Source organism: Drosophila miranda, chromosome 5, assembly GCF_003369915.1.
Source record: "Drosophila miranda strain MSH22 chromosome 5, D.miranda_PacBio2.1, whole genome shotgun sequence".
NCBI lineage: Eukaryota > Metazoa > Arthropoda > Insecta > Diptera > Drosophilidae > Drosophila > Drosophila miranda.
In genome coordinates this window covers 1,322,669-1,459,597 of record NC_046678.1, presented here as the reverse complement: position 1 = coordinate 1,459,597, position 136,929 = coordinate 1,322,669, and the positions used below count along the sequence as shown (strand labels likewise).

Below are 136,929 nucleotides of genomic sequence, written 5' to 3'. Positions count from 1 at the left end.
AAGCTATAACCTTACTATAAATTAAGCAAGAGAAACTGAGCAATCTTGTTCTACGTTGTCGGTTATCTATCAATCTTTGTAGTATTTGCTTAAAGATGCAGTCCAGTAAATATCAATTTGTGTCCACTAATTTCAAGAGCTTAAGAAAACTTTACTTATGTATACATATATAACTTTACCTATATACATATATACATACTCGAAAGATTAAAAAACAGATAATGCAAATTTCGGTGCGCCGAAAAATTTGATTTATCTATGTTTAACCCATTGCTTGCTTTATCATTTTTTATTTTTTTAATACCCCAATATTAGTATTTGTTTGAGCTCTTAATTCATAGTTTTTCATTTCACTTCGGCCTTTTTCAAATTATTCCTTTCTAGCACTCTTGTATACTTTTGGTATTTACCTGATATACACACACACATTTGCTTGTAGTTTTGCATGAATTTTGAATAGATAAGTTGTGAATGTAATAGAAAAACCTGCTTCTGGGGGAGGTCGATCAAATAAATTATCTGTAAACTACCTAATCTCCTGCAAAAAAAAAACACGATATTCTAATGGGTCATCCATGGCATACACGCGCTGTGATAGAATGCCTTCGCTTTTGCTTTGTCCGTCTGATTGCATTGCGTGGGTATTACTTACATATGTATGTACGTGTGCTTCCACTATTAGCTCTCCATTTGCATATGTATGTATGTCAATACTATGTACACATTTGAAAGAAAATGCTGTTTATTATGTTTGTTATTTTTTGTTATGTACATATGTATACTTGTATGTTAGTATGTGCATATCTATGTACGCAAACAAAATTTATGCATTTGCATTCGATTCTTTTCATTTTTAGTCTGACTGATCGAAACTGTTCTTATACTGTTGTTTCCGTCTCTCTTGTCACTGTTATTGGTGTTGTTCTTTTCTTTTTATTAATTTGTACTTAGATTCGTGTGGTGAACGCATTCCGGCAAGGTCTTGACGCCCGTTACGGTGAACACACCAACACGTCGCTGGCAGAGGTGCTGCGAAAGCAGACTTCACTGAGCAAACGACTTTCGGAAACATCTTCCATTGAGTATGCCGACAATATACCCGATGAGCTGACTATACCCGAAATCGACGTCGAGCGTTTATCATCCCACAGTCACACCGAAACAGCAGTTTAGATCCCTTTAAACATACCTATGCATATATACATATATACATTCTCGTACACTTGGGGATCAAGTCAAATCAGTTTAAATACATTCAGATACAAGTGTGCAAACTACCGCAACTGTACAAGTATGTATTATGGATATCATTTTCCAAAGAAACGGAAGTCTACTTATAAAAAATCGGTTTACAAGACAACGCATATGAATACGTACATTTAACTGTACATACGTATGTGCGGATGTTAGGAGAAGATGAAATGCACACTCTATAAAATAGATCAGAGTGCCCTAAAGATATTTAAGGCTTAAAACAAATTATACAAATAAATACATCACTCGAACACCTTTCACACAAAAAGGGAACTACACTCATATGCATGTACATATGTATAAACCATGCATATGTTGTCTACTCATAATTATTTCATACACATGAATGTTCCGATCAAGCCCCGTATACTCAAGCCATTAATGCTATTACTATTATTATAACACAAATTAAATAAATGAGTCAATGATTAAAATTAAGTATTTTAATGTTTTTGTTGGAGACTTTTACGGGGATTGGGGAATACCAGCAAGACAACGCGCCACGCCCTACCCCACGTAAAACAAAAGACTTTTTGCCGGATTGGAAAATAGTGTTATTGCAGAAGTCAGCGGTCTCCTGACCAAAAGACTTTTTGTCGGATAGGAAAATAGTGTTATTGCAAAAGTCAGCGGTCTCCTGACCAAAACACAAATAAAGAAAGATCGTTGGGGAATATTATCCAGCCTTCATGTACAACATATAAGGATGCCTACCACCTGAAAAAGGCTGTTGGTGAATTGCTGAACAAAGATTTATCCGCTGTTGGATTTCATTTTGAAAAATGATAAGGATAGAGACTCTGCCAGTTCACAGTCTTGAGGCAGCAAGTGTTGCGTGGATAGGCCCGAAAAGCCAATCGGTCCTGCACGTCGGTGGGTTGGGCCCCAGGGTGAACCGGTTGCCGAGGTGGCTGCCAAGCACAGCGAAATATTAACACCGCACCTGCAACATCTCTGCAAATCACTTATATCCCCAGCTCAGCATTGTGAGGGAGCACCTTATAACATACCTACACACATCTTGTAAGGTCCAAAAATATAACCTGCACGTCGAATAAGTTATGAATTAACGCTTTAAATAATGGAACAGAAAGCTTGGATTAGGGAGTTAGAGGATATGCGGAGAACGCAACATTTGAGGTTACAGGTGCCTCAACGAACTCAACGAGAAAGAAAGCGACATACAAACGTATGTGCGTCTATGCGCTCAGAGCTTAATTAAGATGAGCGCGAAAACATAATTTAACGGAATTCGAATATAAATTACTAGAAGAGATTGTTCAGTCACAGACATATAATATACTTAATTAATATTACAGAATATACAGTGCACTCTCATACACAGATACTCATAAATACAATTGTCCATGTCACTTCATCTGAATGAATATGACGACACGAAAATTACATTAGCAACTAAGAATAGACAATAGCACTTGTAAACTCGAACCCACCAAAGGGGATCAAGCAATAAACTATTTACTTTATTGCTGCCAAGTAGCTAAGTAAATGCACTGGAATGTAACCCCCGCACAGTGTAAGTGCACCGTATCTAAAAATACACACTCTCAAGGAGCCTGTGCGTTCCTGCCAATACAATAAGAGTACCACTGCTAGCTATATAATGATATGCATTTATTCAATAAAATTCAGTATCAGAAACAGTACCACAACGGCCTGTCACTCATTTCCCATCGCAATCATCAGAGGCTGTCGCCGTGTCTTCAGATCCTCCTTTGGTTCAACTGGTTCAAGTTCTAGTTGCGACGACCAAACTGTAGACAAAGGCAACTAGAACGGAGAATAACGTGCAGATAGATAGTCGGCAAACGTAGAGGAATTGAACAACAACGCAACAAACGTAGAGGAACTGATCAACAACGCCAACAATTTCATCGAGAATTTACATCAAATTTATTTCTTCGAGTAGCATTCCAGTATGAGAATGATGTTGAATATTATGCTCATTCTAAAGTGGTTATTGGTAAAATTTAAATTTAAAAATGTGCCAGTTGGGATATGTTGCTCATCAGGTAAACTACAAATAACCAAAATTGAAACACCACCTGAACCATTGCACGGTTTACTTATCGGTACAGATTCAGATGGTAGCATGTTCCTGAAGTCAATTCGCACATTAAATTCATGTTTCCAAATGACATCATTTGGAGCAACAGAAATAGTTAACAATATTGCTGCAAACGGTCAACAATTTAATTCCACGTTCAAAATCAAAGGCCATGTTTATCATGTGTCGTCAGCAAGCTGGACGCTCTGTTAAATGAGCACAATGAATTACTGAAATTATTCAAATCACACATGCACAAACTACAAAGTGAACACCTGTTATTGACGACGTTGCTGGAATCATGATTGGCGACCGTACAGCTACGCGACAAATCGTGATTCGAAGAAGAAATAATGATCTTAAGTTTATTAGTGATACCCATCGTTCATATGACGCTCTTCAATATCCACAAATTTTCTGGAAGGGACAAGACGAGATCCCGTTATAGGCCAGACATTGTCTGTATGTGGCTTAGATTTGGAATTTTCTTTGCTTCTTAATCCTAATTCATTTCGCAATTATTTCATATGAAGTAAAATTTCGTTTGAGTTCTATTAAGAGGTCATACTGGATATACTGAGATAAAATCAGTCATCTCGAAACAGCTTCCAAACTTCTTTCGAATAAAACCTATTAAAATAATTCCTCAATCCTGAGGTATAGACCGTATAAACGTTTAAGTTTGTTTAAAACAAACATTTTGTGTTGATTTAAAACTTCTACAAAAAATTAAGCTCAAACACAAAACCCGATATTCCGATTTTGATCAGGCTTTTAACTATTTTTTCCGTCAGTAACATACAAAACAGATTTTTAACGATCATTGATATGTCATTACAGATCTACCTGAATTTCCTAAAATATAGTCACTCTTAGTTCAGAGTTGTTTGGAACATAGTGCTTTGCAGATAAATGAATTTGGGTCGTCGCAGTCGCAACAGAGAATAATCGGTAAGACTTCTGAGGAAGAGCGGGCACAGACTAATTGTCAGAATCGCTAGTCGACAAAGCAAATAACCTTTAAACCTTCGCAGAATATACAATATATATAAAAATTTAAATTTGTGTGTTCCAATCAGAAGGATTTGGAACGAATCCCACTATTATATATCTGACATATGAAAAATAGTAAGGTTGTTAAAAGTTTCAGCCACCGAAGCTAGCCTTTTTGATTATTCTTTATTTCGGCTGGCATTTATTATCCTATCGACTGACGAAAAACTTTGTATGTTTGCTTAAAATGAGCGACTAATAGTTATAGTTATCCAGTTATAGCGTCCATTTCAACACCAAGTCAGTAAGAATGCCGGTGTGAAAAAATTGACATATATGTACATATTTTGTAAATTTTTCAACACCGTTTCTAAGTGGTTTCAAAAATTGATAACTGAATTTTTGGTCGAGAACATCATAATATTTAAAAACTTTTTAGTTCCTCTTAACTTAGAATGCAGAAATTAACATTTAATAACTTGTGTAATTCTTTTAAAACAATTTATTATTAAAATACGTATGTTGTATTAAAAAATCCCCTTTATTGTCAATATATAAATTATTTAAATCATTAAATATTAAGATTGTCATATCTTATAAACAAAAACAAGATTCGTGCGATTACGTACGTACCTACATATAAAGAATAGAATCATTAGAATTTGATGACGTCATAATGCATTTCTTTTGCATTCTTGAGCACACAATATTCAATACACCTAAAACTTCGTAGAGTCCCTCAACTTCTAAGTTGTAAGAACAAAATCTTTGAATTATACTTTGTATACAGCCCGGTAAAGAAACTCTCTCAATTATTATGGAAATTTCCAAGTTTCAATTGTTACCTATGGTAGGATTCACTAATGAATTCAGACTTTATATATAGAATGTACTATATAGAATGCACATAAAATTACTGTGCACCATATAGAGCAGTATCATAATTTTTAAAAACTTTTTAGTTCGTCTTAACTTAGAATGCAGAAACTAACATTTAATAACTTGTGTAATTCTTGTATAACAATTTATTATTTAAATACGTATGTTGTATTAAAAAATCCCTTTTATTTCCAAATATAAATGTGATTTAATTTATATGATGTTTATATCGTATTAAGATTGCCGTTTCTTGTACACAAAAAAAGATTCGAACGATTACTTAAGTACCAAATAGAACAGAATCATACGAATATGAGGACGTCATACACAATATTCAATAGAACTTAAAACTTTAGAGACTGTAAACTTGAAATTTGTAAGAACAAAATATTTAAAAACTGTTTAATATACGTAGAATAGATAGATAGAACTTTAAATATTGAGAGGTTCAGAGTCATACAACAAGCAGAAAGTGTCTTTCTCTTCAGTTAGTATTTTATAAGTATGAGTGTTATTATTTGTTTACGATTGATGTTTTTCTTTAAAAGATTTCGCTCCTTCAACCTAGAAGCTACCAATTTCACCTTTAGCAAGAACCAGATCCCTTATCATCGTTAAATTCCCCAGAAGATGTACAGAGTGCGAAAAGACGCAACTCTATATTAACGTGGTATTACATTTATATTTAGTATTATTGCTTTGATTTTTGGTCACTTTCACGCTACGTATGTACATATATACCAAGACAACCCAATCTCCATGAAATACACGCACTAAGTTAGTCAATTCAATTCATTTTTTACAAGACATACTATAGTTTTTGTTAAACACACGACATGTACATAGAAGCAATTACGAGTATAATTTGGGTGCAAAACAACCATCCATCCTAAATGACTGAACGAATTGTATAGATCCGTCATATTTATATTTTATAATAATCTTATTCTAGCTTTGTTTATAATAATTTATTCTATAAATTTAATAGTATTTTTTGAAAGTTAACACGTAAGTTATATAGTACTATTAATTTTATAAATTTTGATCTCACAATTTTTACATTTTAAACTTATTTATGTAAATATTTATATCAAATGAATCAATAGCATTAAAAAAAAAAAATGATAATATATACCCACAAGCGGTAACAATGAAGACAAAGAATTTTTTTAATCAATGATTACTATGAAGAGTTTAACAATAAAAATGTTCATGGTGTTTTGCATGTTTTACAATGCCTACTGTATTGACTAACAGACAGTGGCATATTGCAGTTGAGCTATGTTGTTTCATAACTTGTTAACAAAGCAGCGTCGACCGGCTCTAAGCAGCTGGGACAAGTGAGACTTCTCATTAACCAGTCGTCTATGCATTTCACGTGATAAATATGCATACATGGAAGATAGCGAACAGCTTCGTCAACGCAAAATTCGGCCATACAAATAACACACTCTCGTGATTTTTTCGAGCTACCATCATATGTGCCTATTGGCAAATGTTGCATTAAACCAATCCGTTTTGCTATTTTAACTTGGTCCTCCTCGGAAAGTTGTGAATGGCCTGCTATTGGAGCATGGCCGATGGAAGTGGATGGCGATGGAAAAAAGATTTGTTGATATTGCTCGTTCTGAAAGAATAAACGAACCTACAGGTATGTATACATACATTTGCAACTAATCCATTTTTATGGACTTACCTGAAACATTGGCAGAGGTCCGCTGTTTTGCCTGTGTACACTTTCACTGCCTCGCAAAAGTGAAATGTCATCAGAACTATTAATTTTCAAGCAATTTCCCATTCTATCCTTTGGTGTGGTTTTATCGTAAAGGTGGTTTTATTTAAAGAAAGATTAACTTTGCGTTTATTAATTTTATAAGTAGCTGCGGCAGGTAAAATATCACCATGATACTCGGACTTATTCTATATTCTATAGTGTTTTTGTTTAAAGAACGTCTTTACAAGATGTAAGGTGTAATCTAAAGTATCCGAAAGCAATGGTATTACAGAAATGGATTTATCAGGAAATTAAGGCGCAGCAAAAATAGCACTGGTTTCAAAAAGTTCAAAAAACTATAAAATACAAGGAAGTTTTCCAAATTTGTCACTAAAATATGTGACTCGTTGTATTGAAAGGTTAATATTTTGTTGAAAAGACTTTGGAAGCAACAGCAGCTCAACATTTCGGCATTAAATTTCATATAATTTTCGCATCTTTCCTTTGAGATATCGATCCACGAAATGCAGGATACCACAAAGATCTTTATTGGTTGTCCTTTGGTTTCCCCATTAGAATCAGATATTTTAACTTCACATGTGAACCATCATCGATTTGTGACATGTATTGGATCACCTTGCTAGTACTAAATTCAGGCCCATACGATTATACTTGATTTTCTGTCTAATGATTTTATATGTGCGTCAGGGGGTTGTATTCTGCATTAGGTAGTCGTCTCACATAAGATCAAGACCTTTTTCCACCAAAAAATAAATGTCGGCTTTCGTCGGACCACAGAATGTTTTGATCCCTTTTTCTTCAGGAAAACTGAAGTTTTGTTTTGAAAACTGAATTCGCTTTACAGTCAGAAGTGGAATTTTTCTCGTACTAAGAGCACTCAATTTATTTTCTTGCAAGCATGATCTAACTTTGCTGGTACTTGCCGATTTTTAAGATCCTTTTGTAGCTTAAACGGGTCCTTCTTGTTTTATCAGAAATGGGGATATCACGGCCTTTCTTCCCTTTGTTTCTTGTTGGTAACATATTTAACATTATTGCGAATCATTTTATTGGGCAACAGACCATTTACTCACCTTAGCATAGGTGTTGTCTTATGAAATTAAAGATTCTTCACTACAGTGCTTTCCTTTTATTTTGTAACTTTCTTGTGACAATCGACTCAAGCCACCGATTATTTATTCAATCAAGACTTTTCAAAAGAAAATATCAAAAAACTTAAAAATTTTCCATTTCGCATATTTTTCGAACAATTTCCTTAAGTTTTTACTTTATTATTAAAACTGCTAGAGTTGTGAGAGTCTAAACACCTCTCCCAAAGAGAAGACTTGTAAAGTAAACATACTTTATATCATTGCAAAATGCAAACATATTTGATTTGATAGTGTTCAATAGAGGCTGTGGTACAAAACAGTGCTATTTTTTTCGACGCCACTGTACATACATGATAAACGTAAATTTACGAATTAATCTATGTAGTTATTTTCAAAATTTTATTACATTATACACATTATCTTATATGTACACTGACTTCGCACAATAATTGCACTTCACTGCAAACATATGAATGCGAATCACAAAAATTCAGTTTCTATTATTCGTCTTTGTGCATATGCATGTACATGTATTCAAACGTGTATATACGTATCTATGCGATAATATGTACATCAAAATGTGAATTAAAACCTTGGTGGCTAAGGTGACATAGTGCCATGTCTTAGGGACATAATATTACTTAAATAATTATCAATAAATATAATATTTTTTTCAATTTTACCTATTGTTAATTATACGACCAGTGTGACCGCGGATTTATCGTTAAAATATACCGTCCGACCCTCTGAAATATACCGAAACATACCATCTCATTTAAAAAATATACCGTAAATATACTGACGAATTCAAGTTATATTTTACATATTCCTCGTTTTTGATCTTACTTATCCAATTATTTTATACTTGACTGGCTAATTTGCCTCAATTTTGGTTCCTAAGCAACAATATAGCGTCTCGTATGATGAAAAACCGAACTTAACCCACTTAAACGGCGGCAAATATTACTGATTGTAAATTTTTATTGTAGATCCATTCCATATTTCCTCTAAACTTAAAAAAAAAAAAACACAATATGTCTCACCTGAATTGCTTAAATGATTAAATTTTCATTATTTACAGTGGCTAATTAAAATATCCCCTTGGCTTACAATGGTTTAATCGTTATCCGTCAAGGATTGGAAACCATATTGCTCAATTTTGATATTCCGTCGAATATTATTAGCTAGATGAAACATTTTGCAGTGACCACATAATTTTATCCGATTAGTGAATCAATTTTCTACTAAGCCAGTCTATTCTAAATATTTGCTTTTATTGGATTTCTATATACCGTTGAAAATGATATTTAATAGATTGATTAAATTGACAATATATACCATTATATACCGATATACCGTTATTATATCTCAGAAAAATACCTTTCAGGTACCTTTCAGAAATATCCCAAATTATACCTTGTTATTTTACTATACCTAAATTTCAAATTTTTTTTCAATATTATGTTATTTGATTAGGATTATTTCCCGCCTCTTAAGTGATATTAAACCAGTGCTTCTGTCAACGGGGTTCTGTCAGTTGACTCCTGTCAAAAAAGGGTTTACTGAATATCATTGTGGCCGTACAAGCATAAATAATGTCGAACGTCCGGTCGCTCATTTGAGGTCTCCACAGCCATAACAATCGGAAAAATGCATGATATCGTGTTGTACGATCGGAGATTTAGAGGGCGAGAGATCATTGGGTATGTGAAATCTATTCACAATCACGAAGCTCACAATCGACAAAGTGTGTAGAGGTAAAACCAGACTTCGTTAAAACAATAAATTGATTCTTTATGCAACTGTGTTTCATTTATAATGTAACGGAATTATTGAACAGCTCTCGTATAACCTGCGAATCGGAAATGGAGAGTTTCTCCAAATTTGTTTCGTTTCCCAAGACAAACTTCCACCCCATATACAGCCAATTCGGAAGGCCATCTGTGTTGCAAACGAATCCGTTCAATCCTGATTAAATACTCGATTTTCATCTTCACTTCGTCTTTTCTTTTTATCAGATGTCAAACCAATAATTCAGTAGTTAACTTGGCTTATTGCTCATCTTGTAAAAAAGTCGACTTAATTCTATTTTACCTTTGGTAATAAATCGTCTTCATTTTAGAGAAACGAGAAATTATTGTTTATCGCAAGCGTACGTTTGTTAGACTGGGTTGTAACTAGTGGTGTAGTGACATCGATATATATATGTATATATAATATATTGGCTTGCTTGTATGTGTGGTGGCAGTTATTTTAAAAATTGTATGGGTCAGTAACAAGTGTTTTTTTTTCTGTTTGCAGTATATTTTTTCGTTGCAGTATAATATTTTTTTATGAGGTTTGAAAATAAAATATTAATGTTCAGGCATACTTTTATGATGCAAAACGACGGCTGAAAGTGCGCGTGTGTATTTAACATGTCTGACGAGCGGCGAATAGCAGGATACATATTGAGCACATTTGTGCTGTTATGCGCCAAAATTTATTTCTTGCCAACGTTCCGATAACCAAATCGGACAAGCGCCAGTTATTTTTACGAATCCGCAAACTGTTGTTGCCCTGACCAATTATTTCCGACACAAATTTGAGGTTGGGTTAAGAAAAAATTATTTATAAAGATGTACGCTTTTGAAATCGAAGAAATCTTGCGGAATGTGGAAACGGGAGCATCAATATATCTGATTTCTAAAGAAAATTGGAAAACAGCCAGAGCCTAGCTGATTAACTCTCTACGATATCAAGTAGTTTTGGGTCGTTTTTGTCGCCAGAAGTTTAATGCGATAAATCGCATTCCATCGGGACTGGCGCTCGACCGATGCGATTGTGCAAAGGCCTTGCCGCCTACCTATTAATAATAATACTATTTTCGCATGGAACTGAAAAAGCTGCATCTTGACTTCGAAAGAGTCGGCTTACCCTTGATGTGTACAATATCTGATCCGGTATCCGAAACATATCCAATAAGTTGCAAGGTGTGTGACATAGAGATGTTGAAAAACTATCCAAAATGCCACAAAATAAATAAAATAACGATTTAGAGAACAGAATGGAACTAGCTAAAGTGACAACATAGCTGACTGAATAAAAATGAATTTAATTTACAAAAAAATGTATTTATTTTGTATGGGATGGGATGAAAGCAGTTCGTTCCCCAACACTAGTTTCCGTAGTTGAGTTGGCAAAAATACATCCATACAAAATGAACATAGATAGTATGTAGTAGCGGTCTGTCTGTTTTGTGCCAAATTAAAAACAAACCAGGTAATCATGGCGGAAGAGACTGTAGTTCTTATTTTATTGGTGATAGTGATGCTCGTTGGCTCTTATCTGGCTGGAAGCATACCAATGCTGATGAAATTAAGCGAGGTAGATATTCATACATCAAATTCTACGCAAGCATTTATTTACATATGCATAGGTATGTATGTACATTAATTCAACAATATTCTCTGAATTTAGGAGAAGTTGAAGTGTGTCACTGTGCTTGGCGCTGGTTTATTGGTGGGTACTGCTTTAGCTGTAATTATACCAGAAGGTATTCGTTCATTGTATATGGATAGTGAACGAACGACAGACTTGACGCCAGGTCCTAAACCTCAAGACTACTCGCAAACTATAGGACTTTCCCTCGTGCTTGGTTTTGTCTTCATGATGCTGGTTGACGTTTCTCAACGGAGGAGCAATATCGGTAGTGACGAGAAAAATACTGCCACACTCACGCTTGGCTTAGTGGTACATGCTGCAGGTATTTACTTTTTTTAATAGGTGTTTTTCGAACTTACATTTTATATGTCTTACATGCTTGACTGGGTAGCTGATGGAATTGCGTTAGGGGCTGCTGCAACAACGAGTCATCAGGACGTTGAAATAATAGTTTTTCTCGCCATTATGTTACACAAGGCACCTGCAGCATTTGGATTGGTTAGCTTTTTGTTGCATGAGAAAGTCGAGCGACAACAAATTCGTAGACATTTGGCACTTTTTTCCTTATCAGCCCCACTACTGACGATTTTAACGTATTTCGGGATTGGTCAGGAGCAAAAGGAGACTTTGAATTCAGTGAATGCTACTGGGATAGCTATGCTATTTTCAGCCGGAACTTTTTTGTATGTTGCCACTGTGCATGTTCTCCCGGAGCTTACACAAGGTGGCCATCATCATCATAAAGGTACCGCTTCCCCTCAGTACGAGTATCGGGTATTAGAGGAATCTCGAGATGTCGGCACTATTGACATGAACGGTATTGCTGCCGCGAGTAACTCTCAGAGTCATAGTATACAGGCTCTACGATATAGTGAGCTAGTAATTATGATATGTGGTGCGCTGCTACCGCTTATTATAACATTTGGACATAAGCATTAGAATAAGCACACGTACACTGTCGTACATTCCTGTCGTTCGCGCGTTAGTGTATAGAATCTATGGGCTTACATGCAATTCAATAAATTTCACTTGTTGCCCATAGTTGGGCACAGTTAATACAGTTCAAAAAAGATGATATATTCTGTAATGTTTGTAATTTCAAAGATTAATAAATATGAATTTTCAGTACATGTATTTCAAGTACTGTAAAAGTGGCATTTCATATACTTTTTTATTCGGCATTCAAGAGTAATGTCTTATATAAATAAAACCATTACACATTGCAGTTGTAATTGAATATTAAACTACAGAAGGACTTTGTCGAGGATCTAGATCTGGCGATCAAGTTCCATTTCGGCAAAATGGTGGTTGCGTTGTCATTGATATAAGAAGCTAGTTCAATAGCAATTTAGAGGCAGCTCCGATTAATAAATTGAATAATTTAGTTAAATCGAATTATATATGTTCTATCTCAATTTAGGTATTTTATTATAAGTTTAATAAAACATGCAAATTTAAAATTTTTGGCCATTTTTACTAGTACCTTTCGCCTATGGTATACAGGAGGAGAGACGGGAGTTTGAGACGAGAGTGGCTATATGACTGGCTATATGTAATAGTATCCATATTGATACACACTTGTTTTCGTGTGACATCAAATACGACTGCACTGAAAATGCAGTTCTAAAAAAAATATGTATGGGATCGGAAAAGATTCTGGCTTCTCTCCCGCAAGGAATGATTCCCGCTTAACACGTGTTGTTTTCAAAATGTTGTAAAAAGGTTCATATGCTACAGGGTAAAACTAAAAGGGTCAAAACATGAAGGACTGGACTTTGGTTTTTTACGGGGCTCAGCACTTCTCGTTGTTTTTATTAACCTCTAAATTTATTAGTAACGATTTCGGTTTATAGGTATACATATAACTTTTTACATTTGGCCGACTCAGTCATCGAAGCTGGATGAAAGTAAGAAATTTGCTGCTAGTTCTTCATCTTTTTCACAGGCAAAGTAAGCTTGCAGTACAAGTGCTTCCGGAAATCCGAGTGCTTTCAGCTATGGGAATTTTTAATTTAAATTGTACAAAATTTATATATATGTTATGAAAATGTTATATACCCGTTCTATAGCATCTTGATCTTGGGCATTTAGACGAATGGTTGGAATTCCGGCGGACTGTTCCGTGACTTCGCGGTCGGCGACATCTCTCCTTTGCAACTGGTCTGCAGCAATGCCACCAGCAGATGATCGTTGGTTGGCCACTGCCCCTTCTTCTGTTGCTGATGAGGGCAAGCTTTCTGTCCGCGTTGGAAAAGACTGTATTCGAGGAGGCGTAGACCGTTGAGTGTTATTGCCAGATGCGGATTCACCGTCAATTGGCTGGTTTAGCATATTAAGAAACGCATCCTGATTCTCCGAAATAAGTTGCAAAAGAGCTGGGTTCGTTTGGCCAATCTAAGTGCGAAAAGTAACTAAAAATTCATGTTATTTTTGTTGATGAACTTACCTGTTGCAAAACAGCATGTAACAGGTGAGGGTTTTGATATATTAGCGAGCGCATTTGAAGAAATTGTGGCTGGCTACGCAGAAACTCAAACGGATCTGCAAATAAAAATATATGCATAGGAAAATTGTACGTAGTTAGCTATATAGCATAGATATATTTCAAAATCAAGTTACCAGAAGATTGGGCTGGAAGATCGACAGCTGGTTCAGATATAGGTTGGGACCCAGGAGCTCTTGGATTTTGATTATTTGTCTCGTCACCGGCATTAAATAGGCTTTCATCCTCGGTGGGTATACCATTAATCAGGTACTCCACAGCCCGTTCAGGGTTGTTAAAGCTGGCGCCCATTGCACGTTCCACTTGGTCACGTGGGTAGCCCATTTCTACCATCGATAAAACAGTTTTATTGTATTCTTCTCCCATTAGTAAATTTGACTCGGCACGCGTTTGCAATGAAGCATTAGCCAGCTCTCCAACTAAATCGCTACTGGAATAGGGTCTTTGTATTGCTGTTTCAGTTGACGAGACGGACACAGAAGGTGCGGACTCTACAGCGCCAGAAATGGGAGTAGATCCACTTGTACTGCTTATAGTTTTTTCGATATTTTTTTCTTTTTCAAACAATTTTCCCTCAGCTTCGTTTGTCCGTTTTGGCTGAGTATCAGAAGTTGAAGATGCAGCCGTCGAAGCAGCTGTATCGCGTGTTAGCATTACTACTATAAACTTTTTTTCATCAATTTTGTATGACGCTATTGTACGGTCATCCATAAGTATGACTCCTGCATAGATCAGTTTTTGCTTTTCCGCAACGTACTCTACCCCGCGCTCGTCAAATATTTTCTTCTTGAGTTCCAAAACCTATACAACAAATGTTTTCAGAATGTGCTTACAACTTTAAATTAAATTTTATTCATAAATGCAAATGCATATGCACATACTATTTGTATTTATACGTGTAGCGTAGGCATATACAATTGCTCGCATATCTCTGCGTACACTTAGAAAACGAACTACATTTTCATGTTTAGTTGCGGATTACTTCTTATATAAGGCACTTTGGGCAACGATTTTTTTTTTATAATATTCTTTGCTTATTTCTAAACCTATCTACATTTGTTTTTTATTCAATAAAACAAACTTAATAGGAAAAAAAAATCATTAAAAAAAACATAAGACAAATTTGACACCTCAAAAGTCTGCGTACACTCTAACAATTCTGCGTACACGACTAAAATTCTAAGTTGTTAATATTTTGTGGGATCTTAATATCGTTTTAAAACATCTGCCAGACGTCTAGGCATTGAGTCAACCAGATTCCTGGTGTCCTCGGCAGTTATTTTGCCCCATTCCTCCAGGATAACTTCCTTCAACATGTTTTTAGAGCTTATGGTGTGCTTACGAATCCCGCGATCTAGTAAATCCTATAGATGTTCTATGGGATTCAGGTCTGGGGACTAAGGAGGCGATCGAAGCTCATTTTGTACATTGTAAAGCAAACAGAGCTTAACATTGTGGGCAGTATGCGTCGGATCATTGTCCTGTTGGCAGCAAAAGTCGTCTTCAAGCTGTAATTTTTGGGCACTCTGCTGAAGGATTTATTTCAGAATTTGAATATTTAGAGTTAGAGTGTACGCAGACTTTTGAGGTGTCAAATTTGTCTTGTTTTTTTTAATGATTTTTTTTTTCCTATTAAGTTTGTTTTATTGAATAAAAAACAAATGTAGATAGGTTTAGAAATAAGCAAAGAATATTATAAAAAAAAAATCGTTGCCCAAAGTGCCTTATATTAGAAGTTATCCGCAACTAAACATGAAAATGTAGTTCGTTTTCTAAGTGTACGCAGAGATATGCGAGCAAGTGTACATATTTACGTTTCACGAACATATATGGAAAAAACTACCACTCACCGTTTTTTCCGGGTCAAACTCAATAGTAAAGGTTTGCTGCTGCAGATTTTTTACGGTGATAATCATTTTGTATCTTGGATAAAATTTGTTAGATATAAAAGTGAAGTTTAATGTACATATGCATATGTAGCTGTATTATTCTTTTTCTTTTAGTATCGGTCGCTGAAATGTGATTTGTCATCATTTAGGATTAGGGCTGTGTAAATATATTATCGATATTTTATTTTGTTAGGGTATTCCTGAATGCGATCTTAATTTGATTTTGACGAAAACTGCAACTGAAGTTGATACGTCTTAGTTGTTTACTTCAATACCAAAACACATTAAAAATAAATAGTTTTAAACCATGTCCTCCTTCCTGAAATCACTGAAGTGATTATCATTGTTTATTATGGTTTAATGGATCGAATTTGTGTGTGGTATAACACTGAAAAAAGTTTGTTAAAATTTATGACACCACAACCTATCACCCACTCAAATCGAAGAATTCTGTTTCATCCACAAATACTAAAAAACCGAAATAGCAGAAACAGTTGCCTCGCCCTTCTCTTTCTCAGCCCTGTCTTCTTTGGGAATAATGGAGATTTATCGGCCGTATGGTACATACATATGTACATCGTTGGCGAGGAAACAGAGAAGGGAGATAGATATAAAGGAGTGTGTTGTATAAGAATAGATTGAATTTTGCTCATTAGGTGGAGAGATGATACGCGGAATGCAGGAATATATTGTTTAATATATAGTAACTGACCAAGGGGTATTATGGCGACTCGAATTCGACTGGATTCAATTTTTTGCTATTGACTTACATGAATTTATAGATAACTTAAAAGAGCATAGTTCTAAATAAATAAATAAAAGTTAAATTATAATTATATCTTCGAAAATACATTAATAAATAAATATTTATTGTGGTCTACTTTTGGCTTGAGAAGAAAAAAATTATCCGAAGAACTCTGTCAGTGGGCCCACACAGAGCGCGACGATATGGTCAAAATTAAAAAAAAAAAATTGGGATAATCCGTCCTTCATGAGCTCACATATTTTTATAGATGCAATCAACCATGTCCATGCTTTAGTTGCAAAATATACATTTCATATTAAGTATACATTTTAATATTTGTGTAATATTAGTTATCGATACTTAATTTTTTGAGCCTAGTTCTCAGATCCAAAAAAACTTTTGCTAGCAAAAAGTGCCCAATATATTTCGGTAGCAGATGAGTGTAACCAGGTATGAATTCTCTACGGTTAGACTGTTAGTCAGCTATGATTAGTTTAAAGTAAACAAAGTTTAATTAAAGGCTACCACTCCGGCTTGGGTCGCTATTCTCACGGCACCTGGGCACCTCATTATTTAAGTAGTAACAACACAATTTTTAGAGCCCCAAGTCCATCATAAAAATTTTATTTCGTTCCAAATTAAAGAAGATAATTTTTGTTGCAGTGTTATTTATACGTGAGTAGAAAATAACAATAAAATCTTATCGTTCCTAGTACTAATCGTTACTAAATTGTCTAATCTTGTCGGGTCGGACTTACATATACAACGTGCAGTCTGTGAAAAGCTTCAAAACTGAAAGACAAGCTTGCATAAAAACAAACTTATGAACTGATGCCCATGGGTATATAAACTTAGCTGGTCATCCTGACAAAAAATATATGCTTTGGGGCTGATGTGATGACTTCTGCACGTTGCATGTACACATTTACTCAAAGCCATAGAGCCCAGCCCTATAAGTTAGGTTCGGCTAACCCTGACGGCGCTCAGAGGAGCCACGCATAGGTCAGTATGGCCCTTAGTTATCCGGATTCGGGGGTATGAACAGTTGCGGAAGCGCTTATGAGGTTAGAAAGTCGTCGAGACTCGAGGCGTTTTCAGCGAAGGCAATAAGTCGTTTTCTTAAAATATCTTTCAGTGATGCCAGCGCCGGGACGCCAAGGTATCTTCTCCTTGCCCGTGATCTTCCAGGGTTTCGATGGCCATAGGTGCATCACACTTCCTACAGGTGTCTCTGTTCGTGATGCCTAGCTTGGCAGCATGCGCCGCAGCTAGACAGTGCTAAATCTGCAGTCCTTCCATGGTAGGGGCAGTTATTAGTGACTGAGTCTACATAAGCGTTCTATGCACATGGTTTTCGAAGTTCTTTAGGTAGTGGTACCTCCCTGCTCCCTCCATGCTGGTTATGCCCGTAGACATAGAGTCCATCTTTTTGTCATCAGTGCTTTCGGTCCATCCTGGGAAGTGAGATTCCACGATGTGTGGTATCCAGTAATTCCTTGGATAGGATCTCTAGGTACTCCTCCATATTCTCAGCGAATTTCGCTGAGCATGGATTCGCGAGCTTCGAAGTAACTGCTTTTTATACATTTCCCAGTGTGTATTCCGGTGGTTTCTTTAGACTGTTATCTTCGGAGAGTATTTAAATTCCCATTTAAACTGAATGTACTTATGATCTTCCGGTGGTACGGGCCTGTCATGTGAAATGTTGCAGTAAGCTACCAGAAGACGCTTTTCCTCACTTTCCAACATCCAACACAGATAGTCACTCCATCGGGAATCGCCGCTGGCAGTCCAACTCGGTTAGCCCGTGGGTCCACCGCACCTATATTTTGAAGTGGTCCTTGTGCCAAAGGTAGAATCTCTGTTTTTCATTCGATCCCCACCTTCGGGGCGTACTTAAATCTCCCGATTCCCTCCTTGTTTACTTCGTCCTCCGCCTCCAATTCTCCTTGGAGCGTACTTAAGCGTACTCAGCACTTCTCCTCGGAGCGAACTTAAACCTCCACGACATAGACCAACCAGAGAGGACGTCCAAACATAAACAACATTAGCCTCTTATTGTCGTTGAAACCAATGCCTGAATCCAAGGCAAGATCTGCTTCTATCTCCATGCTCACTACTAAGACGTCCAGCCAGGCTCAAGCACTTCCTTCCAAACCCTTGTGTGACCCATCATCTGTGACATGGCAAATAGCGGGAAAAAATAAACGCCGTAAATCTGAGCTTTTAAACGATTCACACAAAAAAACTTCTCCAAGTTTCACCCGCCCCTCATCCTGCGCCTCTTCAAGGCAACCGTTTTGCCCCATTGCGTGAACAGGATCTCTCAACTGTTGCCCAGACTGCGGCGAGGGAGATGCCTAGGATTCAACATAACCCTTCTGCTGATGATGTCCCGTCCACCTCAGCAGCGGCTCAAGCAACTCAGGCTGAGACAACTCGCAAAAAACCACGAAAGCCTAGGCCAATAACCATCCCTGGGGTGCTGGACATTACTGCCGTCGAGGATTCCCTGAGCCCCCCGATCCCAGAGGATTCTGCACGGCACCCTCAGGGGACCTTCGTATTTACGCAAAGGATGCTGACACCCATAGAAAGATAATTAAGATCCTTAATGCACTGTGGGTGCAGTACACCCATTTCTGCCTCTCCGAGGACAGAAACTTCAGGGTAGTGGCAAAAAATCGTACAGCATCTGTACCATCAACCAGGCATTTGAGAAGTTGGGACATCGAGTGGTCAACCTGTGCAACCCGAAGCCCACGAGGAGCCCTTCCATTAGCGCTGATGGAGTCAGGCAGGAACCACCCAACCAAAAAGCCTGGTTTATTGACCTCGCCCAGGGCGCTAACATCAAGGAAGCTCTCAAGATCGCTAGAGTCGGCAGACAACGGGTGCAAATGGAGCTGCCCCGCAAAAACAACAGCGTGAGGCAGTGCTTCCGTTGCTTTAAATTAAATCACACGAAAAACTATTGTCTAAAGCGACCAGTGTGTGGCAGATGCGCCGAGGACCACTGGACAGGTAGCCCAGAATGCAACCCCATAACCGAGAACGACCTCACATGCTCAAACTGCAGCGGAAAGCATGCAGCATATGATAGATCCTGCAAGATCTACGTCATGATGCATAAAAAACGCCAATCTCTCCGCAAAACCAAGATGTTAGAAAGGTGAGAAATGTCCCATCAATGGCAGTACAGCGGGGGATATTCTTCGCGGATGCATTCCGCCGTAAAGAACCCAAACAGGCCTACGTTGATACTCGCCGGCACTACTTGGCACAGCTGGACTATAACACCCAGTTCCCTCAGCTTCAAGGGAAACGCAGACCAACAACTTGGTCCACCAACGCCCAAGGTTCTTATCCTGAACAGCAGATGGATACGAGCTCGATAGCTCAGGTTCTTATGGAATTGCAGAGATTAGTAGCGGGCCTCACAATGGCAGTAGCAGGTATCCTGCAGTCCCTCGACCAACTGCGTAACGCAGGTACACCCATACCCTCGCAATCTCTCAGAAGACCATAATGCTGTGGGACCTAAGGATCGGATTTTGGAACGCCCGTAGGCCTGGCTCATAACACTAATGATCTGGCTCTATTTATACCCAGGAAAAAACTACACGCTCCACGGATACGAGTGTTACAGAGCCGACCACCCATCCAACAGGGCCAGAGGAGGAGCAGCTGTACTCGCTCGGAAGGATATTTGCCACTACAACCATCACGCTGTGCAATTGGGGCCGATTCAGGTTGCGGCGGTCATGGTGTCAACACTACGCAGAGAGATGGGGGTAAATAGGCTGCAGCAATGAGGGCTGTCAGCATACAATCCGTGAAGAGAATGACCTCAGCTCCGACCACCTGCCTCCCATTGCTATCTTATCGACAACTCCGCAGATAGTCTCAGCCATGACGAGGCTGTTGAAACCCTACTCAAACATTCCCCTGTTCAAGGAAATTCTGGGTAACTCGCTAGACATGCAGATGCTGCAGTCGACACTCTTGTGACCAAAGTCTGTGACGATTATGCAGCTGTTACCAGCTGCGGCCCTCAAGGCAATCGAACTTCACAGACTGGAAACCACAGTGGCGGCACTTCTAATGAGATCGAAGGGCTTCTGCTCAAAAAACGACTCAGGCGCGAGTACATACGCTCCAATGATCCGCAGGTTGACAGAGTCTTCAGGAGAGTGGCTAACCGGGTAAGGAAGAAACTGGCGAAACAGAAGACCGAGGCCCGGGAAGGCTGCTATCGGAGGCCACAGCAGACGTACACTCAAACTACGCCCTTTGGAAACTGACAAAACGCTACAAGCTGCAACCTACACCTCGCTTTCCGGTAAGGAAGGCGGACGGCTCATGGGTAAAGAAAGATTCACACCATTCCGGACGACATCTAGTAGAAGAGCAATGATGGTCACTGAGAGGCTGAATGAGACCCACCAGATGGAGCTCCCTGTGGCGCCAATCACTTTTCAAGAAATCTCGGAACACATAAAGAAACTCAAGTCCAAGAAGGCCCCTGGCGACGATAGGATTGAAAATGTTGTGGCAAAGGCGCTACCAAACAGGGCGATTCTGTATCTATTGCTATTCTTTAACGCGTGGCTAAAATTAGCATACTTTCCTGAAGCCTGGAGATGTGCCCACATAATCATGTTGCCAAAGCCAGGAAAGGCCCCGGATGACCTTAACACCCATAGTCTCTTGTCAACTTTTGGCAAAATGTTTGTACTGGAGTCGCCGCTGGCTAAAACAGCCACACCCGAACAACTGCACAGGGTAGCGGAACACATACTAGACGGCTTCCAAAAAAAGCAGTACACTGTAGCTGCTTACCTGGATATTTCGCCGGCTTTCGACCAAGTGTGGCACGAGGGACTACTCGCGAAAATCAAAGTGATGCTCAACCCTCAGCTGTATGAAGTTATCAAAAGCTTTCTGACAAAGAGGACCTTCCGTGTAGTCCAGGATGGTGTAGCTTCTTCGGCCAAGGCAGGAGTACCACGAGGCAGCATGCTTGGGCCGACACTGTACTGCTTATTCACCCACGATATGCCAAATCCCTCTACGGTCCAAAGATAAACAGGAAAGACCCTCAAGGTGGCAACATTTGCTGATGACACAGCCGTACTCTCGAGGGCTAGCTGTGTCTATGGTGCCACAGACAATCTACAGCAATACCTCAAGTTATTTGAAAACTGGGCCTGCCGATGGAGCATCTCAATAAACCCTGAAAAGTGTGCAGTGGTGAAGAACACTTTAAGAATGGGCTCTAGCCCTGGAGTCTTCCTGCTTTCGAAACTCGTGGAGCAGCGTAGGAATCACACATACTTCGGAGTTACACTGGATGCAGGTTTAACTTTTGACAGTCACATCAGTAGCGTGAGGAGCAAGTTGGTGGGTAACCCCAAAACTCTAACAAATCATTCCATTGTGCCACCCTCAACCTCAACTTCTTCTTCCTCATCTTCTCGTCCTGCTTCCACCTCTCAAAAAAACTAACTTCTCTTTTAGTAACTTATCAGAATGTTAGAGGCTTACGTAGTAAGCTCAGCATTCTTTTCCGCGATAGTGTTGCATTTGCTTCCCACGTTATTGTGTTTACTGAAACCTGGTTAAAGCCGGACATTCTTAGTTCCGAGGTTTTGGCAGGTCGGTACACAACTTTTAGAAAGGACCTTTTGTCTCGACATGCAGGAGGGGTTCTGATTGCAGTGGACTCTAACTTCCCGTCGGAACACTTCACAGTCCAGGTTCAACCGAAACTGGAATTCCTGTGTGTAAAACTGATTCTTCCCGCTTTCGCTATATTCATTACTTGCTCGTATATTCCACCTTCTTCGGATATCTCTATTTATGAGCACCATTTGTCCGCTTTAACTGCTGTTTCTTCCTCGCTATCAGATAAAGATCAACTTCCCAGGAACTGTTTGGTCTTCGGTAAACGAGTCTAGTAACCTAGTGCCCATGTCACGACATGACTTTGTTGACGGCTTGCTTGACCTGTCCCTGTCTCAAGTCTACCATGTGAAAAATTCCCTGGGTCGATTGCTTGATCTGTGCTTTGTATCGGATCCGACCTTATTGTTGTTAACCCGAGCCCTTCCGCTCACTATACCGGAAGACGCCTACCATCCTACTTTCGAATTGTCGCTAGATATAGGACCAACTGCATTGGATCGGTCGAGTAGGCTACCTGTACGTGTCCGCTGCTTTCGTAAAGCCGAGTTTGCGAAGCTTAATAACCTCATTAGGGATATTGATCGGTCCGCTTTGTACTTGTGCACTGATGTCATAAAAGGCACAAACATTTTTTACAATGCTCTTGGCACATTTTTTGATTCTTGTGTCCCGCTTTCTTGTCCGATTAGATCTGGAAAACCCCCTTGGTTCACCAAAGAGTTATCCAGCCTAAAAAACTTAAAATCAAGACATTTTAAAAAATTTCAAGAAGTTGGTTCACCTACTTCTCACTCTCGCTATGTAACAGCTCGGTCAAAATGTTCAGATCTTAATGCACAATGCTATAAGAACCATCTATCTCGATGCAGGATACGTTTTTCTCAGGACCCTAAACAGTTTTACTGCTTCGTAAACAGTAAGCGTAGAACGCCCGCACACCCATCCTCGCTATCATTTTGTAATACGTCGGCAAATAATGATCAGGCAATGGCCGATCTTATTGCCCAATTTTTCCACACCTCCTTTTCTGAGGAAAGCTACTCTGGTCATCCGTACCCATACGGTTAAATGAATGTTCTTTACTTCATGATCTTCGACTAGTTAAGCCGGTGTTTTCACCGGGTCCAGACGGGGTTCCTGGTTGTGTACTCAGGTACTGCGCCGAGGCTCTGTGTGGACCCTTGCTTAAACTATTCACCCTGTCCATCTATTCTTCTTGCTTCCCCCCCATCTGGAAGGAATCGTTTATAATTCCTCTCCATAAAAAAGGTAGCAAGTCTGTCGCAAAAAATTATAGATGTATAGCAAAGTTATCCGCTATTCCCTAAATGTTTGAGAAGGTATTAACTCTGCACTTGCAACATCTCTCCAAGTCACTTATATCTCCCACTCAGCATGGATTTATAAGGCGGCGATCAACCCCCATGAATTTGTTAGAGTTTACCCCTTTCATTATAAAAGGTAACATACAAGGTAACTTACATACGGATGTCATTTACACCGACTTTAGTAAGGCATTCGACTCTATAAACCATTCCCTTTTAGCGCATAAACTTGACCTTTTAGGGTTTCCGCCCAACCTCCTGATATGGATTTCTAGCTATCTTTGTTTCAGGTCTCAAAGAGTCCTCTTCAAAAACTCCCTCTCTTCACCAGTAAAGGTTTCTTCGGGAGTACCGCAGGGCACCCATCTAGGCCCCTTGTTCTTCACACTCTTTATTAATGACTTGCCTTCGGTTTTAACATACTCTCGAGTATGCGGATGATGTTAAACTCTGTGTCCAGCATAAGGTCATCTCATTTCATTCTCGCTTGCAATCCGATTTCCATAACTTTCAGTCCTGGTGTTGTGCTAACTTGTTACACCTTAATGCTTCGAAATGCAAAGTTATGACATTTCACCGTTCTAGCCCCTTGTTGGCTCCCTATACGCTATTTGGTGGTTCTCTTGAGAGAATCACCCTGGTGGATGATCTTGGGGTTATGTTAGACACCAAGTTAAAGTTTTCTGAACACATTTCTACCATGGTAAATAAGGCTATGGACTTGCTTGTTTATAAAGAGGTTTTTTTTTTTTAAAATTCCATTTAATTGCTTGTATTTACAACTTATTTTATACTTAAAGCAAACTATATTAAAGGTTAGGCTATGCAAGCCCAACATGTGTGGTACGGCCGTGAAGCAATGCTTCACACATGTGCAGGCTTCGTTTAGACTAACTGGACTCTTGTCTGGTGCTCAACAGCGCGCAGTTCCCTCATAATGGTCGCCGCGAAGCAGCTCGTCGCCTCCCAGTTTTCCGGGGACAGGAGCATGCACGGCACCAAGCTCTGCTTGACTACGGCTCCACCCAGCGCTTCTTCTAGCCGCTGGCGCTGCGCTGCGAACCTGCCACACGAAAATATCGCATGCTCGGCATCCTCCTTCACGTAGTGCCCGCACCAAGAGCATTCTGCGGAGTCCGCGTGCCCGAAGCGATGAAGGTAGCTTCGGAAGCAGCCGTGACCACTGAGGAGCTGAGTCAGGTAAAAGTTGACCTGCCCGTGCTTCCTGCTTACCCACGCGTCGATGGACGGGATAAGCTGGTGGGTCCAACGCCCCTTAGTGGTCGTGTCCCAGCGCTGTTGCCACCTTCTGAGACTCTCCTGTTTGCACGCCATGCGTACCTGCCTTTTCGCCGCCGCGTCCATTCCTCTGCCATGTGTTTCCTGGTAGTATGTGGACCGTTCCTCCGCCAGGAATTCCAGGGGTGCTATGCCCGCGATCACGTGTGCTGCCTCATCCGAGACTGTTCGGAAGGCACTGGTGATCCGAATCGAAGAGAGGCGGTGCGTGGCTGCCAGACCCCGTGCGTAGCTCGCTGTTCGAAGGGCCTTTGCCCAGATTGGCGCCGCATATAGCATCACCGATTTCGTGACACTCGTTAGCAGTTGTCACCGCCATTGCTTTGGTCCTCGGGTGTTCAGCATTAGCCTCGAGAGCGCACCGTTGGTGGTCGCCGCCTTCGTGCCCATGTAGGCCAAGTGCTCCCTAAAGCAGAGACGTGTGTCCACCGGGACACCAAGGTATTTGATAGCGCGCTTGGACGAAACCAGGGTACCTGCCACTGAGATGTTGGCCGTCTCGACTTTCTTCCGGCTGGATACCAGCACTGCCTCTGTTTTGCGGGGTGCGAGTTCGAGCCCGACCAGGTCCAGCCACTGTTGAATGCGCGCTATCGTTTAGTTGCAGGTCGTTTCCACGACGGACAGGTCTTTTGCCACCACTAGGACAGCCACATCGTCTGCAAAACCCACCATGTGTACTCCGTGGGGGAGGCTGAGTCGCAAGATGCCGTCATACATTGCGTTCCACAGAGTGGGGCCAAGCACTGAACCCTGCGGGACGCCTGCCGATACCTCGTATTCCTCCGTGCCAGCCTGCGTGTCGTACAAAAGCAGCCTTCTCTCAAAGTAGCTTTGTACCATCCGCTGCAGGTACCTGGGTGTGTCGAAACTCTCCAGCGCCCTTAGGATGCAGCTCCACCTCGCCGTGTTGAACGCGTTCTTAATGTCTAGAGTGACTACTAGGCAATACTCTTTCGCGCCGCCTTTCCACCGAGTGCCGGCAATTGCACCGGAGGCAATGTCCACCACCTTACGAACGGCGTCTATCGTGGATCGGGCCTTGCGAAAGCCGTATTGGTGCGGTGAGAGGTCGCCAGCCTCCGCGATGGAGCGTTCCAGTCGCGCGCAAACCACCTTCTCAAGCACTTTACCCGCTGTGTCGATCAGGCAGATAGGCCTATACGACGACGCTGTCCCCGGCGGCTTGCCTGGCTTGGGAATAAGCACTAGCTTCTGTATTTTCCACCTCACAGGGAACACTCCTTCCCGAAGGCACTGATTTAGCAGCTTCGCAAAGATGTCCGGACGCGTGGAGAGGGCGAGCAAGAGGGCTCTGTTCGGGATAGAGTCCGGCCCAGGAGCCTTGTTCGGGCTGATGCTCCTGGCTGCGCGTTCGACTTCCTCGAGTGACACCTCCTCGATGTGTGCCTGACTGTGCGGTTGCAGTGTGAGGCAACGGACATCCCCAAAGTGGTCAGCCCTGTGCGGAAAGAGTTCCTCCACGATGGATCTTGTCGTGTCGGGGTCCGATGGGGGTGCCTGCCTCTTGGCGCAAAGTTTGTTCGTCACCAACTTGTACGCCCTTCCCCATGGGTCCTGCTCCGCAGAGTCGCATAGCTTGAGAAAGCACTGGCGCTTGCTATCCCTAATGGCCGCCTTGAGGGCCCTTCTGCAGTCCCTAAACGTGGATTGCCATTGCGGAAAGGCAGTGCTTCCGCGCGAGCGCTGGTAGCGGCGTCGAGCTTGGTTGCATTCCCGGCGTAGCGCGGCAATGTCCTCGTTCCACCAGATCACAGGTTGGTGGTGGCGACCGTAGTGCTTCCTCTGCGCCATGGTGGCAGTGCATGCTGCCTCCAGATGCTCCATGACATGGTTGGCCATGCATTCAGCATTTCCATTCGCCGTGAGGTTGGACATAAGCACCATGAACAGGGCCGTATTGAGCGTTTCGGCGCGATAGCATCTCCATCTGGGCGCAGCTGTCTCTACGCTAGACGTCTGTTGGCCTGTGTCCCATATAATTGCCCTGTGGTCGCTCCCTGTGTAGATGTTGCTGATGCTCCAGCCCGATGAATTAAAAAGTGAGCTGCTGACAAATGTAAGGTCGATGACCGATCCTATTCCTGCTCTGGAGAAGGTATGCTGGTTTCCCTCATTGAGGAGCGCGATGTCCAGGGGCGCAATGATCTCCAGCAGAGCTCTACCTCTCGCATTCGTCGCCACGCTTCCCCACTCCTCAGCCCACGCGTTGAAGTCCCCTCCAATGGCTACTGGGTGACGTCCTCTAGCATCAGCCGCTAGGTTGTCTAGAGTACCTGCGAACTCGGAGAGCGTCAGGCTTGGGGCAAGGTAGACGCTGTATATCCACACACCTCCGACCTTGGCGCGCACAAACCCAGCAGCAGCGCTTGAGAGGGAAAGCTGCAATGGTGTGGCCCCGCATAGCCATATCTCGGCCTTTTTGGTGGCATCCAAGATGAACCCAGGGGACTCCCTAGTTTGATATGGCTCGCTGAGGATGGCGAGGTCAATTGCCAATTCTCTTATGGATTGGCTCAGCAGGTCTTGAGCCGCAGCGCAGTGGTTGAGGTTGAGCTGCATAACCTTCATTATTGGGCCGGCAAGCTGGGCACGCTCCTGGCTGCTGGACATCTCCTGCTACCCGCATAATGGTTCGTCTCATTGCTGTTGTTAGCGGTGCAGATGAAACACCGCGGATCGCTTTGACAGGTTGCCGCCTTGTGCCCGTTCACGCCGCATCTGAGGCAGCATCCGGTGCGATCCACCGCGCTTTTGCACCAGATTGCTAGATGCCCAAACTCCAGACACCTGTAGCATCGTCGTTGAGCTGTCCGCTCCCGGATCCTACAGCTTGTCCATCCGACTTTAAGTTTCCCCACCATGAGCAGGGCTCTTGCCTGCACGGGCGGCAGGCACACAACTGCCAGTTGCGTACCAGCGTTTATAAAGAGGTGGTCAAAGGAATTTGACGACCCCTATATAACAAAGATTCTCTACACCTCGCTTGTTCGTCCGATTTTAGAATACGGCTCCGGTGTATGGTGCCCTCAGTACAAAGTACACCAGGACCGTAAAGAATCAGTACAGAAAAACTTTTTACTCTTTGCTCTGCGGGGCCTTAACTGGGATGAAGGTATAAGACTCCTATCTTACTCTAGTAAACATCCCATTCTTAATTAACCGTAGAAAAATGCTTGGTGTGATTTTTATGCACAACTTGATCAGGGGTGACATAGACAGCCCTGATCTGTTGAGCCGCATAAACTTCACGATTCCTATTAGACTTGCTACAATTTTATACCGTTGTTCCTTCCACTTTGTAGATCGAATTATTCCTTGCATGAGCCGCTTAGGATCTTATGCTATAATTCCCTCTACCATATTATATCCACCACTAATTCTCTTCCTCTTATTAAATCACTAATCCTTACACACCTTTCTAGTAATTAGTAATTGTAGTGGTATGTTATTTTGAATGCATGCCTAGTTCTCTCAGTAACTTTAATGCTAATTTTCCTCGAATATTAGTCTAACAGCTATCTTTCCTGCATCCTCGCGTAACAGTGCAGTAATTGCATCGCCTCTTGCAAGATGCAGTCATTGCATGTCAACGCCTAGAACACTAGCACCTACCTGGAAGTACAGCATTCAGGTGTTTGGAATTGCCGCCAAAATTAAACTTGCGAGGATCATGACGTTCCAGAGTAAATTTCTGTGTAGGATCTCCGGAGCTGAGTGGTATATCCGTAACCGGGACATTGCCAAGGACCTTAACGTACCACTCGTTTGTGATGTTATCAACAATTAAGCGAAAAACCATATTTGTAAGCTCAGAAGCCACCCTAATATACTGGCGAGGCGTCTTGCGAGAACAAGATACCGGCGTAGGCTGGCCAGAATACACCCAGTCGACCTGCCCAACAGGATGAAGAAGAGGACCTCTACCCTAGAAACCTGAACAGATAATTAAACCAAATAATATCCCCCTCCAAATTCTTCAACCTTGATAAACACAAATATTTTTATTTTTTAAATCATCATAATTTTTTCCGACTGTTGTATAAGTTGCTCCAGGAGTAATAGCAAACAACAAATTCTATTATTATTATTATTTTATAATCAAATACAACCGAAAGACCCAAGCAACAACCCCGAAGGAAGACCCAACAGGAAGATAAGATCCCATCTTAAACAACGTACAATTAAGAGCAATGCAAAATTTATTTTTCTACCGCTTCATCCACGCCTTATTCTTGAACCACGATACTCTCGTCACACATCACTACTGTCAGGTCATTCGTGCTGTATGATATAAGGTAAGAATTGGTTTCCTGTCGCACGAATATGATGGTTCTGGTATTTCTTACGTTGTTAAGGCGATTGAATTGTAGTTAGAGGACTTTAGTCCGGCCACTGCATTGCATGAAGCAATCCATGGCTCCTGGACCAAAGCTTTCTCGACGGGCCCTTGCTCCATGGCTATGAGCAGCTCTGACGACGCTAGCTTATGTAGTTTCTTATTGCAGTTGAGCTGCAGTATCGTCAGTGTCATGGGTAGCTGACACAACTTCGCACGACGGGTTGACTACTATCGTCACGTCACCGTCATCCTCTTTCTCTGAATCTTCCAGGGCAAGACCCTGAGCGGCCTTCATGATGGTGTTAAGACCAAGGTCTTTTTTCACCTCGGCTGTCTGTAGAGTATGCGCATCTTTATCATCTAGAATGTATTATATTCCCGTATTTAGGCTGTAGCAGGTCCTTCTCCTTCTTGCTGATCTTATGGATCACATGCTGGTCGCCCTCGTTGGGTAGTGGGCTACCATCATGCAACACATTATAGACTGGTCCTTACAGTCGGGTTCTTTGCAGCAGCTTTAGTGTTCGCTCTCCTTGGACTGCAAAGGTGAAGGATGATACCATTTTTTATACCCGATACTCAAAATGAGTATTGGGGTATATTAGATTTGTGGTGAAAATGGATGTGTGTAACGTCCAGAAGGAATCGTTTCCGACCCCATAAAGTAAATACATATATTCTTGATCAGCATCAATAGCCGAGTCGATTGAGCCATGTCTGTCTGTCCGTCTGTCCGTCCGTCCGACTGTCCGCCCCTATTAGCGCCTAGTGCTCAAAGACTATAAGAGCTAGAGCAACGATGTTTTGGATCCAGACTTTTGTGATATGTCACTGCTACAAGAATATTTCAAAACTTCGCCCCGCCCATTTCCGCCCCCACAAAAGACGAATATCAGTGGCATCCACAATTTTAAAGATACGAGAAAACCAAAAACGCAGAATCGTAGAGAATGACCATATATTTTAGACTGCAGAATCTGAATTGGATCGTATTATTATTATAGCCAGCATCAAGAAAACAATTTCATTTTTTCTCGCCCTGTCTCTCTCTAACACACGTAGCATAGCCGGCTTTGCTTAGAGTAAAACATTAGCGACTAGATCTCAGAGACTATAAAAGCTAGAGCAACCAAATTTAGTATCCACACTCCCAATATATCGGACCGAGACGAGTTTGTTTCAAAATTTCGCCACACCCCCCTTCCGCCCCCGCAAAGGACGAAAATCTGGGGATATTCACAAATCTCAGAGACTATTAACGCTAGAGTAACCAAATTTGGTATCCGCACTTCTGTTAGATCTCATTATAAAACGTATATCTCAATTTCGCCCCACCCCTTTCCGCCCCCACAAAGGACAAAAATCTGTTGCATCCACAATATTGACGATACGAGAAAACTAAAAACGCAGAATCATAGATAATGACCATATCTATCCGGTTGCTAAATCTGGATCAGATCGGATCATTTTTATAGCCCATAGGAACAAATCGATTTGCAGTGGCTACGCAGCGCCCGACGTCACGCTCAGACTGATTTTCTGTCTCTCTCGGCGTCTGCCGGAGGAGAGCCATACTGACTAAGTATCAGGTATAAATGTAGAGTTGCGGTGTCCGCAGCAACTCACAACGTTCCCCCTCGTTTTATTCTTGGACGTTGACATGCAATGATCACCGTCAAGTGGCCCGTGTGAAACCAGCAGAAGGCAGTTACGCGCGGATCCCAGGCAAAACGCAGCCCTCCTCCCGCCCAACCGACCGAGGGGTGCTGCCGCATGACGCACGGCGCGTAGCCGAACCGAACGCGAACATGCAAGAAAGATAGCTGTTAGACTAACATTCGAAGAAAATTAGCATTAAACTTACTAAGAAACTAAGCATGCAAGCAAAATACAAATACCACTACAATTACTAATTTCTAGAAAGGTGTGTAAGGATTTGTAATTTAATAAGAGGAAGAGAATTAGTGGTGGATATATGGTAGAGGGAATTATAATCCGAGCATAAGACCCTAAACGGTTCATGCAAGGAATAATTCGATCTACAAAATAGAAGGAACAACGGTATAACTAAGGATGGGAGGTTTACTAATAGTAGTCTACTAGAGTAAGATGGGAGTAAAAAGTTGTTCTGTACTGATTCTATACGGTCCTGGTGTGCTTTGTACTGAGGGCACCATACACAGGAGCCGTATTCTAAAATCGGACGAACTAGCGTAGTATAGAGAGTCTTTGTTATATAGGGGTCGTCAAATTCTTTTGACCACCTCTTTAGAAACCCAAGCACGCCCATAGCCTTATTTACCATGGTAGAAATGTGTTCAGAAAACTTTAACTTGTCTAACATAACCCCAAGATCATCCACCAGGGTGATTCTCTCAAGAGAACCACCAAATAGGGTATAGGGAGCCAACAAGGGGCTAGAACGGTGAAATGTCATAACTTTGCATTTCGAAGCATTAAGGTGTAAAAAGTTAGCACAACACCATGACTGAAAGTTATTGAGATCGGATTGCAAGCGAGTATGAAATGAAATGTCCTTATACTGGACACAGAGTTTAACATCATCCGCATACTCGAGAGTATGTTAAAACCGAAGGCAAGTCATTAATAAAGAGTGTGAAGAGTAAGGGGCCTAGATGGGTGCCCTGCGGTACTCCCGAAGAAACCTTTACTGGTGAAGAGAGGAAGTTTTTGAAGAGGACTCTTTGAGACCTGGAACAAAGATAGCTAGAAATCCATCTCAGGAGGTTGGGCGGAAACCCTAAAGGGTCAAGTTTATGTGCTAGAAGGGAATGGTTTACAGAGTCGAATGCTTTACTGAAGTCGGTGTAAATAACATCCGTCTATAAGTTACCTTGAAAGCCTTTAATAATGAAAGAGGTAAACTCTAACAAGTTCGTGGTGGTTGATCGCCGCCTTATAAATCCATGCTTAGTTGGTTTAGTCGAGATGAGCTCCCTGTCTACCACCTACAGCTTGGCCCCATGCCACAGGGCTTTCAACTGCACACTGCCGCGTTGTGTCGTCGTTACATTTAAGGATCACTTCAACCCGTTCAATCATCCGATGCCGTCGAAGGTGGGCATGGTAGCGTTGGAGTAGTCTTCCATTCGGGGGAAGATAGATTCTGAGGGCTGCGTGTGAACTAGCTTCCGCTAAGCTGCCGGCATCTTGCCATTCTCGTCGCCTCTATCGATCAGAGCCACAATCAGATGCCTCTTGGTAACTTCTGTCTGAACTTCCTCGTCGTCTTTAGCTGAAGGGTAGCGCCCTTGGGCCCGCGTTGCCTCTTGTTCGCCGGAGTGTCTTTGGCAGCACTCTCGCTCTTGCCTTTTGCTGCCCAAGGCCCAGCCGACACTTTAGTGGAGAGTTCAGCTTGAGGATTTTCGCCAGCCTCCCAACCCTATCTTTGTATAAAATAATATTATCTACATTCTTACATCAGACACGCAACTTAAGCGAAATCACTCTTTTAGTAAGTACTAGAGATGTGTTCACATACATTATAATTTCCCGCAACTCAACAAAAAGCATTAGCATTAAATACCCAACACGTAAGTTTAAAATGCTTTATTTGCAGCTATGTAATATTCATAAATTAGTTTAATAATATTATAACAGGTATATAACAAATATGTAATTTCAAGGTGGGTTGTATTTTCGATTTTTCGTTTTTTAAACTCAGTTTCAATGCATCAATTATAAATCTCTTTATTGTTTAATTCTTAATTTAAATGTCATTTTATTTTCGCACTTCTTCGCAGTAGACGCTTGTTTCGGCAATGGTTGGCTAATTTTTTTTATAGTTACTATTAAAAATGTTCAATTTTGTATAGTGTTAATGCATTCATTTTTCTAATCAAATAATTTCTATAACCTATAGCCCTATCATACTTTATATTTTGTGATAAAACTATATTTAAAATTAATATGACCTTTACTTTTATATTCTTTTATTGTAAAAGAAACAACAATTCGCTTTATGTAACTTGTAACAATGTCGTTTTACGAGTTTATTAGATTATTTTAATCTAATATATCTAACAATTCAATTGTATTATATACATTTTAATATATTTCTTTTAGTTTTTGTGGGTTGTCTATTTCGGCATTAAAAATTGATTACATTACATTAAACACGCATCGCCGATAAAATAAACCTGATATAATTATTATTATTGCTACCAATAATTTATTTAGCTAATCAAGTAAAGACAAATTACTACTATACCCCTTTGTTCAACAAAAAATTCAGTTCCAATGGATTTTAACCGCGCTTTTTTTCATGAAATCGAAAATGTATAGAAATTTAAAGACAATTCAACGATCCTTGACATCTATAAACAATAATCAGAAGCCAGACGGGTATGTGTAAGTACATGCACGTACAAATACAAATACTCGTACATATATCTAGCTAGGTAGACAAGTAATTATAAAACTAAGTATTGCTCAGAGAGGTTTGTGAGGCTTTAAAACTTCAGAGCAATAAGTGAATTTAGATTTATTTGCAGTATCCTTATTCGTTTACTCGGTATTAAATTTCAAATATCCAACCAATGTGCAATGCGTTTATACTTATGTATGCTTTGTGCAGATTGTATTAAATACTGCTAATTGTGTGCGTTTCCATATGGTATGATAATGGTAATGGTAGGTATAAATCCATGTACATATGTATGTGTATGCATACTCTGTTGTTATCATATGCTGAAATTGATAGTTAAATCTTAAATTTACTCAGGTTTTAAGCGATGCCATTGTACTACAGTTTGTCTAGGCTTTGAGATCATGTCCTGCCAATGTTTAGTTTCCGATGCACCAGAACCATTTTTTCCTATGAATAAGTACAATGTTAATGCGTAAAAACAAAAATTTATTAATATTTTCTGCTGTTATATATATTTTTCTTACCGGCTAATAGTATTCGTCCTATTAACTCATTTCGCCCAATGTTATCAAAATCCATCACCATAACATCCAAAGAGCATTCTCTTATTTTTTCCCATGGAACGTTGAAGCTGAATGATTCATTAAACACTGGATTTAATGTACATGTAAATATAGGCGTTTTTCTTTTCTCTACTCGCTTGTCTCCAAACTGAAGCCACACCTTCACGTATGGATCTAGAGTTAATTCAAAATACATTGGTTCACGAAAATATCAAAGGCGGGGGATATAATTATAATACAAAGTTGATCTCTGCTAACAAATATTTTTATTTTATTTTTAAACTTGGCGCGGGAAGATTTCTTACCAGATTTTCCGTTGATGTCCTTTGCTTTAAGATTCCTCGCTTTGATTAATGTTAACGTCAAAATAGAGTTCGAGGGGTGATAGCAAAGCGAAGACAGAAGTTCTCCACATTTATCCTTTGCTGGTGGTTTCAATGCTTTCCAAAACGACTGCTTACCAGCAAAATCAACCTAAGAAGACAAAGGTACGAGCATGTGGAGGAACCTTAATCAGTAACACGACCAATAAATTAAAATCTTCAAAACAGTCTGCCCACGCAATATACCCAACCACCATATTAAACGTTCTATACACCTTTTATAGAAATATTATTTTAAGATATGTTTACCTGACATAAAGGAAGAAATACTTCTCCTATAGAGTCATCCCGTGAGAACCGGTCGTAATCAAAAACATGTAAGTGTAATACCTATACCAAGGGTATATATATGAAGATAAATTATTTAAAAATTTTTTTTAAAGATCATGTAAAGAAAGATAATAGAAAGCATTCTCACACGTGACTGAAGTTTTTGTATCGGAAATCCTTCAAAATAAAATGTTTCGTTCCATCGCGGATTTAAAGTTCTTCGTTTTATTTTAGTTTCCAATCTGTGTTTCTTGTCTGGTAGCAAGGTTACACGAACATATGGGTCCGAAGTCCCACTTAAATCTTTAGCTGGTAGTTCTTTTCCTTGAAGAACTTTTAAAATTAATGTTGTATTTTGAAAATCATATTCCAAGGAGAAATGTATTTGCCCAACATTTTCACTAGAATCCGTGCTGTCCAGATACATGTCTGTCATGGAGATACTTTTATTCTAAGATGGAGAGAAGCGTACATTTAATAACTGAGAAACCGGTTTTTTCACCTTTGTTCTGTTTTTTTTGTTCGAAAATTAATATATAATTATTTAAAAATAAAAGCTTATTAAATTTTAAAAAGAGGATAGGAGAGGTAGTCTGACTTATTTTTACCGCGGAATCTTTGGAGGTACCATCATTTGTATTTCCTGTAGAAGCATTTTGTGCTTTAGCTTGTGCAGGTGCCGAGCCACTAAAAGGTTTGAGTTTTAATTTAATTTGTGGAGATTATAATAGATATAATAGATTTATTAGTACAGTGAAGATAGAACAAAATACATACCCAATTAGGGGAGTTCTAAGGCTTAAGAATCCATTCAATTTCCGATTAATGTTATTTTGAAGAGGAGTTGTTATTGCTTGCGCCACCGGCACTTGTGGTTTGCTAGGCGGATTTCCGGAATCAATGTCCTGAGCAGCTCTGTACATTTCAAATTAAATATAGTATTGTTAATGAAAGATTCCTTTCATTTGTTTCAACCACTTAAATCATTTGATATTAGACATATTTAAACTATTCAAGCGACTATTCAAACATATAATACCATGAACGATGGCTAGTTGTGAATATTCTATATTCTTCAGTTAGCCTTTGTCGAATATCTGCATAAATAAAATAAAAAATAAAATAATGAGGTGATACGACTCACCTTAGACTGTAACTACTAGACTCTTCGTCTTCGTTGGGCTCAATAAACTGCAATTGCGATCTTTTGTGTCTCCACCACAAATACCCACCCGCCAGAAACAAAGCTATTGCAATGATTAGTCCCAATATAGCAAGGCATGCTATTAATATTATGCTCGCCATATCTGCAATCAGAAAAAATCATAAATCTGATGTCCTTTTTTAAAATGAAAACATATGTTTTTCACTTGATAAATATGTACAAATATTTTCACATACATATGTACATAGGTATGTAAGGTACCTACAAACTTCAATAGCAAAACAAAATGAATGATCCGAAATACGGTTATGCAAGCTTATGAAATGACAGTAACTAACTCCACATTATTTAGATGTGCTAAAACATATACACTCATCAGAAAACATAATCGTATATGTTTATATACATATGTCTATATTAAGCATTAATAAAATTTACTCTCAATTTATTGAGAATTATATGATTTTAATACAGACATGCATATGTATACCACGTATGGTCGGATGAGCGAATGGATGAACACTGTTAAAAATAAAATTTGGTAAGATTGAAGCAATACTTAAAACTTGTGGTTTGATATTATTTTTCTTTAGGAACTCGGCTGGAATAAAGGCATTTTTTTTTTTAATAGAGTATTGATATTTCTGCTGGTTTTTTTTATGTCAAACACTTTTTCACATTAGGGTTGAAAACACCCGAAAGGCTCAAAAGCGAAGCTCCACGACCCATACAAATCAAGAGGCCACAAGGATATGTAAAACACATTTTCCATATACCGTGCATATATGCAGTATATGTATACATATGTACGCATGTACTTATGGACGTGTGTCTCCGTTAGTGTATTAAACCGTTCACCGAATCTGAACTTTCCTTTAACGTATACGGTATGTAAAGTAAAACAAAGTTAATAACAATTCAATAAGTCTAGTTTACATATTTATAATTTAAAGAAAATATCAAATTTTTAATACAATATGTTAGTAAATGTTGATAGCCAGCTACTTATGCCAATGGAAACAAATTGAATACATATTTTTTATTATAAGAGTCAGAGTCGAATAATATGCGCAAAAGCTCGTATACGAACTTCGTGCGCATGGTCGTTTGAAGAACTAAATTCAGATGAGACAGTGTAAAGATTCCTTGAAAATGTAATTGGTCGGACGCACACACACATATGAATACGCGTTATCTTTTTTTCGAGTCGTATAAGAGTTTAAGGTACATACAGTGGGGAGCAAAAGTGAGTACATACTAATAATCAATGACTTTCGCCGCCCATAACAGCCAAACGAATAAAGCCAAGCAAACCAAATTTGTTCTTCATATAAATAATTGTATTCTTAACAAATAAACAATAATTACAAGAACGAATAAGAATTTTTCAACGAATGAAAAATAAAAAACCAAAAAATAAACTCGCATGTACTCACTTTTGCACTTCTTATAAAAATTAAAGTAAATCATAATCAGGCTCCGTTTTTAATTTACTTTTGCGGATTACGTTTTCAGCCAAAACGTTTCGTTTTCATTTTAAGGTGTTGTTGTTGTTGCCCTGGCCAATTTTTTCCGATCCAAATTTGAGGTTGGGTTAATATAAAATTATTTAGAAAGAAAACAAAAGTTATATTACCCTGATATAGATGTCAAGTTTATGTTAATGCAATTAAGGTTCGTTTCGTTGTATAAAAAGCCGTTTACTTTTCATTTCGTCAACGAAAATGTTTTTGTTTTGAAAACGAATAAATCTTGCGGAATGTTAAAACGAGAGCCCCAATTTATGTGTATTCAAAAGTAAATCGGAAAACTTTTGTGAATGTGAAAAACGGAGCCTGGCTGAATATTAACATTTTGTGCTTAGACCCATATTAGATATTATTTTTTTAATACGGTTTAGAATGCTCTCTATCAAATTGCCAAAAAGATCTTTTAGAATACGATTTCATTCCGCATCTACACGTCTTCAGATATCGCCTAAGTTGGATGGCGCTGATTCGTACCATAGATTGAGCCATTGATCATAGGTTGTGAATTTTCGAAAAATGATTGCAATTTGGTTCGGATCACTGTCTTATTAAAAAGTTATTTAAATTCGGGATAACTACATTTCTCCGGAAAATTAAGAAGTTGGGCTTGCAGAAGTTTTAAATAGTTTTGTAGAGGACCAACGTGCTACCATGTAAAGCATCTTCAAACCATAATATTTCAATATTTCATATTGTTTCGTTTTGCTGTTGTGGGCGAAAGTCAGTGATTATGAGTATGTACTCACTTTTGCGCCCCACTGTATGTATATTCAAGTTATAAAAAGCTCTTTAGCAAAGAAGCGATACAATGCTTTTTGGAGTGGGACGGAACACGATTCTCAGACCAGACTATTATTTAAATAATTATATAAGGTAGCTAACATAAAATTAGTTACTCATAAAAATGAGTCCGTCTTGATTGAACAAACGTGATAATTATTGAAAAACTTTTTCATTCTGTCCGTATTTTCAGATTTAAATTATCCCGCCATTCCCGAATCTCAAACCGCAAACAACGAATCCCTAAGTTAGGGCTTTGCTGTACCGTAGCAGAGTGTCACAATATAGCAATAAGAAAAGATTAACCACCAAGTTTTAAAAAACACCTTTTTGAAATTTAAGCAGCGCTAATATTTCAGTTCCGTGGTGTGCGAAAAATGGTTTCACACCTGTGGTGTCAAACTATAGGCGAGATCCACGCATGACAAAAATGCTCAAGTTAAGGTCGGAGTACTTGGTGGTAAAATAGTAAGTTAAGCAGACTGTTTCTTGGTTACAATTGTTAAATTTGTTTCTGTGAGCTGAAAGCCGATTAGAACCGGAGATATGTTGGTAAAAAACGGATAAGTATCCGCCTATAAATAAGTATATCCCGGGTCAGGGAGCAATTCGTAGCCTAATTCATGGATTGTGTGCCGCCATCTAGCGGAAAGCTTTCTCATACACAAATGATCATTCAAAATTGAAACCACTGAGCCATGAAGTTGCCTAGTCTCCGATGCCAACATGTGTAGAGACCTGGGCATCCAGGACGTTCAGCCAGGACGTGCTAGTACAGCAACAACGAAATCCGTGACCACCGTGAAGGTGCACAGTTCCTATAGTACTTATCAAGCTTAGGCATGATTTGATTAATACTTTTTTCCGAATAAACTAGGCCTAATGAGCACACAGGAATTCACTTTTTTCCCTTTTCTCTGCAAATTGCGTGGGAAGTGTATCTTATCAATGGCTATCAACCCACAAAATAAATTACGCTGTTTCTTTAAAATTTGACAGGAGCCTTTTGACAGAAGCTCTGTTGCCCTATCATTTACAAGGCGGGAAATTCAAAAAGTCAAAAGCCGTAAACGTAGATATGGCTTTATTTTACACTTGCTTCTGATACTCTTAAAACATCGCAACTGGGAAAAATATGTATGTATATCTTTTAATTCACAGACATCTACTATGGTATACAATAAATTACAAACTACAAACTTTTATAGACGTGTAACTATTTTTTAAAATATATCTAACTGATTTGGTAACTGCCTTAAATGTAACAGAAGTTTCCCTTTTGCACCTGCAAATCTTGATTTCTCTCTCTTCCAGTGTGACTTGGTTGAGTGTTTTTGTACTCCAAGAGAGCAAACCATTTTTGCAAATCATCTCACAATCTTATTTATGAAAATTCTTATTTGTCTGTTCCGTTTGGTACGTTGCAGTAATGTGCGCAAAGTAAACGAATAGAGCTTGTCATCTTTTTGACAGGTGCGGGTCGATCTATGTCCATATGTACATATGTTTAATCTTATTCATTCTTTATGTCCCGTGCTTGTGAAGTGAAAAAAATAAATTCTAGTGTTTCTTAATAAGAATTCGGTTAGTTAGAACTATAATTAATTCGAATTAAGAATTAGAATTAGATTAGTAACTTTTATCGTCTATTTTCATGAAGATTCAATCCAGAGTCGCATCCTAAGCCGTAAAGTAAATGTAATAGCAAATAACAAGTAACTAACCAACATCTTCCATTTTATGCATGGTATTTATTGGTATGGTATGGTGTGGTGTGTAATCATTAGTTTAAAATCAGTATCAAATTGATACCAAAAATATCAATGTTGTACCCGAAATTTGGTTGTATTGTTGTTCCAAAAGTGTAAATGTTAATGCTATCTTCTTAAAAATTATTTAAAAAAATGATTAGCAATCACATAATAGAATTTTAGTTCAAATCTTTATTTAATAAGATGGTCTATCTCTCATGACATTTCGAAATACATATATTTATGGCCAATGGCAGATTTTAAAATATTTGTAATTTTATGTAAAATCGAATGGTATAGAGACACGGTTCATTACTAATCGTATGCATGGCACAGAGGATGGTATGGCCATTTCTTACAATTCGCATTTCTTTTGTGGCATTTTTTGTGGCACAGGCGCACTACGAATTACAATGAGCTCTCTCGGATGCCTCGCTCTTGCGCTCCAAGTTCTCTCAGGCATTGGAGAATCCATTTTTAGAACGATTCCGTTTGTTTTCTAAGTAGGAGGTACTAGGCCCTCCCAAAACCCATGTCTTTGTTTGTTAGTTGAATACGAGAACAGAGTCCACGCAGTTACCCACTGGATTGCCAATTTTAAATTTAGTCTGAAGGTACATGCTTTGCATAACGAAACTCCTCTGTCATCTTTCGGTTGTGTTGAAGAATCGAAACACTTAAATACATATGTACATATGTACATACATATGTATGTGTCTATAGTACATACATACATATGTGTATGTTGTATATTTATCATGTGTCATGTGTATGGTACGTCTGGTGCATTCGGTGAATTACAAACATATGTAAATATATTATTGCTTTCCGTAATAAAAATAAAGAACAGTATCCCTGTTAGCCATACACGAACATATAATGTGCTTGGTAACATGTGTTGTTAAAAATGTACATATTTATATGTGTGTGTGAATATATTCCTATATTTATATACATATGGATATGTGTTTTGTGATTGTGTAATGTAGAATAGCCTCACAGGATTGTGTAATCTTTTGCAGGAAACATAAACTTAACGGAAATTCGCTATTATCCAGACAATGATGATATGTTGTGGTACCTATCATATAAGTATCTAAAATTTACACAAATTATTAACCAGTGTATAAAAAACTTATTGTATTCGTAAGATAGGTATATATTTATGTATATAAATATATGTACATATTCATAAATTATCTATGTAGCCGCGTCCGTCATTTGAAAGATATCTGGCAGAATCTGAGCACTGAATATTTGTACATATTTAGTTCAACTGGAGTACCAAATCTTAATGATGCCAATCGGCTGTAAGACAAGTATTTGTGAAAAAATCCAATTTTTTTTTAAAGTACTTTAAGTACGTACATACATACATATATGTTTGTTCACAGCTAATCCTAATTTGATTAAATCGGATACCACCACCATTGGAATAGATTGGAATATTGGATCTTCAATGGTATCTAAAGCTTTGGGAACCATAAGCTAGCCTTCATTTTAATTTCTTGTGATTTATGTACAATTTTCAATTGAGAATTTCGTATAATTTATATTATAGGTACATATGGTCAATGGATTCCAAACAATAGACAAATTCGATGCACAAAAGACTGCTTAAGGTATGTTCATACCAGATACTTTAAGAAGCTGTATGATCGAGACGGACGTTTCTTCTTATTTGCAAACATCGTCGACAGGACAGGTAAAATTTTAAACACATTTTTCATAAATATTAGTCTGCGGTAGATATTATTTTTGGGTAAATGGCGAGGGTGAAGGAAAGTGTAATTGTCGGGATGAGCATATAACGAATTGGCGAATAATTGAGCATTAACCAAATACATAAATATACGTACATATGTAACTATCATTTTGATAAAATATTGGTTTCAATAATCAAACTTTACTAATTTTATCGTCAGGTATGAAAATTACTCTGGATGCTTAGGAAAAGAAATGCGCAAACCATATTCCCATCAAATATTAAACAAATTTAAATGTAATTAAAGTCTTAATAATACTTGGTATTCCAATTTATATCTTGATGTCTCTGTGTTAAATATCTGTATGTATACCATTATTTAAATTTAAATAAACACTGCACACATCAATTGCATCTTGTCATCTATGTGTCGTTACCATTATGTGTACGTATGTACATTCATCTAAAAGTTATATTTACATATATATATATATATACACATATTTATACATTAAATATGTATGTACAATGCATATTTATACATATATGAATGTATGGATATGTATTTAACAACATAAATGTTATTAATGACAATGATCCACTTTCAACTCATTCCACTTTTTTGGTGACAGATAGTTTTCACACGTTTGTTAAATTTCAGACAATTAATTTTTCTTAATTAGTGTTGTATACCCTTGCAGGTGTATTAAGATTATACCGCGTTAAATGTTAGCGATAAATAAAATGCAACAATGTCGGTATGGTCGGACACGAGTCGACATACATATGTATACTTCTGTCCATCTGTCTGTTTCTGTGCATACTAAGTGCTTCTGCGTGCAGAATATGTACATATGTAGGTAGTTTCAATCGGATCAGAGCATTATATGATATATGTAAGCAGCTGCCATGCCACAATGGATCGAAGCCCACTCGATAGTCTAACCAAACTTCAGAACCTACTTTGGTTTATAATTGCAGCAAATCGGCCAAATTATAATTGCTGACAAGCCTTTGAGAAAAAACTATTTGCGATTGAAGGGACTACAAACATACACGATCAATCTGCAAGAGTATACAAATCTTCGGTTTCCGAAGCTTTCTTTATTATTTAAAGAGGAATTAGCTTTTTGTGCGCTTCAAAGGTAATTTATATAAATATTTTATTTTCGAGTCATTTCTGGTTAGTAATGGCATCTCATCCGCCTCTTATCCCCCTGAAAGAAATATTTACTTTTATTTCTTGGGGATGCTTGAGAAAATAACGTTTGCTGTTCACCACGTACATTTCTATAATATCCTTCAATACTATGTAATATGTACCATTGTATGTATACACGTAAAATATTATAAATGTTCTTTGATTGCGCTCCTAGTAAATTGTATTCATTACTATTGTATAATCCAAAACAATGTTCCGTTTTTTGTTTCATTGACAAATTTATTCTTTTTAGGAGTATAACATAAACCTTTCGTTTGTACGTTATTCCAGTTGGTTTACCATTTACCCGTGTATCTACGCCTCTATATGTCTCTGTGTGTTTTATTCTTAAGTCTAGTTTAGTTTCTGTTTTACAAACAAAACGAATTTATTAGATGCACTTGTAAAGCCTTTAATAAGCAAAAATATATGAAATAAATAATCATACTGAAATCGTTTATTTTTGTTTTAAATTTAGGATGAATTTCACCCCTTTATTGAGGCGCTTTTACCGTACGTCAAATCATTTTCATACTCTTGGTTTAACTTACAAGCCGCCAAACGAAAATATTATAAAAAACACGAAAAACGAATGTCTTTAGAAGAGGAAAGACATTGTAAGGACGAACTACAGGTACAAAAAACAAAATGTTAAAATGACTAAATCTATCTATCTATCTATCTATCTTACCTAAATGTTCTTCCGTATTATTTCTAGAATGAGAAAACGGAGGTCAAACAAAAATGGGCTTCCCGCCTTCTTGGGAAACTTAGAAAAGATATAACACAAGAAAGTCGGGAGGATTTTGTGCAATCAATAATAGGCAAACGTAAATCTATTTGTGTTCTATCAAATCCTGATCAAAAAGGCAAAATGCGACGCATAGACTGTTTACGACAAGCTGATAAAGTATGGCGACTTGACTTGGTCATGGTCATTCTTTTTAAAGCAATTCCTCTAGAAAGCACAGACGGAGAGCGGTTAGAAAAAAACCCAGAATGCTTGCATCCAGGACTTTGTGTCAATCCGTATCACATCAATGTCTCTGTCAGAGAGTTGGATTTGTATTTGGCTAACTTTATAAATACTCACAATTCGGTCAATCCAGCATTGTCAACAGCACAAGCAGTGGATTCAAGGTCTTCAAGCTTGACATTATACACACGCAATAATAATCCTTTGGAGAGAAAAGAAGATGGCGTTGATATTAAAAATGAAGGCGTGAGACACAATCCTTATAATGGAGTTGTTTGTAATGATATTATTTTAGCGACTGGAGTATTCTCATCGCAGGAACTCTGGACATTGTCGAAAGGTATTTTTATAAAATAAAACTAATTAATGCTGAGGCGATTCTAAAATGTATATTCCAGATTCAATATTGGATGAAGCCAGTGACAATAACCTACACTCAAGCCTTATTAAGAGGGAAAACGTGGGGGCTATCTATGATTGCAACACATATCAAATGAACTCCGAATCTTCAATGCCTGGCTCCCAGAGTTTAGTTCAAGCTGCGGCAATTGTAGCGAATCCAATTCCTGGGGGTTATAGTAGTTAGTAAACTCTAAAAAATAGCTAAAAATATTCCAAACCTTAACATTTACTTTATTTAGTTGACTTTGTAGATCAGAGGACTATGCATTTATCACAAAGTCCGTTACTACACACAGAAGCGACCAATGGCGGGTCTACTGATGCCGGTAAAGTCGATCAAAGCAACTCGCCTCCGATTGTTTCTCGGCCGAGTCCTGCAGCTGAAAACTGCACCAGTAGCTTTTCCGTAATCCTTCGAGCAACAGAAAGTAATATCTCAAATGGAGAGCCAACAGCCAATTCGGACTCAGCCATCCCTTTACACCGCTACACGTCGCTTAACAGTAGACCAACACCTCAATTCCGCTCTCCAGAAGGTATACTTAGTACACAATAGCTAAATCTTTTTTATTCATTTTATTTTACAAATTTTTAAATCTATATAGGTATTTCCCACCCGAATTGCTCCTCACTGCATTCGACTTCTATTAGCCCGGTTAATACGCTGTATTACCCGCAGCATAGCAACATAAGGCCTTCTACAATAGTTGACGAAGACCAATGTCACCGTGCTGTTGCTGACAAATATTCTACGGAATCCCATGACATTTCTGACTTTGTCACATACGTTTGTCAAGATGCTGGTCACTCAACAACAATATCAACAGGAACTATTGATCATGCGTTTCAACATGCACATCCACATACGCACGTTTCTCATAGCCATCCCCCCCATTTTCAAATTCACCAGCAACTGAGGAATTCGAAATTGGCTACTTCGCCATCGACTCATTATCATAGCACAATGCTACCGCCGATGTTGCCACCGATGGCACGACCAGTAGCAATTATACGAACTAGTGGAGACTTGGCAATGGTTCACTCACCTCCTTCACCCCCAGTTTCGACAAACCATTCTCCGAATGTCACTAATAATACCCTTTGCGTAACAAAAAATGGTTTGGAGCCAGAAAATAGTAGAAATACAAATAATATAGAGGGCAACAACAGTCCAATTAATACAGATACAAGTTCACATAGCGTTAACTGCACTACTCTTGTGACATCTACTTCACCCCAACCTCAACCCCAGGCACCGTTATCAACAAGTCCACACGCCTATCTTGAAAATGGACGATGTAAACTTTCACCAGTAGCTTCCAACTCCTTAAGTCGTATTACCACGCAAATGTATCCATCATCCAATGGAAGGGAATATTTTAACCACTTTCATTCGCAATCAACATCGGTAAGTATTTATTTATTTGTTTTATAAATTAACCAATGTATTTTAGTATATTTTGTGAATTCTTTTTAATGAATGTATGTGCGTGCGTGCGCATCACAATTTCCAGCTGCTGGGATACGCCGGTTCTATTTCCACAATGTCTGGTGTAATAAGTCCGACAAACTTGAGCCTATACTCTGCTCCAACTATGGCTGTAGCTCGTTCTAGTGCTAGGACTCGATGGAACGACGACGAGCTAAACTTAATTCCACACTCTGTATCTAGTACAAATATAGAAAATACACAAGTTATATTAATGGAAGATTGTAAGTAAACTTATTTTCCATAAACCCTACTCCAATCAAAGATTTTCAAAAATACCAACTTATACTTAAATGTTCATTTAATTTGTATTTTACATATGTATTTTCAGCTTCAAATCGTTATATCGATGAATACTCAGCTAACTCAAATCGTGACTATGTGTCATGATCTAACGCCAAAATCTCATAAATTGGACGCACACTCGTAAGGCTTGGGCATGCCAAAATATTTATTAAATACAAACATACATAAAGACACACACACACAAAAAAAATATATATATTTTAACTAATCGATGAACCAAAAAATGAAATATTGATACGTCGATTTATCACTGGAGGAAGTGATAATATTTTGCCGGCAACCCAATTAACTAAGTAAAATTGTATTATTATTCACGGTGCTTCGATAATGAATGACTGAATACTGAAATTTAATCTTTTTACTGAGAGGTGTGCCTATGTTATTTGATTTTAAAGTTATTCTATATCTTACGATCAGATATGACCCTATTTTCATTCAAAAATGTATATTGACTATCATTTTCGCTTCTTATTTTTATATTCTAAGATACGATAACAACCGATATGTTATAAAGTTATATATTTGAAGTTATTTTTCTTATCTCAGTCCTTTATGAAAAATACATCTTATGACAATATAAGATCTAGTGACAGCAACAATAACACGGTAATTTACAAATGTGTAATATCGTTAATTACATGACTAGTTAAAAATATAATAATGTATATGATGTACCTATGATACAAAAATAGAACCTTCTCAATGTTCATAAGGTACATGGAAAAAATAATAATTTCAATAGCTGGTAGTGCATGTGCCCACTTATCTTCTTGTTAGTGCTAAACAAATTCTCTTTAACATGATTTAAATTTATGGTTACAATGCCCACTGGCCCAAGAAAGCTGATGTACCCCTCCAGCTATCTAACAATCTTAGCCAAAACTGTGGTTTAAATGTATGTACAATATGTATGTATGTAATATTCAATATCTTTTCACTCAATATGGTCTATTTGGGTGAAAGTCGATTGACAAAACAGAGCCTACTTATTATTAAACAATAACGTCTCGTGGCTTACCAAACAGAAAAGCGTGCATGTGTTTATGTGAATTCACGAAAACATGTGTACATACATACATATATTCATACATACATATGTATGTACATTTACAATAGTCAGTCCTAGAAAGTAGACAATATATTATTAATGTAATAGCGAAAAATGGCGCAATGAAGGATTTTTACACACAGATATGTGCATAGAGGCATATGTTACGTATAATTCGGAGATAGGCGTAGCAAAGAATAACGGATAACATTTTTTATATGCGTTGTTATTGTGTACATTGTATTACCTCTTTTAAAAATGTAATATTAATATTATTTTATTATTTATTCATATGCTTACATACATACACATGTATCTAAAATACTAAGAAAATATGAAACTGGAAAGACGTATACAAACTAATGGATTAAATTTTAAAACTTTAGTACAATAATAGTTGTAAGTTGAAGGCAAAGGGCATGTGAAAAAAACGAAACAATATTTATAGTACGTTTAATAATTGGCTGTGAATACTATCTTATGCTAAAGCTGTTTGTAATTTAGGATAAGAAGCAAGTGCTAATTATTACCACGTATTCGATATTATTATAATATATATACATATATATACACATGTTTAATTCAAATAGACTGTACGCAAAAGAGACTTTTGCTAAGAGTTTAAGAGTATATTTTGTTAAAATAAACAACATTCTTATATTTAGGATTATTACAATATATAACGGATAAAGTTATAGGCTATTATTTGCTGGAGTAATTTGTTCTTCGTTCATAGTCCAGATTAACCCGATTAGGGTTTATATCAAAATTTTTTATTTTTTTGACAATATTCATATATCTGAGCATTACGTTTAGTTTTTTTTTCTAAAGCTGGATATCAACTGCTGCCGTTTGTATAGAGGTTTCTTTTTTTTTAATTCTATATCTTGGAGGCCATGGGATGGAAGATTGTTACATGTGACATTTTTTTCGAATTCTGCAGCCTTTGCACTCAATGTTGCGCAACCAATATTCGATATGCTTGCTGGCAATCTGGGCTCTGATGCCCTGTTTCCAGCTAATTCTTTATCTAAAACACATAAATAAAAATCATCGAATCTTAAGTTTTAAATTACTTTTACCTCTAATGGACTCTTTGTATTGTAACAATGACTGCTCTGGTGACGATATTTGAAGACTTGCAGAAAATACTTTTAAAGTTTCGTCTTGCCGCTCGCTCTTTTGAGCGTCGTTATAAGAAAGATTGGGATCATTTCGCATCTCTTCTTCATTAACAGGAATTTCCAATTTTCGTTTTTCAGATTCGTTATCACAATGACCAACAGAGCCATACCTGTAATCCATACCGATGGTCATTGCATTGAAAAATAAATTAAATTATTTTTACCCTTTCGTTTGTCTCGGATACTCGAAAACCTCATCTGCAGAACTTGTTGCGTCGCTGTTTTGAACTACTGACGACTCATCTGAATGATTCAGTTGCCTTTTGAAAAAGTATGAAAGACAAAGTTTAATTTAAATCATCCTTTAATTACACTATGCAACAGAACAACTATTAAAACATTGTCATCAAACCTTGGTACACTCGGGTCTCCAAAAATGTATGCTGAGATAGTTTTATTTGTTATGGTTAAGTCTTTTTTATATTGAAAAAATGCTGTTTTTAGTGGTAAGCATTTTGTATTTTAAATTGCCTGAGTGTGCTAAACCTTTGCAAAATAACTTTTCTATGCTGAAAAACTAATTAATGCATTTATTAATCTGGCTAAGCTAAAGTTATAACCTTACCCGTTGGGAAATATTAAGCTTTCAAAAGCAAAATCATTTATTAGTAAATATATATTTTTATACCCGATACTCAAAATGAGTATAGGGGTATATTAGATTTGTGATGAAAAAAGATGTGTGTAACGTCCAAAAGGAAGCGTTTCCGACAACATAAAGTATATATATTCTTGATCAGCATCAATAACCGAGTCGATTGAGGTCGGCTTTGCCTATTGCAAAAAGTGAGAGCCTAGATCTCAGAGACTATAAGAGCTAGAGCAACCAAATTTGGCAACCACACTCCTGTGATATCGAACCTGCACAAGTTTATTTACAAAATTCGCCCCACCCCCTTCCGCCCCCGGAAAGGACGAAAATGTTTGGCATCCACTGATCTCAGATATTGAAGATCCTAGAAAATTAAAAATGCACAAAATGACCAGATCTACCAGATTGCCGAATCTGGATCAGATCGGATCATTTTCATAGCCAAAAGGAACAAATCAATTTGCAGTGGCCACGCAGCAGCCGGCGACACGTTCAGACACGTTTGCTGTCTCTCCCGCACGCACTCTTTGTCGCTCAATGTAGCCATACTGACTATGTATGTACATATGTATGTATCGGGTATAAATGTAGAGTTGTGGTCGCAGCAGCAACTCACAACGTTCCCCCTCGTTTTTAATTGTAATTCATCGGGATATATGTACGATTACAGTATACATTGGGTGAAATCCGCACCTCTATATGAACAAAATTACAAGTTGGTTTAGAAGCTCGGCCAGCAACATACCAAACTGTAAAATGCGATTTTCGGAAGTTCGGTCAAACGGCTGCGGCATAGCTGTACTAGTATATCGAGATTTGTATTCCTTTAACGACAATTAATTAACGCGCCCTTACTACTAAATTTGTAAACAACGTGCATGAAACCCCACCCTTTATTGCAAAGCCACACTGGGAGAGAAAGAAGATCAAATGGTTCCACATATGTAGCTATTAAATCCTTTCGATTATAAAGTTAAATACATACACACATATATGTACATATGTACATACATATGTATGTATCTGAAATCAGTATATTTATTCTTATTCTTACCATTGTGATCCATTTATTTTGGTTGAAATTAACTCGTACAGTCTGTCTGGACATGCATCTAACATATGTGAATAGATAACGTCAAGGAAGTCTGCTGATATTTTAAATATTTCTTCATAATGGTCAATCATAGTTCTAAAATATTTATATTCTGGTTAGGTGTAAATACTTATAAGTAGAAAATAATGGCTTACCTGACTACATTTATTGCGTCGTTCATATGATCCTGCTCCCTATCCCTTACCGATGCTTGATCAAAACCACGTAAAATATTTGGAGCAAAAACTGTAGAGAGATTACTGCTATCCATTTTGTTGCCATTTATCTCAATATTTCCATCGCTGTCGCATATATCATCACTATGTGCCGCTACTTTTGCCAAAAAACGCAGTAAGACATACAGCGTATCTCTATGTGGAATAGGGAGCAGTTTTATTAAATGTGAAATGCCCTCCAGTTGTAAGCGGCGATTTCGAATCCCTAAAAAGTCAGTTTGTTATAAAACTCAAAATCTTATATATTATGTATGTATATGTACTGTGTATATATGATATGTACTTTGGGTTTCTAAAAATGTTGTGTAGAGTCTACTGCACAGCAGAGGTTCTGGAAGATCGCGAAGGAATTCTTTGAGCAGGGTAGCAACATCATGCGGACATGTTTCATGTGGAATTCTCATATGAGATTTTTTGTTAAATTCCTCTCGCAACTAGAATGAAAATATCATGGTTGTAAATCATAATACATTTGTTAAAGTTTTTTTAACATACTTGGTTAACACGTTTCCGAGAAGTACTGACACGAAAAATTCCAATTTTATTTAACCCATTATCTTCCAAATAGTCCATGCAATTTATGATAAATGTCGGTACGTTTAAATGCCGTGGAGTGTGTAAAGATTTAACGAAATCGAATTCATTATGTTCTATATCGTAATGAGATAAGGTTGTTGGTTTAGTTAAATTAGTCAAAGAATCACGAAAGCGTTCTGACGTCTCGATAAATCCACACTCCATAGACTTAGTCGGCAAACTTTCACATGACCGAACCTGGCAAATAGAAAAATACATGAAAGATAAATTGGTGCCGCAAGGGTTCATTTTGCTTACACTTGAAATATGCATTGAACAAGGCGTATTAAAAAAACGGTTTTAAGTTGTAACAAATATATAGAACGTAACGTCTCCGACCCGATCAGAATGAATAGACGACATATGGTTCGATATACACAATTGCTCGACTCCTTTTTTTATGCAGATTAAATATAAAGAAACTTAGTTTTTGGGGTCGGAGTTTCCTTCCTTAGTGCGTTATGTTTATAAAATAAACTAATTCTAAAATGCACTACAAGTGTAAAACAAGTGAAAGATAAGTAAAACCATTCATATTTACACTTTCATTCAGCTTGATAATACTTCCAGTGCTATTACCACTTGCTTGAAACACAGACATCAATGACTGCTTCGATCGAGTTCGAGTACCAACGACATCGCACCGTTTAGTGTCCCTTGAAAGGCAGCATTCTAAAGAGGTCCCAAACAATATTTCCTGGCCGTCTTTATAATCAAATTATTCAAATGTAAAAAATTATATGTGAATTTGTGAAGTTTATTTGGGTAAATGTGTTGATAATTGTAAATATTGTACATGCAAAATCCATAATAAAAAAATTTACGAGTTGTCCAAAATAAAAATCTTACTGTGTTCATATTTTCTTCCAATATCAAAAAAACTTGTTGTTAGTGACTTCTTCTTCGGTATAATTCGTCGCTTGTGTGATTTTCTTTCCAAATCTAAATCTGTTTGAATTTAAAAGATAGATATTTATAATTATTACTTTCGCTGTTATTATAAAATCCACATTTATTAACTAACTTAAGTTACTTTCAATGATCCATGCTTTGAAGATATAATACAATTTATTAAATTAATGTTATTTTTAATCCCAAATGATTCCTATTTACCTAGATTATTTCCAATATTCAGTTCCTTTATTTTTTCCAAAGCCAAATGCTGTAGAAAGTCTGATTCCGTTTTCGATAAATTTATAAGTACAGTTTCCACAATATGAAACTTTTCATTGTTTTCTGAGATCCATAAACAACTCTCCTGCGAACAGTTTTTTAAAGTAGAATAATTTTATTTATTATTTTACACCATGCAACCGCTTTGAAAATGTGTGTATAATGCAATATGGATTTTTTACGGGTTTTATGGTTGGTTTAGGGCTTTGCTTTTTTTGTTGTCATATCTGGAATGTTTTAAAAATAGTTTTCAAGATCTTTGCAAGTTTGGAAAACTGTTGACAGCAACACAGCTGTTAAATGGCGCTCAAAACATTACAGCTTAATCTTTCCCCATTAAAAATATTATCCGGTACATTTGACGAAATTTTAACTTTAAAAAATGAGGAAAAGTATAAATAAATTTTTTTATAATTATTTTGTACTCGTCGCGACAATATTTGGAGTCTAACTAGAGAATGGGATTTTAATCACAGAGGAAGACAGCTAAGAATCTTGAACCATTGTTAAAATTTCATCTTGTAACGTAACAACTAAATAATGAAGTACTATATTTAATTAATTCTAAATTGACTGTCAATTTCCCAATGTTTCACTCAGACATTAACATCGAATCGTCATGTATAGCTAGGTAATTTGATTTACATTCTGTTAATACAATAGTATGGTTATCTAAAATTGTATTTAAAAATGTACTGTGTCTTTAAAGTTGAATTAAACCGGCTTTATAGTCATGGGATTAACGGGCCTATACAAAAAATCTAAGAAAATAAGAATATAATTAAATTCTACTTTTTCTGAGTTTTAAAAAATAAAATTAAAAAACAAAAATTCCCACAGAAATTTCGCAAAAAAATCATTAGTTGCAACTAATCCGAACAGGAGACTAAAGCTTTAAAGATTCAAAGCGTATTCGAACAGATACTTAAAGCATTCAAGATATGCCAAAAAAAAAAGCTTGAAACCCATATAACCTTTAAAAAAGTAAAAAATTAGTAATTTTTAAAACCTGAATCATAAAAAGAAAAAATAAATCATTATACATTTTTTGAGTTGAAATTTGTTTGTTTAGTGTTATTAATTTCAATTTCTTACCGATGGAAACCATTTTTGATAAGCTGTGGAGAGGTCTTGATGTAAATGAGGTCTATTTTGGCTTTTGGAACGACTTCTCAGAATTTTTTTAGTTACAAATTGCCCAACATTAGACAACGACTTGGACTTTTGCATATTGCTTGTTGCATTTCTTAGATCTGAAATTTTAGCAAAGATTATTTACATAAAATCGCCTTTCACTAATTTAATAAAACGAGCAAACGCTTAGCTGATATTTCGATTATAAAATACCTGTTAATCTCATTTATTTACTTATACCTTTGTAACAAGGTTTACACTTTTAGAATCAGAATCAAGTGAATGGCATTTCTTTCATGGAGAAAGCGAGAGATAGTGATAAATAGATATTCAACGAAGGTGTTGTATGGAAACACCTACAAAATTGGGCATTACGTGAAATGCGGACCAAATTAATTTGTCCCCTTTGGGAACAGCTATACGAAAAAGAGTAAAAAAGAAAGCATGCACAACACATCTGCTACGACACCATTTCCGGAATTTACGTACATAAAATTACGTACGATTATAAAATATATTGTAATACATATACATATGTATACTACTAAAGAGGATAAATATTGTATACATAGTTTGCATTCCCGAACCCTTTTTCGTTTGTTTTCTCAATTAAACCATTTAATTTATATAAATACTTACTTAGATTTGTATGATTCAAATTTCCATGTTTGTCGTTTAGGGTGATTAAATTTGTGGTGCTACCGGGATTGCTGTGTCCGTGCCAAATATTCGAGAGAAATTGAGAGCTTGAAGTCAGCAAGCCGGTAGAAGTTTTAATAGTTCTTTCCAGTCTTGAATGACTATTCATGTTGCATGTCGAATATGTTGTGCGTGCCTTATTTGGGTTGCTAGCAGTCTGGAAATTTTCTTCAATATTTTGTTTCTGAGTTTTTTCCCACTCAAGTTTTTTTCTAACCCGTTCATCCTGCGCCTCCTTCCATTCCATGTGGGCGTTTTGCAAGGTTCTGAAACACTCGTTTCCACGAACATACTCTAACGCAATAAGAGGCCAAGCGTCTAATGTTTGAATAGCTTTATTTAAACCTTCATCCATTCCAGGAGGATTTATTTCACCCTTTGCTTTAATGTTTCTTAAATTTCTATCGTAGTTAATTGACTTAAATCGACTTGCGTCTGCACCGTTTACGGGTTTTTTTCTTGCCATCCTTAAGTACCGCTTGATTGTGTTACTTACAGATTGTGAAACATCTTCGTTGTCAATAGAGCTTTTTCTCCGCTCTGAATGCGTAACAGGTTTTTCTAAGTCTTCATCCAGGGAATATGGTGCAGAACTATCTTTGCCCTGCTGCAAAGTATGCTCAAATTCTTCTGCCAGGCGTTTTAGTTCGCTAAGCTGTATAAAACTTGTTTGTGTTCCGCATGTATTGAAGCTTCTTTCAATCCTCTCACATTTAGTTTTGCTTTTTAGCGACCAAAGATCAGTTGCTTGCGGAGCGATGCGGGCATCCAAGCTAAGTTCTTCTGGGGCCACACGCAGAATTTTTCTGAATTCACAATTTTCTAGGCTTGTCGAGTTCTGGTATATCATCTTATCGATCCTATGATAGTCATTTATATTATTCACTCCACTGGAAAAGCTTTTGTCCGAGCTGTTTTGGTAGCTATTTAATTTTAATAAACTTGAAAGTGAAGAAGCACGACCAATATTATGTTTTGGTGGTTCTGTGGAATGTAACATTCGATGAAGTTGCTGTTTTTTTAGTGAGTTGTATATTTTTCTCAAAAGAACTTTATCTTCAAGAATATCTTGTCGTATATTATCTAATTTTAATTGTACTCCCCCTAGCTCAGCCAGGTGGGTTTCGGATAATAATTTTAAACGAGACAAGAGCTCCGTTTGAATTGACTTTTCACAAAAATTGGACTTTAAAATATTTTCATTTGAATTTGTACCCGTATTACCAATAGGCCGCTGGGAACTTGGTGATGAAGTTTGATCGGGTCTAACCGTTTTGGTTCCCAGCAAGGTTGTTGTTTTGTACGCATCCCGTATTTTCAGATATGACTGCAATAGTTCAATAGTCTGATCGGCATTAATATGCTGATCTGTTAGCTCCGCTCCACAGCGACTACTACTTGCATGCCGAGAAATTAGTTTGAACCGCCTCTTAGAATTGTTGATTGCCCCTGGATATGAGGTCTTTCGGCGCCATAAAATGAAGCGGGGCTCAGAGGCGCACACTCGTTGAAATTGTGCCTCAATTAAAGAAATATTATCTGATCCACTCTGTGCTCCATCCGGAATAAGCTTGCGTCCAGAATCAGTCATATATCGCCATGTCTTTCGAGTCAATAGCCAGCGTTCTCGTTTTTTTTCTTTGTCTTTAGTGCTACACCGACGTCGTCTAGATCCAGGTGAAACTCTTCCCAAATTCTTACTGGCCAAATTACTTGGCCCACAATATACATCTGAAGATTTGATTTTATTTGATTTTATCAAGTCTTTTTCCGCTGTTAGACTAAGCTTGTCAATTGCATCATCCAAAGGGCCTGATCTCTTTTTGATCACCGCTACAGGACGGCGCAATGTGGATAAGTGTTGGCCTGATTTCTTGTTTTCTTCCATATTACAATTTTTAAGCGATTCTGATTCTGATACAGGCATCGGTAACTATGTGTACCTCACGTGTGTTTTTCACCGCGATTTCTCTATGAAGCTATAAAGGTATCCTCTTAATTATTTTACATGTCAAGCACCAATGTGATTGTGGGCGTGAAAAAGCCCCCTTTTATGTATGGTAACACAAATGTCCATATACATTCATCCTTATAAGAATTTATATATTGTATGAGCCATTTAACAAACTGTGTTTTATGACATCGCAATACTCACAATCAGATGTAATCTGTTGCAGATTTGGTGGAAGATTTCATAATTATCGTCAGTTTATCCCCATGTTTGTGTAGAGATTATACGCGTGGTTATATATATTTTTTTTAATATACATGCTATGTACATATGTATATATATTGAGGGAGAAGAGAATAACTTGTATATATGCGTATTTAAACACTTAAATGATGCCATTCAAAAGCTACGCGTACTCGTTCGTAATTACATTTGTAAAAGCATACGGATATTTATAAACTTGGATATTCTTATTTCATGGAATTATAAACACTCAGCATTTCACGATATCGCTATACGAATGTATATTACATAGATACAAGTATATAATATATGATTATGTATCAATGTGTATGAACATAAAAACAATAATATTCATACATATCGTATCAATATAATATGCAAACATAATTCGCGATTTTAATAGATGCTTTCTATCAGATTTAAGGGTTGTTCGTGCCCGTTTCCAGTACGAGGTATTTCACATAATAAGTTTTTTAAAATGCTTTTGTAGATTACAATAAATGGAATAACCAACTAGTAAAACTGTTCAATATCAGAACTGGGCAGCGAGAATAACGTTGAATGCCTGAGAGCAAGTATAAAAAGAAAGAATACGGTTTCAAAAAAAAAAAATAAATAAAAAAATCTGATTTTTCTTGAGAAATTTTTGTTGAATGTATTTATATACACACTGTATACATTTAAAGTTCTCTCTTTCGAAAACATGCACATATGGGTACATATATACATACGCATGGAACACTTTTTATAAATATTTCAATACGAAACTTATACATACATACATATGTATCCGTATGCTCCTATGCATGTAGATTTGTATATATGTATGTATATTTATTAAATATATACTAGTACTAGTACAAGTATGCATGCAAATGGCATACCTGTTATAGAGGGTTTGTGAGTGTCTGCGAGTATTTTTCCTTATATTCCAACTATTCCTACAATGTTAATATTATTTCAGACTACATCGCTGTTGTCTATTGACTAAAAACGTTGTCTGATAAGTAATAAAGATGTCGATCAGTCACTATAGGGTCAGTCACAAACTAACGCAGAGAGGATACTCTTGTAAATATACTAATTACCTAATGAGTGAGATGTGTGATATGATAGAATTATCACTTCCAACCTGCACACATTTCCGTCAAAATTTTGTTTAAATATTTCGGGTCCCCACTTGTTGCTAGAGCTAGATTATACATTTCAATAGAATACCGCTGCGGGGCTTTTTTCGGCTTAGCTAAAACCAAGTGCACTAAATTGTGTGAAAAACATTTTAATTTTCTTATTTGTGTACATATGCATGTATGCAAGTATTTATTAATAGTTTAATTACATATGACTATAGGAATTATTTTTATGTTGTATTTCTGTATTGAATAATTTTATAAACACGTTCTCTTACAATCGTTCCATTGGAATTGGCTTGTAATCTAGAATAAAAAAAGGAGTTATTAACGTCATATCATACTAAATTTCAATTATTGCATGTGGGACTTTGGTTATTATTAAGTGTATTAATAAAGAAAGATAACATCGGCTTCCCGAAGTGTATGTACTCTCGAGGCTCGACGACCTCTTTCATTCTTTTTTCGCTATGTTTTAGTCTGCGAGCATTCCCCTAACCGATGCAAAACTCCTGATCGTGACCAACCATCTACATTTCATGACTTTACTATACTGCGGTAGGTATATTATAGTGTTCCGATTTTGTGCAAATCTTACTGATTTTCACAAATATGAACGTAATCATATATAATGCAGTTGTCCTAATTTGACTAAATATTTGTGACATATGCAAAATTAACATTATTATCTTATTAAAAGCATTAGGGTCTTGGCAAAGACTTTATGATGCACATACATATGTATGTTTGTACATGAATGATAGAGTAATACAGATTGAGACCGCTAGAGCGATTCGATGTGTCAACCTTATCGAAAATATAAAAACATTCATATTTACATATAAGTACATACATCACAATATAAGATCTAAGTCTTCCTTACTCCAGTATAAAATATTTACACTGTGGTTTTGTACTTTACAGTTTTTGAATACAAAAAAGAAGCTGTATATATTACAAATCCTCAAATCCTAAAAATGGTCATAAGGTCTACGCAATCAGGGTTACGACCTAAAATTTCAATATTCAAAAGATTTCAACCTGTAGCACTGTGTTATTATAATCTGATTAAAATTGATCAAGAAAATATGTTTTGTATTATATGTTTATGGGAATCGTCAGACACATATGTGCATATATGTATATGTTTCTATGCACATGCAAAAGTACAAGAATACATGTACAACATAATACTCGTATACCGTTATACTCTACGAATATCGAAGATTGTAAATGATAGTTTACCTTAAAGTTAAATATTAAGAGTATGGATAGTTGCTTAGTTAGTCATCTCTCCTTTCGGTACACATATTCTGCTAGAGTTGAAATATTTAACAAAAACTTTATTGATATGATGTTTATCATGGCGGTGTGAGCATTCATCCCGATGGCCGCACTTGTCTGCATTGCAGCCGGCTGTTCGCCTGTAAAAGTATTTAAAAGTTTAATTTTAGTCTAAGCTCGGTGATTATCGATTATCATCATTATAATAAAACTCTACCGGTCAATACATGAACCCGCACCGATGCGGGTATAGCACCATTAGGAACGCAAGTATAGTTTCCGGAATCTCGTAATGAAGCTCTTGTCAGCATTAATCGACTAGTAGTTCCAATATCGGTTTTTTCCGTTTCCAAGCTTATTCCACCTCGCAGCGAATCAAAATCGACTATTGAAGAGCCATGATACCTTAAGGTAGATCGTAACATTGTTAATAAATAGTATACAGTCCAAACACCCTTACCATAAAACAGATGATGCATGCATATTTACTGAGCAGGCTAGAGCAATAGTGCTATCGCGTTTAACATGGATTTCCGTAGATCCTAATATTTTTGCACGGGCCGCTATTAAGGGAAATATAATTTTATAATTAAATGATTACCAAGCCTCTGACCTCTTACCTTTTGAATCATAATACCGTCGATCCGAATTTAGATCTCTAGCTTCGCTCTCAGCTAAAATAAAAGAGAGTTGCGGAAATCAGAAAGAGTTCTTAAATAAATTTTCCTCTTATTGCGCCTATAAAATTCTAATTTCCAGAACCTGAGGATATTGCTTGATGACAACACTACAAGGAACTCTTATTTAACTACAATAAAATACCCTACACTCATAGAATTCCGTTGCAGGTGTTTATCAAGTGCTACATACTCGTATATAACTTTTTCAAAAAGTTTCTTACGAGTACCGTAATTGAAATCACACATCAAGTCGATCTGCTGGGAGGAGTGTAAAGAATTGGAAAGTTCCTGAATTTTTTCCCATTCGATCGTATATCTTTAAATCCCTTTTTTACTGACGAGCAGACCCCTAGGAACAATCGGTAATTTATGGAAAACGGTACCGTACCTGCAATATCCAGAATGATTGCTAAGTTTATTTTCGGCTCAGTATTAACTTGACACTCATAAATTCCGCTATCCCGTGGTTGGGCGTAGTCAATTTTTAAGTCCCAGTCCTCACTGCTGGGTGGGTGTATTACGGAAAATCGTTGATCGCCAGTATAGGTATAAATGTTAGTTGTTAAAATATGAAGGTCGCGCTTACGCATCCATGAAACCTGCAATAGTTTTGAAATTATTTATTTCAAATGAGAATTTTAAATTTAAATCAAATTTTTTTTTTATTTTAATACCTTAAATTAGAAACATTAATCTACAAATATATTTTTTCCAAGTCTCAAAGAGTGGAACAGTGCATTTTTACACATGTTACTCGAAGAGTATAGACTTAAATTAAATTTGTATTGGAAGTGGATGTGTATAACACCCAGAAGGAAGCGTTTTCGACCCCATAAAGTATATATATTTTTGATCAGCATAAAAAGACGTGCCGATATAGCCAAGTCTTTCAGTCCGTTTGTCAGTCTTGTTTTATATATGATTTTTACGAGTATAAGGTGTTTTGCGGATTAATCAACTGCTCTGAGGAGAGCATAAAAACAAAACAAGATTGATCAGAAATAATTTGTATTTGTGTGTCATTTCTTACAGTGCGATTTCCTTTGTTTTTGACACGACATCTTAAAACTGCAGTTTCATCAATGACAGCTGAGACATTTCTTGGGCTTATGTCATCAAAGAAAGGTCGATCCGAGCTTGCTAAATCTGAAATATGGTTTACACGTAAATATGTAGATGAAAACCTTAAGGAGTCTAACTGTGAACTCAATATAGTCTATATAGCTTACCATTTATGTTCAAAAATGAAGTTGCGCTTATATGTTGAACACATATATTAAAATTCAAAATCAACAAAATTATAGGTTTAATTTTGTTGAAGGAAAAATCCAAACACGTTGATTTTACAAATGACGCCGCCATATCGGTCAATACAAGCGTCTTGAAATTGCAAGCTGGATAGTTAGCATGCCTGAAAATAAACGTAATATGCAACTTAAGTATCAAGAACTTTTTCAATCAAAGCGCGGACTTAAAAAACTAATTTTCACATTACATATGTACATATATATGTATGAATATTTATGTATCTGTACGGAACATATGTACCTACATATGTAGGTAAATATCTAACTCATATAAATGTAAAAGTTTCTCTACTGCGAAATGCATACATACATATGTGCATAAATAAATGTGTATACATTCATATCGGTTGATGATACGTAAGAATTTTTTATCTGACAACATTCAGATAAAAGTAGCATTCAACATATTGTATTTTATTGCTTAGCACTTCAATGTACTGTTTTTCTGAATTCTTATGATACGGACTGGTCACGGTCGAAACTGCCGAAATATCGTTTTGTTTTACTTAATTTTGATTTTGAGGTATTGTACTGAAAATTCGCTCTCATTTGATTTGTATCGGACAAGAATTTTTAGCTTTAAGTAGAGATTTTTCAACCCCAAAAGATTTTTTTCTATTAAATACTTGTGAGTGAGCTTTTGTCAGGACTCGGTGGGTCGGCCTTCTGCGCCCTTTTTACGAATATTCGCGCAGGCGAACTACAGTGGTACATCGTATAACAGTATAACAATGAAATTGGCAATAAAACTAGAATCCAGTATATTATTTAAAAAATAAAATCATAAAGTTGCAATCGGTTGTCATCTGATATTTTATTCTAAATTCAAAAGGTCCCCGAGAGTATTTTTTTGTTGCTTAAGCAGCAACGAGTAAAGCGAGCATGGGGAAAGAATTTTCTATTATGTAGTTCTGATGTTTCAACAGGCTTCGCTGCTTACTCGAGATGCTACGTTTAGTAAGATCCATATCCTTAACCAAATCAGGATATTTGGATAAATAAATCTATGCATGTAATAGAAAAAGAACGTTTTTCCAAAAATAATAAAAACTTCATGAAATTTTGACTTGCACTTTAACTAATTCAAAATGTACCCGTTTTTTCTTGATAAAAAATGTACTTAATTGTATGCGCATACTGCATTTTTCAGTTAATATAAAAAGTAAACCATGTAACACAAGAATAATTTTTTGTTTTCTCTTGCGTTAGTTTCATTTACTAGTAACGTTATTCAATAAAAAAAGGTATGGTGCATAGACTATATATGTACATGTATGTAGGTATACAGAAAAATCGTTTTTTCAAACTATCTAATATTTGGAGTCTTTTTCAATTACTTACACAAAACAGATTTTTTGTATGTTCGTTGAAATAAATCTTAAAGCGCCAGCCGATTCCAGCTGCCTCTGCGGAATTTATACCGATTTCCTGATTGCATGACAAAAATATATGTATGGAGTTTGTCGGGTTTCCCAGACCGATTTTTAGTCCTCAATAGCCGGTGGTGCCGCCTAACATAATCATCATTATTGTTCACTAATTCCACTGCCCGCTGTACATAAACGGCAGCGGTCGTTCTTTCGTTTCACTGTCCCACCTGCTTCCTACCTGCAGTTACAGCATCTCAGCTATTCTCTCGCGTTCTATCTATCGCTTGTGCTCCCCTCTAACGCTCTCCGTCTATTACCCTCTCTCGCCTTTTTCTAGGACTATCTGCATAGTGCACTGGTAATTCGCCCCGTCAGCCCACAATACTCTTGAGCTGATCGTCATAGCTATCCTATCAATCGTTCTATCGTTCTTGCTGTAGTTGTAGTTGCAGTTTTGCTTTCGTCTACCAATAAATTGTACCTAACCTACATCGAACCTTCTCGACTTGTATTTAAAACTTTAACAAAAAGCTTAATAGCTTATCAGAGTTCATTTTAAAGCTTATGTACATATGTATATATAAATTTCGCGAAAGGGAGAATCATAAAATCTGAAATAAAATGATTCAAGCAGCATTTAGTTGTGAACTTATGGATATCTAGGCTTATCTGCCCGGAATTTCTTTGAGATAAACGAAATTACTACAAATTTTATTTCATAAAATATTTTCGTTCAGAAGTTACAAGTTATTTCGCAAGCTGAAATTACCAAAGGCCCCACTGTGCAATATAATAAAGGAAAAGTATGTGTTCCAAATCTTTGGTTTGTAATTGGATTATCTTCATAAATTCGCATATTTCTGAAAAAAGACTACATATACATATGCATGTATGTGAAATGTATGTCTTGTATTGTTCCTAAAGTATATTGTTCCTGAATTAAGACTAACGCAAAATTGTGATGATTGAATCATTCTGTGCGCTTCGAACTTCTGTCCAACTTTGAAATACCCTCTAGATCGCAAATTGTTTTTTGCCCACAAAAAGTATTTCTTTTATTGCTTGTGTTTTAAAATGTAATGTTTGTTCTGTTTTTTTTTTGCCTATTATTTTTTACCCCTACCCCTCCCGTGAACGATAGATCGGATAGTAATTCGGTGGTGGAAAGAGATAGAGAGGGAGATATTCAAAGGACGGTGCGGTATGAAAATAGCTAAAATTTGTCATTAGTCAAGCTCAAGCTAGCTCTTTCTATATTTCCGCTATCACCGTTGTGACTTTTCTCCTGACAGCCACCCCAAGGGCAATGACAGCTGCTGGTGATACACATTCGGTATCCGAATTTATCACCTCGGAGAGCCTGCAAAGTCATTAGCTATTCCGATCCCACCAGTAAAGAGGTGCCATCAGAGGTACCAGGCCTGTGGTGCCAAAACCATTGGTGGGGGTCCCACCAACGCGGCAAGTTTTTATCTCACGGCTGGCCCCTGACTTCACATCTAATGATGTATTTGCTTTTATACAATGCAAATTAAAAGCCGTCGGCTTAGAAGTAGAGAAATTTAACTGCTCTTTTGCCAGGGAGAAAGCCTGCTTTAAGATCAGCGTCTCCCCAACTCAATTTGATACCATTTGCCACGTTATTGTTTATTCCGAGACCTGGCTAAAACCGGACATTCTTAGTTCCGAAGTGCTGTCAGGTCGGTACACAACTTTTAGAAATGTTCATCTCGCTGTGCAGGTGGTGTTCTGATTGCAGTGGACGTATATTCTACCTCCTTCGGATATCTCAATCTATGAGCAGCACCTGTCCGCTTTAAAAAATATGTCTTCCACGCTATCAGACAATGATCATATGATAGTTCTTGGTGACTTCAACTTGCAAGGTACTGTTTGGTCTTCGGTAAACGAATGGCCATGTCACGACATGACTTTGTTGAAAGCTTGCTTGACTAGTATCAAGTTAACCATGTGAAAAATTACTTAGGTCTATTGCTTGATCTGTGCTTTGTATCGGATCCGACCATTGTGTTGCTAACCCGAGCCCTCCCACTCAGTATACCTGAAGTCGTCTACCATTCTACTTTCGAGGTGTCGCTCGACATAGGACCAACTGTATTGGATCGGTCGTGTCCGCTGCTTTTGTAAAGCCGAGTTTGCTAAGCTTAAGAACCTCATTAGTGATTTTGATTGGTCTAATCTGTACTTGTGCACTGATGTCATAAGAGGTATACACATTTTTTACGATGTTCTTGACACATTTGGTAATTCTTGTGTCCCGCTTTCTCTATCCAGTCTAAAATACTTTAAATCAAGACTGTATTCAAAATTCGAAGAAGTTGGTTCAGTAAAATTTCTCCGTTTTTAACGCTCAATGCTATAAAAATACCTATCTCGATGTAGGATTCGTTTTTCTTATGACCCTAAACAGTTTTACAGCTTCGTAAACAGTAAGCTTAGAGCGCTCTAAAACACCCCTCCTCGCTTTCATTTCAAAATACGTCGGCAAATAATGATCAGGCAATTGCCGATCCCTTTGCAACCTATTCGCAGGAAAGCTATTCTGGTCAGCCGTACCCATTCGGTTTACCAAGGTCGAATGCCATTTGCAGCCCTCTGTCAAATTAATGCACTATGCTTGAGTTAAGCCGGTGTTTACACAGGGATCTGACGGAGTTCCCGGCTTTATACTCAAGTACTGCGCCGAGGGTCTGTGTGGACCCTTGCTTAAACTATTGTCGATTCGATTAAACGATTCCTTCCAGATCGGGGAAAGCAAGCGATCTGGAAGGAATCGTTTATAATTTTTGTTCACAAGAAAGGAGCAAGTCTGACGGAAAGAATTATAGGGGCATTTCCAAGTAATCCGCTATTCCTAAAATGATTGAGAACATTTTAACTCCGCCCCTGCAACATCCCTACAAATCACTTATAACGCCAGATCAGCATGGATTTGTAAGGCGGGGATCAACTACCCCAAATTTATTAGAGTTCACCTCTTTCATCTTTAAAGGCTCTCAGGGAAATTTACAGACAGATGTTATTTCCACCGAATCCACGAGTGACCTTTTAGGATTTACTTCCTGAGATGGATTTCTAGTTACCTTTGTTTACAGGTCTCAACGAATCCTCTCAAAAAACTCCATCTCCTCACCAGTGAAGGTTACTTCTGGAGTACCACAGTGCATCCATTTAGGCCCCTTCCTTCGATATTAACATACTCTGGAGTAGTCATGAATGACCACCCCATGCGGTGGTTCTCTTGAAAGAATTACTCTGGTTGATGAGTTTGGTGTTATATTAGATGCCAAGCTAAAGTTTTTTCAACACATTTCTTCCTTGGTAAGTAATAGGGCCATGGACGTGTTTGTGTTTAAATAGGTGGTCAAAGGACAATGATTTTAGAATACGGCTCTTGTGTACAAAGTACATCAGGACCTTCTAGAATCAGTCCAGAAGAACTTTATACTTTTTGCTTTGCGGGGCATTAACTGGAATTCAAGTGTGAGATTGCCATCTTACCCTAGTAGATTACGCTTAGAAAAATTCTTGCTGTGATTTTTTTGCACAACTTTATCAACGGTGACGTAGATAGCAATGCTTTGTTGAGCATAAACTTCACGATTCCTATTAGACTAGAAACTATATACCGTTGTCCCCTCCCCGTTATTCCTTGCAGATTATAATTCACTATTCCAGGCTTACTATTGTTGTCATGCCGGATTATACTAGAAATAATTAGTCTCACAGTTTGTTTGGAACGGAACCTCGGAAGAAAAGCCTTCCTAAATAATACAAAAATACTGTCTGTCTCCATTTCTCAATCCGGAATACGAACCGGTTGTTAATACATTATAAGTGGTCATATCATCATAAGGACATTAAAAATGGCTGCTTTTCTGTCTGTGGCTGGTGTAACAAGCTTTGGCTATACTGACTAGGATTGGGATTGACTTCATTACGGCAGTTTCATAACTAAAAATCTCAAGTATCGAATTAAATCTAGCTCAAAAATGAATAGACAAAGTTTTTTAAGTTTTATTTCTAAAAAATGTATTTATGCAGCTATCAATGATATTTCCTATTTTTGCTAACTCAAAACTCGTATAGTATTTATATAGTGTATATAGTATCCATCAAGTTATCCTTTAGTCAAAGATAGGCTTTTAAAACTAAATTTTTCCCATTTGATATTTTTATCAAATATGTAATAATAAAGACTTGTTTTAATTAACGACTGATTTTTATTATTATTATTATTTTATAGACGCAAATAAACAAACGCAATTTATATATTAAGTAGAGAATATATGTAAATATCTATGTATATATGCATAGTACTGAATAAATCGTATCTATGTATGTACATATGTCGTAAATCGTGGTGTTGGTCGAGAAGCATACTTCAGTTGGTTATACACGTCTAAAAATCCGAATACGGCATATTTCCTTGTGCTGGTAAAACGTTTTGTCCTGGATAAGTATATTGATTTTCTGGTTCCGTGACCCAACCCCGGGCGCAATTGTTAAAGGTCTGAGCCTGACTTGAGGAGGTTAGCCGCGGTACCGTACTGTTAGATGGCTGTCCATATCTTGTAGATATACAGGGTGATCGAAGAGGTTGCGGTGATATCGAGGCTATTGAACTAGGAGATCTTGAAGCATGTTCCACGGAAAATCGGGCATGATTGGATCCAAACGGTGTAGGCGAAGCATTACGTACTTGGGATGATTGCCGAGCATTTAGGTAATTTTGATTTTGATTCGGGTAACTTAAATTTGACTGTTCAAACTTGGACAATTTCTCATATGATAACGGCGATGGGTTAAAGTTGACCGGCGGCGCTCCCTGCGCAGAGGTCTGAGGTATTTTCTGGTAGCTAGCAGGAGTAGACAACTGTTGCTTTGGAGGTATGGTGCTAAAACCAGTAGATATGGGCTTAGACACCGGAAAGCCCCAACTGGTTCCCATCGATGTTTCATTTAAACTATAGTTTACTTTTGGCAGAGGCTGATGGGAATACTCGTGGGATGTGTTTATATTTGAAATATTGTGACCCGGATATGCAGGCTGCTTATCTGTAAAGTTCTTTGGCGGTGGTGCATAGCTTGCTAGGGAGATTTCCTTAGGAACGTATAAGCCTGTGAAAAAATGAATTTCTAGTTAAATTTATACGAAATATATAAAATTTGAAAGGAAATAACTACTACTACTACATTCAATATAAATGTTTAGGGAAAAAAATGCAAGCAAATTAAGACATTTCAGACAGACGAAATCAGTACACACGATAACAAAATAACACTTATCTGTTAGATAAGGAAATAATGGAAATATTTGTGTTCTCTAGACTGGAGTGAACAAATAACAATATGAAATATATTAAAAATGAAAAACATGGGATTTTCCGGGATCTAAAAGTCTTGCCTCCATTTTCATTGTCAGCATCGGTCGTTTCATTTGATAGATATGTAGAACCATTTTGACTTCTGGGCTTTACAGATACTTTGTATTCACCTAAGCACTGCTGTTCGAACGAGTATATAAGATCTCGCACATTTAAGTTTTCGTTTATTTCATCATCATCGGTACTGTGACCTGCTTGGACTACATCTTCATTATTCAGGCTTACGCCATTGGGACTCTCATGCTTGAGCTGTTCCCGATTTAATTTGGTTAAACGGAATAAGCGAGAGTCGTCGCTTCGCTTCAATATTTCTATTTCAAGCCGTTGCTGTTCCAAAAAATATTTTTGAAATTTTTCGAGTTGATGCAATCGGGCTTGCACATCAACAGCGAACTCAATGGGCGGCCTTTGCCCATGGCACATTTGAACATTGTCCCTAAAAATGTCATGCTCTTGACTGACGTATTCGTTTTTGTATTGATCATTGCCCTCCCAAGATGATAACGGTTCATTGAATTCAAAATACTCTGGAACAGTTTTTTCATAAGGTCAAAATTATCATCTTATCTTACCAAAGTAAAGTATTGAAATACCAGTAATTAATTAATTAATCAATAGGGATTAACTTACCTCTTGGTAGTTCCACATTTCGGCCGCCCCAGCCCTGGGCAACACTTGGTTTATAAGCCAATTCTCTTTGTGGGTTCGTGGGCAAAATGGATGATTGATGTTTCACATTTTGTTTAAGGGACTGGAGGCGAAAAACTTTTTTACGTCCAATATTATTAAAATAGGTACTTCATCATTACCTTGTTATATGATTCCTGCTTATCTATCAATGGTATTTCATAGGATACTGGTTCAGCTGCATCTATAAAATCGCTTCCACCACTATGGAAATATGTTTTTGGTACGGACGAAGGCGAGAGACTTTTAGGTTTGGACTCCAAAAAGGCAGAGCTCGCTGAACCTGTCTGTAATGCGGCTTCCCAAGGTGATTTAACAACCTGCAGTCCAGGCTTAGAATACTTTTCTATCAATTGATCTTGGTGAATATTTAATTGAACGCGATGTTTTCCCGCATCAGAATACGCCGGCAAAATGTTTGGCGAGGTTGCCGGCTTGGACTGATACTGCTGATAATCTGGAATACCAGATGGATGACTTTGAGTCCCTGCATTTGTTTCATCGACTACCCAATTATCAGCCTTTCGGCGACGTTTTGCAAACAGTTCAGCACCTACATATGTTTATATGTATGTATGTATGTTGGATGGTTGAGCAAATTGTAGAGCAGGCGGCGGCGGAGACGGCGGTGGCAGTAGCGAAGCAGGTTGTAAGCGATTGTAATCATGAAGTCCATGGGAGAAAAAATATTTTAGTTACTTACGTAATTTAAATTGGTTAAATGTGTATTGGTTCGATACATTATTTGGTTTGTTTGTTCTTTTGAGTTAAAATTATCATGAAGTCCTTTACGAAAATTTAAATTATATCGTGTACAACAAAAATGTTAAATGTTCGATATACATACATATGCAGGCTATAGCTAACTAAAAAAAAGAAAAAACCATGATGGACAGTGATTTATCAAGAATTTACGTGTATAAACTTTTTGGCGTTCAGACATGTTTATTTTTTAATGGAATTTCAAAGTTTAATTTCTTGCCCATACATAATGTACACATAATCAAGTATACATATGTACATACCTTACATCGTATATCGAACAATTAATCAAAAATAGTTGTATGTGTCAGCCCGTAAATATTAAGATTTCCTCATAAATATAACTGCTAAATAATGATTCCAATACACTTTATATTATACTAAGGAATTGTTATTTTACCTCGTCCCTGATTAAGTTTTAGTGCGGTTATTAGTTCAGCGCAATTGTCAGGCGATAACAGTCCAGTTTCAACATTAATCGATTCTTTGAGTGAGTTATAATCGCGAACTTGTCCTCTTGGATTCATTATGAGCTTTAGAGGAATTTTTTCCAGCTTTGTTAGTTCCAGCAAGGAATTTGCATCTGTATTTTCTTTGTATAACGTCTTAGCTTCACCTGTGCAATCATCCTCTGTTTGTACAAATGATTATACATTAGCATGTTTTCAAATTCATATGTATGTAGCTAGTCTATATGAGTTTGTACATATGTACTTATGCCTGTTCTTCAATATGTACATATGTATGTATGTATGTCCCTCAATATCGAATCTTCTTATCACCTTGTTTGCATATACTATGTATAGTCATCTGCAGTACGATATTTCAGTTAAAGTTGCTTAAAGCTTGAACCACTGGGATTACAATGATAAGAATTTTAAAGTTCACAATATAATTGCCAGTTCACTAAAATATAATTTTAGTTAAGCTGTACATTCCTGAATGGCTGAATTTCTACCGATTCAGTAATAAATATATTAAGAAATTCGCTTGGCCGGCGTCTTAATTTTTCCTGTAGATTCGTTGGTAAACTTTCAAGGCATGTATTTGGAAAATATTCTTAGAATGTATACGGAGAACTGATACAAATTTCTATTAATCTTAGAATATTTAGCGCAGTTGGTCCCTCTTTTAACTAGTTATTTAAGTAGATCTGGTGTAAGTCTTTATTTGATTCCCTCTCAGGGTAGTAAAACACGCATATCGGTTAAGTATGGTGACTTTTGCATGCATCGAAGTGACTATTACCTTTATCACTACCTTCATGAACCCATTTTACAGAGCGTTTCTTGCGATTGACATACATTGTTTGACCCTTAGACGTTTGGTTACTGATATCACTCAACGAATGGGATATTCTTCGTGCTAGCTCAACCTGGTCTTCCACAGTAGGATGTAGGTTTGGAGAATAAAATGCGGATGATGCATATAGCTTTCCTATTTTAAACAAATTAAAAATCAGTTTAAGTAGCACAGAATTGAAAATTAGACGGTATACATTTGATAAAGTTACTTTTAAAAGGCGATACGTAATTAGTGATATGTTTTTAGTTTAGAAATTGCGTAAGCGAACAATGTAAGACGTGAGTGGAAGCTGGTAATTTCAGCTGAGATTAGTCCAATGGCAATTGACCAAAGCGAAAACATTTCATGTAGTGATAACGGGTAGCCCCACGTAGGTATGGTAGTAGATATGTGTTACATATATTGCTTGTAAGTTGTACGAGGCTTACGTATCACCTTTTCTGTTTGTTTTTTTGTTTACTTACGATTTTTTGGCAATATTTCAATAGCATCGGTCGCAGGTGTGAATATTTTTCGCAAATCAACTGACTTCGATAAATTCGTTGTTTCCTATTTTAATTACAACACATAGGAGAAATTGTTCTAACTAAGCTTGATATGATTGTTGATTGTTTTATGCAAGCCAGTTGTGTGTACTGAATATATAAATAAAATGCTTGAGCACCGGAAAATAATTACAAAGCTTATCATTGCTGTCTGCTTTTTAGCTATTCGACCCGGATGATACATACATTTTTTCTTTGCCACAGCTTCGTGCTTAACTCTAATAAAACTTTTCTTTTACTTTGATCGTATAGATCACTGGGCCGAAACCCGCGTTTTCTCTCTACTATGCAATTCATTTTAAACAAATTAAGTGGTGGCTTTTGCGCATTAATAAATACTTCGAACGTTAACCTATTGCATTATGACCATTTTTATTCGATACTAGCGGGCGGCACAAATAAAATTCTAAAAAAGACACTAGTCGTTGAAGATACATGCATACATATGAACATATATGTATATGTAGGTATGTAAAAATGTGTGTATACACATGGACGCATACAAAGCTCTCTTGAAGGCTAATTATAGATGACTTTTTAAATGTTGGAACGAAACGTACATTAATTTAAATTCTATATGATTTCAGGCAAACACATGCACAGACGTATACATAAGGTAAATTCTCTCATTTTGAGTGCTCGGCATATACAGTAGTGGAAATCAATGTTATTTGCCATTCACGTGTTCGGATATTCAATTGCGGTTGCAATTCGCTTTTCATCATTTTTGCGGAGCACAATCAGTAACAGAATTGTATCTTGTCTTTATTTGCGTATTAATTAGAATTATGTTCCATTAATATGTATACATGTACATATTAAACAATAGATGTAACAGATCCCGAATAGTAAACTACGAATCCTTAGCCTATTCTCATACAAATAATTCAACTTGTTAGTTATTATTTTTATTTATTTTGAGAATTTTGTAACTTTCCAACTCTACAGGCAATAGCTTCCTGTTTTACTTTATTCAACTCGGATTGCTTTATCCTGCAGCTTCGATTACGAATAATCTATCTAAAAGGGTACCAAAATATTTAGCCACTATCTACTAATATGGAATATGTCCCATAGCTTCGATTGGACTTACTATATTATTCGTGTTCGGAAATAGTTTCTAACTTATGTCATATGAGCTACCGGAATTTCTTTTTGTACTTACTTTTGTATTATGTAAATCATCACCTTGACTGTAGGCGGTATACAAATGAGATTGTGTTGAGGAAGGTCCATCTCGCTGGTTTCTTTGTGAACTCAAGAACTCTTGTTTCTCAACTTGCTGTTGTTCCCACTGTTTTTGTTTAAGTTGATTTTGGGCAGTCAGCTGTTGAGCCAGAATTTGCTGCTGCTGAATTTGGTTAGTCAATTCGTTCTGTTTCTGAATTAGCTTCAGCTCTTGCTCCTTAAGCTGGGTAATTTTCTCTTGAGTTTTTATATTGATATCTATATCAGATATAATGTCCTGAATTTGATTGTTAAAGTTTTTCTGCAGAGATAAAAAAATAAATTGGTTTATAAAAAGTGTAATGGCTAATTAATGTAATCGCACATTCCAACACTCTGAAACCATTTTTAATCAGTATTTTGCTACTGCTACTTTACTTGCTTTCTAATTTTTGTATATAAATTTAGTACCAATTTTGAATTAGTCTTAAGACTGCTTGTATTTAGTACACAAAATTACCTTATTGAATAGTTTTCCTATTGCAAACCAGTTCATGCGAACAAATACATACATATGCAAAAAGGGGCTTGTTGTTGGTATATAACCACGAACCAAAATTAACCAAAAGCTTACTTGATCTTTTAATAATCTCACATCTGCAACTTCGTTAGCTGTCTGAGGCGATGGATCAGACGATTCATTCAATTTTTCCTTTGAATCAGTGCCCTAATGTAAAAATAAAAAAGTACATAAATGAACACATACATTTTCATATGTATTTATGTATATGTATATATATATTTACATAAATTTATATGTATTCACATTTAATCAAACTTAAACCTAGACTACTCAGTTACCTTTTTAGTTTGGCTTTCAATTACTTCAGACGGTACTTCAGATTTCTCCGGAAAATCGATAGCAGTTTCGACGATATCCTGTTAAAAACGTGTTTGAACAATGTTTTAGCAATCGAATCAAACGGGATTGTTAGTCACTGTCATATTACTATTATGGAAGTTGCTTTTAATATTTGATTTTATTTTATTAGTTTTCGCAGATATTTAATTATATACGTATTCTAAATTAGTATTAGCAATCTACTTCAGTTTCATTAGTTTTCATTTCACTTTAGTTTTATTAAATATTCTTATTAAACATTTTTTTTTTGTTATGCGGTGAGCTCATATGTATGTAAGTAATGTATTGAGACTTAATGATATCGGCTGAAAAATTTTAAAAATCAAGGCCTAGTTTTCTTTGATGTTTTCAGCATTAAATAGCTGCAGATAGAAAAATAGTTCACTGCTATGCACGTATTTCCATCAACTTATAGTTTGCATGTTTAGTTTGAAGATCTATTAAATAGATCAGATAGCTTTACTGCATTCGAAAAGCTTGGAAGCGCTTAATCAGATAATTTGAATATAAAGCGTAACAAAATACTTCTTCTGTCACAGATTCTGTCCCATCTTCTGACTCCGTTTCTTCCTCATATTTAGCTTCTTCTACTTCGTTTACTTGCGATTTGGCAGAAACTTGAGGTTCTGCTTCCATTTCCGATTCGCCGGCATTATTGGATGTTTCGTCTATAGGAACATCTTGAGGATTTGCCACACTGCTTGCATCTATTTCAGCAGTAGTTAAATTTTCAACCACCACTTCTATAGTTGGCTTTACCGTTGCCGGTTTTTCCGCTGCCAGTTTTCCCGTTACCGGGTTTTCCGTAACCGCTGTTTCCGAAACAGGAGTTTCCGTATCCGTTACCACAATCGAATCTACTATAGCAATAGTAGTCGTAGGTGTTTCGTCCGATGGCTTAACGTCTTGATCAGATTCTTTCGCAATAACGAGTACACTTTCATCAATTGAATTATTAACACTTTGGCTAGGTTCTACAGATGTTTCGAGTAGTTCGTCGTACTCTTCGGCAGCCAAATCCGTCACTACAACTTCAGTCTGTGGCTGTTGTGGTACAAAAAATTAAAATAATAAAATGTTTCCGCAAATTTGTAGAAGAGAGGCAAGAGATCTGAAGGCTCTGTTGATCTAAGAGATAGTAGTAGATCTAAGAATGCTTATGTATGCATGAACATGTCACAAGTATGGTTATGGCTTTGTCGCTTGTTTTCTATAACTGATTTTTCTACAGGGCTTTAAAACTTCATTTTATGTACAGAAATATAAAAATGACACAATAATTACGTACCACAACTTCAGAATTTGAATCCATTTCTTGTTTTTAATTCTGTAAATTCCGTACTCAATGAGATATCTGAAAGTATTAAACTATAATTAGAAGAAAGGGGAATCGCACACAACCTTTTTCTGAATGGCGATTTTAATAATAAAAAACGCCGATCCGATCCACATGCAACAGGTGCTAAAATGTATTTCTACTTTTATCTCGAGCTCATAACATGTAAACACATTCCCATACATATTTTCATATGAATGTAAATGCATCTGTATCACAAGTGAGTTGTTTTAATCAGAATAAAACTCATTTGATGTTCACTTTAACGTGCCCGTTACACAATTAACAATTATTCACTTCCTATAAGCACATATGTACATATGTTCACACATTCATATGTATTCTTGCATGTAAATTTATTAATACAAATGTATATATAATTTCTTTTGTGCTCCAAAATAATTGAATTGATATTTCATTGTATACTTATTAAATACCAGATATTGCTGCGGAGCAAATAATTTAAATTTTGTACAAGGCAGTACAATCGAACTATTGTAAGATGATAATAAAATAAATGCCGTCCTGACTAAAATAATGACCTCGAATGAGCGAGAATATACGCCGTTCGATTTCAAGAATATGAGTGCACATCAAAGATAGCTTCCACACTGTCCACATTTTGTCTATTTAGTATATAATCAACGTTCTCACGAAGAACTTTTCACAAAATTTAAATTTAAAACTCACATATACATACATAAAAATACATACATTCTCGTAGTTCATCTAGAAAATTTCTTGCTGCAAAGCGAGCACAATCGGTGCACAGTGGGTCCGATACATAAAAAAACGTTGCAATATACTCGCACCAGAGCAGAAGCGATCTGGTAACCAACAATTCAGAAGCGTCGGAAAAATGAATAGCTATCAAGTATTTAAACATACTATTGCGATTATCTTAACATCAAAAGAATGGCCCATTAAAATGTGGTTTATATGTGATAATAATCTGTTTCGGTGTTTCTTACATATTTGATAACCCTAATATATAATTACTATTTTTTATTGTGCATTTTCATTTATTTAATTGTGCTAAATAGAGTTTACGTTCTAATCACTTTCCCAGAGGTACGACCCGCTGTTTATACTACCGTCTCTTTTTATGGGACTTATTTATTTTTCGACGTTTCAAAATCATTTCATATAATGCGTCCAAACCTTCCTGAAGGCCCTCGCCAGTTATAGCACACGTGGGTTGTATATACCAGCCTTTCATGTGTAAAGCATTTGAAGCTTCAGCATTGCTATGCTTTACTGTAGTATGCCAGTTTTGCTTTGTTTCTTGCTGAATTTTCTTGTCTTTTTCAGCAGAATCAGAAGGCATATATGAAAATGAGGCCAATGCGCCACTACTCATTGACGAATTGCTTTCATAAGTTTGATCGAGAATAGGCGTTATGGGAGCTATTGGAGAGTATGGTTGGCTTGGTAGATGCGGATCCAGCGCTTTCTCAGTATATCTTTGGTTTGAAGAGCTATAACCAATTAGGTTGCCAGTTGAAGAAGAGCTTGAACTTATCTTTGGCATGTTCGGCACTGGATTTTGAAGTTCGTTAAGCCCCAAAAGCTTTTCCAGCTCTTTAGCACCGCATGCGCTGGGAAGATCTTGTTTATTTGCTAGTATCAGTACAGGAACGCCCTGTTTAATACAAGAAAATATCATAATTTAGTACCATTGGTATGCAATAAATAATTTTAATGCTGTGGAAAAATTTATTTTTCACCTGATTGTCTGGACATTTGGCCGTACGCATTAATTCCATTTTTGCCTCTTCCATGCGTTCTGTGTCGACGGAATCAATAACAAACAAAATGCCATCCGTGCATCTGAAAGCAATCAAAATCTAAATAAAACCGCCGCTTCATTTACATATATGTATATGTACGTTTGGATTAATCAATCATACCGTGTGTAACTTCGCCACAACGGCCTCAGCTTTTCCTGTCCTCCAACATCCCATATTAGAAAGTGAATTCCCTTTGCTCGTCCAATCGTACCTTGCACCTTTAAAATTAACAAGGCCTTAGTTAAAAGACATTATCTACTATTATGAATCTATAATAACCTTTTCACAATTAAATCCTATAGTGGGCACTGTATTTAAATACTGGTCAAATTTGAGTCTGTATAGTGCCGTTGTTTTTCCAGCAGAGTCTAAGCCTAACATGACAACATGCAACGTTCCCTGAAATGTAATGAAATGTAGTCGTTTTAAATGATAACATTATTATTTTCTGAAACTACCTGTGACGGCAATGCATCCAACAAATTTCCATTCTTTACCAAAGGCTTTACCATTGTAGCGCCCATCTTATAAGGAAGTACCTTTCTTTACATTACGCGGGATCGTTCTGATTGCAATTAATACATGGCAGGGCAAACGTTATTGGATGTTTCCCAATCTAGTTTTGTATTTTTGCCAATTGAAACAACGGTTTGGGATTTTTTCCAATTGGTATGATTTTATGCTGTTTTATTCGATAGCATAAGAGTCTTAAATCGATACATGATATATTTTATTGATTTATAAAATATTAGAGGTATTCATACAAGTGATTTTGGCCATTTCTACCTTTATGAATCTACTCGTGTATGAATTCGTCCCGGGCGATCTTAGTAGGGGTACTCATGAAAGTGATTAAAATGTGGCTCAGATTCATCAAAAGCATTTATCTGGGGCTGCCGGCTTTTTTTCTTCTTCTTGCATTTTTATATGTTGGTGTTTCTGCCAGCGCACTGAAGAACTCTTTTCTGTACCAGCTATCTTATCTCACGCAATGCTCGATATAATATTGCATCTCTTATTGCTCTCTCTCAGCAATTCCTTTTTGATATTCCTTATTTTAACCATATTGGCACAGAGACACCAGCACAGTAATGAAGAGTCACAGATAGGAAAAATTAAATATAGTGACCAAGAGGACGGATGGACTAGATTGCTTAGAAATATATGGACAGACGGAGCCTTCATCCTCCGTGCATGTATAAAAGATATGGTATGCTACTCACCTAGTAGTATTCGATTTTTTTCACAGCCTTCTGTCCCACTCTCTTGATTTATGTTCAGAATTTAACATGACCCCACCCCCAACGTGTGGAGACCTATTTAGGAAGCCCTATTTAGATAGGATAATCTACTATTATCAGTCAGAAATAAAATGTCATCATGACGACCCTTTTATTATTATATAATTTATAAATTAATTATTTATTTACTTAAATAGAGAATTTTGGCGAAAATGTAGGTCCCGTTAAGATAAGTTAGAAATAATGGATTCCAAGCAGCAGATCAGTAGTAAACGAACAGCCTAAAGTGAACATATTGGAATTTTCCAACTAGAGTGAACTTGAACCTCGTCAGTACCCTGGTACCATTTAATGGTGAGGATTTAAATATGTTTTTTAATAAGATAAAATCTCTGTGCCGGTTGCTTAGCTTTATACAGTTTCACATAACGGCGGCTCAGAATCAGAGGTAAAGTCGTCTCTCGCCTTGGGCACCAAGATTGATATAAAATCAATTGATGACATGCCGAATACAATGTCCACAATAAGCAAATGAAAACTAGCAGAAGCAAAAAAAGCTAATGATAGATGACGGTCGGCTTCTCCAAAGGATAAGAATGCAAGCGCACAAAAACATGATAAATTCTGGCCTACAGGTAGTCTTCATCAACCGAAGAGACATCGAAGGGAAGATCTCGGATATAAACTGGCTAACTGCAATAGGTAAAATCCTAGATGACATGGCAAAAACGGCAGAGCGGACAGAGAACCTGGCTCCCTGTGTTCCATTGGAAGCACGTGGTATAAGGGAGCAAAGGCAGTGGCCTGTGGAAACAGAGAAACTCTCAAGTTTCTTAAAGCTTAAAGCTAAATTGGGCTACACAATAAAATCAGTGTCGTGCCCTCATTCCAAAAAGAATGATCATGATGTTATGGATTCCCCCGACGATCAGAGAGGACAAAACTATACTAAAATTGTTCAAGCTCACATCTTAGGCTACGAGGAGGCATACTGGACTATCAGAAGAGTTATACGGCGCGACCAAGGAAAAAAGGGACTCAAGATCATTGATATGGGAACCGTGGCGGCAGTACCGCAATTCCTCGGAGTTGCCGAGCACCATAAAGGTCTGAATCACTTGCATCCTCCCGAGGCCCAGACGAAGCTCTAAACCTCTCCCCTGACGTCTGGAAGCTAGAATCCAGGGTCTGAAGAGGAATACACTTTGATCATCTCAACTTCAGGCATTCTTTCATGCTTCCAGATCGCTGTAGCGTCGTAAGTGGAAATTGTAAGAAATCAAAGAATCCCTGTGAAATATATAATATATCTAGCGGTGGGTGCGTCCTGGGTGCAACCTACAACCTACAACCTTCAGAAAGTAGGCCCATGACTTTTTCTGTTAAAAAAAAGATTTTTAATTTTTTTATGTGTAATAAAATAGCAAAATATAAGAGAATTTAATACGTCTAACTATTTAGGTCTTTATATAAAATTTATAGTCAAGTTTTTCGACTCAATAATAACAAATCCGACATATAAAAAGCAGACATTTTTCCTTAGAGAACAACTTAGTCAAATATTTATATGTAACTATACATTTAAAATACTTAAAACGGCAGTTAATGCAGGAACTGTTCTTTCTGCTGCTCATTTGAATCCATTTTTCTAAAACGCCAGCTTCCCAGACCGTCAAACTCCAAAATGTGTGTGTGATATTTCCTAATTTGTAGAAATAAATTAATTAAAGTCTAGATAAAAAATATACAGTTTCAGATCTAACCATAGAGTCGGTCTGTGTGTTATTGTCAGAAGTGTTATGCCCATGCTTTTCGCAATTTCATATATCGAACTCTCAACATCTATGGAAACTGCGCTGGTACATTCATCAAGTAAAGCATAACGTGGCCTAAGAAAGCAAAGTATTATATATCAAGCTTTTCACATGTAAATTATTCGTACTTATGATAAAATAGGCGAGCTATCGCCATACGTTGTTTTTCTCCTCCAGATAGAATGTCCTTCCAATCGCGAACCACATCAAAACTATCACTAAAAGTGGAATACAAAAATATTAATTAAAGTCGTAAAATTTTCATGAATTAAATAAAGAGTACTTACCGTTGCGCAATGTGCTCTAGGCTGACCATTTTTAAAATGTCTTTTAGCTCATTTTCGGTTATGTTCTTGCGTTTCATATCCTCTCGGGTATCGGGATAAATTATTTGGTCACATAAGCTGCCAATGGACATATACGGGCGCTGCGGAATATAGAACATGCAGGGTTTATCTTCCACGGGCCGTGGAATATGCAATTCCCCAGCATATATGGGCCAAAGTCCACTTAATATTCGGAATAAGCTAGACTTTCCACATCCATTTGGACCAGTTATTAACAAATGCACACCGGGCTCGATGCAAAGCGTTAGGCTTGGTACAACTATATCACAGTTGGGTGTCACTACTGGAACTGCTCGTAGAGTGATTGACATATTTCCGGGATCATCCGTATAAATAATGCGACCTTTAGCTACAGGTTTGCCATCACGGAATTCAATAATACCATTCATCTCGTCGTTTTCTACTACTGTTGCCTTACAATAGATTCCCTGAGCGGTTTCCTCAAACACATCCATCATGCCAGCTACACGGTAAGTGTAACCAGCAAGAGCAACAATCTCCTTGTAGGAAGACATCAATCGTTCAATGGCATCCGCTGCAGAAATTAGTAAATTTCTGGCCGTTGTCAAATACTGAGTGCGCTCGCTAACATTGGACTCAGTGGAAGAAGAATCAACAAGAGATGAAGAATCGCCGGCACTTCCTGTCAGAATAGGTAACGATACCATAATCATTCCAGTACCAGACCAAACGTATTTCATAAAAAATTGTTCAAGCATTATAAACCAAAGCTTTTGGCTAAAAATGTTATTCATTTGATTAACAAGGCGATTGTATGCCTGCCTTAACTGTTGCATCTCCACCTAAAAATTAAAATAAACGTTAAATTACTACATTCATTATTTTGTTCAATAATTCTGGAAAATATAACTTGCCTTATGCCCTCCGTAAAAAGCTATTTCTTCGGCATTTGTTATGATGCGTGAGTGAATATGCCTAAGGTAACCATAACGGTTTGCCTCTTCCGATACCAGCTGTCCAAACTTTGGTGAGACAATCCGTAAGATGTGCGCGGTTAGGGCAATGACACTTACAGACAAAGCCGGACCTGAATAGTGGGGTATAATATATTAAAACGGCATTAACACAAAAAAATTCTATTAACCTGTTAGGATATTCGCTTTCATTTTTCGGGACGATCTCATCAATGCTAAGCCAATTAGCATCAAGTCGAAACAAGGCTTAGTCAGGCTACTGTATAAATGAGCCACAGAACTGGCAAATACGGAAATATCTTCAGTGAGCCTATAGAGGAAATTATTTATGTTGCAAGTTTCAAGGGCTCTTATTACAAGTTTATTTTTCAGTAAATCAAAAACAAAGGTACTGGTGTTGTTCATAATTTTTGTTTTTTATGGTATTCTTTAAGTATTCTTTCTCAAATGGTGAGAGGTATCAAAACCAACTCAGAACTTTAGACACTATTACACTTGGAGATATAAGTAACTATCAAAAGAAACACAGCAAGTACCTTGGTTTTTAATAAGATAATAAAGTCTATAAATGAAAATAGACTTAACGACTAACCGATGATCCGCATTTTCGATACGTCCGTCCAAATTTGATACTCTATAGTAATTTTGATTCTTGAAATATAATCGGTATGAATGACGTACCAAACGCGTTCTAAAATAAAAAGTTAAGTGGAGTTAGAGTCTACTTATACTCTGCATACATCATTTTATTGTTTACCTGAAGGCGAGTGCCAATTTACTTTCTAGAAAACGTATCATTGAATTCACAAATGTAGCGGGGATAGCAATACCAAACCATTTAAGCAGAACGAAGGAAAACTGCTTAACGTCCTTACGCACTATAAATTTAACAAGTGCACCCTCTAATGCGGCCACATAAATACTGAGGAAGGTGCGGGAAATGAGGCAAAACGTGTGTATGCTGAGCAAGCCTGTCTCGTAGCACAGAGTATTAGGAATCATAATCTTAACTAGCATTCCCAGTTGCTTCAAAAATTCTTTGTTTAAACCAGGCTCGATCATCTGCTTATTGGTTTTGTTTTTTAATTTCTGTGCCACTAATAATTTTTCTGCTTCAGCGAGCTTTAAATCTTCATCAGAGCCATCTGTTCCTGATGGTGTTAATGCCCCTGTATTGATTTTTGTTTTCCCAGTTAAAATCTTTCTTGGGGATTGTGATTGCGTATTTCTTACATACGGAGTAGTAATCTTAATGGTAAGAGCTACTATCGCACTGGTCACGAGCACGCAGCTAAAAGCGTGCTTTGTAATTCCATTTTGTTCACATTTTTCCGCTATACGGTCTACGTATTTGGATAGAACGGTCATATTTACACAATATATATATATATAAGCCTGGTGCGTCTGTTAAAAATTTATTGAAATAAATGTAAGAAAAAAATATTTTTAGAACAAGATAAAAATGAAATGACGCTTCGGAGTCCGAAGCCTTTTAATAACCTTGCACATCGATCTTCCTACGCAAGGCGTAGTAATACAAATTCTATTATCTTCAGAAAGAACAAGCTTTTCCCATCTAGACTTGTCTTCCAACCGATCGTTACTGTGGAAAATAATTTCAGTGTTTAGGTATTAAACTTCAATTTTGAAACAATTTTGTCGATTGTTCCTATGGCATATATGTATGTGTATATCGACTTATCTTATATATATATGTACATATATATATACTGCCTTGATCTGCCTGATCTAAAATAAGTACATAGTATCAAAATAGTATCTTAATTTTAAAAATGGTTTTAAAACAAGTATAAACCATTTATTAACAAAACATCATGTAAAATGTATTTTAAAGATCCGGTCGACTATGCAAAATCAAATTCAGGACTAAGAGTAAAGACGTTGCCAACAAAAATGTCTACATATATCCATTTGTGGGAATTTAATAGCATTTTGACAAGTTTAAAACGAACAAACTGAGTTTTTGCTGACCTATCTACAGAAAAGTAGTCTGCATGTCTGAGTAGGGTTTATTATACATATGTATGTTAGAATATTGACTATTGCGTACCAATCGTTCTACTTTTTCTGATCAGTAATATTGGTGGGATTTGGTAGAGGAACACGTCAGAATCGATCAACTCGGTAGGGTTTTATGAACATATAAGAAAAAACAGATTTTCAAAGCAAAATTTAATAGTACAAAACAAAGACCGTCGCTGTCATTCGTACCCGTCGCGGTTTGAAGCAAAACTAATCAATGGCAATTCGAATTTCTCGCTTAAGGCAACGTTATAAAATACGTTTGCTACGCTTCCAAATTTGATAACAACTACTATAAATTAACAGCGGATATGTTAAAAATGTACTTATAAGTCGACCAGCGGAAGATTTGCTTAAAATTAATCTGCTGAGCGATTTAAATTTGTTCATAAGGAAGAAGTCGCATCTGAAATACATACATACAATATGTACGAATATTAAGCAGGCTATTTAAATTTATTTATTTAATGTATGGGTAATGGTAGTAAAAACGTATTTCATAGTCATAATATGTGTATGTGACTCCATAAGCTTGTGAATGTTTCAATAAAATGCCTATTCGATAACGTATCTAACACAACGCGGCACACCACACAATAATGGATGGATGGTGGTAGCAATCGTAAATCCAGATTAGCTGACGGAAGTTTATAGATTATATTATCAATTCCAAGAGGACTTTGAATCTTGTGTAATCTGTTTAGACTCTTTCCATAATTAAATACCGATATGAACTTTGGAATAACAGGCATGAGACAGACATGCCAACATGTACATATGCGTGTACCATGAACTTTTATGCGTTTCCAGCGACTAATTTGTATAGAACTTTACATATTACATAGCTCTATATGGTTGATTGTCAAATTACAAAATCCATACAAAGTCAGTACAGCGCGGTTCACATAATACAGCTGCAGTTTTCTGGCTTCCCGATCAGCTGTCTTTTTTCATCATATGTATAGGTGCATCGCACGTTGTGACATTAACTTTTTGTAAAAGCTTAAAAAGTTCATCCATACGTACTTACATTCACACATTTGTAACTAAACAAAACAAGGTACATTATTACGGGAAATAAAACCAAATAACACAACAGCTATGCTAAGGAGACAATTTAAATTTGTATGCATGTGTGTAAGTATGCACAATAAATCGCAAGTTTAAGAAAAGGTTCAGCTAATTTAGGTGATTATATTATGTACATATGTATGTATGTATGTATATGTATTATAATTATAAGGTCCCGGCTGTTATTTGATGTGCATATATGTATTTTTTTACACAGGTATGTATATATGTATGCATGTAAGAAGAATACTATTTATGCAGAACCCAAAAAACACTCTGGAACAACAACACACAAGCTTAAAGCGTAATCGTATATTATCTTTTCCCTCACAAATGATTCACACAATTACCAAATGCAGCAAGGGGCACGGAAAAAAGTATCAGTTTAAAGAACTTTGTATTTATAATATTGTAAATATACAAGAAAATATAAACAATAGTATAAAGAAGAACAGATCCCGTCTGTTATTACAATGTGATAGGCATGGCATGCATGCGGAACACAATAAAAACACAACCGAACAACACAAAAGCTTAAAGCTTAATGTACATATGTATGCACATTTGCACATATGTTTGTATATTTACGTACATACATCAATAAAAACGTATACGTATGTACCTATATATGTACATATGTATGTAGATACGATTGCTCCCTTGCTGGGTATTATGGTTTTAAGCAAATGGTTGCCACTCAACTGTATTATGTACATATGTATGTACTACGCACTTTCATATGTATTTAATCAATCAATTCTCTTAGGCGACTTTGAAAATTTAACACCCAAAAGGGTGTTAAGTATTTTTGTGACTTAATATCTTCTATGACAAAGAAATAATGTAAAGCGGAAAAAAAATTCTGAATATACGTACATATGTATGTATGTATGTACATACATATGTGGGGCTTTTTAAAGCCCAAAATACTATAGACTGGACTCATTACACTTTTATGAAAAAACAAATGATCCGAAACTATTCGGGCATAATAATTGTATTGTAGTAGGGGTTATAGTCGAAAGTTACTATAGACAGTACGTAGCTTTATAACTTTAAATAAAATAAAACATACATATATAAATGTGGATAAATAGTTACCTACATATGTACATACATAAATACTTGTATACGTGCATATGCATGTCATTTCTGTTATAATTGTATCACCAATTAAACGTAGACTTTTCGCTTTGTTACCGATTCTGAAATAAGCCTAGCCGCTCAGTTTGGACACATTCAGTGTATGTAACTGTATTTTTAAGTTTCCTTTCGACACTATTTTAAATATACTTATTACCTAAGCACAGTCACAACTATAGAATAAATAAATCTACCAGTTTAGAAATTCCCGAGATGTCGGTCACCCAAGCAGCGTTCAAAGATGGTCAAAAATGGGATTTAAATGAAGAAGAGTCAGATTTCGAGGTATGGTCCATGCCATTGTATTGTATGGAAAATTGTTTTTATACCTAGTACTCGAAGAGTATAGACGTTGTATATTCGCTTTTTGGTGGATGTGTGTAACACATATATTCTTGGTCAGCATCAATAGCCGAATCCATATAGGTATGTACATATGTCTGCCTTCCTGTCTGTCCGTCCGTCCCACTGTCCGTCTTGTTTGCCGCCTAGTTCTCAGACTATAACATTACTATAGCTGTTATAGCAACCAAATTTTGTGTGATAACACGCAGAATCAAGTTAGCCACTGACGAAAATCTGTGGCATCCACAATTTCGATACGAGAACACAAAAAACGCAGAATCATGGAGAATGACCCTTGGCATTAGCCAAAGGAAAAATGAAATTGCAGTGGCTACGCAACGCCTTCCATGCGCTTACTCATTATCTGTCTCACATATGTACTTTTCGTCGGACTTCGTTCGCCCTCTGGCGACCGTTCGACCGATTTTTATGAAATTTGTTGTATCCAAAATATCAATTCGTCCCTTTTGCTAACAGCGATATCAAACGATATATAAATTATATTGTATAAATTAAATAAATCACAGGATCAGATATGTACATATATACTGACTGAGTACCGGGTATAAAAGTAAAGCAATGTTGCCGCTCGTTATTAGAGGTTTTCAGCTGAATTGATGAACAATAAATTTTCCAGGAATATTATGATGCGTGCTCGGATCATTACGATTTTGATAGCTATAAAACTGATTTTAAAACATCTATAGAGCACGCCGAACTGGCGTTGCAGTATTTTTTTAATAACCAATTCGATGAAGCACGAAATATTTTGCAACCATTCGCCGAAACAAGCTTTTATCACTCATTGGGATATGCAGTATTTTCTTTTCTTGAGGCTATGCTTACTTTCGAAAATGTCGAGGGTGCGTCGGCGAAAATAAAAAAGTGTATAGAGCTTTGCCAATTATTCAGGAAAAAGAATACTCTAACGGAATCCATCACTAGTACATTCAAGAAGGTAACTATCCAGTGCAGAACCCAATATTTCATTACCTAAGTCTTCTTCAGAAAAACTATTCCCAGCTAACAGATCAGGAATGCCATGCTGAGCTGTGTTTGGCAGAGGCTTTATTAATGAACGCCCTCTTAACATTCATTGAGGATGATAATCTGAGTGGACTGATTCGTGGTAGCCTCAAAGTACGGCAATGTTATAGTGGTTTCAGGTGAGAAGGAATTTTATTGTGATAGTAATTTTGATTAGTTGTTTCTATGCGCAACAGAGCATGTGAGCAAATAATGAAGTCTCGTGAATGGATCTTCGACGTGGTCAAGGACTCAGCATCGGTTAGCACCCATTTCGCCAGTGGAGTGTATATGGGGATTGGAACGTTCAACCTTATGATATCAATATTACCTGGACGTATACTAAACATTCTTAAATTTATTGGATTTACGGGAAGCAAGGTACGTTTTTTAGTCAACCTCCCAGATAAAAGCCTACTGTTTTTTTTTAGACTACTGGTCTAGATTATCTAAAGAAGGGAAACCGAGAAAAAGGGTTGCGCCAGATTCTTTGCGGATTGTCCTTGCTTGGGTATTATCTTGTGGTAATAGCTATGCTAAGCGATCGGCATTCGGACTCCGATGTACAGTTTTGCGATGAAATTCTAACAGCTCAGCTTGCCAAATATCCAAAGGGAGGATGGATACTTTTTCTTAAGGGACGACTTGAGCTAATCAAAGGAAATTTGTTTGCAGCAGAGTTATGGTACTTAAAATCAGTGCATTCACAAATCACGTGGCCACAACTTCACCATTTAAGCTTTTGGGAGCTTTTTTGGTTGAATAGTCTAATGGGAAATTGGGCAGAGGCAGAACTATATGCAACATATTTGCTGAAAAATAGTAGTTGGTCACGAACCATTTATACATATCATTTAGCCGCGGTCAAATTGGCATGCATTCAACAGAGAAGGACCACTGCTTGTAACATTACCGATCCTGATATAGAGGCTCTAATGCTTGAAGTCCCCGCATTTAGGCAGAGGATTTCTGGGAAATCGCTACCAATGGAGAAGTTTATGATTAAGCGAGCAGTTCGTTTTGGCGCTCAAAACAGTGATCTCGTTCTCCCGCTTATCGAGCTAATGTATCTGTGGAACATATTTAAATTGATTAAAGCAAACTCACTTATCGCCGACGATATTCTACAGACAATTAATAAAGAGTTAGTCCTGCTAAAGGACCCAAGTCAAACTTCACAATTATACTATGCAGACAATCGAGCCCTTTGTCTCTTGCTGCGTGGAGCTTTCTATAGGCAAATGGAGCAGCCGAATCTAGCTCTTCAGTAAGCGTATCTCGAGCAGAGAAAATTATCCAATTATAATTACCTATTTCGATTTCAGGGACTTGCACGATTGCTTAACACAAAGAGGAATTAAGGAGGACTTGTTTTTATTACCATATGCTTATGTTGAGTCCGCCCTTTGTTACGTACCTTTCAACAAAAATCAAGCCATATCCATGCTACAGGATACCAAGTATGCGTAACTTGATCAATCCCATAAACATACAATAGTACCTATTATCATTAACAGGAAAAAGTTTTCGCACTACGCGTTAGAGTCCCGGCTGCACCTCAGGATACACATGGCGTTAATGGATTTAAATGATAATACCGACGGGGAATTGTAAATTCAGAATTTTGTGGATTTGTTTAGTTGTTTCTAGGTATGCTTTCTGCAGAAATCTGTTCTGTATTGCGCAGAGCAAAGTAGGAATAAAAGCTTGGTTATATTGTTCAGTAATATTTTTGTCATTTTATTGTGGGAATTGAAAATTCCATATACTCGTACATGCGAAATTTGTTCATATACATGATTGAATTATAAGTATACATTATTAATTTGTATTATAATGGAAATTAATTAATGGTATTCTAACCATATAATTATTTTTGATGTGTTGGTGTAGTGCTTAGTGTGCATAGTCTGATTAATACTATAACCTTTTCCTTAAGTTCTCAAATTGATCGTACTTAATAGAGCAGTATAAGTTAGTTAAGAATACATTTATGTTTGATCAATTTAACATTAGAAAATGCAAAAGCCTTAACTAATCAGTACTATGTATATTAACGTGTCATTATAACAGGCTATTAATTACTTATTTTCTTAAAAGCATTAGTTTTGTGTATATTTCTTAGTTTAAATTTTAATCTTAATTTGAATGAAATCATTTTCTACAACATAGTCAAAATTCAATTTGCTGAGCACTTAGCAAGGCCAAGAAAGCAAAAGCCCTGTGTTTTTTCCTTTATGTAGGGGATAGTTTAGGCCTAAGCCAATTTTTCATTTATTCTTCCATTCACGGGAAAGATTTTATTTAAGTTCAATTTAAAGTTTTATTGCCCCTGCAGAGGATGTTTTTGTTTATGTTTGTCTAAATATTTGTACATATATTGAATGTCAAAAGAAAAAAATTAATGATAAAAGGGATTAATAAAAAAGGATCGTGCGGAACTGAATTTAAGGGATAAATGAGTCTTTATGTAGATAAAAGTAGATAAATACAAATCGTTGTCTTATTTAATATCAATGGCTAATGGAACCCCAAAATGTATAAGTATATATGTACAACGCAAGAACGCCTGTATAGACTTTCATATACATTAACGCTAAACAAAATAAGTACAATAAGGAAAATTACGAAATAGAAATGATATTTCTAATGCTTTTGAAAGTTGCTGGTTTCTGAATATTTACATACATATTTAATATGTACATCAAATGATTGGGGCCGCCGAAATAGACCAGATCTCGCTACTATGAATTGAAATCTGTAAGGTATACTGTTTCGTGAATTACATATTTATACGGTGTATGAAATGCATGGGATGCTATCCGTGCATGGATAGAAATTGTTTATATAAGTTTTGATTCTAAATTATGAATTTTATGAAATAAATAAGATTGATATATGTATATTAAATACGTACATATGCTATAATGTATTGGATCGTAAATAACTTTATGCTTTACCGACTGACAATATTTTGTATATATATATATATATATATATAATTTTTTTGTTTTGTTTTGCTAGTTGTTTGTTATATGTATATCACAAGTTTGAAGAGAGTAGAAAGTGGTGATTTAACTACTATTGGCATAAACCAGCAATTAAAACAGTTTTTGCTTTCAATTGCTTTTAACCGAAACAAGACAATTATCGTTATGGCATACAAAGCTACGTAGCATGTACATACATACGTATGAATAAAAAAAATGATCGCCTTAGCAATTGATGCCATTTAGGGTTGCACTGCAACTTGGATGGCGAAGAGACGACACAGCGACACTGCTAACGCTTCCATCTGGAATTGAGTTATTTTGCGAATTATTGGGATCTTCAATAGAACGAAAACGTAGAAAACCTTGCTCGGTCACTAACATGCTGTCCGAAGCACTTGATGTCGTGCATGAATTGGATGAGGCTGATGCAACCGAAGCTGACGAAGTAGCACTCAATTCGGAACGAAGCTTTCCATTATTTTGTACATGCAGATGTGAATGTTGAAGGGTCGAATTTTGATGTGAATGTGGGTGTTGCGACTGGGGGTCATGGATACGATTTTTTGCGATTGCAGCCAGTGCAGCTTGCGATTTGTTATTGCCAATTGAGTTTTGAGTGTTGATTTCGCCTGAAATGGCCAAACCATTCTCGTTGCTAATTAAGTTTGTGCACTCCACATTGCTTCCCGATATCATGTCGTCCTCTTCCTCATCTTCTTCTTCGGAATTACGATCGTACGGTAGCTGCTGAAGCTGATGTTCCTTAAGAGGAATACCATTTATCGGATCAGCTTGAAATGGTGTTAAGTCTGTACCAGCTTGTAATGACCTCCCGTTGGAGGAGCGCTTACTTCTCTGGTAATAGTGGGCTCTCTCTGAGAGAGCTAAAGTCTGTACTCCGTTAGCTATCATTCGCTGGCCACCAACAGAAGATAATGGCACAGCCATAGCTCGACTTGGCGTAGGCCCTCCTAATGTCATGCCTCCGTTAACAATACTGTTCAAGGTACCGCTTTTGCGCACACCGTTGAAAAATCCACGCTCATATGAATTATAGCTGGCATAACGCCCGCCCCCACCATTCGATGAGGAGCAGGAGTTTGTTGAGTTGGAACTTCGACGCTCGGTATTCTCAAAGCCGTTACGTTCGAGCGATGCGTTCAGTTTTCTTTCCCGACTTTTAGCTATCTTGAGCCGGTCATGATCGCGCTCCGGCCAGCACTCAATGTTGGGTTGCAGTTGGACATTGTTTACAGATTTCTCTTTAAACACGGGACGTTCGAAGTTGTTGAATTCAAATCTAGAGTTATCCTCCTCAAGTGGTTCCGAGTAACATGTGTCGCTTTGCAATAGCAAAATTTGTTGTTGTGAAGAGCCCGAACCAGAGCCAGAACCAGGCTTAGAATTAACAACATTTTGGTCTAGTTTTTGGATATTTTCCACCCCTACAACTGATGAGCTCGTACGTAAATCAAAGTTTGGGTTTTCATAATGATCTGTTGTAGCATCAGTCATATAGTCCGTACTCATGTAAGTGGTCTGTTCATGAACTCGCATGTGATGTTGATGCTGATGCGGATGCTGCTGTTGATGATAGTTTTGTGCACTTTGGGATCCATACTCTGCTATATTATGGTTAACAGCGCTTCTAATTGATCCGGTATCATACGGCCTCTGGTACATCGGCTCCTGCAACTGGTACTCGCAGTTGCGCCCACTCGGGGATGCAGCATTGGGCCCTATAGGATTGAGAGCATAGCTGTCATCGTATATGAGTTTTCCCGTCCGCATGGTATATGTGTGGAGATTTGTGTTGGCATTGCAAATGGCCGGATAATCAGTTTCAAACTGCTCCTGACTGGAGCTCGATGTACAGGGTAAAAAGAAGTTTGTAACATTTGAGTTGTGGCCGCCGTTTCCACCATGCTTTTCCCTAACTGCATTGCCAGCGCTACCGCCGCCAGTTTGGCCGTACGCACCCATGGAAACCACGGGGCCAACGATGCGCACGTCCCCATTTAGGCCAGCTGGAACATTTGGTGAATTTGGATCGATACTAGTCTTCAGGCCAGTCACCCACGATATAAGGGTTATTATCGCAATCTCTATAAGTCGCAGGGAGAACTGGTATCCCCATTGTAACCAATCCACCTCGACTATATTCGCTTGACGCGAAGACGAAATGCAAATGGCTCCAAATATCTGCAGAGCAGCCAGTAGCACAAACAGCAGTGCCGTGGCAATAGTGATGTGTATAGCGTACGATAGGTTCTGATAGCCATGTATATAGTTCTGGGACTTGCTGCGCAAGATGCGCTTCAGTATTCGATATAAGTAGAGATATAGAAAACCCAGACTGAGGCATATGAATATGTAGATAATCTGACAGATGAGCGTTAGGACGCGTGGCGGTGGAGGTGGACTTGCCAGACTTGCCGATGATGAGATTGTCGCAGAAATTTGACTTTGCTGATAATGCTGACGTCGAAAGTACTGCTGTTGCTGCTGTTGCTGGAAGTACAAGTGATGGTTCTTCAGCGTATACGATTCGACGTAGTGCAGCGTAATGCAGAGTACAATGTGAACGCCGCAGCCCACGACTACGGTGAGGGGTCTTATCAAAGCCGAGTAACGATTGTTCTTATGATTCAACGACTTCAGGAAGAGGAATAAAATGAGCACAGAAAAGGCAACTGTCAAAAATGTGGAAGGTAAATTCAGAAGAAGCTCTGCGACAAATATATTAAAGGTTCCATGGATATTGTACGCATCATAACAGAGGAAAAATATCCGCATTATGCAAATCGTTATTAGTATGAGATGAATGCAAACAAAATACGACTGTGCGAAAAGATGTGTTAGCTTATTATAAGTGAGAAGTTTGTAGAGCGAGTACACTGATAATATTGTGAAAAGTACCACCGACAGGTATATATGTATGTTCCAGGCCCAAGTCCAGGTGGTGTGTGCTGATGCCGCTGCCGCAGCAGCAGCCTCGTCGCGAGCCCCGCCGCTTGGACCCTGACCCTGGCCCTGAATAGTCGAAGCAAATGTGGTAGTCGTCCTGCTTGTCATTTGCCCAGATTGGCCAGCGTTTGTGGTTGCGTATGAGAACGATGTAGCGGCTACATCTCCAATAGCAGCTGCAGCAGCCGGTGTGGTCACTGTGGACTGGTTTGAGTTATCGTAGAAGTCAAGCTGACCTGACAAATGTTTGCTTTGGTTGATGTTTGGACTGGCAGAGGAACCATCTCCTCCGGCATTGTCTTCGTTTGCTGAAGAGTTTTCGATCAGAACAATTGGAGAGGACGGTGGGTGATGGAAGCTGGTGACCGGTCTCGGAGTTACCTGCTTCAATAGAACTGCTGGAATGTCACTTTTTTTACCATTTGATCCGAGAATGCGTCTTATATTTGGCAGCACCTCCTGCTTCTTATTAGGGCCACTGTAATCCACGTTCTGTGCACCTTGTCTCTTTGAGCCAATCTGTTCACTCAAATAATCTTCGTTGCTGGCGGGCTGGCGGGCCGGTGTATTAAGAGCTTTTTTGCGATCAAGTCCGACCGTATCGAACACTGCATCTTGTGTGCTTGTGGACACAACAGGACTCTTGCTCTCCAGACCATTATCATAACTTACATTCGCTATCAAAATGCCGTTGGCCTCGTTGCTGGTGCTCCCCAAATCAGGCGGTCGAATGGGTATCCTGTCCTGGCTGGGCATCAGGCTGGGAGGTGGAATGGGTCGTCTATTAATGGCAATTTGGCCCTCATTATTTGAGCCGCGTAATGTTGGCTTGTCCGCAAACGGGTTTTGATATTCCCGTGGTAGTGGTGGCGTAAAAAAAGTTCGAGACGGCGGCGAGTATAGTGGAATATCGCCTGGATACATTGGTATTGTCGGGGACTGAGCTCCATTTGTCTTTTTCAATAGGTTAGGTACTGTAAGTATATTTATTGTGGGTAAGTTCAAATGCACTGGCATATTATATACTATTATCTACATATATACATATTGCACGAAAAGAAACAATACTCACTTGACGGCACTGGTGTGGAATTATACTGCATTGTGTGACGGTGACGATCTCTGTCATGCGAGTGGTGACGATTTGGATTGGGGTAAGTGGGATTATTGTTACTTTTCAATATGTCAGCATTGGGCGCAGAGGTGGGAAGTGCATGATCTCTCTCCAAGTCTAGCTCGTAGTTTCTTTGACGACCACTTGTGCTCTGTTGCTGATGAATCGAGTGATATCTGTGATAAATATAGAGATTGTGAAAGAAATGTAGATCAGGCTCGAAATACCACCCATGTACATATATAGCAGTGGTACGCAAAATTTTTTTGTTCGACGTACACCTTCAAATCAAGAAATTTTAGAGCTACACCAAAGAAAAAAGCAATGTTTATTTAATAATTATTTTTCACTTAAATCAATATACCTTATACGAAAAGATGTTTAGTGACTTTTTTTTTTTAATTCGAAATTCCAGCTATAGTTTGAAAGCTTTAAGTTTTAAGTCCCATCAGTTTTTAGCCCGATGATTATTCCTGTTCCTTTTTCGGTAAGAGTCCAAGGGTTGTCCAAATGTTATGGGCTTCGTACCCAGTCCATAGGTCGTTTTCCAGCTATTAGCTAAAAGTGTTTCACTATCAAAGCCAGCACATTTATTTCTGAATCAGTAGCCCTGGCATTTGGAAACATTTTATTATTTCCATTGAAAGTGTAGCTGATCCATAACCTCAACATAGCGCGAAAGCTTTCATTTTTGTCCGAAGACATTTAAATACTAGAATTCGTGCCTTGAATTTTTCTGTTGATCTCAAATGAGCTCATTTAAATAAATGAGCGAGTATGTAGGCCAGATATGCAAGTTGTACTATCCAGTTCTCGTTTAAAACGCAAAAGCAAGATCCGAACCCTGGGCCTATTAAAACGTCTGGGTCTTTTTTTTAGTGGCTCATAAATCCGAGAAAGCACTTTTCCACGAGAAAGCCATCGTACTTCTGTATGAAACAAGAGTGACTGATGATCTGCTCCTATTTCCTGACACACTGCACTAAACAGATTGAAGTTTAGCAGTCACGACTTGATTGACAGTAAATGACAGTTCTAACAACTTTTTGGAGGACAAAAAACCATTCATCAGTGTTTTCCTGTTTAAAAAATAATGTGAGGCTGTCCGCGCAATAATAAGTCGGTCGGGAAACATTTTTATTGTTTTTTAAATTACAGTCCCGTGCTTTTAGCTTCAAATTTGGGTAAGTCCTCTATAAACAATTTTATAAGAAATTTCGGTAAATGCTTTACGGAAAAATTACCAATTTTCCCAAGACGGCTGAGCGTATTCTGAAACGTTTGAGCCTTAACGGACGTGGGACAACAGAAAAAGCAATTTCACGAAACTTTCACAGATTGTAAATGATTGTAGAAAAGTTATGCTTTCGTCGCTAATTAACGAATCGGTTAATGAGGTCAATTTTATTGAGATACACTTCACTGATTTTGCCCCCTGCCACCGTGCCAGATTGCTCACAAACATATTTAAACTTTGCTATTGCGTTTTATTATCTCTCTATTATATAAAAGAGGGGAAACGTTGTGAGTCGTTGCTACGGCCACGACTTTACATTTATACTCGATACGCAGTCAGTATGGTCCCCTCCGCCAGAGGGCGCACATAATGCACGACAAAGAGTGTCTGAGAGAGATACAGAAAATGCGTAGGCGACGTGAACGGCGTGATGCCACAGATTTTCGTCCTTTGTGGGGGCGGAAGAGGGCGTGGCATACATTTTGAAACAAACTTATTTTAGTGTTTTATCACAGGAGCCTAGATACAACAATTCGTTGCTCTAGCTTTTCTAGCCTCTGGGAACTAGGCGTCAAACAAAACGGACAGACAGACAGACACAGCTCAATCGACTCGGCTATTGACGCTGGTCGGCTATGGGGTCGCAAAAGCTTTCTTCTGAGCGTTACACATATACATTTTCCGCACAAATCTAATATACCCCTATACTCTTTGAGTACAAAAAATGAGTGCATACGAATGAATTCGGCAACCACCCCTCACTCATTCAATTCATGCATCTTCGTTGAAATGTAATGAGTATGAGTCTTTCGTTAGTGCGCTCATTCACTCTTTCGGCGTAGATTTGAATTCACTCAATTCATTTTAAACATTGTTAATTATAATTTTTGTCATTCATCTAGAACCTTATATAAATCGATTGTTGGGTGTTGGGTAAAGAGTGATCACTTTAGTGAACAAGCTCTGTTGCTAAATTGTTCACTTGATCACTCATGAACCAGACATACATATGCAATATTTAATAATACAGCTGCTATAGCTATAGTAATAGCTATTTATGTCGTACCTCTGGGTCGTCAGGAGTGGTGTAGCAACTGTAGTTAGGCCTGAAGCATAGCTATTGTCTGGTATGCTGCGTTTCGTTGTAGATGTTGTGCCGTAAGCGACCTTTATCAGAACGGCGGCCACACTACGCTCAAAATTATCCAATTTTTCCAAATAACCGCTGGCCGCAACTGGAGAGGAACCAGAAATTGCATGGCTTTCTCCAATGCCAGTCGAGCTGCTGTTGCCTCCGTGTCCGTGTCCAACTGGCTTTGCCCGGGAAATTGTATTGTTTCTGGACGACTCATCAGTGGATGTCAGCTTCGGTTCCTCCACTAGCAGCGAATGCGATAAGCAAATATGATGTGAGGCTATTAGCAGCATAAACAACATAAAGAAACGGTGGCGTTGAAGCATAATTAGAGCCAGCAAATCGAAGAGAATGATGCTCAAAGGTCCTTCGATTCTTTTCCTGCTCACACGACACGGAAAGTGGTAGCCATTTCTATTAGCACAGATTCTTGAAGATGCGGGTGTCTGCGGGATCAGAACGCTTGATAATACTGATGCGAACCTGCTTCCCAGATGACTTGAATCACATGTGGAACTCAACATCTTATAATTTTCCCTTGAAAGCTTGTGATCCGTTGTGAAAACCGCTTGATGGCCTAAAAATAAGTAAGGCCAATTCCGATTATAGAATGTGTCAAATTTAACTGCAATCAGTACTTACCTCTTCCTGTGTTGGCTCGCTTTTTAACTTTAATGCGGTACCCATAGTTCACTGATGACATGACTCTATCCTTTTGCTTCCGATTGCGATTCTTTTCATCTATTCGTTTTAATTGCAATCTTAATACATAGATCCAGAGCTCAATTTGTTACTTTTAAGTTGGCTTTCGAGTATATTCACCTGAATATTATAAGGAAACGGTGCCTAAACGAACGAAAAAACGAATAAATACGGGAATAAATACGATCACTGATCCAAAGGCTAAGCAAATCAATGAGTTTCTTGTTTCTTGTCCCTCCCCTTGTGACTTGTAAGTAGATCTGAGATACTTTTTAAAAAAATCCACAGACCTATGGCTGCCAGGACTACTCCAAAACGGACCAAAGCTGGTGGGATAATGTAATATTCCTAACAGAAAGCAAGGCTAACCGTTATGGCAGTGGCAGCAAGACAATGGCTTAGCGGAAACCAAATACTGAGCTGCAGAAGAATCACTTAAGATCAACAGTGAATCACGGAGAGGGTGTAGTGTCATGATTTGGGGCTGCATTTCCACAAAAGGAGTGGGAAATCTTGTTTTCATTGATGGGATAATGGATAATTTTTAAAGAAAATTTGAAGCAGTTGGTGGAGAAAATGGGCATTGCCAACACGTTCAAGTTGTATCAGGACACTGACCAAAAGTCATGGAAACGCCCAGCTTTATTTTGTTGAATTATATTTTCTTTTAATTTTAAATAAAGATTTAAATATGTATTCCTTTATGATAAGGTAATACTGCAAGCTTTATTCTACAATTTGAAAATTATCGTTTACCCGATACCCCATAAAGTATACATATTCTTGGGCTGCATCAATAGCCGAGTCGATTGAGCCATGTCTGTCTGTTCGTCCGTCCGTCCCTATGAGCGCATAGTGCTCAGAGACTATAAGAGCTTGAGCAACGACATTTTGTATCCAGACTTCTGTGATATGTCGCTGTTACAAGTGTATTTCAAAACCCTGACACGCCCCCTTCCGCTCCCTTGACGTGTCGTTCAATATTTGCGTCGTCTGGTGAAGCCTTACTGACTATTAATATTAATGTTATCCACTGTAGCACATAGTAATTATACAGATAATTCGGATAATTAATCGTCTTATCAGGGCAGAAGTATCGCTCGCGAATAATTAAGATAAATAGAACAAAGATGGCAGAGGCCTTCCATAAACCTGTGTAACTGTTGTGCCAAGACACACGTGCCTACACCTTATGATATTCTCTAAGCAGTTTGTATATATTTTCATACTATATACTTATATATATGTGCTATATATACAGTTGAACTTCGATATCTCAAAAGTTTGTACATTACATTTTCTATATTTCGAACTAAAACGGTTGGGAACCAGTGCTGATAGTTTAGCCTATTTCAGACTAGATCGAGCATTTTTAAAAGGTGACTAGCTTATAAAAATTGCAATTAGCTTATATAGGCTGTTTAGTATATTATGAAAACAAATTCAGCTTATTTTAGCTTTAAACTAAAATTTAATCTTTTCTGGATTTTTTGTTGAAGAACAAAAATTGGAGTGGTTTTTTATCCATTTCATGATGGAAACTTTGTTCATAAGAGCAAGATTTTGGTTGTGTTAAATTTAAGACTAGCCTATAATGTTGTTCTTAATAAACTCAATGTATTTTCCTTTGTCATTGGGGGAAGTTGGGGAAGTTTTGGAAGATAGTAAGATCACCGACATTGATAGTATAAAGTCGTACGATAAAATGTATTTGTTAAAATGGGAAAATACCGACAGTACTATTAAATTTCGGGCATATGTAGGTGCTGGCCTACAAAGATGCGGGGAGAAAGAACCCATTCGAACCACTTGCTCTATTTGCTACTCAAATGCTTTCTCTCCTGGTGAAATGCTGATGTGGAACGAGTGTTCAGTCAAATGAATCTAGTTAAAACTAAATTTTGGAACGTTTCAAATGTTATAAGGTTGCATAGATAAGAAAAATATTGCCACAACTACGAATTGCCATTAAAATATTTTAATTTAATTTCAAAAAACGACAAATACTACAACAGTAAAGAGCGGGATGCTCTAGTATAACAAAATCACTAATACCACCAAATATTGTATATTTTGGGGCCGTAATCCTTTTCCCTTTCCTTTTAGCTACGTTTACCATTTTTTTTCAAATCTCTGAAAACCAGGCAGCACTGCTTGGGATATAAAGTTAAATCAAAGAACTGCCATCACATCTCATAATTCGTAAATCGCACAATAATACCATATATACATGGTTTAGACTGGTTACCTTATTAGAACTAGAGGTAGAGGTAACAACTTTTTGCTTTAATGTTTCAATCCTTTACACGTTTCGAATACACAATGGCCTCCAAAGTTCCCAATTCGTCCGTGAGGTTTGGCAAAATTTGGTGCATCGATTAGCAAATAAATGGAGAACGATTTCGTATAAGAATGAATATCCTCATCTGAATGGTCGGATAAGCTCTCAAATATTGATATAAATGGCAGAACATTTTTGAAATCGATTTATTAAACCCAAATCGATCTAGTCTAGCCGCCAGCCTTAGACAGGCCAATGGGGAACCTGATTTGCAGCTTATAGAATTTATATTTAGTATTCCAAACTGAACAAGAGATAACAAGTCACTTTAAACAATAATCTATGAAACCTGCTATTCATTGAAATATAGTAGTCTTTTCAGAAAATAGGAAAAATTTTAAAAATTAAACTAAAACCTCCAGCAGCGGACAGTGAAATGTGGACAGTAAAAAAGTGATTTGTTTTGTTTTATAAAGTTTTGGTTTGTTTTTCAAGAGAAAAGTTCATGAAACTAACTAAATGAAATAAAAGGCTAACGAAAAACATTAAAAGTTGTAATCCAACGTCCTTGTTTTCAAAAGAATCCTGAAATCAAAAAGTGTTCACTTTTATAATTTTACGGAAAAATTCATTCTAGGTTTTTAGTACGGAAATAAAATTTTTCTGTTATTACGTTTAATTCGATGAATATTGAAGAGTATGTAATGAATTAGTTAAATATTTTTTTGAATTTCCTCGCTCTTTTAGAACTAGTTTTTCTACGCGAAAGCTTACCTCCAAATTTGCAGATTGATTCGATGTTTATATCGTTGTGCCACACTTTTCCAAATATTTCTTTCAATTCAGATAAAGTTTTGGGTCTCTGTTTTCATATTTAAACGATCAGGATGGGCTAAATATTAAAACCTATTCCCACTAATGATAAGTATTATTTTAGCTAAGAGAACTCATTGTTGGAAAAATCAAACTTTTTGTATATATCATTACAAAATACAATTAAAAAGTGGAAAAAAATATGCCTAACCAATCTTGCCTGACCATCCTAGAAGATGAGAGCGTCAGCAAGCGGAAAGTGGTTCTCATTTGGCGGAATGAGGGTTTCCTCTGAAATTTGTTTGCACATTACCACCTTACATATCCGTCAACTAGCGCCAGATACCCAACTCAAAAAAAAAAAAAAAAAACATCCACAGAAAATCCTGATGTTTTCGTTTCAGGCATAAACTTTTATAGAGTTCTCAGACCTTGCGACGATCATTCGTCTTACTTTCCCAACAAACCACATTTATCTTATATCAATTATAAACATTACGATTCTCCAATCATTTAAAGTCAAAGTTTTCAGTTTTAACCATTGGCGCCTTTTCTGGGGGGACGTCGTTTTACCGAACCGCGTTTTTCGAAATTGTGCATAAAATTGTTTAAAGAAAACTTCCTCATCCCAAGTTTTAAGATAATAGTGCCAAAACGAATGTTTTCCAAACCCAATATAGCTGCCCTGTCGGCTTCAGTAATTTTGTATACATTTTTTTTTTATTTTAACTTCTTGCTTTTTATACCCGATACTCAAAATGAGTATTGGGGTATATTAGATTTGTGGTAAAAGTGGATGTGTGTAACGTCCAGAAGGAATCGTTTCCGACCCCATAAAGTATATATATATTCTTGATCAGCATCAATAGCCGAGACGATTGAGCCTGTCCGTCTGTCTGTCCGTCCGTCCGTCCGTCTGTCCGTCTGTCCGCCCCCTTCAGCGCCTAGTGCTCAAAGACTATAAGAGCTAGAGGAAGGATGTTTTGGATCCAGACTTCTGTGATATGTCACTGCTACAAAAATATTTCAAAACTTCGCCCCGCCCACTTCCGCCCCCACAAAGGACGAAAATCTGTGGCATCCACATTTTTAAAGATACGATAAAACCAAAAACGCAGAATCGTAGAGGATGACTATATGTTCTAGAGTGTAAAATCTCAACCAGATCGTATAATTATTATAGCCAGAATCAAGAAAACAATTTCATTCTTTCTCGCTCTGTCTCTCTCTAACACACAGGTTTCATGGTCGGTTTTGCCAATTGCAAAATATGAGTTCAAGGATCTCAGAACCTATAAGAGCCAGAGCAACCAAATTTGGTATCCACACTCCTGTGATATCGGACCTTGACCGTTTCGTGTCCAAATTTCGCCACACCCCCTTCCGCCCCCGCAAAGGACGAAAATCTGGGGCATCCATAAATCTCAGAGACTATTAAGGCTAGAGTAACCAAATTTGGTATCCGCACTTCTGTTAGATCTCACTATAAAACGTATATCTCAGAATTTCGCCCCACCCCCTTCCGCCCCCACAAAGGACGAAAATCTGTTGCATCCACAATATTGCACATTCGAGAAAACTAAAAACGCAGAATCATAGATAATGACCGTGTCTATCAGATTGCTGAATCTGGATCAGATCAGATAATTTTTATAGCCAAAAGGAACAAATCAATTTGCAGTGGCTACGCAGCGCCCGACGTCACGCTCAGACTGATTTTCTGTCTCTCTCGCACTCACTCTTTGTCGTGTCGTTTAATATTAGCGGCGTCTGCCGGAGGAGAGCCATACTGACTTAGTATCGGGTATAACTGTAGAGTTGCGGTCTTCGCAGCAACTCACAACGTTCCCCCTCGTTTTTTTATGAAAGAGAGACGTTATCTACACAATAAAAAGGTTTCCCAACTGACTTGAGTTTTTGCATAAAGTTAGATAAAATGAGTGTCCGCATTTCACTGTCCGCTACTGTATGTTAAATGTTCTACCTGTTTCATATTCAGTTTTGAATCAATTTAGTTTTCATTACGGCCTTGCCTCGGTATAGAATAGGTCAATAAGGTCCTGCCAACGTTTCAATAGCATTTGAGCCAATATTTCTTAAAACACTTGCCAAAACTTACTTCTGGTTGACTGGTTGCTACAATGCCTTTGACATTCCTCTATAAAATTTAAATGAAATTAAGATCTTGTGACTGGGCTAGGCATGGCAAAACGTCGATATTTTCAGATGCACCCCAATTCCTAGCGAATTTTCGTGAAAGATCCTTTTGAGAAGCATTTTTCAACTGACACATAACTCACATAACTGACATAGCTATATAAATTATTCATTTTCAATCCTTTTAAACATCCAGCCTTTAATTTTTAGCAAAATTCTTAGGTCTCATCTTCGGGACCGATCAATGAGCTCTCTTCGCTAAAAAAATGTTTTTCATCAAAATATTCAATAACTAAACTTTTTTTTTTTATTTTTAATTTTTTTTTATACTCATTTACCTTAGCACTACTATTTTAATGGACAGCTGGTTTCATGGGTAATGTCTAAAGTCGTGAAAAACAAGAAGATGGAATTCTAATGTAATGGGATTTGTAATGTTTACATTCCAGACATTTTAAATAGGTATCACTTGTTCAATTTGGAATACTACATATATTAATTTTGTTCAAAAATCATTCATTACTCATTTATTCAGTTTGTGGAAAAACAAATAAAATAAAATACATAGTACAGTTCGTCGGAAGTCTCACTACACTATGTACATCACTGTATTATTATGTATTTGTGGGAATTTTTGTATTTCACAAGATACATAATCTCAGGAATAGCACTTTCATTGGTATTTACATAAGACAGACGGATAAAATCGGATTATTATGGATTGGATAAAAAAATTGAATTAGCAATAGCTTCAGCGCCCGAGCAGCTTTCTGTCGTTTCCAAGTGTCACAAAAAAATTTTTGGAACTTCAAAACTCCACTTTTGCAATGTCCGACGTTATAGTTACTACGTTAGTATACATTCTTAGATGTCTCAAAGCTAATATTATTCACTGGCTACTTTAAGCCATTGCCACTGTATACACATGTACATATGTAACCATACATATTTTATACATACATATTAAGGTAAATGTGTGTACATATGTATTCATTTTGGATATAAATTTCACACAAATATTTACCGTTTACTTCATGATTATGGTTTGTTTCAAAGAGAACGACAATAGAGGTGCCGATAAAATTTCCATTATATACGGATGGGTATGCATCCATCAAACAAGTTATTGGCTTTAACACATGCACATTGAACTAAATATGTGCATGTATTAATATGTATACATGCACGCATATGTGCATTAAAGATACATACATATGTGTACTTATTTGAGCAAGTAAAATGGGGCGTACGTATAGGACTCCGACATAAACCGTAGGTCAAAAGCAAAATAAACGGTTAGGTAACTCCGATATTACTAGAATATTTTTCAATTCACGCATAAAAACAATAAAGATTATGTATATTGTGTTGTGACGTCTCGATTTTTCACTTTTCAACAAGAATCCACAAAATGGCGGATATCTTAATCGATTAACTATCGTAAATATCGATAAATATTTATGATTGATATCGTATAGAAAAGTATGGGTATTCAGTAATAATATATACCTTAAAATTTTGCGTAACGATTTCCTCCACCAGATTTGTTGCTGGTGTTTCTTTACCACCAGTACTCAGATCCGGAAATATATGTAGCGATTAATACTCGCCCTTCTTCAGCGCACCAACGCTCACAATTAAAAAATTACTGCATGCTTTCATACCATATTTTAATAATGTAGATAAACACAACATAAGTGTAGCCGTAGAGCATCTACAATTGGTCCCAGTCTGCGAATTATATGACACTTGTACATTTTTGGTATTAACGGAGTTTTTTACATAGGATAAACATAGGGGCCTAGTGGTGGCAAAAACTTGCGTCTTTTAAGGACGCAGTTGCGTCTATTCGGAATATTTCATTTTTTTTAGCTTCACAGAATATTTTTTACACTTATCTATAGTATTGGCATATAAAAAACCAGTTTAAACAATCTAAATTTGCCGGTTAAAAAGTGTCTGAGGAAGAAAAAGGAAATATGCATCCATATAAAACATATACATTGAACCTTTTTGTGATCCCCTGAGGCCCTGATTTGATGATTTCCTCGTCATCAAACATATAAACTAAAAACTAGGAACCTGTGCTTGCATCTCTGGCAAGATTCAAAATCGCCCGACGCATCCCTAATGTAAACTTGGAACAAAGAACTTGGGAAAGCCACACACGCCTCGTGGCGTAAGTTCTACAGCGAAGTCAAGAGCCATATAAGACCCATATAAGACTGATAGCAAATTGCTGAGCCATCTCGTGAAGAGATTTGCGGCAGTTCGCCACAGTAGCCGAGTTCGAGGAGATCGCGTTAAGTGATCTGATCGCAGCTATAAATGTTTAGCTGGGTTTCGCAACTGCTTGAAGGCAGTTCACAGCCTCCCTGATCGCTATAACTTCCACCTGGAATACGCTACAGTGATTTGGTAGCCTGAATGAGTGCTTTATGTTTAGCTGTTCAGAGAGGATTCCTCTTATGACCCTGCCGTCGAGCTTCCATCCATCCGTGAAGATGTTTATGGCCCCATCTGGGCCTGGGAGTCCCTCGAGCCATTCGTCTCTGTGAGGGATGATGGTGCTTAATGGAGTATCCGTGTACTCCTTTGGAACTTGATAGCCCGTTCTTGCTTGGACAATGTTGTTTTTATTTAGTGTCACTGTGGATGAGTGACCTATGTGCTGAGGTACCCAATGTTCAGAGTCTCTAAGACGTATTGCTGCCATTTCTGCCCGCTCTTTTCCTGCAAGGTCAAGGCTCTGGAGGCATAACATGGCGTTTAGCGCATCATTTGGTGTGGTTCGAAGAGTTCCACTGATGCAGAGGGCGGCAGTTCTTTGAACTTTGCCCAGCTGATTGGTGATTGTCCTTTTTGTTAGGGCAGATATTGACCATTGCCGGATATGTATATCCATAAGACTATGCTTGGGTTCATGCCCCACTTTAGGCCAATAGCTTTTTTGCATGTGTAGAGTGCTGTCGTTGCCTTCTTCACTCTATCCTTGACCTTCAGGCTCCAGTTAAGCTTTTTGTCAATTACCAACCCTAAGTAACTGGCACTGTCACTGAAGGAGAGCCTGTATCCATTTGGTATTGGGGGGTTGAAGGGCGGGACCTTGTAATTATTTGTGAATAACACGAGTTCCGTTTTCGAGGGATTTAGTCCCAACCCGCGCGATTCTGTCCATCCGGACAATCGAGCAAGCTTTGCGGTTATTAAGTCGCAGAGTGTTTGGGGGTATTTTCCCGCAAAGATAATTGCAACGTCGTCCGCGTATGCCACTACTTAACAACACTACTCTGGCCACTGCTGTATTATTCTTGCAGTGGCTTGTGAAAGTTTTGTATTTGGTAGCTCGTGTAACTTAACGCCTTAACAAAATAAACTCCTGCGGTCGTAGCTGATGGTAATTGCGGCAAGTTTTGTTGGATGACTGGGCTTCAAGCGGGGTTTTTTATTAGGTTAGGTAATTTTTTAGTTCTTTACAGACAGGTAAAAACCTCTGAGGTAAGCAGTGTAGCTTTCACCACAATTGCTACATTTTTGGCAGATGGGTCCTCCCTATTTACGGGGCAAGGCTCAGTGAGATGTACATCCCCGCAGGCAATGCAGACTGCGAGAGGCGAACAAATCCAATAAATTGACGAAAATGTGCGTATAAGCATGTCGCAATTACGTGACTTTTAATCTCATAAGGCACGGCTGTAACTAAATCAGCAAAGACAATTGGAACAAAGAGATATCTGAACTTATGTTGGCAAATTGAAATTCATATATAAATTCATAAATCCGATTTGTAACTCGTTACTGGTACTCGCATTCGACTAACAGCCTAATATTAAATATTTATCTCATCCGAAAATGCTGATTGGTGCAATGGAGAGATCGTATGTGTAGCGCGTCAAGAAAAAAGCAACTAAGTGAAATTGAGACACCACCGTAACCAGAATGAAACTTGTTCTTAGAGTCAATTCTCACAATCAATTTTATTCATAAAATAACTAACATATGTTAGTTCGGAGCAACAGAAATAGTTCACAATACTGCAATAAAAGGTTTACAGGGTCAGCTAGTAATATTAATAATAATATATATATATATTAATATATTAAATTCTCGTGTCACAAATGTTGTAGCTAACCTTCTCCGAAATGGCTCGACCGATTTTCGTGATTTTGGGTACATATCGGTGAGGTCTGCGCATCGGCCGACATATAATTTTTATCACGATCAAGCCACTCCTTCGGGTACCTCCCAAACACCTATGTATGTCCTTTTTTGGGATGTACCAGAAGGAGTGGTCTGATCGGGTCAAGATTTGGTAAGTTTTGACAAAATTTGATTCAGATTGATTAGTTTTAAGGCATTGCATCGTAATGAATAAAGGAAGTATTATGGCTGTATTTTTAATTAAAAATACTAATGTAAATCGGGAGCTGCAGCACCTGTAAAACCCAAAAAATTGTTACTACGATTACCAAGAAAAATCTTGCCGACAGCATTTCATGTAAATTTGGCGTCATGAAATTCAAAGAAAATTTTATGAAAAAGATTAAATTTAATAAAAAGCTTGTTCATACACATATGAAATCCCAGTAGGCCGAAACAAAAATTTGGTCCTGTGGTATGAATATTGTGATGAAATCATTATTCGTTTCACCTCGGAAGCGAAAACATTTAAAAAAAACGTAGAGGACCAACAACGCCAAGAATTTCATCGAGCATTTACATCAAATTTTTTTTTTTCGACTAGCATTCCAGTATGAGCCTGATGTTGAATATTATGTTTATTCTAAAGTGGTTATTGCTAAAATTTAAATTTAAAATCAAATATAAAAATGAGCCAGTTTTGATGTGTTGCTCATCAGGAAAAGTACAAATAACCGAAACTGAAATACCTCCTGAACCATTGCATGGTTTACTTATCGGTACAGATCCCAATTCTAGCATGTTCCTGAAGTAGTGTTGGGTAAACATTGCTCATTTTGGTGAACATGTTCACTTGTTCTTTTTTAGTAAGTGAGTCAACTCACTCATATTGCTCACTTGCTCACTTGCTCTCTTAGATTGCTCAGTTAATCACTTGTTCACTTGCTCAGTTGTTCACTTGCTCAGTTGCTCACTTGCTCAGTTGTTCACTATTCATGCACAGAACCCTAAGCACCACAGATTTTTACACAAATAAAATACGTTACATTTCAATATTAATCAAACATTTATAAAATTTATAAAAAAAAAAAAATGTATATAACAAAAAAACAAACTTTTTATTTCTTTTCATAGGAATTTTTATACTAACATAAAAATAAGGAGATCCTTTCATAGGAATTCTTATACTAACTTAAAAAAAAGGAGATCCTTTCATAGGAATTCTTATACTTTTCGTTTTCTTCATTTTAGCGCTATAAGAGAAAAAAATGTTAATCAAGCAAACAAGCAATCAAGTACAAATTAGGTTGAACTCACTTCCGATTTACATGTTGTTATGCAAAAAAATTAAATTTTCAACGGTTGTTGACTTTAAAAGGGAGCGCCTTTTACGTATGGTTTCGCCTGCACTTGAAAATATGTGCTCGCATGGCACTGAGGTGGCGACTAAGCAGAGGTGCTTCAGCATATAGTTATAAAGTAGCGGGTATTGCGCTTTCTGCTGATTCCACCATACCAATGGATCATCTTTTCGGCTGATGTACTCCTCAGCCAGGTACTTATCCATTTCTCTTATGGATGCTGCCGTATTGTTGGTGGGTTGGCTTACTTGCTGAAAAGTGGTATCAAATTCAGCCCATATTGTGTCCTCTTCTTGTTTTTTTTTGCTTATAGCTTCTTGTGGAGGTTCAGGGAGTGACCGTATCGTTTGAGCCAATTTTTTGTTGATATCCGCTACTGACTTTTTAATAGCCTCCGCAGATTTAAATGCGCGTCCTTTGAACTTGGGATCCAGAACAGTGCTCTCCGCATACAAAATATTAGCCTCGAAATCGTTAAACCTGCCGTCCATCTCGTTTATGATTTCATTGATTACTTCGGCAACTAGGTTATTTTTAACTGTTGGATACATTTGAGCCATTTTTCTTTGAAGTAATCCAGTCAAAGCAATTATTTTTGACAATGTTACGTTTTTTTCAGCTGAGATCTCTTCTGTAACTTCATAAAATGGCTTTAATACGGGCTTCAATGACATCCCAGTCTTCTGGTGACAAAATTAAATCTGTCCTTGTTGACAGAGCTGCCACGACTGCCTCCTTCAGGATAGACAGCCGTTCAAACATTTTGTACGTTGAGTTCCAACGTGTTGGCACATCCTGTGTTAGTTTGAGGTCAGCCAACTTAAGCAGCGCTTGCATATCTTTAAGCTTTTTTAAGCCTGATGAGCTGCGATGAAAATATTCGCTTATAGCTTTAGCTTTTCTGCGCACACTGCTCATTTTATCTAGAGCTTTTTGGACAATTAGATTAAGGGTATGAGCAAAACACCGTATATGACTCCAATTGCCGGTTCTAATAGCAAGAGCAATGTTGTGTGCATTATCGGATGCTATTGCTGCGACTTTGTTTTTGAGATCCCATTCATTCACAATTTTTTCCAAAAAGCTGCACAGATTTGCAGCAGTGTGCGACGCTTCAAAGGCCTGACAAGCAATTGTATAGGAGGTCAGCATCGTTGATTCCTCATCGATAAAATGTACTGTGACAGCCAGATAACTTTCGTTGGTTATAGATGTCCAACCGTCTGTAGTTAAGCACACCGCTGTGGCCGCACGTAGTTCTTCTATTATCGTCCCAGTGTACTCGTCACGAATTTTGGGAATCAAAGAGCTGGTTAATGTTTTCCTCGTCGGAAGCTTATAGTTTGGGGCGTGCGACACATCGTGAATAAATTTTTTAAATTCTGGTTCTTCAACCAAGCGCAAGGCGTGATGACCCTTGGCGGTCATCCGGCGCTTTGCTCGCTGGTACAGGCCTTTCAGCAAAGCTTGTTATTTTTGGTTGCGCACTTTGCACAAAAATCGGGCCATGGGTGTTTTGCCGGATAACGGGCTCCATAGACGCCGGGTGCTTGCTCTTTAAATGGCGGCTTAAGTTGCTTTGAGATTTGCAACTCAAAATAGATTTGCAATACTTGCACTTGGCTTCCTGGCGTCCAACTTCCTCGAAATGGTTCCAAATCTCACTATACTTCCGAATAAGCGACATAGTGAATTTTTCAAAATTGTAAACAGCTTTGCCCGTAATATAAAAAGTGTGAAGTAAGCGCAAATATGAGCAAAGCTGCCAGATCGCAAAATGCCCTTTGAGGAGCAAAATTGCGCAAAAAGTGAGTAGAGAACAAGTGAGTAAAAATGAACAAGTGAGTAAAAATGAACAAGTTAACAACAAAGAACAAGTGAACAAAAAAGAACAAGTGAACAACAAAGAACAAGTGAACAAAAAAGAACAAGTGAACAAAAAAGAACAAGTGAACAACAAAGAACAAGTGAACAAAAAAGAACAACTTGGAAGGAACATGTTCAGTTGCTCACTTAAGTGAACAACTCTTTTTTGTTCACTCACTCATGAGCAACACAACACTATCCTGAAGTCAATTCGCACATTCAATTCATGTTTCCAAATGACATCATTTGGAGCAACAATATTACTAATATTACTAACAATAGTTAACAATATTACTGCAAACGGTCAACAATTTAATTCCACGTTCAAAATCATAGGCCAAGTTGATCACAAAGTGCTAATCCCAAAAGAATTTCATAAATTTTTACAAATAAACTTTCTATTGTCATCAATCCTGATAGAACACCAGCTCGAGAGCATATACATACGTAGATTCAATGCACCTATTGTTGACGACGTTGTTGAAATCGTGGTTGGTGACCGTACAGCTACGCGAAAAATCGTGATTCGAAGAAGAAATAAGGATCTTCAGTTTATTAGTCATACCCATCGTTCATATGACGAAGTAAAAAAAATTAAAGAAATTAATTGGCAAAACAACGTTTTACTCTGTAAAATATATATACAAAAAACTAAAATTAAACTTTATTTTTGTATTGGAATAAAATAGATTAAAACGCCTTTAGTTCATACCGTTTAAATTAATTTCTGTGAACTTTTTATCGATCCAGTTCAAGTGTTTTTTTTTTGTGTTGACCGTGAGAAACTCATATCTTGCAGCTGCCATGCAGTGTTGCCAGATTTTGAGAGTCACCACAAGCTAGATTGAAGAATAAAATAAGCTAGAATAAGCTATAAATTAAAAAAATAATCTTAAAAATAAGTTGACAATTAAAACACATCGAAATAATAGATAATTGATATTATTTTTAAATTTTTAATTAAAGTAATGATGTGAATTTATTCACTTCATTAGGCTATGCGAGTGCTCAGCAATGTACAAACAAAGTGAAATTATGGACTTTATTCATAAGACACTTTCGGCATTTTTTTGTATGTAAATGTGCAAACATGTGCAATACTGCAGTGTGACTGAAATTTATCAACGAAAAATTACCATACATGTATACACAAATATGGATGAACAACGACAATGGATGTTGTCCGGTTTCTCGATAAAAAATTAACAAATATTATAATACAATAAAATATAATGTAATACAATATAAAATTTTTTTTAAGCCAAAAAAAATAAATGAAATTTGAAATAAGCTAGATTTTAAGCTATAAGCATATCAAATATTTTTCAAGCAAAACGAAGTTCCGACCAACACTATTTTGACTGAAAAAGGAAAAATACACAACACTAGAATATGCGTATGTACACACACAAATAAAAAACAAACAATTCTTCGTCTTATTTAATTTATAAGTTAAAACATGATGTTACAATCATAAAAAATTTATATGCGCACCAGAACAACTACAAAAGACCTTTAATTAAGTCATAATTTATATGTGTATTTTGGAGTTGTTATCCAAATTCATGTGTCTCATTTGATGTCGACTTAACTTGATATAAGCTCCAGTCCAGCCATATTAAAATCAAAAATGGATACATTTGATGTGTCAGATAAGAGCAGGTAAGCAGCGACATTCAAATGAAATGAACTGTACTTTTGTAAATAATAATCTAAACATAGCACTGTACATATGTATTTATTATATATGTATGTATGCTACGATACTAACATGTATGTATAACTAAGACATTCGATTAAAATTACATTTGTCTCGAGTTTACAGCTGGTACTTTGGTCCAATGTCCCGGCAAGACGCTACCGAAGTATTAATGAACGAGCGTGAACGGGGAGTATTTTTAGTGCGTGACAGCAACTCGATAGCAGGAGATTACGTACTCTGTGTAAGGTAAATTAATCAAAGATTTACAAAAAAAGACCATCATGAAACTGTTAATTATTCCCCTTTTTAATTTAGAGAAGATACTAAAGTTAGCAACTATATAATCAACAAAGTTCAACAACAGGATCAAATAGTGTATCGCATTGGTGACCAATCGTTTGATAATCTGCCAAAACTCTTGACATTTTACACACTGCACTATTTGGACACCACACCACTAAGGCGGCCAGCGCAAAAAAAAGTAGAAAAAGTAGTTGGAAAATTTGATTTTGTTGGCAGCGTGAGCATTTCAAAATTTTGTCAGCATTCCACAGTTTTTATCTTACCCTCGTTTCTCAAAGGATCAAGACGATTTGCCTTTCCAAAGAGGAGAAGTTCTTACTGTAATCCGAAAGGACGAAGATCAGTGGTGGACTGCACGTAATTCATCGGGCCAAGTTGGACAAATACCGGTTCCTTATGTGCAAAGGGTACGTATTTGCGTATACAATATATGATGAAAAGTTTAGCTTCAGCTTATTTATTTTTTGCCAGTATGAAGACGCAACAGATGAGGACGGATTCGATAGCCAAGTTCTTGGACACCCGAGTTCTACTATCGGACGATTGAATAATTCATCTGACCCGCCAACAGTCTCTTGCAATCTGTTTGGTAATACGTTAAAACGGACAGACCTAAACGTAAGTTTTATGATTAAACCATACAATGAACATTTATTTGTAACTATGTATTCACTAGCGTAAACTGCCAGCGTTCGCTCGGGTAAAACAATCGAGGGTGCCCAATGCATACGACAAGACTGCATTAAAATTGGAAATAGGTGACATTATTAAAGTCACTAAAACTAATATAAATGGCCAATGGGAGGGTGAACTAAATGGACGCAAGGGCCACTTCCCATTCACTCACGTTGAATTTGTCGATGATTGTGATTTAGGAAATAACTGTGGAGAGGTACGTTTAAATAGCGCCAGTAACGATTGGGTGGAGCAATAATATTTTCACTTTTTATTTTGTATCATTTTTATTTAAATTTATGACAAAATGTATCAAGAAATAACAGTAAGTGGTGCATACCAATTGTTAATACATATATTAAAAATATTTAATAAACATATTACAAACCAATGCAACTTTCTGGCTCAGATCAACCCAATCAAATTATTTATTTCACAATAATTATGTATGCACATATAACATATATCGGACAACCTTAAAATGGGTGCTGGGATACAAAGAGAAATAGCTTTGCAACACTCTTCCCACGCGGCATTCCGTTGGTAAAAACTGTCATACTCAGTTCCATCTCAATGTCCTGTGGCCCCTCTAGGGATCTTTTAAGTAATACATTGACTTGGTTGTTGCTTTTTAACGTACTGTATTAAAGAAAATAAAATATGAATAAATTAGTTTTAAATTTGACCTTTAAAATAAATCACAGTACAGCACCAAAATTCTGAATAAATTACAAATTGAATACTAACTCGAAATGGTTCTCAGTTGCCCTTTCGATGTTCATCGAAGCTTGGATCCTCACAATTTTGAGGTCAAAATCTATATTGTCATACCACATTGGACCACGTAGAGTAAAGATCGTTCGACCATCCGGCGGTATCATCAATTTAGATACAAAAGTTATAAAATTGTATGTGTAAGCTGAGGGTTTTGTGTAACAATCTTCTCCTTCACAAAAGTTGCTGTTTTGACGGCACCGGCTGAAAGAGATAAATTAAAAATAAAGTTTTTTTAGATGTGCCTTCTTTAGTCGACGATTTTCGCAAGTGTTATTCTGTTCGTCTAACTTTTATTTTTGGATATCAGTAAATTAATTTCAATCAAAAATCAAAACATTTTTTGTATCGCATTATTTAGTTAGGTTGAAGTAATTTAAACAATTTTTGGCTAGCAATAATTATACTTTAATTTTATTTTCAATATACTTATCTGTTCTGTGGCCTTACTTTTTTTGCTCTGGGTCGTTGCTATATCCAGCAATACAATTAATAGTAGTACATTTAAAGCTTCCTCGAATATTTGTGCAAATATCGTTCTTAAAAACCAAGCAAATATTTAAAAAAACGATTTAATGAAATCTATATAAAATTTAGAAAATTCTTCATATACAAATGTTCTTATCGAACAAACATACCCGACCAGTGCATACATGATTGACGGAATCAGCACATTCATCAATATCGCGGCATGTATTCATGTCTGAGGCCAGAGTGTAACCACGAGGACAGGTACATTGGTAGGATCCAGCAGTGTTGATACAAAATCTGAATAATAGATCACATGATTTGGAAGAATGTCTAGGCAAATTGTCGACAATTCATACCCCATACACAGCTTATAGTGCTTGTGAACTTCACATTCATCAATATCGTTGCATGTGCGGTTGTCCTGTCCCAATTGGTACCCTGAATTGCATGTACATCGATACCCACCCCAGAAGTTAACACACTTTTGCTGGCAAAGACCCGGAATAACTTGACACTCATCCACATCAAAGCAGGCCGTGTTACTGTCGTCACCGTCGCTTGTCTTCTTCTGGAAACCTGACTTGCATTCACAATAAAATGAGCCAATGGTATTAAAGCAATGAGCATTCGAAGGACACACACGTTGATCGCGCGCGCATTCGTTTATATCCTGGCAGGTGCTGACGCCATTGGAAATATGTTTTAGCTCATGACCGGTCGGACAGGCACAGATGTAGCTGCCGTTACGATTTCGGCATATTTGTCTGTCGCCACAATTGTGCTCGCCCGTCTCGCACTCATCGATATCTGTGTTGATAAAATTCTAATTTGGCTTGGGATATATGCTTTTTAAAACATCCCACGTACCAATGCAGGATGTTCCTTCTGGCGTTGACTTATAGCCAGCCTTGCACTGCAAAAGGCTTTCGCAGCGGAAATGACCATTGGTGTTGATGCAACGCTCATGGCTACCACAAGGATTCTTTTCAACACATTCGTTTATATCTACATATGTAAAAAAGGGAAAAGCGTATAGTTAACATTTCCACCCACAGCACAAATATTTAATCGCGGTGATGTCAAAGAAGAGTTTCATATCCGCCAAATAGAATTTTTTCAATTTCAGAAGGGCCCCTTCATATATTCTGAAACAGATTTATTTATGTTACTGCTGACTTATGGCTGGTTGATAGTTCCGATCATGGTCTCATATGGATTGCCCCGTCAGTTGACTGTATAAATATTATAAATTACTAGGTGACTCGGCAAACGTTTTGCTAGTCGAAGAAATAAATGCTCTAGCGTTGTTGGTTAATTCCTCTACATCTGTCGACTATGTATCTACGCGTTACTCTCCGTCCTAGTTGCCTTTGTTGATTTCGTTCATCTCGGGCCTCTTGCGATTGTGATTCACGTAACCGCGCCATGCTCACACGCTCATCTGCATTGTTTTCTTGGATTTGTTCACCTGAAATTCTTACTCTTATATCTCGTATGGTTCTAGACTTGATCGTTTGACGACTCAAATTGGCCCCTCTGCTTCTTATTGGCATGGCTCAAATATATTAAATTCCTGGGTTACAATGTTTGTTATTGAACTTCTCCGAAATGTCTCAATCGATTTTCTTGAAATTTTATGTGCTTTCGATTCTAAGTTTTTTTTCAGATTTTTTCGCTTCCGAGGTGAAACGAATAATGATTTCATCACAATATTCAAACCCCAGGACCGAATTTTTGTTTCGGCCTACTGGGATTTCATATGTGTATGAAAAAGTTTTATTCAATTTAATATTTTTCAAAACATTTTCTTTGAATTTCATGACGCCACATTTACATTAGATGCTATTGGCTCAGATTGGCGAGATTACCTCGGTAATCATAGTAAACATTTTGTGGGTCTTACAGGTGCTTCAGCTCCAGATGGCGATGGATAAAACATTGTCAAAACATAAGGGCGTGTAAAAAAAATTATTCATACCAAATCTTGACCCGATCAGACCACTCCTTCGGGTACCTCCCAAAAAAAAGGACATAGTGTTTGGGAGGTACCCGAAGGAGTGGTCTGATCGGGATGAAAAATAGATGTTGCACACAACATAGCACACAAAATTTCACGAAAATCTGAGGAGTTCAGCCACAAAATTTGTAACACGAGAATTTTATATATTAAGTATGTATGTAATGAACTGAAAGCGAACATGAAGGAAAGATACCTGTTAGACTGATATGCGAGGAAAATTAGAACTAAACATTACTAGTAGAACTAATTACGAGAAAGGTACATGTAATAGAGATCTTCATGGCTCCATTTAAAAAATAAGTAAGTCTATTAGTATTCGAATGGATGTATTCGAATTTAATTGAGTTGAGTGAGTGTGTATAGCTATACCCTTACTCAAACTTTATCGCCGTAGCATTATATTTCACTCAATTGATTGTAAGTATTGTCAATTCGAATTCCGGTTTTTCTTACCACTCATGCAGAACTATAATTTATATTTACCGACACACGCGCCAAGATTATTCCTGTGAAAGCCAGTGGAACAGGGTAACCGATATATAGTGGAGCCATAGTAGCCCTGCTGAGAAGTAATTGGATAGGGATATTGGGAATAGTGAGTTCTTGAAACTGGCTCCTTGAACGTAGGTGCAGCCGTTGTTGAAGTAGTTGATGTTGTGGTTGTTGTGCTTGTTGTTGTTTTCCTATAGCAGCGAAAGGATCCCTTCGTGTTGTAGCAATCGAAATTCGGCTGGCAGTTATGGGTATTGAGTGCGCATTCATCATCATCTTCAAAGAGTAGATTTAGTATCGGATTCACGATTAGTTGTGATTTTTAATATTGGATATATTTATATCGCTTTATTTATAATAATATTTATTTATTTATTTAAACAATTTATATTGGTATTTAGTGAAAGAATTTTAAGTTCTGGAGTGGTTTTTAATGATAGCATTTCTCAACAAAATTAAATTTTTTTCTCGACGTTGTGAACCAAACGTTGTGATAGATTTGGGTTCTAACCATATATGCACCTTATTTAATGTCGTCATTTGAATATTGAATATAACTTAAAAACCCGCCGATGTTAATATAATTAATTTGGCTCTCTATTGATTTGGACTAGTTTTTAAGTGCCAAGAAGAAAACATATTAATTTTTCGATTTTTCGAAGACATAATGAGCCAACATCCACAGATAATGAAACAATCGTCCAAATCCAAATCAATTGTAAAGGACCTAATTTCAAAACGATGAAACGAACGTTGTGACCGCAACTCTGCATAGTCGTATTTCTCTCCTCCGCCGAACGACAAAGAGTGCGTGCAAGAGAGACAACAAATTAGTTAGAACGTAACACTTGTAACAGTGAGATCTAGCAAGAGTTATTTGTGAATTTGTGCATGTTCGATATTACACGAGTGGATACCAAATTTGGTCGCTCTAGCTCTTATAGTCTCTGAGATCTAGGCGCTCAGTTTTTTCCATAGGCAAAGCCGACCATGAAACGTGCGTGTTAGAGAGAGATAGAGCGAGAGAGAATGAAATTGTTTTCTTCATTCTGGCTTTAATAATGAACGATATGGTTCAGATTCTGCAGTCTAGAAGATATCATTCTCTACGATGCTGCGTTTTCTGGTTTTCTCGTATCTTATGCCACATATCACACAATTCTGAAATACAAAATATAGTTATCTAGCTCTTATAGTTTTTGAGCGCTAGGCGCTCATAGACATAGACATACGGACAGACAGACATGGGTCAATCGATGATCGCAAACAACATCAAATATAAGCACCAGGTCTGGACCGGATATCATACCCTATGTTAAAAAATCTACTACTAAATTCAAAAACAGTACTCCTGAAACACATTGGTAAACTCCAACCAATATCGCTCAACCCGTGCATAGCTGAGGTTCTAGGCAAGATCATAGCAAATCGACTATGGTGACTAGTTAACAACATCAAGCTCCTCGAGAGTCAGCAACTAACCCTGTTAGACTACCAGAGTACTGCAGTACTGTCCTTCAGAAGAAAAGGCATAGACAAATTGAATAGGTGGAGAATAGACGCCAAGGTTCTAAACTACGTTACAAATTTTCTTAATTTAATCTAATCGTAAAACTCGTTAAAATCAAAAGCCAGTACTCAGAATACAAACCACTCCACAATGGTATTCCGCAAGGATCAGCTTTATGAGTAATAAACATCCTAATGGCCTATAATAAGCTTTTCAATACTATAGAGGTCCACAAAGGTTTCCAATTCTTTTCAAATGCAATCGTAAAAAAAGTTAACAAGAAACTAAACACGGCTAACATAAACCCCATGTTCACAGACTTACTACACTGGTGCGATTATTCACGAGCAAAACTATTACTCCGCAATCAGAGATCAGAGATAAATAAATAAAGAAACATACCTCATATGTACATAAATATAGATATTGTAACGAATGGAGATTAAGTGGGCTGACTTTTGTCTTTGCTCAGAGTTGTTTCGAACAACATTTAAAATCGCCAGTTTCATAAAGTCTCCATGTTTAGTAAAAATACTCTCTCTTTTATATGCTCAACCCGGAAAATACGAACCGTATAAACGTAACAATAAGATAATGATTCCCCGAAATTGGAAGGATCGGATTATAGAACCAATAAGTGGGTTGCAGCGGACATTATAATTCGATACTAGATCTGTTTGGATTTCTTACCATCGCAAATTCCTGTTTCAGCGTTTAATGTGTAGCCCGTTCCGCAACTCTGAAGACGCTGCAAAACAAAAAATAATTAAATAAGCCTTTAAGAAATAATAAATGAATGTGTAGATACCATGCAAATATATGAACTTTGTGTGTTTTCCAGACGGAATAATTGTATTGTATGGATATATAGATATAATATAGATATAATAATAATAACAATATATATGATATTCATATAAGAAAGTTCAGACAGGCGCTCATTATATCTAAAGCTATTGCCCTAATGTGGTTACTTCCTCTCTTAAAGATACCTTAATTACACATTAAAAATTTCCTTTATGTGTATTCCTTTTTCTTTAAAAGCTATGCTAATAAACTCTGTTTCAGATATACTTTTTTTTGATGGATATTTGGCAAATTTCTATTGTAATGATGTTTACGATAATAGGCGTAGGGTTCTGTGGCAGGGACTCTTATAGGTGCATCGATTGAGTCATTGAGTCAATATCGACATGAGTTGTTGGCTGATGCTGATCTTCCTCGTCATCCTCTTCAGTTATCACCCCCTCATCCTCTTCGTTGTCGTCTGTTTCGTAATATGTCGTCTAGTTGCCGACGACTGCAATTCTTGACGTGCGTGCTTAGCATATACTTATGCGCGAAATTCTTGTTGCACAAACGGCACTGGAAGTGCTTCTTGCCTGTAAGTTATAGGAATTATGAAGCCCTTCTGGCAGTCGGGTATCTAGCAGATGTGCAGGCGCTTCTTATTCTCGCCATCGGTGCAATTGCGGCAGGTGCAATCCACACGCTGTCTGCGCTTTACCTCCGTCCCCGCTCCCGCTCCACTGGTATCCATGCTCAAGTCTCATCTGGGCTGGTAATGGCGGTGATGCTATTACCGCGGTAATGGTGGTAAGCGCGATCGCTGTAGGTTGAAATTGCTGGTGCACCTGCTGCTGTCTACTAATTTGCAGACTGCATCGGCATCTATCCACGCATCCACGCTCGAGTTCAACACAGAAAATGACAATGACCCAATGGTGGGTAAGGCCGCCACTGATGACTCGGCGAGTCCTCCAGCTGGTCCAGTCAATGCTATTGCTGATTTTACTGACGAATTTACTTACCGTGCAAATATATGAACCGATCGTGTTATCACATCTTTGAGTTGGTAGGCAGTTGTGATTGTTAATAGAACACTCATTAATGTCTGTACAGGTAGGCAAGTGTGTATTGTAAGAAAATTATATAAGAAACAATACTGAAAGTCGTACAACATACCGACGCACACATTTTGAGTAGTATCCAGACGGAACCCCATCTGGCATTGGCAGGAAAAACTGCCTATAGTGTTAATACACTCCAGAAGATGAGCATGGCAGGTGTGTGTTCCATTATTTTTGCACTCGTCTATATCAGAGCAAGTGCCCTCCTCGAGATAAAAACCTATTTCGCAGGATTGACTCTCAGCTGAGGTACAGTTAAAGCCACCGGCGTGATTGGAGCATTGTTGGTCAGGTTCACATGGCGGCGGCGACTCTTCGCATTCATTGTCATCTACATAAGTATAAAATGCTGTTAATACAAATTTTTTTTTTACAGTTTACTTAATAAATATGTATTGTTACATGAGTAAAGGAGACAGATAATTAGTTTATATTTAAACAGAGAGACTTTATTTCCAAAAGAATTTGGAAAGTCTAGTCTAGCCAAGACTAGATATCTCAAATATATTCCGGCATGACAACAATAGTCAGCCTACTTAATTCGTTACAGTAACTTAAAAGCGACGCTGAAAAGTATATACATATGTATATGTTTTTGTTTTTTATACATATTTCACATAATTTTTAAGAACATTTTCGCTTTGAGAATAAGCACTAACAGCGCGAAAACTGTGTTTAATTCCTATTCCTATTTCTCTTCAGCATTACATAAGGTAAAATATAAAGACATAAGTTTAGCAGGACTCACCTTCACATTCTAGTTCGTTAGCATAGTGATATCCTGATGGACACTTGTTGAATTTTATATTTAGACAATGATAGCTGCCAATCGTATTGTGGCAGTACTGGGTCAACGTGCACTCATGAAGTTTCTCGCTGCACTCGTCAATGTCAACGCACTTGCCATGGTGTTGATCCATGTAGTATCCATCGGGACATATGTTATTTTTCACCGATGAGCATGTAACGTTGTTGTTGTCTAGTTTAAATCCTGAGTGGCACTTACATTGATATGCGTCAAATGTATTCTCACAGATGTGAGCGCACAGGTTTGGAATTTTGCCACAAATGTCGTCTATATTTTCAATAGAGAAGCAATCAGTTGAATTGTTTTCCAAGGAGCCGAGAAACCACTTGAGGCTTACCGTCGTCTGTTAGGACTATCGTACCATCGGATGAATTCTCAAGATACTCTTCAGGACCCATGTCGCCTTCTATTTGTTGACTTACATTAAACATTTCATCGGATTTTGAATTTAAATTACTGTCTTCGTAACAGCAAGTCCGATAGGATTCAATAGCAGAAAGAAATGAAAATAATGGATCACTGCAGTTCTGTTTACTTGCCTTAACTGCCAAGCCAACTTGACACGCTCGACAACAGCCCGCATAGGCATTAGAGTTCGAATTGACTTCCGTGTCACACCGCGTTCTGTTTAAAGCAGCCAATCGACCCAATTCACAATTCTTGTGGTCTAATTCTCGGGAACAGCACACTTCATAGGTGGAATGACATAGTCCAAGCCACAATGGCGGTATAATGGATACGGAGGAATCAATATTTCCACAGGACTGAATATCCATAGTTCGTGCTTGCCGAAGCCCACTTATGCAACATTTTCTAATATAATCGGAAATGTTGTCTATGGAAAAAAAAAATTTACTTGAACGTTTAACTAAAATAATAATAATAATAAAAACGCAATACTAAATACGGGAATATTGAAAGCAAAGTATTTGAGTTGTTAGACTAATTCCTAAAATGTAAACACGTATTTATGTACATAAACTTAACTGATTTTTTATTTTATTTAAACGAATAGAATACTATGCAGCTAAGTGCTAGTAATAATTATTAATACTTACTTATAATCTACTTACCGCTTGCCAAGGTTTCTGCGGCATTGTGCCAAGCCATCATTGTATAAATAATAAGCCATATTTTTCTAAATTTGATCGAAGTAATCATTTTAACCGGTGTTTTTGTATCACTGACTTCATTAACGTGCCACAAAGGAAGCGTTAGGAAGCTGTTTACGACCTGAACAAACCAGACAATAATGGAAACTAAGAATGAATATTGTGCGCGTACGCTTGTCCACATTGCCTCAGACACTAGCACTAGCACTGGCACATGTGCAGCCAGTGATTCTGAAGCTACATCTATATTGGGATTAGCGTAGATAAAATTCTAGAACAAAGAATAGTTCGGTCTTGGCCTCGGGTGAACGGAGGGGGAGTGTCAGGGGCCCCCCGTACACATGCTCGTACATACATACGTACATATACATACGAGTATGTACGTGCATATACATCAGCTACATACGCTAATATTTATACGCCCTTATGTACGTATGTATACATATTTACATAATTTTATACTCTTTTTTTACCACCAAACCATAGGGTGAATAGTGGAGTTCAAGGCTGAAATTTTATCTCGTCTCGGCAGTACCTTCAGGAAAACCTAAATACATACATTTTTTATAGGTATGCAAATATTAATATATATTTATACAAGCGAGTAAGCAAATAGTAGCCTAATCTTAATAAGTACACATGTATGTACATACATATCTCACTATCAAAGGCAGTTAACTGCACTGAGGAAAATCTGCATAATTGTCTTCTAAATAATATGAAGTAAAGCAAATTTAAAATGCCATAAAGTCGTACATAGTATTTTTTTTAAATGTTTTTTTGTATTTTTACATTAAGCCTTGCAACTCATTTATAATGCAACTGCAATTTGTTTAATAGCACTGCCCTTCCTCTATTGACACTATAGCAGATTTAGATCCATTACCGTATACGTTGGCAGGATTGCATATGGTGCTATTGATGATCATGTTGACATCACCCCTTAAAATGCGGAAATTTATTTCTGAATAGTCCAGCTGGCTATATAAGTAAATTGGCAAGCGATTGCTCATTATCCACACGCTTTGAGTTTCTCCTTCGTCTACTTTCAAATCATTGGGGAATTGAATGAACGTTGAGGAGACATCCGGATCGAGGAGCATTCCTAAATTGGCCCGCGTGTATGGTTTGGCTGTATCCCAGCAACCAATGTTATCTCGATGAACTTGTGTATAGAACATTACACCATTTCTAGCAATTCCAGATGAGGAGGATTGACCATTGTATCCGCGATCGCCAATTGAAAAGAAATATTGTGCGTTATCCTGACTATTAATTTCCCATAAAGATTCGGTTAGCAAGAGCTCGGTCGATACTATAAATTCCTAATAAAAATGAAATATGGAAAATATTGGGTAGTGTTATTCTATAGAAAATATGAATTCTACATTGTATTTGTGTTGTTGTTATTCACGGTAATCGAAAAGTTTAGGGATATATTAGTTTTGTGGTGGAGGTGTGTAACACTCAGAAGAAAGCGTTTCCGACCCCATGAAGTTTATATATTCTTGGTCAGCATCAATAGCCGAGTCGATATACATAGCTATGCTAGAGCAAACAAATTGCGTCACAAGTGTATTTCTAAATTTCTCTTCGCCCCCACAAAGGACGAAAATATGTGGCATTTACAATTTTAAAGATACAAGAAAACCGAAAACAAAGAACCATATAGAATGATTATATCCAGAAGAGTGCAGAATCTGGTTTAAATCCTATTACACTACTCAACAAAATTGAACTTTTTTTCGACGCTGTGAACCCAACCGAATACGCAACCCTATTCGACGTGCCAACGGAGGGCGAAGATTAAAGATGCCTGGATTGATTATTGCTGATTTGCTTTGCTTATTTACTTAATAGCAGTAATATTTATTCTGGTAAGAGCTGAAACAGCCTCTGCAAGGGTATATATGGAGAGATGACTCTAATTGCTTACCTTAAAACTTGCCATTGGATGGAAATAAAGCACACGCTGCTTACTTTGATGATCATAAGATATACTCATCCCAAACACACCATCCAGCCATTGAAAGTTCAGTCCATAAATCTTAAAGTCGGAAGCCACTGGATTTGGTGCAAAATTGTAGTTAGTTACTCGCCAGCTTCTATTTTTCGCCAAGCTATAAACAATAAGACCAAAACGCCATACGTCTGCTACAATTGCATGTGCGTCTTCGCAATGATTACCCACTTCAACAATGATATTGGAGTGCAGAGAATCCTCTTTAACTTGCGATTTAGGCAAGTCATAGCGAACAATCGTTTTATCTGCGTTTAGATCAAAAGCTACTATTTTTGGCGGGCAAATTTGATTTATGTTAATTGTGGCGTTGATAACACCAGAATCAATAAGCCAGAGTCTGTTACATTTGTCTACGGTAGTGCGATATACCGATATCAATTTAGAACAGTCTGGATTATATGGATTTCCATGAGCTTCCCAATTGGGATATGGTTTAATTGCTGGACTTAATTCCCTCGTCGGGAACGGAATAGTACCCAAACTTGCGGGTACGCCGTCTTTCCAACGAGGCGTAGTAATAAATAATCGGTTTTTATGTACGTCAATGCCCAAAGGAAGATTATTCTTCGGTATAAAGTCTCTGCGGATAAGATATATGTACATAAGTACAATTTGTGGCTGAGAATTGGAAACAATTAAATGAATCTTTAAACAGAGAAGCAGGGATGAAAATGTATACCTGACCTGTCGACATTTAGAATTCCGCTATCAATTTATTTTGTAGGTAAGAAGTATGAATAGACTTATTGGCGTTTGTACAAAACTTTCTGAGGACAATTAAGTTTGGGAAAAATGTTTTGGCATTGATTTTTTTGTTTGATCTGACCAAATCCGACATTTAGGTGATTTTAGAAGAAAAATGGTTTTTTGTTAAGTTTCAAACTGAATTATAGATTTCATAGAAACAGATTGGCGGTAAGATAGTATGGAATAGAGATGGGATGGGAAATATATGTATGTCTAGTCTAGTCTAGACGCTGATCAAGACGGACTAACGGACCTTGGCTTTACTTTTTTTGGGTCACAGCTCCCTTCTTCTCTGTTATGCATACATGAGCAAACTCATAATAAGCTCCGCAAGGTTATAATGAAACAATTTATACATATATGTAGGTTACCCATTCATAATTGCTCGTTGGCGTTCGACAAAAGTTGGATATTCAAAGTCCAAATATTTCCACTCATTTACTATCTTAAGCTGACTTTCACGAATGGAGCCCTGCTTTTGAGAGTTCGACTGCATTAAATAGCCAAAATCTGCATTAAATGATTCAACAAAACTAACACTGTTGACAAAGCTAATAAGAATAATTAGCTGAAACGTAATTAGCCAACTAAATTTAAATGAATATCGATTCATGACTTCTTCTGGTGTTAGGTCAACCCGTTTAGACTTTCTAATTTATTGAATATTTTATAAAAATTCACTCTTTCCTATTGATCATTATGTCCCACTGAACGATAAGCAACTGACGGGGTTGATGTTGATGGCAGGTTTTAGCCAGCTGGAGTTTCTTTTAAAACTTACATATGTACAGCTTAAAGCTTCAAGTCTGTCTCTCAGATTAAAGTTTCCAATTTACCTGTCTTTTACCTAATGTGGTCTTAAGCTTTTCATACCCATTACTCATAGAGTACAAGGTTATATTGCATTCGTGAAAATGTGTGTCATAGATAATAAACTGCCATATCTATATAAATTTACATATTCATTTTATTATATATTCACGTGCTGCAACACTATTCTATCCGGCTACTATTTATTTAATCTTATGACTTATTCATATTTTACAATCAGCCGTTTTTACAGTCATAAAAGTTGTACGATTTACTTTTGAATACACATAAATTAGGGCTCCCGTTTTCACATTCCGCAAGATTTATTCGTTTTCAAAACGAAAACATATTCGTTGACGAAATGAAAAGTAAACGGCTTTTTATACAACGAAACGAACCTTAAGTCCAAAATGAAAAAAATAGATGACTTATTGATTCATAATCATAAACTTGACACCTACATATATCAGGGTAATTTAACTTTTGCTTTCTTTCTAAATAATTTTATTTTAACCCAACCTCAAATTAAACTCGGAAAAACGGAGCCTGCCTGAATATATCTTTATTTTCACGAAGTACCAACCGGCCCTTATATCTCTCTAACTCACACGTGGCTGAACCCCCCACTGAACAAGAAAAAGAAAGGGAGAGCAAGATCGTGAGGGGGAGTCAGCCACGTGAGCCAAGTGGTAGATATGATGCTTTGTGGATGCCGCACATTTTAGGAATGTAGGCGGCGGAAGGTGACGTGGCAAAAATTTATTTTGCACTTTTTAAATGTTACATTACAGGAGGCTGCACACAAAACCCGGTGGATGTATATGGAACTAGACGAAAAAAGAACGGTCGGACGGACAGACTTGGCTATATTGACCAGATTATTGATGCTGATCGAGAATATATATATTGGGTTACATATGCCAGGTAAAAACTCTTTTTTTTTTTTGTCTCAACTACTTTGGTCCCCAAGACAAACATATCAACTATTGTTGCTTTCACTTTGCTTTTTTTGGCATCCCTGTTGTAGTGTCACGTGGCGGTTTCGCACTCAGGGATGTTCATGAAAGTATGTATGAATACCGTAATTCTGCGCACTTCGCTAGGCTTTCAGGACATAGTTCAGATTATTCACCAAATAATGATTTTTTATACTTTTAAAATTATGTTTCTTTATTATTCAACGCCGCTTGCTTTTTTCGACTTAAAAGCTATAGTTTCTGGTGTAGAAAATATGAACGCAAGGCTGGATAAAATATTATCTTGGAACCTAATAATGAAAACTACCAGCGCCCACGACCGTTTCCGCCTGCACCACCGCGTCCTCTGTTAAATCCTCCACCTCCTGCTCCACGCCCAGTTCCTCTAAAGCCACTGGCTCCAAAGCTGTTCCGTGCACCCCGGCCACCTAATTAGATTATAAATATATTAGATTTAACAACAGAAAATAAAATATTAAAAAATATATTTGATATCAATTCATTACCCATTCCGCCTCGATTAAAACCACCCCTTTGAAAACCAGGTCCACCTGTTGCGCCCTTTTTCTTAAGTCCTTTTGGCTGTGGGGGTTTTGGTAAAAACCTTGCGATAGGCAATAGTTTCCCAGGATCAATAAACAAAGTTTGATCAGGTTTAAAACTGTTTGCATAAACATTTTCCGACAACTTAATGGACACGGAGTAATCACGAACTGTGCCAAATATTTCATCGATTTTTCCAATCTGTTCCTTATTTTCGAGAAATATTGGTGCATTGAAATAAGGAACATCCTCTATCGCAACTTTGCAAATTAAATCATTCTGGCATGTATAAACAAAGTTTCCTATGGGAATAACACGTTCTGGCGGACCTATAATTTAATAAATATTACAATATATATATTTAAAATGTATTTTTTATAAAATCGGACTAACCATTATCAAATGCTCCACGACCTCCTCCGCGACCTCCACCTCGGTTGAAGCCACCACCTCCTCTGTTGAAACTTCCTCCAGACTTGAAGCCACCTCCGCCGCCGCTCCCACCACCGCCGCGAAATCCTCTTCCGCCACCACCACCGCGAGGTCGACCAAATGCCATTTCAATAATATAACCAAATTTTTGGAGGATACAAAACAACTACAAACACGTGCGTGCCGTTTGTGCCGAATACTTAGGGATGGTAAATGTACATCCTTTTGGGAGTACGATAGCTGAAAAGTATACATTCTACCGTTTTGAGAACGATGGAATCGGAATACATTTACAATCCCGAGATTATAGGCTATTCACACTGACGACTGACTATTAAAAAATCACAAGGTCAATTTTCGAAAGTATGTGGTCTAGAAAATTAATGTTTTTTCACATGGCTTAATATATGTGGCATGTTAACGGGTCGGAAGACCATTAGCGTTGTTTGTTTATGCGCCTGATAAAAAAACAAAAGTGTTGTGTATCACAAGGTGCTTGTGATTACACCACATTTATGAAATGACAGTTTATTTTTATTTCGGTGAAAAAAATGTTTCGGCCGGCCTATAATACATAATAATAATATTATATATTATTGTTCCTTATTCCGTCATTCCATATAAACGGTAGTTTAACTCTTATTCATAAACTATATAATATAGTGATGGTGCAGAAGCGATAAGTATAGACCCACTGAGCTAGGCTAAAAACTTTCTCTCAAAATAACTAGAAGTTTAACTTTTGCAAGGTGTACGTAAATAAAATTTATAAAATTATATCAAATTTGAGGATCCAAATTAAATGAACGCAACGTAATGTCTTTATACACACAATATATTTCTGACCACATGTTTTAACAAAAGATAGGGAATAGCTATGCAAAACATTATGACGTCATAGTGACAACAATTGTATACTAGCTAGCCAAACCGCAGTAATTAAATAAAAGTGAAACTAAATCTTTTATTATGAGCAACTCTGTATCTACGATTGCGAATTCAATTAGTTACCATTTAAAATTCTTCAAATTTTTAAATTATTTTTAATTAATAGGCGGGTAGAGAAACACACATATGTATGTACACTCGACCGTTGGTATGTATGCAAGTAGTACATGCATACAAGCAATGTGAATGATGAATATGAGAACCGTAACATTAATGTGCAACTATGTGTGTGCGTATTTCTTTGCTTACATGTTGCTTGTGGTATTGGTACTTTCAGTCATTGACGCTGAAGTATGACACTAGGAGAGAACACGATACAAAGCGAAAACAAAAATCTAAGCGAAGATACAATGACAACAAAATCCAATAATAAACCTGCAGATAACGGGATATCCCTAGATAAAATTAATGGAAACACAAAATACGAAAAGCAGGTAATGTAACATAAATATGTACATATATAGTCGAAAATTTATTTATACACTACATATACTGTCAACACCGATGAAACTTAAAATAGTAGCTTGTCTTTGTAAGCGCGGAAATGGCATTTACATATGTAGGTACATTCCATTTTTTAACATGGAAACTAGGTGCTATAATGATTTATATATGTATGTAAACATCACTTTATTTAATTTAGCCAATTAATATCAACAAATTTTGTAATAATAAATTTACGAGTGTCAGAAGCTGCGAATTTCAGGTCAAGTCTTAAAATATCTACATTCTTTTTTTTTTACTCAATATTAAACATTGTAACCGCGCTCACAGAACGAGAAAATACATCCAAAATTTTTAAAATACAAGAAAATGGAAAAGTCCTGTAGACACATTGCAGACGCAATTCGTTCGCTTTCACTCTCTTCCCCATCTGTGTCGTAACTGGCGGAGTGAACGAGATATTACGGCCGGATGGTACTTCGGTGCTGGGCAGAGAGATATAACGGAATAGGTGTAAGAGAGAATGGGGCTAATAACAATTCCGGTGTTTACGTATAAAATATATTGTATAAGTTATATAAATCTTAAGATATACTGAGTAGCGGACATTCTAGTATCTCTGTTGGTGACGTACTGCTTTATTGACAGAACGACTCAACGATATCATTTTTACGAGCTGCCCGCAGTGGAGATTTAACAAAACTTCTTGATTTTATCGAAAGTGGTGAGATATCGGATATTAACAGTTGCAATGCGGTAAATGATTGAATCTATTAAGATATTTTATAAGTATTGATAACTTTACATACTCTTAGAACGGCCTAAACGCTCTACACCTAGCGGCAAAGGATGGATATGTCGATATTTGCAGTGAGTTGCTGAAGAGAGGCATCAAAGTGGACAACGCAACCAAAAAAGGAAATACAGCCTTGCATATAGCTTCGCTGGCGGGTCAACAACATGTTATTAAGCAACTTATTCAGTCGAATGCAAATGTAAACGTGCAATCGTTAAATGGATTCACACCGCTGTATATGGCAGCTCAGGAGAATCACGACAACTGTTGCAGACTGCTCTTGGCAAAAGGAGCGAACCCGTCGCTGGCCACAGAAGACGGCTTTACACCATTAGCTGTGGCAATGCAGCAAGGTCACGATAAGGTGGTGGCAGTCCTACTGGAAAGTGATGTTCGTGGAAAGGTGCGTCTTCCGGCACTTCACATTGCAGCCAAAAAGAACGACGTAAGCGCAGCCACTCTGCTCCTGCAGCATGATCACAATGCCGACATTGTTTCCAAGTCTGGCTTTACGCCTCTGCACATTGCCGCTCATTATGGGAACGTGGACATAGCCACCTTGTTGCTGGACCACGGTGCTGATGTCAACTATATTGCCAAACACAATATATCGCCGTTGCACGTGGCCTGCAAGTGGGGAAAGTCTACAGTTTGCAGGTTATTGTTGTCTCATGGCGCACGCATAGATGGACCGACACGTGACGGCCTGACACCGCTACACTGTGCCTCACGCTCAGGCCATGTTGAGGTTATTGAGCTCCTGCTACGTTACAATGCTCCAATACTATCGAAGACAAAGAATGGATTGTCGGCCTTGCATATGTCCGCACAGGGCGAACACGATGAGGCGGCGCGTCTACTTTTAGAACATAAGGCTCCAGTAGACGAGGTAACCGTTGATTATTTGACAGCGCTCCATGTGGCCGCACACTGTGGCCATGTGAGGGTGGCCAAACTGCTGCTTGACTACGGTGCAAATCCAAACTCACGTGCCCTCAACGGTTTCACTCCCCTTCATATTGCCTGTAAGAAGAATCGCATCAAAGTAGCTGAATTACTCATCAAGCATGGAGCTACCATTAGTGCAACCACGGAATCTGGCCTTACACCATTGCACGTGGCTAGTTTTATGGGTAGGTACATAGACAAGTTCAAAGGTTTGAGTTTAACAGCAAGCATTTACTTATTAGCGACGATTCAGTTAAACCCAGCATACGTATATATCAATTATATGTACATCAATTCTAGTCGATATTCACCACTTCCTCAAATTTGGCTATTTGCAGGTTGCATGAACATTGTTATTTACTTGCTGCAGCACGACGCTAGCCCAGATATACCAACAGTACGCGGAGAGACACCATTGCATTTAGCAGCGCGTGCCAATCAAGTAATATGTGCTATCTTGCTATGTGGATTATATTTATTATTACCTATAAATAATTTCAGACGGACATAATTCGAATTTTGCTTCGCAACGGAGCGCAGGTTGATGCAGTCGCTCGGGAAGGACAAACACCACTACATGTGGCATCCCGATTGGGCAATATTGATATAATTATGCTGATGTTGCAGCATGGAGCCGAGATAAATGCTAAAACTAAGGATAAGTACACGGCGCTTCACATTGCGGCGAAGGAAGGTCAGGAGGAAGTCAGCTTAGCGTTGCTCGAGAGCGGCGCACGACTAGATGCGGTTACACAAAAGGGTTTCACTCCATTGCATTTAGCAAGCAAATACGGACATCAAAAGGTGGTGGCTCTATTGCTTGAGAAGGGTGCTTCCATTGATTGTCAGGGCAAGAACGATGTGACTCCATTGCACGTAGCGGCACACTATGACCATCAGCCAGTAGTGACGGTACTTCTGGAGAACGGTGCATCCCCAAAAATATGCGCCCGCAACGGACACAGTGCCGTGCATATTGTTGCAAAAAAGAACAACGTAGAAATGGCGCAGCACCTTATACAGCATGGTGCTGATGTCGGTGCCATCAGCAAGTCTGGATTTTCCCCATTGCATCTAGCTGCCCAAGAGGGGCATTTGCCTATGGTTGAACTTTTGCTAGAAAATGGCGCCACGAGTGCTGCTGCTAAGAATGGCCTAACCCCATTGCATTTAGCTTCCCAAGAAGGCCACGTCTCTGTCGCGCGGACTCTATTGGAAAACGGTGCAAGCATTTCAGAGCGCACCAAAAATGGCTACACGCCGCTTCACATTGCCGCCCACTACGGACAAATTAATCTCGTAAAATATCTCCTTGAAAATGATGCTGACATTGAAATGTCAACCAACATTGGCTATACACCACTGCATCAGGCTGCCCAGCAGGGTCATATAATGATCATTAATCTCTTGTTGCGCCACAAGGCGAATCCAGATGCTTTAACAAACGTGAGTTTTACTGATTATCAATATACAATAATTTTTGCCATGAGTTATCTAGTCATGTCTCAGCAATGATCGGTCACTCCGCACGATCACTCCCTGGCAAAAAGCGGCTATGCATCTACATATTTAATTACGCGGCCTTTTTTCTACTTAGCCTTAGATTAAAACCCCACCATCTCAACATAAAAAATGGTTTTTCGTTTTTAGAAATATTCTCGAGGAATATGAAAAATTGAAACAAACTATTTTCGCAGCAGTTTTAGCAGACTCAATCGATTCTTAAGTAACCGTGGCTGTATTGGCTGATCTCCATCTCTTCGCATCAATTGACAAGATTTTGATTTGACGATTTTGTCAAAAAAGAGCGTGAGAGAAAGAGACAGAAGATGAGTAAGCGGCGAGGACGGCGTGGCGTAGTCGCTGAAAATGGATTTCTTCCTTCTGGCTATAATAAAATTCCAATCGGATATGCTAGATATACGCCTAGTTCTCAGAGACTATTAGAGCTACAGCATCGAAATGTAGTAGCAGCAAATGTTGTATGCAGACTCCTATGATATCACACTGAATCGAGTTTGTTTCAATTTTTTGCCACGCTCTCTTCCGCCTTCACAAAGGACGCAAATCTGCGGCATCCACAATATTGATGAAACGAAAAAACCAAACACGCAGAATCAGATCGGATCATTATTATAGCGAGACAGAATAAATTAAATTTCAGTGGCTAGGTAGAGTGCGCACGCCGCTCTCACATTGCATTTAACCCGCTCTCACCCCGGAACCTTTTCTTTAGTACTCACTCTATCCGTATCACCTAAACCCAAATAACTGTTCTTCCTCTCTAGCTCCCTAAACTTTCAGAGCAGTAGATTTCTCTAGCTTTTGCTAGAACTTCTCTTCTTTGAGAGGCTCTTGGATAGCGTAGTGCAAGCAAAATGCGCTGGGCTTTATCGAAACGTAATGGTTTGCAGTACAACTGTGAGGCATGCCGTGTGGTTTAGAATAACACGGTCATATTTATTATTATATTATAAGCCGAATTCATTACATCAGAGAGGATGCAGCCATCCTAAAAAAATGTATTAAAACGGCAGGTCGACCTGTGTCTTTCGAACTTTATACTTCTGGAGCTCTTTTGAACCGTTGAATGATGCGCTGCATGGAATTATTTGTAATTTCCAAAGGGGGGTTAGGGTTAGGAAAATACAGAATGATTTTACACTGAGATTATTAGGTGCTAAAACATTTGCTAAGACAAAGAATTTTGTAAATAAATGTTTACCAAAGGCATAACGTGTAGCATAGCACTGACCGAACGGTTCTATTTTTAAACATGTTATTTTAGTTTTTCCGGTACGTATACATGAATACTTATGAGTATATATGTATGTACCCATACATATGTTTTCCTAATAGAATCTACATGGAAATGTGCAAATGCACGGATAATTCCACTGGTTAGCTTCTTTACCGACTCTCTGCCTCTCTGGCATCTTGTAATTTTTTCGGTTATCCACATTTTGTGTATTATACTTGTGATCATCTGAGTCGATTGTGTAAAAAACAAGAATAACATTTGGGTGTGGTTCCATATAGTTTTGATAACTTTCTATTTTGTATATTTATGTATATACTTGCAGAGGCCATATTAAATCCAATAGCTGCCGCTCAGAAACTTTTTTTCACAATAAAATGTTTGGGTATTTTTGCGGTTTTTGGTTTTAAATGAAATTATTTTCCATAAATAATTTAGGGTATACCATTATGCAGAGCATAGAGTAAAACATAAAGTATGTAAATACATATATTATTGATTAGCATCAATAGGCGTGTCGATTTAAAGTCAATTCCATCGGTCAGACCGTTAATATGAGCACCCATATTTTTTTTAGGATATAAAAGAGAATTACCAAATTTCATTTTCAAATTTGTTAGAAAGTTTTGTTTCCTATGTTCACCACCCTCGTTAAAACGTAAAACTCTTCGACGGAATTGACATTACCTAAATATATGTACTTATTTTAATGATTGATAATTAGATACGGCACTAAACTATTTCAGAATGGTAAAACAGCTCTAAATATTGCAAGCAACTTGGGCTACGTTACAGCAGTGGAAACACTTAAGGTCGTCACCCAAACATCCATCACCAATATGAGCATTGGAGTGGTGGAAGAAAAATACAAGGTTGTGTCACCGGAGCTTATGCATGAAACGCTACTCTCTGATTCCGAAGACGAAGGCGGGGACGAGCTTTTAGACCATAATCAATACAAATATATGGCTACCGATGATTTGAAAGCAAACTATGGCCATGATCACGACCACCAAAACTTCGACACCACAAATCCTGAAAATGATCAAATGGATATATCTGTTGGACATCTCCTCGAAAAAGGTAATAACATCCGGTACACTCATAGACAAGAGATAGTATAATAACTTATATACATAACTGCTGGTTATATGCTGGTTTTAACAAAATAACAAAACAGTTGAATAGCTTTTAAGGATTATTTGCTTTTAAGGAAATACATACATACATATATGGATAAATGGACATGCCGCACAAGATTAGTTTTTTAATTTTTATATTTTATGTCCAGTTACATATTTTATTTTCCCATTGTCGCAAATATTAATCGAGAAAATTTCGATTTATGCTTGTATCTATAAAGAAATGATCAAGCATGAAGAGCAAGAGCTGAGTGCATCTACAACAGGACGTCAAGGCGATAATTCTCTTATTGTCCGCCCACCTGTTCACTTGGGGTAAGTTCTAAAAACTGTTCTATACGTCAAAATGGACTATATTTTAAATGTTTATTTTACATTTACAGATTTCTCGTATCGTTCTTAGTAGATGCCCGTGGTGGATCTATGCGCGGGTATCGACACAGTGGAGTGCGCATCATCGTTCCCCCGAAGGCATGTTCTGAGCCAACGCGCATTACTTGCCGTTATGTCAAACCCCAAAGAGTGGCAAACCCTCCGCCATTGATGGAAGGCGAGGCACTGGTAAGTCGCATTCTGGAGATGTCCCCGGTGGAAGGAAAGTTTTTGAGGTATGAGTTGTAGAATAATAATCTTTAGAGATCGGAAGAAATGTGATTATTTTTTCTTCAAGCCCAATTACACTAGAGGTGCCCCATTTTGGATCACTTAGAGAAAACGAACGCGAAATTATCATACTGCGCTCGGACAACGGCGAGAGCTGGCGAGAACATAGCTTATATGAGAATGACGAACATATTCTAGACGCCTTGCACGACGCCATTGATGCGGATGTTAATCCGCTGGAGGAACTACACAGAAGCCGCATAGTTCGTATCGTTACACAGAACGTTCCGCACTTTTTTGCTGTTGTATCGCGTGTGCGTCAGGAGGTGCATGCTATCGGACCCGATGGCGGAACAGTTTCTTCGATAGCTGTACCACAGGTTCAAGCCATTTTTCCACCTCATGCCTTGACTAAGAAAATTCGAGTCGGTCTTCAGGCACAGCCAGTAGACCTGGTTGGTTGTTCTAAGCTTCTCGGTCAGGGCGTGGCTGTATCACCGGTGGTCACTGTGGAACCACGACGTCGCAAATTTCATAAGGCGATAACACTGAGTATTCCTGCACCAAAGGCATGCACCAAGGGCATGGTTAATGCGTCCTATGGAAATGGAAATGCAAATGCACCCACTCTTAGACTACTGTGTTCTATTACTGGTGGTCAGACACGCGCCGCATGGGAAGACGTTACCGGATCAACTCCGCTGGCTTTCGTCAAAGATAGCGTTACATTTACCACTACAGTTTCTGCACGCTTCTGGCTAATGGACTGCCGTAATATTGCAGACGCGGGCCGCATGGCTACAGAGCTCTACACCTATATGACACAAGTACCATTTGTCGTTAAGTTTGTGATCTTTGCAAAACGTATTTCCTATACGGAAGCAAAGTTTTCGATCTTCTGCATGACTGATGATAAAGAGGACAAGACGCTAGAGCAGCAGGAATACTTTACTGAAATTGCAAAGAGTAGGTGTATTGAGGTGCTGCAGGACCAGACTATTTACATAGAATTTTCGGGCAATCTTGTGCCAGTTTTAAAGTCGGGCGAGCAATTGAATACCAAGTTCCAAGCTTTTCGGGAAAATCGTCTTTCATTTATTGTTCGTATCAAGGACCCAGAGCTGCCACAAAGTCGCATCTGTTTCATGAGCGAACCAAAGGTCGGACCCGGAGAAGCACCACAAATCCCAATCTGCGCTCTGAATGTGTCAGTGCACGATGCAAAACTGTCTACGCATAACGAAAATGGATTATTAGAGAGCTTTGGCCATGGAAATAACTTGTACAAGGAAATCAATCGTAATGATTTAATAAACACCGAAATGAAAGCAAGAGCAACAGAAACGGCAGCAATTGATAATCAGAATCAGAATGTTATAATTGACCAACCAAAAAACCTAAAACCGAATAGAGCTGGCTCCAGTAAAGTAATCCATCATGCCGACATAAGTTTGTTGAATATATGTAGCCTTATAGGCAGTGACTGGCCACAACTGGTGAAAGAATTGGGTGTACCCGAGACCGACATCGACCTTTTCAAAGCTGAGAATATTGGGGACCTTACACCCGAGCAGCGCATCTTGATGTTGCAGTTCCGGCTGCAAGAAGAGCAAGAAGGCATCTCCGCAGCAAAAATCTTATCTCAAGCTCTAAATAGGATTGGTCGTGCCGACATTATAGATCAGTGTATTTTTAATATGGAGCCTGTCACTGATAAGTCGGAACTCGATTTGACTACAGTGAAGAAGAACGAGTCTCTGACGCTTACCCCTACAGATAGTTCAGATGCAACACGAAGGGAAGATGGTAAGGTCAATAAACGTAGTTAATACTGTGCTAACTTGATAAACTTTAGAAACTGCCCTTATACTAATTAATGAATAGGTAATTTTTGTGCCACACCACCGTCAACTCCAGTTGAAGACGAAAATAATAAATATGACTGCGAAATGAGAGGCATACAAGAAGTTGTATCGGAGCACACAATGCAGTTGCTGGGAGAAGCGAAGGAATATGTTCATCAACGAAAAGAAGGTAAAAAACCTAAGGGCTCGCGCACACTCTATTTGAAAAAGGAGCGGAAAGCACAACTGAACTGATGAGCTTTTTTAAGCCACCAGCTTGGTAGGTGCGCACACTGTCGTCTGAGATGAAGAGGTATGTGTCCGTCTGTTTCTTTTAAACTATTATTTGAGTTTAAAAACTATTTCAACGAAATGTTGCAGTTTTCTTTTATAAATTTGCCAATCATTTGTCGCAAAGGGGGGATGTGACATCTGTATCATTTGTGTCTATATGAAAATTTGACCACAATATTATATAGCTTCCATAGTAATGAAATATTGAATGGTAGATATCAGCTTTTTAAGTTTTCAGCTCAGCTAAGTCAGCAATGTGCGCACCGGTGCAAAAAGTTTTTTTTTCCGGAGCTTTTAACAAAATGTGTGCCGCGAGTCAAGAAATTAAATAAATCTAATCTAATGTCTGGGATTATTCGATTTGTAGCTATAACAGATAATTCGTGTGTAACGCGGAATGAAAAATTTGGCAATGAGCCCATTGATCTAATTGGGTTGACAGTTGAGCCAATTCTGTTGACGAAAGATGCCACAAATATTCCAATAGGTAGAAATTCTGTTACTGATGAAACAATAAAAAGATCAACAGGAAATGCACAGGACAATTAATGTTTTGATAAAAACCCCCGTGGTGCATCGTATAATTATTATTTATTTATATATATATTTACCAATGTATTCGTTTCTTATTTGTCTACAGCAGTAAACTTCTAACTTCGACTTTTCGATCTCCGGTTTATAATTAGCTCAACAGTTATTTATAAATTGGTATATTTATATATATTTCGATATATTATAACTTCTGAATACTAATCAAATAAATTGTTAAATTATTAATATTCATCCTTGTAATACTTTTAATTTGTGTCGAAACGAGAGAACAAACTTTTTTGCGTCGAAATATGAACATTACATTGTTTTTGAAACGGCGCAAATGAAGCAATTCTGCCATGTGGGTTATACACTGTACAGTTGTCTATTGTAGCTTTTGTAATGTAAACCCACGACAAAGTCGGTAAAGGTGAATTTCTTCACTTATATAGAGCGGATAGTATTGAAGCTCACTTCCCAGGTAGGTCACAGATACTAACGAGGAGGAACGTTGTGAGTCGCAGGACACTTAGTCAGTATGGCTCCCCTCCATCAGAACTCGCAGGCATTCTTCATGGTGAATGCCATGAAGAGAGACGAAAATAAGTAAGCGCGTGGACTTTGCGTAACCACTTAAAATTGATTTGTTCCTTCTGGCTATAATAATAATTTGATCGGATTCTGCAGTCTGCTAGATATGGTCGTTCTCTACAATTCTGTGATTTTATCGTATCTTCATAATTGTGTGTGCCACAGATTTTCGTCCTTTGTGGAGGCGGAACGGGGCGTGGCAA

General features: G+C 37.5%; 18 protein-coding genes and 1 long non-coding RNA gene across 74 annotated transcripts; 6 read left to right on the top strand and 13 right to left on the bottom strand.

The window, feature by feature from the left end:
• Positions 1-4,837: 4,837 nt before the first annotated feature.
• LOC108164403 (RING finger protein 11) lies at positions 4,838-10,952 on the bottom strand. 12 transcript variants are annotated; one of them, XM_033394349.1, is made up of 4 exons: positions 8,003-8,406; positions 7,853-7,938; positions 6,891-6,998; positions 4,838-6,839 (listed from the first exon to the last, which is right to left on the bottom strand). In XM_033394349.1, exons 3-4 carry the CDS (start codon positions 6,990-6,992, stop codon positions 6,474-6,476), a joined length of 468 nt encoding a protein of 155 aa, XP_033250240.1. In that variant the 5' UTR covers positions 6,993-6,998; positions 7,853-7,938; positions 8,003-8,406; the 3' UTR covers positions 4,838-6,473. The 12 variants fall into 12 exon arrangements, with proteins under 12 accessions (XP_033250240.1, XP_033250239.1, XP_033250238.1 ...); XM_033394348.1 differs by having other exon boundaries at positions 6,891-6,993; XM_033394347.1 differs by having other exon boundaries at positions 6,891-7,047; positions 8,003-8,405.
• A 232-nt stretch (positions 10,953-11,184) lies between these two features.
• LOC108164482 (zinc transporter ZIP9-B) lies at positions 11,185-12,605 on the top strand. 2 transcript variants are annotated; one of them, XM_017300239.2, is made up of 3 exons: positions 11,185-11,386; positions 11,480-11,765; positions 11,835-12,605. In XM_017300239.2, the coding sequence occupies exons 1-3, from the start codon at positions 11,288-11,290 to the stop codon at positions 12,380-12,382; spliced, it is 933 nt and encodes a 310-aa protein (XP_017155728.1). In that variant the 5' UTR covers positions 11,185-11,287; the 3' UTR covers positions 12,383-12,605. The 2 variants fall into 2 exon arrangements, with proteins under 2 accessions (XP_017155728.1, XP_017155729.1); XM_017300240.2 differs by lacking the exon at positions 11,185-11,386 and having other exon boundaries at positions 11,474-11,521; positions 11,581-11,765.
• Positions 12,606-13,217: 612 nt separating this feature from the next.
• LOC108164481 (UV excision repair protein RAD23 homolog A) lies at positions 13,218-15,967 on the bottom strand. The gene is made up of 5 exons (XM_017300238.2): positions 15,797-15,967; positions 14,063-14,747; positions 13,890-13,984; positions 13,502-13,837; positions 13,218-13,438 (listed from the first exon to the last, which is right to left on the bottom strand). The coding sequence occupies exons 1-5, from the start codon at positions 15,860-15,862 to the stop codon at positions 13,328-13,330; spliced, it is 1,293 nt and encodes a 430-aa protein (XP_017155727.1). The 5' UTR covers positions 15,863-15,967; the 3' UTR covers positions 13,218-13,327.
• A 16,973-nt stretch (positions 15,968-32,940) lies between these two features.
• On the bottom strand, positions 32,941-36,986 carry LOC108164480 (synaptotagmin-7). 3 transcript variants are annotated; one of them, XM_017300236.2, is made up of 9 exons: positions 36,900-36,986; positions 36,006-36,168; positions 35,639-35,776; positions 35,470-35,548; positions 35,010-35,312; positions 34,841-34,921; positions 34,514-34,682; positions 34,170-34,382; positions 32,941-34,092 (listed from the first exon to the last, which is right to left on the bottom strand). In XM_017300236.2, the coding sequence occupies exons 2-9, from the start codon at positions 36,164-36,166 to the stop codon at positions 33,992-33,994; spliced, it is 1,245 nt and encodes a 414-aa protein (XP_017155725.1). In that variant the 5' UTR covers positions 36,167-36,168; positions 36,900-36,986; the 3' UTR covers positions 32,941-33,991. The 3 variants fall into 3 exon arrangements, with proteins under 3 accessions (XP_017155725.1, XP_033250181.1, XP_017155726.1); XM_033394290.1 differs by having other exon boundaries at positions 36,586-36,964; XM_017300237.2 differs by lacking the exons at positions 32,941-34,092; positions 36,900-36,986 and having other exon boundaries at positions 34,171-34,276.
• A 3,460-nt stretch (positions 36,987-40,446) lies between these two features.
• LOC108164479 (nuclear factor 1 C-type) lies at positions 40,447-47,877 on the top strand. Of its 6 annotated transcripts, none has more exons than XM_033394287.1 (10): positions 40,447-40,700; positions 41,109-41,163; positions 41,648-41,708; positions 43,471-43,626; positions 43,711-44,308; positions 44,367-44,549; positions 44,610-44,906; positions 44,976-45,778; positions 45,885-46,083; positions 46,191-47,877. In XM_033394287.1, the coding sequence occupies exons 3-10, from the start codon at positions 41,688-41,690 to the stop codon at positions 46,247-46,249; spliced, it is 2,316 nt and encodes a 771-aa protein (XP_033250178.1). In that variant the 5' UTR covers positions 40,447-40,700; positions 41,109-41,163; positions 41,648-41,687; the 3' UTR covers positions 46,250-47,877. The 6 variants fall into 6 exon arrangements, with proteins under 6 accessions (XP_033250178.1, XP_033250177.1, XP_033250176.1 ...); XM_033394285.1 differs by having other exon boundaries at positions 40,448-40,700; positions 41,648-41,791; XM_033394286.1 differs by lacking the exon at positions 41,109-41,163.
• Positions 47,272-57,115, bottom strand: LOC108164478 (rho GTPase-activating protein 6). Of its 5 annotated transcripts, none has more exons than XM_033394282.1 (14): positions 56,979-57,108; positions 56,056-56,659; positions 53,841-55,988; positions 53,163-53,320; positions 52,008-52,152; positions 51,744-51,842; positions 51,436-51,599; positions 50,814-51,092; positions 50,602-50,752; positions 50,238-50,523; positions 50,044-50,178; positions 48,562-48,657; positions 48,296-48,507; positions 47,272-48,243 (listed from the first exon to the last, which is right to left on the bottom strand). In XM_033394282.1, exons 3-14 carry the CDS (start codon positions 55,825-55,827, stop codon positions 48,026-48,028), a joined length of 3,930 nt encoding a protein of 1,309 aa, XP_033250173.1. In that variant the 5' UTR covers positions 55,828-55,988; positions 56,056-56,659; positions 56,979-57,108; the 3' UTR covers positions 47,272-48,025. The 5 variants fall into 5 exon arrangements, with proteins under 5 accessions (XP_033250173.1, XP_017155720.1, XP_033250174.1 ...); XM_017300231.2 differs by lacking the exon at positions 56,979-57,108 and having other exon boundaries at positions 56,056-56,171; positions 56,609-56,658; XM_033394283.1 differs by lacking the exon at positions 56,979-57,108 and having other exon boundaries at positions 56,056-56,666.
• A 264-nt stretch (positions 57,116-57,379) lies between these two features.
• On the bottom strand, positions 57,380-61,166 carry LOC108164513 (zwei Ig domain protein zig-8). 4 transcript variants are annotated; one of them, XM_017300295.2, is made up of 9 exons: positions 60,806-61,099; positions 60,418-60,599; positions 60,219-60,334; positions 59,577-59,787; positions 59,129-59,182; positions 58,969-59,071; positions 58,726-58,913; positions 58,470-58,648; positions 57,380-57,530 (listed from the first exon to the last, which is right to left on the bottom strand). In XM_017300295.2, the coding sequence occupies exons 1-8, from the start codon at positions 60,892-60,894 to the stop codon at positions 58,512-58,514; spliced, it is 1,080 nt and encodes a 359-aa protein (XP_017155784.1). In that variant the 5' UTR covers positions 60,895-61,099; the 3' UTR covers positions 57,380-57,530; positions 58,470-58,511. The 4 variants fall into 4 exon arrangements, with proteins under 4 accessions (XP_017155784.1, XP_017155786.1, XP_017155785.1 ...); XM_017300297.2 differs by lacking the exon at positions 60,806-61,099 and adding an exon at positions 61,122-61,166 and having other exon boundaries at positions 57,381-57,530; XM_017300296.2 differs by having other exon boundaries at positions 57,381-57,530; positions 60,962-61,098.
• A 4,923-nt stretch (positions 61,167-66,089) lies between these two features.
• LOC108164487 (early endosome antigen 1) lies at positions 66,090-74,675 on the bottom strand. 12 transcript variants are annotated; one of them, XM_017300245.2, is made up of 13 exons: positions 74,435-74,675; positions 73,950-74,015; positions 73,187-73,705; positions 72,601-72,678; positions 72,374-72,466; positions 71,738-72,061; positions 70,492-70,576; positions 69,971-70,159; positions 69,123-69,353; positions 68,083-68,417; positions 67,904-68,024; positions 67,294-67,800; positions 66,090-67,007 (listed from the first exon to the last, which is right to left on the bottom strand). In XM_017300245.2, exons 2-13 carry the CDS (start codon positions 73,971-73,973, stop codon positions 66,289-66,291), a joined length of 3,225 nt encoding a protein of 1,074 aa, XP_017155734.1. In that variant the 5' UTR covers positions 73,974-74,015; positions 74,435-74,675; the 3' UTR covers positions 66,090-66,288. The 12 variants fall into 12 exon arrangements, with proteins under 12 accessions (XP_017155734.1, XP_033250198.1, XP_017155732.1 ...); XM_033394307.1 differs by having other exon boundaries at positions 68,083-68,513; positions 69,983-70,159; XM_017300243.2 differs by having other exon boundaries at positions 68,083-68,513; positions 74,435-74,674.
• Positions 74,676-74,872: 197 nt separating this feature from the next.
• LOC108164488 (ADP-ribosylation factor-like protein 4C) lies at positions 74,873-76,499 on the bottom strand. Of its 3 annotated transcripts, XM_017300253.2 has the most exons (5): positions 76,246-76,497; positions 76,067-76,186; positions 75,908-76,005; positions 75,725-75,827; positions 74,873-75,639 (listed from the first exon to the last, which is right to left on the bottom strand). In XM_017300253.2, exons 1-5 carry the CDS (start codon positions 76,309-76,311, stop codon positions 75,088-75,090), a joined length of 939 nt encoding a protein of 312 aa, XP_017155742.1. In that variant the 5' UTR covers positions 76,312-76,497; the 3' UTR covers positions 74,873-75,087. The 3 variants fall into 3 exon arrangements, with proteins under 3 accessions (XP_017155742.1, XP_017155743.1, XP_017155744.1); XM_017300254.2 differs by lacking the exon at positions 74,873-75,639 and having other exon boundaries at positions 75,735-75,827; positions 75,887-76,005; positions 76,246-76,499; XM_017300255.2 differs by lacking the exon at positions 74,873-75,639 and having other exon boundaries at positions 75,753-75,844; positions 76,246-76,499.
• A 1,960-nt stretch (positions 76,500-78,459) lies between these two features.
• LOC108164432 (ATP-binding cassette sub-family D member) lies at positions 78,460-83,764 on the bottom strand. 2 transcript variants are annotated; one of them, XM_017300126.2, is made up of 9 exons: positions 83,589-83,764; positions 80,882-81,528; positions 80,717-80,815; positions 80,295-80,434; positions 80,065-80,237; positions 79,130-79,992; positions 78,971-79,060; positions 78,792-78,917; positions 78,460-78,730 (listed from the first exon to the last, which is right to left on the bottom strand). In XM_017300126.2, the coding sequence occupies exons 2-9, from the start codon at positions 81,490-81,492 to the stop codon at positions 78,631-78,633; spliced, it is 2,202 nt and encodes a 733-aa protein (XP_017155615.1). In that variant the 5' UTR covers positions 81,493-81,528; positions 83,589-83,764; the 3' UTR covers positions 78,460-78,630. The 2 variants fall into 2 exon arrangements, with proteins under 2 accessions (XP_017155615.1, XP_033250300.1); XM_033394409.1 differs by lacking the exon at positions 83,589-83,764 and adding an exon at positions 82,196-82,333.
• On the top strand, positions 82,903-87,479 carry LOC108164431 (tetratricopeptide repeat protein 39B-like). 8 transcript variants are annotated; one of them, XM_017300122.2, is made up of 8 exons: positions 82,903-83,227; positions 84,579-84,666; positions 85,364-85,684; positions 85,735-85,892; positions 85,950-86,133; positions 86,184-87,019; positions 87,078-87,212; positions 87,270-87,479. In XM_017300122.2, exons 2-8 carry the CDS (start codon positions 84,595-84,597, stop codon positions 87,364-87,366), a joined length of 1,803 nt encoding a protein of 600 aa, XP_017155611.1. In that variant the 5' UTR covers positions 82,903-83,227; positions 84,579-84,594; the 3' UTR covers positions 87,367-87,479. The 8 variants fall into 8 exon arrangements, with proteins under 8 accessions (XP_017155611.1, XP_017155609.1, XP_017155608.1 ...); XM_017300120.2 differs by having other exon boundaries at positions 82,903-83,304; XM_017300119.2 differs by having other exon boundaries at positions 82,903-83,355.
• On the bottom strand, positions 87,467-102,563 carry LOC108164429. Of its 5 annotated transcripts, none has more exons than XM_017300115.2 (6): positions 102,176-102,563; positions 96,021-96,044; positions 95,841-95,959; positions 95,130-95,775; positions 92,785-93,002; positions 87,467-92,686 (listed from the first exon to the last, which is right to left on the bottom strand). In XM_017300115.2, the coding sequence occupies exons 3-6, from the start codon at positions 95,899-95,901 to the stop codon at positions 88,968-88,970; spliced, it is 4,644 nt and encodes a 1,547-aa protein (XP_017155604.1). In that variant the 5' UTR covers positions 95,902-95,959; positions 96,021-96,044; positions 102,176-102,563; the 3' UTR covers positions 87,467-88,967. The 5 variants fall into 5 exon arrangements, with proteins under 5 accessions (XP_017155604.1, XP_017155605.1, XP_017155603.1 ...); XM_017300116.2 differs by having other exon boundaries at positions 95,841-95,939; XM_017300114.2 differs by having other exon boundaries at positions 95,841-96,044; positions 102,176-102,302; positions 102,364-102,563.
• A 3,902-nt stretch (positions 102,564-106,465) lies between these two features.
• Positions 106,466-108,534, bottom strand: LOC117189247 (zinc finger BED domain-containing protein 1-like). Its single transcript, XM_033394414.1, has 2 exons — positions 106,609-108,534; positions 106,466-106,544 (listed from the first exon to the last, which is right to left on the bottom strand). Exon 1 carries the CDS (start codon positions 108,078-108,080, stop codon positions 107,292-107,294), a length of 789 nt encoding a protein of 262 aa, XP_033250305.1. The 5' UTR covers positions 108,081-108,534; the 3' UTR covers positions 106,466-106,544; positions 106,609-107,291.
• A 1,366-nt stretch (positions 108,535-109,900) lies between these two features.
• Positions 109,901-111,594, top strand: LOC108164427 (adapter molecule Crk). Its single transcript, XM_017300107.2, has 6 exons — positions 109,901-110,180; positions 110,344-110,466; positions 110,536-110,740; positions 110,802-110,930; positions 110,995-111,141; positions 111,200-111,594. Exons 1-6 carry the CDS (start codon positions 110,149-110,151, stop codon positions 111,455-111,457), a joined length of 894 nt encoding a protein of 297 aa, XP_017155596.1. The 5' UTR covers positions 109,901-110,148; the 3' UTR covers positions 111,458-111,594.
• Positions 111,595-111,603: 9 nt separating this feature from the next.
• On the bottom strand, positions 111,604-120,505 carry LOC108164426 (fibulin-1). Of its 2 annotated transcripts, XM_017300106.2 has the most exons (13): positions 120,257-120,500; positions 119,521-120,018; positions 119,124-119,450; positions 118,431-118,706; positions 118,277-118,359; positions 117,156-117,213; positions 114,947-115,231; positions 113,311-113,448; positions 112,800-113,250; positions 112,611-112,740; positions 112,423-112,511; positions 111,946-112,176; positions 111,604-111,837 (listed from the first exon to the last, which is right to left on the bottom strand). In XM_017300106.2, exons 1-13 carry the CDS (start codon positions 120,477-120,479, stop codon positions 111,675-111,677), a joined length of 2,952 nt encoding a protein of 983 aa, XP_017155595.1. In that variant the 5' UTR covers positions 120,480-120,500; the 3' UTR covers positions 111,604-111,674. The 2 variants fall into 2 exon arrangements, with proteins under 2 accessions (XP_017155595.1, XP_033250303.1); XM_033394412.1 differs by lacking the exons at positions 111,604-111,837; positions 111,946-112,176; positions 112,423-112,511; ... (1 more) ...; positions 112,800-113,250; positions 113,311-113,448 and adding an exon at positions 113,541-114,629 and having other exon boundaries at positions 120,257-120,505.
• Positions 120,506-120,594: 89 nt separating this feature from the next.
• On the top strand, positions 120,595-125,189 carry LOC108164425. The gene is made up of 3 exons (XR_001775842.2): positions 120,595-120,723; positions 120,782-120,865; positions 124,667-125,189. It is a non-coding gene; the product is annotated as an uncharacterized LOC108164425 (long non-coding RNA).
• Positions 121,061-123,785, bottom strand: LOC108164423 (protein yellow). Of its 2 annotated transcripts, none has more exons than XM_017300103.2 (3): positions 123,437-123,785; positions 122,232-122,898; positions 121,061-121,620 (listed from the first exon to the last, which is right to left on the bottom strand). In XM_017300103.2, the coding sequence occupies exons 1-3, from the start codon at positions 123,676-123,678 to the stop codon at positions 121,129-121,131; spliced, it is 1,401 nt and encodes a 466-aa protein (XP_017155592.1). In that variant the 5' UTR covers positions 123,679-123,785; the 3' UTR covers positions 121,061-121,128. The 2 variants fall into 2 exon arrangements, with proteins under 2 accessions (XP_017155592.1, XP_033250304.1); XM_033394413.1 differs by having other exon boundaries at positions 122,232-122,415.
• Positions 125,028-126,022, bottom strand: LOC108164424 (probable H/ACA ribonucleoprotein complex subunit 1). The gene is made up of 3 exons (XM_017300104.2): positions 125,789-126,022; positions 125,359-125,724; positions 125,028-125,280 (listed from the first exon to the last, which is right to left on the bottom strand). Exons 1-3 carry the CDS (start codon positions 125,952-125,954, stop codon positions 125,156-125,158), a joined length of 657 nt encoding a protein of 218 aa, XP_017155593.1. The 5' UTR covers positions 125,955-126,022; the 3' UTR covers positions 125,028-125,155.
• A 470-nt stretch (positions 126,023-126,492) lies between these two features.
• Positions 126,493-136,198, top strand: LOC108164421 (ankyrin-3). Of its 3 annotated transcripts, none has more exons than XM_033394411.1 (12): positions 126,493-126,578; positions 127,053-127,209; positions 127,868-127,975; positions 128,035-129,148; positions 129,302-129,405; positions 129,465-130,409; positions 132,468-132,804; positions 133,013-133,178; positions 133,247-133,471; positions 133,534-135,272; positions 135,351-135,500; positions 135,972-136,198. In XM_033394411.1, the coding sequence occupies exons 2-12, from the start codon at positions 127,069-127,071 to the stop codon at positions 136,151-136,153; spliced, it is 5,211 nt and encodes a 1,736-aa protein (XP_033250302.1). In that variant the 5' UTR covers positions 126,493-126,578; positions 127,053-127,068; the 3' UTR covers positions 136,154-136,198. The 3 variants fall into 3 exon arrangements, with proteins under 3 accessions (XP_033250302.1, XP_033250301.1, XP_017155590.1); XM_033394410.1 differs by having other exon boundaries at positions 126,533-126,640; XM_017300101.2 differs by having other exon boundaries at positions 126,534-126,640; positions 133,085-133,178.
• Positions 136,199-136,929: the final 731 nt, after the last annotated feature.

What these genes read in the sequence shown, in the direction of transcription:
- LOC108164429 (XM_033394408.1), bottom strand. An exon ending in GCGAGCCAACACAGGAAGAG is followed by an intron (nt 95,776 to 95,840) that starts GTAAGTACTGAT and finishes ACTTATTTTTAG; the next exon opens with GCCATCAAGCGGTTTTCACA. An exon ending in CCACTCCTGACGACCCAGAG is followed by an intron (nt 93,003 to 95,129) that starts GTACGACATAAA and finishes TATTTATCACAG; the next exon opens with ATATCACTCGATTCATCAGC.
- LOC108164488 (XM_017300253.2), bottom strand. Translation starts at nt 76,311, where the DNA reads ATGGGCGCTACAATGGTAAAGCCTTTGGTAAAGAATGGAAATTTGTTG. An exon ending in TTGTGGCGAAGTTACACACG is followed by an intron (nt 75,828 to 75,907) that starts GTATGATTGATT and finishes GATTGCTTTCAG; the next exon opens with ATGCACGGATGGCATTTTGT. An exon ending in CCAAATGTCCAGACAATCAG is followed by an intron (nt 75,640 to 75,724) that starts GTGAAAAATAAA and finishes TGTATTAAACAG; the next exon opens with GGCGTTCCTGTACTGATACT.
- LOC108164423 (XM_017300103.2), bottom strand. Translation starts at nt 123,678, where the DNA reads ATGAATCGATATTCATTTAAATTTAGTTGGCTAATTACGTTTCAGCTA. An exon ending in CAACGAGCAATTATGAATGG is followed by an intron (nt 122,899 to 123,436) that starts GTAACCTACATA and finishes TCTTATCCGCAG; the next exon opens with AGACTTTATACCGAAGAATA. An exon ending in ATCCAATGGCAAGTTTTAAG is followed by an intron (nt 121,621 to 122,231) that starts GTAAGCAATTAG and finishes CATTTTTATTAG; the next exon opens with GAATTTATAGTATCGACCGA.
- LOC108164478 (XM_033394282.1), bottom strand. Translation starts at nt 55,827, where the DNA reads ATGCCTGTATCAGAATCAGAATCGCTTAAAAATTGTAATATGGAAGAA. An exon ending in TGGAAGAAAATATGAACACA is followed by an intron (nt 51,600 to 51,743) that starts GTAAGATTTTTA and finishes TTGATTATAAAG; the next exon opens with ACGGCCAGGAAATATTGTTT. An exon ending in GACGCAATAAATGTAGTCAG is followed by an intron (nt 50,179 to 50,237) that starts GTAAGCCATTAT and finishes TAAATATTTTAG; the next exon opens with AACTATGATTGACCATTATG.
- LOC108164513 (XM_017300295.2), bottom strand. Translation starts at nt 60,894, where the DNA reads ATGCTACTTTTATCTGAATGTTGTCAGATAAAAAATTCTTACGTATCA. An exon ending in TTCATTTTTGAACATAAATG is followed by an intron (nt 60,335 to 60,417) that starts GTAAGCTATATA and finishes ACCATATTTCAG; the next exon opens with ATTTAGCAAGCTCGGATCGA. An exon ending in CATGCATCATCTGTTTTATG is followed by an intron (nt 58,914 to 58,968) that starts GTAAGGGTGTTT and finishes ATCTACCTTAAG; the next exon opens with GTATCATGGCTCTTCAATAG.
- LOC108164481 (XM_017300238.2), bottom strand. Translation starts at nt 15,862, where the DNA reads ATGATTATCACCGTAAAAAATCTGCAGCAGCAAACCTTTACTATTGAG. An exon ending in AGTTTGACCCGGAAAAAACG is followed by an intron (nt 14,748 to 15,796) that starts GTGAGTGGTAGT and finishes TTTGTTGTATAG; the next exon opens with GTTTTGGAACTCAAGAAGAA. An exon ending in ATCAAGATGCTATAGAACGG is followed by an intron (nt 13,439 to 13,501) that starts GTATATAACATT and finishes AAATTCCCATAG; the next exon opens with CTGAAAGCACTCGGATTTCC.
- LOC108164479 (XM_017300233.2), top strand. Translation starts at nt 41,711, where the DNA reads ATGTTCATACCAGATACTTTAAGAAGCTGTATGATCGAGACGGACGTT. An exon ending in ACTCTGGACATTGTCGAAAG is followed by an intron (nt 44,309 to 44,366) that starts GTATTTTTATAA and finishes TGTATATTCCAG; the next exon opens with ATTCAATATTGGATGAAGCC. An exon ending in AGTTATATTAATGGAAGATT is followed by an intron (nt 46,084 to 46,190) that starts GTAAGTAAACTT and finishes ATGTATTTTCAG; the next exon opens with CTTCAAATCGTTATATCGAT.
- LOC108164426 (XM_017300106.2), bottom strand. Translation starts at nt 120,479, where the DNA reads ATGTGGACAAGCGTACGCGCACAATATTCATTCTTAGTTTCCATTATT. An exon ending in TGAAACAGGAATTTGCGATG is followed by an intron (nt 115,232 to 117,155) that starts GTAAGAAATCCA and finishes TACTCTTTGAAG; the next exon opens with ATGATGATGAATGCGCACTC. An exon ending in TAATCTTGGCGCGTGTGTCG is followed by an intron (nt 113,449 to 114,946) that starts GTAAATATAAAT and finishes TTACATATGTAG; the next exon opens with ATATAAACGAATGTGTTGAA.
- LOC117189247 (XM_033394414.1), bottom strand. Translation starts at nt 108,080, where the DNA reads ATGACCGCCAAGGGTCATCACGCCTTGCGCTTGGTTGAAGAACCAGAA.
- LOC108164403 (XM_017300054.2), bottom strand. An exon ending in GACCTCTGCCAATGTTTCAG is followed by an intron (nt 6,840 to 6,890) that starts GTAAGTCCATAA and finishes ACATACCTGTAG; the next exon opens with GTTCGTTTATTCTTTCAGAA.
- LOC108164482 (XM_017300239.2), top strand. Translation starts at nt 11,288, where the DNA reads ATGGCGGAAGAGACTGTAGTTCTTATTTTATTGGTGATAGTGATGCTC. An exon ending in TGCTGATGAAATTAAGCGAG is followed by an intron (nt 11,387 to 11,479) that starts GTAGATATTCAT and finishes CTCTGAATTTAG; the next exon opens with GAGAAGTTGAAGTGTGTCAC. An exon ending in CTTAGTGGTACATGCTGCAG is followed by an intron (nt 11,766 to 11,834) that starts GTATTTACTTTT and finishes TTGACTGGGTAG; the next exon opens with CTGATGGAATTGCGTTAGGG.
- LOC108164432 (XM_017300126.2), bottom strand. Translation starts at nt 81,492, where the DNA reads ATGACCGTTCTATCCAAATACGTAGACCGTATAGCGGAAAAATGTGAA. An exon ending in GAAAGCGAATATCCTAACAG is followed by an intron (nt 80,238 to 80,294) that starts GTTAATAGAATT and finishes CCCACTATTCAG; the next exon opens with GTCCGGCTTTGTCTGTAAGT. An exon ending in ACACACAGACCGACTCTATG is followed by an intron (nt 78,731 to 78,791) that starts GTTAGATCTGAA and finishes TCTACAAATTAG; the next exon opens with GAAATATCACACACACATTT.
- LOC108164424 (XM_017300104.2), bottom strand. Translation starts at nt 125,954, where the DNA reads ATGGCATTTGGTCGACCTCGCGGTGGTGGTGGCGGAAGAGGATTTCGC. An exon ending in TCGTGGAGCATTTGATAATG is followed by an intron (nt 125,725 to 125,788) that starts GTTAGTCCGATT and finishes ATTAAATTATAG; the next exon opens with GTCCGCCAGAACGTGTTATT. An exon ending in TTTTAATCGAGGCGGAATGG is followed by an intron (nt 125,281 to 125,358) that starts GTAATGAATTGA and finishes TAATCTAATTAG; the next exon opens with GTGGCCGGGGTGCACGGAAC.
- LOC108164487 (XM_017300243.2), bottom strand. Translation starts at nt 73,973, where the DNA reads ATGGATTCAAATTCTGAAGTTGTG. An exon ending in TGAGATTATTAAAAGATCAA is followed by an intron (nt 72,062 to 72,373) that starts GTAAGCTTTTGG and finishes TTATCTCTGCAG; the next exon opens with AAAAACTTTAACAATCAAAT. An exon ending in TGCTGACAATGAAAATGGAG is followed by an intron (nt 67,008 to 67,293) that starts GCAAGACTTTTA and finishes ATTTTTTCACAG; the next exon opens with GCTTATACGTTCCTAAGGAA.
- LOC108164480 (XM_017300236.2), bottom strand. Translation starts at nt 36,166, where the DNA reads ATGGCGAGCATAATATTAATAGCATGCCTTGCTATATTGGGACTAATC. An exon ending in TCTAGTAGTTACAGTCTAAG is followed by an intron (nt 35,777 to 36,005) that starts GTGAGTCGTATC and finishes TGAAATGTACAG; the next exon opens with AGCTGCTCAGGACATTGATT. An exon ending in GTACCTCCAAAGATTCCGCG is followed by an intron (nt 35,313 to 35,469) that starts GTAAAAATAAGT and finishes TCTCCATCTTAG; the next exon opens with AATAAAAGTATCTCCATGAC.
- LOC108164421 (XM_033394411.1), top strand. Translation starts at nt 127,069, where the DNA reads ATGACACTAGGAGAGAACACGATACAAAGCGAAAACAAAAATCTAAGC. An exon ending in ATCCAGATGCTTTAACAAAC is followed by an intron (nt 130,410 to 132,467) that starts GTGAGTTTTACT and finishes AAACTATTTCAG; the next exon opens with AATGGTAAAACAGCTCTAAA. An exon ending in GTGGAAGGAAAGTTTTTGAG is followed by an intron (nt 133,472 to 133,533) that starts GTATGAGTTGTA and finishes TTTTTCTTCAAG; the next exon opens with CCCAATTACACTAGAGGTGC.
- LOC108164427 (XM_017300107.2), top strand. Translation starts at nt 110,149, where the DNA reads ATGGATACATTTGATGTGTCAGATAAGAGCAG. An exon ending in GATGTGTCAGATAAGAGCAG is followed by an intron (nt 110,181 to 110,343) that starts GTAAGCAGCGAC and finishes TCGAGTTTACAG; the next exon opens with CTGGTACTTTGGTCCAATGT. An exon ending in CGGTTCCTTATGTGCAAAGG is followed by an intron (nt 110,931 to 110,994) that starts GTACGTATTTGC and finishes ATTTTTTGCCAG; the next exon opens with TATGAAGACGCAACAGATGA.
- LOC108164431 (XM_017300122.2), top strand. Translation starts at nt 84,595, where the DNA reads ATGTCGGTCACCCAAGCAGCGTTCAAAGATGGTCAAAAATGGGATTTA. An exon ending in CAATGTTATAGTGGTTTCAG is followed by an intron (nt 85,893 to 85,949) that starts GTGAGAAGGAAT and finishes TATGCGCAACAG; the next exon opens with AGCATGTGAGCAAATAATGA. An exon ending in CAGCCGAATCTAGCTCTTCA is followed by an intron (nt 87,020 to 87,077) that starts GTAAGCGTATCT and finishes TTTCGATTTCAG; the next exon opens with GGACTTGCACGATTGCTTAA.